General features: G+C 40.4%; 1 protein-coding gene across 1 annotated transcript; it reads right to left on the minus strand.

Moving 5' to 3' along the window:
* Positions 1 to 3,152: 3,152 nt before the first annotated feature.
* Positions 3,153 to 104,311, minus strand: LOC139646544 (collagen type XIX alpha 1 chain). The gene is made up of 49 exons (XM_071522443.1): positions 104,224 to 104,311; positions 102,803 to 102,877; positions 102,620 to 102,719; positions 95,521 to 95,644; positions 95,120 to 95,395; positions 94,300 to 94,380; positions 93,573 to 93,689; positions 84,264 to 84,308; positions 81,851 to 81,895; positions 66,097 to 66,126; positions 65,961 to 65,987; positions 65,370 to 65,423; positions 46,180 to 46,224; positions 44,409 to 44,444; positions 39,926 to 39,988; positions 39,807 to 39,851; positions 38,550 to 38,582; positions 34,494 to 34,532; positions 34,277 to 34,321; positions 33,268 to 33,303; positions 31,734 to 31,787; positions 31,207 to 31,260; positions 30,270 to 30,350; positions 28,501 to 28,542; positions 27,803 to 27,880; positions 27,375 to 27,410; positions 27,128 to 27,181; positions 26,795 to 26,848; positions 26,009 to 26,050; positions 23,556 to 23,660; positions 23,341 to 23,394; positions 22,815 to 22,868; positions 20,946 to 20,999; positions 20,751 to 20,804; positions 19,807 to 19,851; positions 18,723 to 18,773; positions 18,445 to 18,489; positions 17,452 to 17,478; positions 16,223 to 16,276; positions 15,221 to 15,265; positions 14,885 to 14,929; positions 14,725 to 14,787; positions 14,242 to 14,277; positions 12,553 to 12,597; positions 11,856 to 11,999; positions 10,699 to 10,765; positions 10,418 to 10,558; positions 6,780 to 6,857; positions 3,153 to 3,438 (listed from the first exon to the last, which is right to left on the minus strand). Exons 1-49 carry the CDS (start codon positions 104,309 to 104,311, stop codon positions 3,320 to 3,322), a joined length of 3,225 nt encoding a protein of 1,074 aa, XP_071378544.1. The 3' UTR covers positions 3,153 to 3,319.
* Between the last annotated feature and the right edge of the window lie 12,734 nt (positions 104,312 to 117,045).

A 117,045-nucleotide genomic window follows, 5' to 3' on the forward strand; every position in this document is an offset into this window, starting at 1 on the left:
GGTAACCCAAGACTGAGGTAGATATTTAACAAAATAAACACTTTCAAACACACACAAGAGAGTCATAGAAATGCTTTTACACACAAGATTAGCTACAGAGGAATCAGAGAAGTGGAGAAGGAAGAGTTACAGTCAGACACTCTTAATGCCAGAGGGACCATGCTGAGAGGCTGATCCATATTACTCCTCATCACAAGCTTATTTACAAGGAACATTGAGCCCATATTAGATTATGTGCACCAGAAGGATGAACTTGAGTTACTGTAAAATTCAAGAATTAAAGAGGAGGTGAATGCATCTATGGAACTGATGCTTTTTCATGAATTTCCTACTTTTCAAAAGACAGCCTTGGTGTGGAGAAGAATGACTTTTAGTAGTTTGGATTGGTTTTACTTTATTATTTGAAAGATGCCATTTCATTTGCCATTGAAGTGGGATGTGACATCGGCAGCCATTAATGTGTCCTCCCTCATTATCATGCGGTTTAGCTAAATTGAACTCACAAAATGGTCCAGATTGATTTCAATTTATACTAAATTCAATGTACTGAGAGAATTATTCTCATCAGTACAAGAGAGCAAAAACCAGAGTTCAGATCACATTAGTTTGCTGATCCTGTCTCATTTATATTTGGTGGTTGGTGTTATTGTCTGGGAACCCATTAAGCTGAATATGAAAATTAGGGTGATGAAAGGATGGAAGCCAGTGGAAGGAGAATACTTCATGCAGCCTATAACCTAAAGAAAGATTGTATTTCATTCAAGTTACAAGCAATATGCTAAAAAAAAACAACAAAAACATGTCCAGCAGGGGGCTCTTTCAACTCACAAATGAAGTCAGTGGTAGACAGTAGATTTAATGTCCCTCCAAAATTAGACCCACTCAAACTGATAAAATTTAGCAAAGATAAAAACCAAACTGGCATGCTAAGAAAAACAAAATACTTTGAAACTTCAGAGAAAGATGTGAGTTATAATTTACGTATGTGTGTAAGAGAAGTGTGATGGCTTTCAATGATGTGAAACATACAGAAAGAAGAAAAAAATAGTGTGTCAAACAGATCTTAAAGGATGAAAAATAGATAGCTAGATTCTTAACGTCACAAAGTCTCCGATACACCCACATAACTTTTCAAACATTAATCACAGCAGAACAGTTAAAAGTAACGCCATCGCTCTGAAAATTAAAGCCTTTGAGTCGAACTCTCTTAAAACAGTGGAAGTGAAAGCTGCAGGATGGTAGAAGTTAACCATCCAAATCCTTATCAAATATACACTACAGGCCAACTATGTATTTTTGCTATATTACTTTATTGTTTACTGTTATTAGCAAGTGTAGGTTACTTGTTGAAGGAAAGAACTGGCCATTTCCCTAAACTCTCCCAGTCTCCCATTTAAATCCAGACAAAGGTTGAATGCTGGGCCCTATCATCTTTCTGTCTCAAAGTAGTTATGTAAATTTAAATGTGATTGCACCCAGTGTTATACAAATACTCCTCTGGCATCTATTTTCAGATGTGTGTTTCTGGATAAGCTATGGCAAGTTGTCATATGACCTGATTAAAGGCCTGTTATCTAGGAACCTTCTGAAATCTGCAGAGAACTCTAAACTGACTCGAAAATGTGATACAACAAATAAATAATTCAAAATCCAGTCTTAAGACACCCCAAAACACATGTACTGTGTATACTGACACAGTGCTGGTCAATGAGTGAAAAACCTAGCATCAGAGCAGGACGTAGACAAAGACACTGTTAAACAAACAACAAGAAAGTTCAAGTACAATTGCGAGTATAATATTTCACCAAAACAAAAATTCTGAAGTAAAAAGTTGTAGTGTAGTATTCTGATTTCCTTGTGTGGCTGAAAATCAAAAATATACATATAAACCAGAGGAGGAATCATCATACATGACACTATTATGTAAACAATAAATGCTAACACGGCTCCTGAAGAAGAGTTAATGCTACATCATCTCCCAGGCAAAAAAAAAAACATAAATCTTCGACGTTTGCCACGATGTATGACCGATAGCATAAGAGAGAACCTTGATACATCAATACCATGACAACTCGCTTTTGTGATTATATTGTCAGGTCCCATTAAAAGCCCCATGAGACAAGAAAAGAGAAACACGCGATCACTCACTCAGCTTATTTACAGACTAAAAACAACCATAAAGGGATTGCGTGTGAATGTGAGGTCACAATACACTCCTACAACACACACAATGGTATAAAGTACATTCTTTTCATGTGGAACACTTTGCCCTTGATGTGTGGGGTTTTTTTTGCAAGCTGTTTCAAAGTATGGCAACAATTGGAGTAGTAGGCTATCAAACAATATGAGGTGTAGGTTTATGTGTCACTGAAGGTATGGGGTGACCTCACTGATTGATTCAAGGGTGACCGAGCGGTTGTGTACCCACACAGAGCCTGTACAAAATGGTTTTTACCACCAATTCTTTTTAAAACTGATTATCATGCACAATGCAAATGAGCGTCTGACCGACAGTTTCGAAAAACAAAATTCGGAGTAATCCTAAAATCTTTTAATCCAAATTCTATTAATAATATTAGAAGATATTCATGCTACATTTACTACGAGTATTTGAACTACTGTTTTCCCTAATACATTCTAGAAGAAGCCGCTTAAAATAAATAGACATTTTTCCATATCAGACACATCTCCTGCACTTTGGTTTGCATAAGGACTTTCAAAAATCTATTATTTTCTCTCGCCTACACATAAAACAATAAATTTACCCACTCGCTCACCTAATCTCTCCCTCTCTCTCTCTCTCTCACACTCTCACACACACACACACACACACACAAACACACACACACACACACACAAGAGATTTACCTTTCGCCAATACAGTGGCATATCTAAATAACAACAGAAGAGTGCATAGCCATGCCCATTAAGAAGGCAAACAAATAATTAAGATAATTTTTTTTTCATACAGGATTGAACATGAAGAAACAAACTCATTTCATGGTCTTGAAAGACATAATGAGAATCAACATGGAATGCATTAGGTCACAGTAGGGGATGTGAAAACAAGAAATAATTTAAAAGTACAGCATTGCAAAAATTACTTAAAAGATTTCTATTGCATTCAAAACAAACCCATTAGCAATCCCAGAAAAAAAACAAAAAAACAACTGCATCCAAATGTTATTGTAAAGTGAACACAAGCAGCCAGTTGTGAGTCTGTCAGATATGGGCCGTCCTCTCTCGCTCCATGCCATGCCGCTGGCTGTGACTGGCTGTGTGGTTAAGAATGGAGCTGGGTGGCTGTTGTCGAACCGGACTAACCGTTCCTCCGGGATTGTAAGGCTGGAGGAAGACAGTCAGCGGGGTCACACCTCCCAGGGGGCCCGTGTGGCCCCGGAGAGCCAGGAGCGCCCTGAGAACTGATTCCAGGCAGGCCTTAACATAGAATTAGACATTAGTTCTTGTAGTGTGTTTACAGCTTATCATTCTTCAATAGGGCTTTTCAAACATCACTATGAAGAGATATTCAGCATTCTAAAAGTCATCTGACATTGGGATCTCAAGTTACTTAGCAACAGCTAGCAGCAGTGGCGAAGCTATCCACATCCTCCCTTCCCTCTCATACTCATACATTTTCTACTTTGTTCCATACAGTATCTCAACATAAAAGCGAGCCCTCTGTAGCTCCATTTACACCATGTGTGTCACAGTCAGACCAGTCACAGCACAACAAGCGAGCCCTGCCTCCCTGATCTGCCACTGTGTATGGATCACAGGTACTGCAGTCCTGTTTCTTCCCTGTGAAGACCACAACGTTCTTCTCATCAAGACCGGATCCATCTCCTGCTTAGCTGTCCACACACAAGCCATCAATTACTTTGTTGCCAGGCAGAGGACTATGGTTTCTATTGTCAATATCACTGCTAAGTAACTAATTTTCATTAAGTATGTTTTTTTCCAATTAGCTAAATCAGAGTTTTTATGGCAGACTTTAGGTAGTGGTGGTAGTGCTTACACATTAGCTACCCCACACAGCTAATGTGCCAAAGTGAGCATGACTTAGCTAGCATAGGAGCTTACACCTACTTGCTAGAAGATGGTAATGAAAGACTCAAGCCTAACAGGCGGGGGTTCCACTCACGAGGCGAGGGCAGTGAACAGCAAATAGACATCATGCCGCTGTCACACTCGCGTAAATTACCTCAAATTATTGGTTGCTTTTCATTCGCTGAGACATTTGCTGCCCTTTCTCCGGGGTTGTAACGTCCTCATGAGAACACACAATACCACAGTTGAAGTCTGTATCAACTGCTAGGAGGGCACACTCGCTCCCTGCAGTTAAACTGATAATGTGTGAGTTGTGTGCATTTCCTGTAACTGTGTGTGTGACTCATGTCGCAGGCGCCATGAACACGGTGGTGGGCCTTGTGTCCGGGGGGAACCTGCCGTATGTGGATGTGAGGGAGCAATGGCTATGGAAACATCGGCTGGCAGAAATAATGCAGCTCTTGTCCTATGTGCTCTGGCTGCTCCCACTGTGCAGGGACTGTAAACCCAAGAGTACAGGGAAATTTACCACCCTGATCTACAGCAGGTGGCTCTCTGGACTCAAAATGGCTTGTATTTTTTGCAGGACATGCTAGATATGGGTAAATCCTATTCAGTGGCATGCACAGACTCTGAAAGGGGCAGGGGTAAAAATCTCCAAAAGGGCAACTTCTGGACTGTGTGGTGGCTAAGATGCCACCCATGTAAATGCAACGTCTTAGGTTCAAAAATGGCCTTTTCTGTTTCTTTTCACTGTGAGCTGTCTGATAAAGCAGAAATACCATGAAACTAATCTTTAAAGGGCACTTCCCCAGAAATGCTAGGGGTGTCTGGGGGCATGGGTGAAATTTTTGAAAAACTTTAAAAACTGTTTTAAAAATATGGCTATTATTCAGACCAAAAGTAATACACTGTTAATGGTATAAAAAAGCATAGACAAGATAAATAGAGGCCTAGGTCTACAGTTGTGTTTACAGGCGAGTCCTAATAGTTGTTTCTCAATGCAGTTTGGCATCTCAGAATTTTGGCAGAGCTACAGACATTTTTTCTGCACAGATTTTTTTCTGCAAGAGAAGGAGGCAAGTGTCTTTTATAAGATTTTATGGAGAGGATGAAAACATTAATTTGGCCTTAAACGCTCACTGCTGACCAATTGTAAGCTGTTGAAGAGAGGTATAAGGCATGTGCACCAGGGTTGAATAGCCATATAATGGAAATACTGCTGTATAAATGCCCTTCAGACTGGTTATAAGCCCTTTTAGCTTATAGCTGCTCAGGTGGTCTGTGCAGCAATGCTTGCTTAGAAACTGTCTTGGTATTTCAATCTGAAAAGGGCACCTAGGACAAAAGGGCAGGGGCAATTGCCTCCTCTGCTTGCTCCGTGCACGCCTATGATCCTACTGGATAATCAAGGTTTTAACTTGGCAGCTATATCTGCTTGCCATGTGGGCTTTGGAACCAACACAATAGGCCAGTGCGGTCATGGCTGTTCACCCCAGCACCTCTGATTTCTCCTCTCCAGAGAAGTGACAGCTGAGTTGCCTTTGGCCAGTATGTGCATTATGTACATACGTAGGCAGGACGTGGGAGTTTAGGGTCAGTGAGCCATGGGCTGGAACTCAGAGAGGTAAGCCCATTTTTCATCTCTCCGACTAGCTAGAAGAGGCTATGTTTTTGGCTTATCGGAGCAAGGGGCTACGGCCTCCTGTGGGCCTTATAGCTTACTCCACTTGGGACATGCTAACATCTGGGGCCTTGTTCAACAGAGTTTCTGTTCAGGACAACAGCAAGCTGGGCTCCGCCACATGCTTTTGTCAGATTTTACAGAATGGGTGTCACTGCTCCTTCACTGACGCAGACAGTCCTCAGCATCTGTGCTACATGAAGGCATCTATTTTCAACACTGATTGTTGTAGGGCCTCTATTGGGGTCCCTGCCTGCCACAGAAGTGCCTCAGCTTCAGAAAGCACAGCACAATACAGGAGCTGTCTCCATCTCCTACAGGCTGAGATGCCAAATGAAGCTTGAAAGAGAATTTAAGGTGACTTGACATAACCCCAATGCTCTGATAGTGAGGTATTTCATCACACTTTTTTTTCCTTGAATGAGGGAGAAAACACGCTTGAGAATGCTGTACCTGTGATCCATAGAGGCATACTGTATGTAGAGGAGGCAGTGCTCCCATGTCACTGCTGTGACTGGTCTGTTTGTGACAGACGTGGTGTAATTGGAGCATCTGTGGTTGGATTGTTAGAGAGTGCTCTCCTTGGCGGAGATACTGTGACCTTAAGCTTCATTGGGCTATGGTTGGTGCCAAGTTATTGAACACTTGTTAAGTCATGTGAAAACTGGCAGTCATAATATCTTGGGACCATTCAAATTTCCATGTTATTGCTGTAATTCAAATGCTGTCATACTGTCAGTGATTGCTTGTAAATACACATTTTAAGTTAAAAAAGCCTCAAAAGTAAAGCAGAATAAAATGAAATACATTCTCCTGGACCAATCCTTCCTCATGTTCATTGCTGACCATAACAAAATGTTGGAAAATCAATGAGATATTATTCCCACAGAACCACTCCAAGTCTCTTGTCCTTCCCTGAACTTCACTGCCTGAAGAAGTAGGGCTGAGCTTCATTTCACCACATATTTCAACACACATAAGGTACAGTACATTACATAAAGTACCAAAACTATTACAGCCTCTCAGGCCAATGTGCAGGTCTTACCTGGTGGCCCTGTGGGTCCTGGGTCTCCTGGTAACCCCAGACCAAGCTGGCCTCGTTCTCCTTTCTGACCCCTGTAGCCTGAGGACAGACACAACACTCTGATTGGACTGAGTAAAACGCTTCAAAGATGGCAAGACCGGTGTGGTGTCATGTGGCAGGAGTTTGTGATAAGTAGGATTAGTACAAATGCCATATCATGTTATGTTACCATCAAAGGACCTTCAAGAATGAGAATAAACTTTCCAAAGAATACAACCTTTAGATTCGTCCAGGGACTTACGTATATAGATTGTCTTCTTGATGTTATAAACAGCATCAAAATGATTACAATGTCAAGCATCAACTCCATACTTATGTTTAGAGTAGCAGCTTTGGTAGTTGATGTAGAAATAGGCTACTCTGAATTCCCAGTTTCAAACCCAAGCCTTTGAATAATACAAAACCCACTGACATCCTGTCAAAATAGAAATGATCAAACAAGCCATCTGTGCTTTTGTCTTCGAAGTGAGAGGCATCATGGACTTGTATGGCCTTTCTGACAACACCAGGGCCGCAAGCAAATTGCTTTGAAGACTTCCAAACAGAGCAAAGAGGGTTTTTTTCAATCAGAGGTCAGATATGAGGATCACCAAGGACATCCACACGGGAAGAAATATAGGCCTAATCAAAGGGTGATTCCTTCAACAGAAAGGAATAATCATGTCTATTCACGACAAGTAGACTCTGATGCTCAAAAAGTTCAGAAGGGATGTAATTCTGAAGGAAGACGTCATACATCATCGGCAAATGAACTAAAAACTAGTGATTTAACAACAATATGCACACAGCTTATTCTGTTCGGTCACAGAAAGAAAATTAGATTCACTCGTGTTAAAATCATGTTCAGTATTTTCTAAAGATGGTGATTGGCTGCTGCACACTCAAATATATAAAAATAAGTTCTACTGTGAAGAACACAAGCACATGCTTCTCATGTCAAAAAAGAGGGTAATGAGTAGAAAATCAAAGCATTTGCAAGTTTTCAACCCAGTCCAGTAAGTGTGTCGTTCATAGAAATATGCACACAAACACATCCTATTCATAAGGCTTTATCAGAATCACTCCATGCAAACTCATACCAAATAAAGCCGATAAGTCTTTACAGTTCAAAACAGCAGCATACCAAGTCAGAATGTGAGGGGCTGTGAAAATATTTCCCCACGAGGCACTTAAAGTAATGGAGTCTCAGGACCAGTGGTTGCATGGAGTGCATCAGAAACATTGACAGAAGTATCAAGCATTGCACTGCCAGGCCCAAAGGGGAAACGCTTCAGCGCTTACAAGGCAGAGAAAATCTCAGAAAAAAGGCTTATGAATGCTCCCAAACTGGGTCTCAAAGAGAGAGGGGCTATCCACACATTGCCGCAATAATGAGACTTCTTTCAACACTCACGGTGCCTGGGGCATTCATTCAGGGAGGTGACGTTCCATGGAGAAAAGAGCACTGTACCTTAAGCAAAAAAATACTGAATAGTACACAGGGCAGTAAGTTTGGGTGGCACGTTGAATTGGTGCACTCACTGATAAAATGCCTTTGTGTGTCTTTACTTGGTTGAAAATTAACTGTATCAAACATTTCTAGAGGCACTAATGCACAAAATACGATAATGAAAAATAATGTTGCCACAAAGTGGTTTTTCATGCTTGATTGATAGGATTGCAGTCCTGCACCTGTTGCACACCGTTGTAAACATCGATAACAGCAATATCTCTTTATTCATGCTATGTCTAACAAATGAAAAGGCAAACCTTTCTTTGAGCAGCTGCTCCATCAAAGACCAATTACTGTGGGATATTTACCGATATTTACCATTCTGTACAGCACAATGCAGAGCATTTCTGAGATATAGTTTACAGCCCGATATCATGAAGAAAACAGTTTGTTTTGCTCAGTATTACTTAATAAACATACACAGTAACCTTGAATAGAAAACTAAAAAATATTGGTTAAACAAAAAGGTAACACAATGACTTACATCAGTGAGGATTTTCATTACGATCTCAGGAAAAGATGAATAGAATGATAAATGAACAATCAATTACAACAAAAGACGCAGAAAAAAACAGAAAAAAAAAAGAACTCCCTCCCTGCATGTATGCTTCCTTATGGATATTCTCTAACAGCTTGAGACTATAACCCACGTGAAATCAAACCATGAGGAAAAAAAAGACTGTGAATTCAACAGAGGGGTTATTTTTCTCCATAAACTATTCATTTTGGCATATTGGAGAAGAAGTCAAATTGGATATTCCAGAGGAGCACAGTCTCCAGTGGAGGATGACGAGAAATAATGAGGAAATATTACCCCAAACTCTCTCCCCAGCTGAGTGGAGGCACGAGTCAACAAAGAAAAAATTAAAAAGTTGTTGAATTTTTGATTTATCAAGGGAAATAACTTTCCTCTTTATTTTCAATAAATATTTATTGCAAAGCTGCATCAAGAATCACCTATAAAACACTCTTTTGAAGCATACAAAATAAAACAGGCAAAACAAAATCCAAGACATCGTGTGTAATGCAAACGGCATTTACACAGCACAAATATTTATAGTCTAATAGTCGCATTCTTTTACTATATTATTGACGACTGAAAGCAGCATCTTATATTATAGTAGTGAGTTAAATTGTAAATGGTCTTGAATGATGTGAGGTAGATACAAAGCTCAAAGACAGAGGCCAATGCAGTGGTGCTTTGATCTGCACCAGCACACAACACACTGCTGTCTCTTCAAAAGTTAAGACACCGTAGTTCTGCTGCAGGTGTAGGATAATTCTAAGCAAGTCCGAGAAAGGTATAAAGCCTGAGCAGCAAACCATTAGTGATGTACGGGTAGTATGAGCAGTCAGAAAGTTGTACCAGTTTGATAAAGAATGTCCGCCCTCTTTCCTGACTACGCTCCTTTTTGTTTTTCAGAGCTTTCTTTCACGGGGTGAGGTATCAATACTGGGGCTCTTCCCTGTCCACACTGATATTACTTTATCTTATTCTCAGCCAATTCTTCGTTTGTCTTCACATTTCCCAGAGCAGAGAGAGCCGCTGCGCACCACACTCCTGGCCTTTCCTCTGCTTCCCGCCCCTCAGTCTGCATTGATATATGGGTCTAGCAGGAGAGAAATACCCATGAATCCCTACAACAAAGTGTCAGTCTACATTGGTGCCCCCCCGGTCTTCATCACAGGCGATCTCTAGCGCGTCATTTCAACTCTTTACATACAACAAAACATCTTTTACTGAAGTGTGGTCGCTCTCCACAGACTTTAACCTTTCAAACTGCAGCCTTTGTTACACAGTAATGTACTGGAGGCTGCCTCCCTTCAATACAATAGGTTATATGAGTGGTACAGTATGAGGCAGTTGGAGAAACTGTTTGAGGTGCTACAGTAAGTACATTAAAGCACCACTGAGGCGTACACATATATATGGTATGTCTACACACATAAATGTCACTTTGTTCAGTTACAAACAAAGGGTTAATTCTCAGGTTTCACCAATAGTTTAGGGCAATCGAAGGTTAAGAGTGTTATTTCTAGTTCAAATTTTAGCAGTAGTGGAGAGCGTTAACGTCCAGCAGTTCAGCTTCTAGCTTGTGGTTCCTACCTTGAGGACCAGGAGGTCCAGGTTCTCCCGGAGTGCCTGGTAGACCGTCCTTGCCGGGGGGTCCTGGAGGCCCTTGCTGAACTTGCGATGCTAAAATGGCTGCTGGAGTCTTTTGCAGCATGACATACCTGGATAGCTTCTCTACAGGGGGGAAATTAATATTCACGTTTAGAATGTTTAGAGATAACACTGGAGAGAAAAAGATAAAATAGAGCGAGATAATAAAGAGAAAAATGGATACAGAATAATATGGGGAACAGTTTTGGAGGCAACATCTGTACCTTCAAAGACCCTCAATACTTCATTTCGAATAAACGTTTTAATTTCCTCCATGGAGCTGGCATCATTCTGTGTGGTGGGGGGGAGAAGCATACAAACTTCACTAAAACATATTTAACAGATTAAGAGAATGCAATTAAGAGACAGCAGTAATTCATGTTTTATTCACAGAGAAATGACAGCAAAGGAGATAAAGAGATGAAAGTTATCATGGCATAATAATCAACTTGCTGCCTGCCATGTCTCTCAACCCAAAGACTGCTTCTCCAAATTTTGCGTTGAAAACAATGGCAGGGAGTGCAGATTACTGTTCAAAGTCTACTTTATAATTATTGTCTGATCCTATGTTGCATTATAACACAGCATTTTTCTTTGTACCTAGCTGAAAAGAGGCGATTGAAGCAAAATTGATTTTTTGGAAGCACTGTATGAAAAGATTTGTTGCCGTTTCTTTATGTCCATCTTTCAGTAATAAATTATATTAGTCTATATGCTTTGACTGGTGAAAGAATAGATTGCCATGCCAGCTTTCTATGCTTTTAAAGCTAACTGCATACAGTAAAGCCAAGGCAAACATACAACAATAAATGCTCTGCCACTAAAAGGATTTCAACATCCAATATAAGGTTGGTGTGCATCGCCACGGTTCTAACAAGACATGACACTTAATGTCAGTCATGGCACTTTGCAAGGCCCCTACTCCATAAACAGTGGCGTACACTTGCAGCTGGACCTTGAGTCTCAGCATTCAAAAGCATGCCTTTCATCTCTGCCGAGAATGTTATATAACTTATGTAAATGTGTATGTCTAAAATGTCTGTGACACTCGGAGGTGTTTTCAATGCTCTACTCCCACATATTTCTGTCTTTCTTTCTGTCTGTGTCTCTATCTCTCTCTCCCGCTCCTTCCCTCTCTGACCTTCTGTTGCGCTTAGTTGATCAGGAGTGGGAAGCGTTGAGCAGAAAGAGAACAGCAACCTCACTTGCAAAGCCTCATTTGATGTTTCATACAGAAATCTGTGGCTGGCTGCACCATTTTCCATATGGGGGACGAGAAATGTGCTAGTTACACAAGCTTGGGAAGTAGGCTGATGTGTTTTAATCATCTGGGAGGATAGTCTATGTTTACTGAGAGGTATTTGCAAATTTTCCAACTCACCAAGAGGTTTACTGTACCCAAGGGTCCTGGAGGGCCGGTGTCTCCTTTTTGGCCTCGAGGTCCTATTGGTCCGATCAGTCCAGCATCCCCTGCCCGTCCCCTCTCGCCCTGAACACCTCTCTCTCCGGGAATCCCTGGGTCACCCTGCAGTAATGGAGCCCAGACACGTCACAACTGATTTTTTTGATGGATTGATGTAGGCACTGGCCATACCGTTTGCTCCAATTTAGTTCCAGTTGAGCTCTATAAACATTAAAGCTGTAGGACCAGGGAGAAGGTGGCATATGATGCAACACTGACATTTCTCTTTTCAGGCTTGACTCATACCGGTGCTGTATCATTAAACATGCTGTACACAATCACCCATTACTCTTATTGTGTCCACTCACTCACCTCTCCTGAGGGACTGTAGCCAATTGTAAATCTAGGAGCCTCACTTTCTATCCTCTATTACCAGCATTTGCAATAGATTACTGTAGAAGTGTGACAGAGCTCTTTAATTGTGCCTTGCAAATACAATAGGAAACTGCATTGAGCTGTAAATGCCTTTATCTAGTGCTTATGCGCTCGCAGGGATTAGTCACATTTTGTGCAGAAGTGAAGACTTTCATTAGTATTCATCAAAACCTTTTTGTGCATGATATTTTGCCTCATAAAAACAGCTTGCTTTTAGGAAAACAGGAATGAAAGTACTCACACGTTCTCCTTTGGATCCTCTGTCCCCTGCTCTACCTGTGGCTCCCTGAGGAAAAAACAGCAGAAAAAAATACAAATTATACAACTTTCAACTTGAATTTGAACACTTTGTTGTGAAGGCAAAACAGTAACTAAGAAATTATGTTGATCCTGAAGCTAAATTCATCACCCACTTTCTTTCTACTCCCCACAAAGTATTGATATTCAGTTATAAACAGAGACCAACACAATACTCCAACATCTTCCATTATTCAGTCTTCCACATTTGCTGCACAGATCAGTGTAATTTAAATTCACCATATTGGTATATTGGTATATTGTTCAGATTTACATATTTGGCTCCGACATGCAGAAGTTTCTGTTCCTCTGGCTTATAAAACTGTATGCAAGCTCAACTACTATTGCTTGAGTTTGTAAAAATATACACTTATCAAACTATACATTGATTGCTTCTTACAGGGCTTGGGTGTATTGCTTGTATAACGTCTCTATGTATAGTGTTTCACCTTCTGCAATGTCATGGCTCCTCTGCATCACTCCTGTTTCGTCTGAGAACTGCCTGCTTTCCTACCAACTGTCTCTACTGTATAGAGGGGCTGGGAAAGAAAATACCTGTCTCTGGCTTTATGTCACAACATCTTGTGTCTTCCAATCCCTCCCTGTCACTCCTCATTGCTTTCCTTTACTGCGCTCACAGCATTACCTCTGGGAGCATCTTTGTATCAATTTCCTGCAGGATTACAGGAGCCATGCAAAAGACAATCTGGCATGATGTGGTTTTAAAGCGGGCATCTCTTTGTGATGCTGTTCTCTTCTGCCTGCTTTAATCTGCAGCACTCTGTATTCCCCAATGCCTGATGGGAGGCTTAAATCTATCATCTTGCCCACTGAAATGTGCTTCCCTGAGCATTACATTAAACCTCAAAGCAGTGTGCAAGGAATCTAGGCAGAGGAGGAGCAAAGCCACCTGCTAGATGGCACTGTTGCCCCACCAAACAATCACACAGCAAGGCAGAGAGACATGAGGCAACACAGCAAGGGTAAAAATCTAGAATGGCTCTGTGCAATGGTGAGATTTTGATGGAAGAATAATAACTAATAATAAGAAGAAAACAATAAACAGTCAGACCTGTCATTCAGGTATTAGGTGACAAAGTGTCACACATCAGAGAACAGTATTATTCATAGAGTATCCAGTTAGGGCATTAGATTGTATAATGTGTTAGGCATGGCTATGCTTGGCAGATGTGTTTTGCATTCTGTGAACCCATTCTGTATGTACTTGTGTGGTATAGAGTGTACAACAATTTCCATCTCGTCCCCTAAAAAGCAGTCTTTACAGCACTATTTGTTTCAGTTTTTCTCAGGTTCATCTAAACACTTATCAGGCAGGAAAATGCATATTTAATATAAAAGTCTGCTGCCCTCTATTACAAACATTTTATCATTGCCTGAAAGCATTAACTGTATAATTAGGATAAAAAGACTAAAAGTCAACAAAGCCTTAAATCTGCAGGATTCCATTTAGTTCTTATCGTTAAAATGCTCAAATATGCAAATACGTTTAATGCACTCTTAGGATGCTGTAGCTTGGGGGGAGAGATAAAAATCTGCTGTGCCATCTCTCTGTAGCTCGGCTGCTGTGAAGCAAATTCTATAAGGGGATTTGCAACGTGTTCACACAGCTCACCTCGTATCCAGGAATTCCATCTTTTCCAGGTCTCCCCTGCTCAAGGAGCACAACAAAAACAAAGACATTTGTATCAGCTCCCACCTTCGATTGGATCAGCACTGTTGCACTCCTAGTAATCTCCACAGTTAATGAGATATCTCAACCATGGGATAATGATCCTGATTGCTGTGCGAACACTGTTCCATTCTGTGCTTACAGCGAAAATTACAGAAACCATCTCTGATGGTAATTACATACAGTAATGTAATCATCTGCAGGACAAGTGATAGCTAACATGCTTATTTTCTCCATATTGTCCTTGAATCATGTTCTTTTTTCCACACAAGGCTAAAACAACAATGGGTAAAATTGCTGATGCAATAGAGCAGTCTGTTACTCAAAGCCCTGTTTCCATCCTGGACTTCATTGGAGGGTGCTTTGGCAGCCTCTCTAGTAGCGAGTATAAAGGGAAGAGCTAAAGCATTCACGTAGCGTCCTTACAGGAACACCTTGGGGTCCCTCGGGCCCTGGGAATCCTGTCTCTCCGATCGGCCCCCTCTCACCCTGCCAGAGAACAGAAACAGCCCATGTGTCAGTCGGCAGTGACAAAGGAATGACGCGCGGATTGACAGCTGAAAGAGAGTTAGGGGCTGAGGCTCACCGGCTCTCCTGGGATCCCTGGCTCTCCACGAGTGCCGGGCTTCCCCTGTCAATCACGTACATAGGAAGAGAACAGCCCGTGTTAGACAGGTCCTCAATGGTGTCATATCTACTGCACCTCTGCAGCCTCCCATTTATAATGTACCAACCAGCCTACTATAGCTACCCAACAGCGCACACTTTCTTTCCACAAGTTCTTCTTATATCCAGTATAATATTATTATTATGGAATTATTTAGATCGCTGCTATTCTGTGTACTTTATGAACATTGTCAATAGAGATGATTGATCAAGGAGGCGTATAAGTCTGAGTAAATGAATAGAAATCATTACTTACTAAAGGACCTGGTATACCAGGCTGGCCAGGAAAACCAATATCACCCTGAAGGAAAAGTTCCAGCCATGTTAGGTGACACACACATAAAATAAAGCACACATATAAATCACCATGATGTGAAGCAGACACACAGAAACTGATGTCAGAAACTGTCAATATAGGGGCAACATGGGTACTCTTTGGCTCCTCAATCTTTGGACAATCTTTCAGGCAATCTTTCAAAAAAATAAGAACACACGCTGTACTCAGACAAACCTCTAACATGGATTTATGATAAACAGCCTCTTTATGAGCTTAAGTCTTCTCCATTTTTCAACAGGAGACACTTTGCATATGTCACACCTTTTTGACAATATTCCCCTAAAGGATAATTCACTCTGGATGCCATGGAAACAGAAACACTACACCATCCCAACACACCACACACACACACACACACACACACACACACACACACACACACAGTCATAAACTGTCAATCAGTGTCAACTTTGCCATCCAGATTTTGATGTAGGAAGTTGTGAAAAGTTGCATGTAGTGTTAATTTTGTTCCATGGAGGTAAATGCAGTGAGGAGTGATTTCTCTGAGCAGACTTTAATACAAAACAGTACAACTTGTACGATAAAACTCTAAACTGAACTATATGAAGGGTTTGATTCCAAAATGCTATAGCATACTGTATATCCATCTCAGAAAGTTTCTGCAGTCAATATTTCAAAAAGTGCAGGTGATTGAATTCTCCAAAACATAATTACTTTCCATTAGGATGACTCATAACTTTAATAGTAACCCATAATGTATTTCACTTTCACACCAGCAAGCATTTTTTAAGAGTTGGCTTCAGTTTTCTCAAATGCTGGATATCTCATTTTAGAACGAAACTGTTCAAATGTACTGTAATGCGAATGAGGTACAGGAGAAGCACATTCCCTCACTCTGTAATCTGGTTAGGTCATGGCGGATGAGAGAGTCCTCTGGGCCGGTACTGTTATGTAGCTTACCTTGGCACCGGGTAGTCCCTCAAGCCCCGGTAATCCCATGGCCCCTGGTTCCCCCTGCAACACATGACACACCAATTACTATGTCACCAAGAAAAAGTCACCGCTGAGATAAAATAAGTGTTTCTAGTTCCCCCCTCTCCCTTACCAAAAATGATGATGCTATTTTTGTCTCGCGCTCTGTAGGATTACGAGTTTGTTGAAAAGGTATTCAAAGGCAAAGGGTATTATTCTAAGATTGTCAATATATGTTTATCATGTAGATAAAAGCTTCATTATGGCAATTAAATTCATTTCTGTCAGATTTCACACCATTCACATCTCTCCTCTTGATAGCCTTGGTTGGGTATTATAGTAATGCAACTATTTATCAGTTTTAATGCAATCCCAGGAGGACAGTGGTCCACTGTACTACACTATATGTTCTATGACATACACTGTCACAGCTTGTAGGGTATACAAGAGATCGAAAAAGAGCTCCATTTGAAAATTACAATTAGACTGCCTTCTGGAACTAAAAATAGAGACCAATTCCCTGCGCTCGAAAAGTGATGGCCTCTATCTGCCTCATCTTGCTCAAGCTGCCATGGAGAAATGCCATTACACAGTATAGAGGGGCAACGGGCGCTGACATAGACGGATTGTGCAGGTAATTGTCACACATGTAGATTGTCATGAATAAGCGAGTGTGGCTAAGGGGAGAGTGGGCCAGCCAGAGGATCAGCTGTGAGACGGATTGGGGCAATTCCGCCACAGCTCCGGAGCCGCTCACACAATTTATTAAAATGTCAAATTAACATGCTGGTGAAAAATCGCTCTGCAACAAAACAATAAAAAATGCAATTGGCCCCATGAGAATAAAGAATTCAAGTTGATACCAGAAGTGTCGAATTGTTTCCACGTCTGTGTGGATTGTTTCAGGATTCGGAGAGGGGGCAGGGCATTAAAAGGGATGTACAAAGAGTAGAGAGGGTTCATAGGTTTCTGCTGGTAAGACAATATGGCACAGCAATTTCATACTGGCAGCAGATATGATCGGTTTTTTTGTTGGGTGTTGGAGTTCTACTGAGTGTGGCTAAGTGCTCAGACTTGAGGTATTGACTTATGGTGTAGTAAGCCATAGAGACAATGTTAGAAAGCAACTAGCTACTCTGACTTCTCCATTTTGTTGGGCAGTACACAAGAGAAATACTTTATACAAATATATTCCACAATTGAAAGGTTCTACTCACCGCAGTTCCATCATCTCCTTTGGGACCCTTAAAAAAAAGAAAATGACAGATCACTCCAGTGAATATGACAACTGCTAACATAAAAGTCATAAATAAACTTTGAAACATTCAACTGGTATGGTTTGCAGCTATGTTAGTGTCATTACAATTTGTAGTGTTCATAATTGTTTTCTTTTTCTTCCTATTTCTGAATGTAAATCATTACATTGTGTTATATGTAACTTTTCTCAAAGATTAAAAATTAAGTATCAAGCTCATATAATATAATCTGGTTATGACACAGTGCTGATGCTTAACAAACATGTGCCATGCATGTTTCAGGTCTTGGTTTCAACAACCTCCAAAAATAAGGAATTATTGCCAAACGAGGCCCCTGGTCCCTCTTAACACTGATTAAGATGCTCTCTTATTGATTGCTCCAGTGGAGCTGTTTGGCTGTGATGGATGCAGTATGGGGAGAAGCATCCTCAGGATTCAGCTGTGCTCCATGTGCATTGTGCACTGGGGAGATTTGAGTGTCTATTTTTTTTTTCGTCACCACCTGAAGTGTTGGTTGTGGCGGATGGATCCCTGCAGGGCCTGTGAGTGAATGTCTCCCGGGATTGGACAAGATTACCGACTGTCTGATAAGAGGGAGCAGGGGGAGCTGATAAGCAAATCGGGTCACTGCGACTTGGCACTGTGCAGAGCGGCTGAAGTTCTGAGTCCATTCTGCATATCAACGATGTTGTGCTGTCCTGGGGCTGGTCAGAGACACCTGTTTGAGAGTCAGGGGGCCTCTTAGCCTTCGCCAACCAGCGGCTCTCAATGAACATGACTGACTGTGATATAGGGGCCTCAGAAGGCACGATAACACCGCAGGGCCAGTCAGATTGTTTGTTATTCACGTCTCCCAGGCTGTGCAGCTCATACAGTATCAGCGTGCCTGTGTTAGAGTTATTCCATAGTACACTGTAACAGATTTGCTTCAGGCACAACAACGATTATTCTTACCGGAGCACCAGGAGCTCCAGGAGGTCCTAACATTGCTCCGCCACTCTGAAAAGATATTTTTTTGTTATTGTTTCATGACTAAATGTGTTCACAATGTATAGGGAGAGAAATAAAAATTCAGTTTCTAAGCCACATAAGTCAAACACATTTTCCTAAACTGCATGCACAGATTCCTTTCTGCCAATATGATGGAAGGTCTACGTGCGCTAAAACATGCACTCTATTACCCGCGGACATGTGTTACATCGCTGAGATAATGTCATGTGAAAAGTCTTTACCTGGAGCTTGTACAGGCTGCTCATCCCATTGCCCTCCACATAGGGGACACCCTAAAACACAATCATAGCAGTGAACCGGACATCTCTTCTCAGACCTTCCCTCCTGTTCTGCAGGTTTTATGCATCTATAGTCTTGCAGAAAACTATACAGTAGGTCTGGAGCGGTTATACACTGTTAAGCCCTTAAATGCTACATGAGAGAGATCAATAGCTCAACCGCCTGGTGATTACAAAAAGGGGGAGGAAGGGGGGAAGAGAGAGGGAGAACAGAGAAGAACAGAGAAGAACAGAGAGCCGTGCACTTATTTAATCCTCGAGGCGCTGGTAACTCAAAAACTGCACTATCTGAGAAGTACAAAAGAGCACACTGATTAAAAGAGATTGGGCTGTAAGAACTAGATAATCTAGACTTCTTGGACAGTATAAGAGCAGAAAAGAATGTTTTCCCCATGATGGATTGGAGGAGGGCGGCTATTGTAAATGGAGAGAAGGAGTCAAGGTTCTCATTTAGAAGCAAGTGGATGCCTGTGCCCTTTTCAGGCCACTGAGCCATCCCCTGTCCTCCCCGACTGCAGTTTATGAGACCGGGGTGTGGGGGGGCACAGCAGGTTCAAGGGGACGGCTGATGAATTATAGATTTGCCTTTGGAAGTGCTTACTCACTGGCCTTTTAAAGGGAGGGAACATGATTCATTGCCAGCGAGCAGGTCGCCACAATCTCATCATATTTGTACTTGTTCGTCAGTTGTGTTACTCTCGTTACACTAAACACTGTGAGACTGAGCAAAATGAAGTGCGCTGATGGTCGTTTCCGCAGGAAGAAATGCCAACGCAGAGTTGTGGCCCTAACCTTTACTAAATTTGGAGAAAAGAAGATGCTTGTGCAATGTGGATAAAAGCCAGAAGTGATGTTCAAACATTTTCAACATGCAAAGAATGTAGTTAGTCAGGTACTGTAACTAGATAACATGTACATAACGTGTATTGGAGAGTACATGTGAAGGCTCTGGAGAACACATGGCCCTAACAGAGCCACTGTGAGTCATTGTCACCAGCTGCTTCTTGATGAGGGAGGAGGAACTTACCGGAGGCCCTGGAAGCCCTGCTCTGCCTGGGGGGCCTTCATTCCCCTGCCAAACACAAACCATTAAAGACCTTAGAGCAAAGGGATTCTTCATCATGGCTTTGCCTGGAAATATATATCAAGCATAGTTCCATGCTAGCACAATCCAACTATATGGAACCACACTTGCCAACCTTGAGAGTCCAGAAATAGGGAGATTTTCAAAGCCAGAGCAGGGGGGAGGGGGCTGGGTGTCCTCCCCCGGAAAAAATACGATTCAGAAACCTTGTTTGCTGCACTCTGGTGACTTTTTATGTATAAAATAGCATTGGAAATATAGTACAAAAACTGCATCTGCATCTTTTAATTTGAATTAGAGCATGAAGCTCTATACATAAGCATTTGGCTCCCACCACCACTGGACAAATAACCATAGAGACTACATTTTTACATTTTTGGCATAATGTATTTTATTGACCGTTTGGAAACAGCACTGATAATATAGGGCGTAGATTTGTTTGAGTTACTATTTTCAACAAATATGGTAAATTAGCAGATTTTAAAATTTGATCAAAATATAGGAGAAACTCAGGAGAAATGACACCATGGGAGAAAATCAGGAGTCTCCCAGGACAATCGGAAGGGTTGGCAAGTATGGAACCACAATGTGTAAATCTGTATCATATATCATATATGTCATTTTTTCTTTCATTTTACCATTAAAGATTAATGATGGAACTGGAAAATAGTGGAAAATAGTGAATAAAGAAATGTTACTTATGTTGCAAGTGACAGCCATATATTCATCTACCTATCTGAGCAATTACCATGTACATTAGCTAAAATGGCTTTATGAGTAAGGCATATAGTGAGCACATCCATCTACTGTATGCACAGAACCCAGGAAGACATAAGACTTGCTACCTGCACTATGCAGACAAAAGCTTTATCAGTAAAACACCTTACTTTCTCTCCTTTGGCTCCGGTTTGGCCCATTGGACCGGGTCTACCCATAAGCCCCTGCAAACAGAAGAGCATCCAACAGTGAAATCTGGTCTACACCTAAATAGAAAAGCCTTGAACATGTCATGATACAAAGACCTTTAACAATATAGAGGTGCTTTGTGGTGTGTTATTTTGAAATAGAGTGGGGCTGCTTACTGGGGCTCCTGTACGACCCGTTACACCTGGAAGTCCTGGTACCCCAGACGAACCCTGGAAGAGACACAGTGGATTAAGATTTCATTTCATTTCTCAATAACAAAGATAATTCACATTAAATGTTATAGCAACAATGCACCTATGTGGCTCATTCAAAAACATGTGGGCTTTTAAAGAAACATAAAGTGAAAGGGTGTAAAGGGAAAGATGCCCTCATTCCGATGTGCAAATCTTTCACCAAGACCCACATGCGCTTTAGTGCTCCATGCTCCACTCTGCCTTGCACCTATTCTTAGGTAAGATGAGGACTTTGTTTTCTTTGAAAGGTAACAGGTGTAATGAAGACTCCCTGCGGCGAACGCCAAGCCTACTCACAAACTTGTGAACACGCTCTCTTACACGCCAAGTAAAAAATTAATTATGTTCGGTCCATCTGCAATGCTTATCTGTCAAGTTTAATTTCCCTTATAAAAACATATCGCCAGACATCCAGGCTTCCTCCCTTGGTTCAATTTAACAAAGTAATGGGTCACTGCTGTGATTCACAAACCATGGTGCGTGGGGAAGTTTCCACCTAGTGAGAGACTATTGAGTAGTCACACAAAGCCTTTTCAATGTTTTATTACTGAAAATAGAATTAAATAAATAAGTGAAATAATCATGAAAATGTAGAATTTATTGATATGTTCCCAAGGTGTCCCAGCTGAATTAATGGCTGTTTGCGACACAGTAAGAAGACACTTTCACAGCATTCTGTTCACAGCACTGAAGAAAATAACTACCGCAGTTACACAAATCATCTGTTTATGCAATAATTTGGGACAATATGGAGAATTTCAGGTATGATTTTCCTGCGCCTCTATGTGCTGCCAAAGTGTACAAACACTTATACTCTTCATCAGTCTGATGATGGATCTCTGCTCTGTTGTTTGTGTCAATTACAGGCCAACGTCACTTAAGGGGACGGGGGGCAGAGTAAGCCAAAGGAGGAGATGAGTTGTATTTATGTTGTACCGATGTTCCCACAGTAGAAATCTAACAACAGAAAGTACAGCGCCTATAAAAGTAGAGCCAATGAGTTTAATTTTAATTTTTTATTCATGTATTGCCTATAATTCTTATATTCATCTAAATTGTACCTTATTTTATCCTGTGCTATTGTAATATGCTTTGGCAATGGCAACACTCAATATTACTTGATTCCTGCCAATAAAGCTTTTTCTGAAACGGAATCTGAAGTGTTGCAATGTTTAATTTTACTGTGCTACATTTAATGACATTCCTACATGCAGCATCTGTATTCCTTTTCACAGATGAGAAATGTTATTTGTTTTTCATTTGTTTTGGTGTTTGTTGGATTGTGGAGATTGCATTTACATGCAATTATTATTACCATTCATTTTGTTTAGAGGGAAAACAACTTTTAATAGGGCTGAAGAGAATGTTTTTTTTCATTGAGCATATCAAGTCTAATAACAAATGTGCCTGTTAGTGTAATTCTCATTCTCTCTCGCCATTGCAGTTCATTGCTAAAAGATGACCTATGAATTGCTTCTCAGTACTTCTAAAGAGGCTTGTTTTATAATTAGTGCACACAGGCAGCATGGACTACATTCTCTGAGAAACAGCACCTCAGAGAGTGCAAAGGATGGAGCATAGTGCACATGCAGGATCGAGGATAGCTTTTGATAGCTTCTTTTGAAAATAGACAATTAGTGTAGACAGGGTGCAGGTTGAGGCAGGTATTACAATATATTTAGATTCTTTTGAAAATCTACCTCTACATGTTAATATCCTGAGTAACTTCCTGATGGTAACATAAATAATTGATTCATTTGTTTAGTTTACCGCAAACCTTTTTTTCCTCACCTCATCTCCTTTATCTCCTGTAGGGCCTGGGAACCCTCTCTCTCCTTTTACTCCCTGTAGGACGGCAGACCAGTGAGGGAAGGGAAGTTAATGTTTTCCACCATACATGAAAAAACCTAAAATTAAAGGCTGAGGTCTGTAAACTTCATAATGTCTGTTCACCTCTTACAGCATAGGACTTGGAATTGCCTAGCCTATTTCACCGTGGTACAACACTGTATCCATAGCAACAACTTCTGCAGCCAGCACATAAGAGTGTATGGAATAATATGAGCTGTAGAGGAGCTAGCTAGGCTTCCAAGGATAATCCAAAATGTGATTTCTGAAAAGTGTTTGTCAATTTTTACGGGGGATATAAGAGATTAAACAGTAGCTTCACTAAACAATATTATAGAACAAGGCGATCATGTGTGCAGTTACTTTTGGCATGCTGAGAGGTGTGATAATTCATTAATATTCACAAAAATTACACTAACCACAGTAATGTTATATAATGTTGGGTATATGTATGCCTGGTATTGTCTACCTTTGGGCCTTCTTTCCCAGGGTTACCGATAGGGCCTCTCACACCTTGATCCCCCTGTTTAGGACAGAAGCATATGTCCACACACACACACACACACACACACACACAGCATTTGATATGCCACCCCCATTAGCAATGAAAAGTGTCACGGTCAGATAAGCATGTTGGCAATGTCAGTTCCAAATTGGAGTGACATGCTGGTGAGTGAGTCCTACCTTCTCTCCCTCCCTGCCCTCCACTCCGGGCGCTCCGGGGGACCCCTTCTCCCCCTTCTGCCCAGGCAGGCCTGGGACTCTTGTGTGGCATACACTGCAGGCGTTCTGCCAGTGCAGGGAAGGCAGGAAGCAAAAGTGGTGGCACAGATAAGATTTCATCAAGATGAGTTGGTGCACTGCATTTGCGCCCTTTATTATTTCACATCCCCTGGGTGGAGGACAAGACCCCAACTGACACAAAATGTTCTCTAAATGTCTGCAAAGCAGAAATAATGTGGCCCCACCAAGAGTGTCTCTCATCTAGGTGAGCGGTGATCTTTGTCAAACTCATTGACTGTGACATTTAGGTGAGAATCTTAAATATCATTGTCCTCTATCCAGTCTAGATATAGGCACTGCACCTTACAGAAAGAGGTAAGGGCTCTAACTTGGGGAAAAGTATAATGCACAGCATAAAACTAGAGACAGAGTCTGAAATACAAAATGGAAATTTATACAGCCTTGTTATCTACTCATCTGCCAAGATACAAGGAAATAATTTAAATAAAGCAAAATAATGAATGATTGTTAATACTGGGTTTACTAATGGAAAGTAAAAAAGAACAATGCCCGAGTTTAGTCCATTTTTTTGTAGGTTTCATCAAGGTACTGAAAGTATCAATTAGAGTGCCCATTAACTGACTCTGATGAGGGCTGTAAACTACAGCAGAATCTAATGGAACATTTAATGGACAAAAGAAGGGGTGACAGTCGAGGCAGGGGTGACAGAAATTAGCAAAATTATAAGACCACTGGCATCAGTGGCATTTAAACTCTCTATCAACAATTAGTAATGTGAAGGCATTGTATGTATTGTCAGATTTGAAAGTGCACAAAGTCTTCAAACAAAAAGCATCAATTTAGCTAAGTGCTCTCCTGCAGATAACAATATGGTGTAAAATGACACATATGTGCCAAATAACGGGAAACACAACAAATCTCTAATTTTGGAGGGTTGTCATTCACTGTAACATACTGGCTTATGTGAAATTTGCCCATTATGAAAGGCCACAGGGAACAGACACAAAATAGAAACTTTTGCCATTGAACTGTCTTTCATTTGTCTGACGGCATAAAATAAATATACACTGTATAGGTATTTGGTCTTTTCTCTCAGAACTCTGAGAAAAAAGTCAGAATTCTGAGTTTAAAAGTCAGAATTCTGACTTTTTTCTCCATCCATCTATGGAGATTATATTAATCAATTTTTGTAATAGCAGAAGTGAGTGGTTAAATACTCAAAATGCTTTACATGTTCCAAACAACCTTGATGCATACCAGGTTTCATAGTGATTGTTCAAACCCACTTTCAGCTATAAGACAATATGTTACAAGTCACGTTGTCCCACCAGATTTAGAAATATCAAATTCCTCCTATCAGTTCATTTAAACATGCCAACACAAAGCCAACCGGCTTGAATATATTATATATCAAGTTAATGGTAGTTGGGCATGCTATCATGGAGTTATAGTCAGTTTTGTAATGGAGATTAAGCAGGTAACTGACTGGGCTGGTTTATAAAATATTTGTGTATCTCTAAGGTTGTGTAGCATGTTTAATGACTATAGGACAAACAGTATGGGCGACATAGCCAAATTTTCAAAATTTTGCATTTAATTATTGCTGGCCCATTCAGGCCCACTGGTGTCACACTGAATCTGAATGAGGAAAGTCATCCTCAACCATACTGTTATGTCTCTAGCATGCAGCGTCCTACAGTGAAGAGAGAAAAAATAAACTTCCAAATAAAATGATATAGACAAACCAAACTAGGGATGATTTTTGTGTGTTGGCAACAAAACACATGGCAACAACACATGGCAACACATGGCAACAAAGTGAAAATAAATTTGATGAATTCTTTATGACTCCTCACATGGTGGATGCAAAAGTTTCACACAGCAAAAACTAATCTAAAACTAACTAGACCTGTCTGTCCACAGATGATGGTGAGTCTGATGGGGCATCTTCTGATTATCTTTGCATTAAAATGTTTTTGCACTCATATTCACATTACATTGGCGTGATATACCTTTTATCTTCCCATTCCATCAATGCATAAGAAAGCTGCTATGAAGACTTAGAATATTACAAATGTACTATTAAAAAATGTTGTCATATGATATGACAACATGCTATGTGCTGTGTGCACCCCTGACAAACAAGTGATACTGCAACTCTTGTGAAAGATTATTCCAGTCTTTTCTACAGACAGTTCTCCCAATCATCCTGATGGAGGCACTCAAGGGCTTTTACTTTCTCTATACACCAATGGCATCCATTTATATTAGTACTGTATGTCCCTTAGAAATAAACAGACATTGCTCATTGTATTAATAGTAAATCAAGCACATCTTTGCATGTTATTGTTTCTCAAATGCTCACATTGTCATAACTATGAGGGGAAAAGTACCTTGAGCAAAGCACTCATGTCTCCAACAATTGGCAAGGCAGTCTGTCAAAAAGAAAAAAAAATATCCATGAAGCATGGTCACAGACATAATTTCATCTTGAATAAATCTGAAATTTTTCATTAATATGTTGCTTTTGTAACAACTGCATCTTGTAAATTGCACAATATCAGCTTATGACACCATCTCATATGCTTTTAAAGGATAAGTGAAAAGTTTTTAATACATTTTAGTTCAGTAACTCAAATGTCAACCTCCCAGGAGGTGAGAAAAAAATAATTTTGAATAGCAGCCTGAGTATTTTTGAAAATATAAAATGGGATGTAAATGGGTATCATGGGTCCTTGCAGCACATTAAGCACAGCGTAAACATTCAATTCATGTAAACAGGTTAAAAATGCTAAATTTATAAGGCTTTTATGCAACAGCAGCAGCACGGCTATCAGAACTAAATGGTGGCGCTTACACGCACTTTTGAAAGACAAGGTTTTGATGTGTGTGTGTGTGTGTGTGTATGTGAGTATATGTGTGGGCGCACACATGTGTAGTTGACTGTACCAGGATGTCTAACATGTGCTAACAAGAGGGTGCAGCCAATTTGTCACAAACTGAAACACTTTTCCTGAAAGCAGTGTTGGTTAGCGAACAGCAGAACAGTAGGAGTGCCTGATAAATATCCCTAACTCATGTGCTGCAATCTGCACAGTGACTTTGATTTTGAGGTGAACTCAGTAGTTGACAGCACCACTGATGTGCGGTGATGGGGAAGTTCTGAGCTGCTTACTTACTCGTTCACCCGGGGGTCCAGGAGGGCCTGGGGGGCCCGCTCTACCGGGGGAGCCCTTTAATTGAGACAAAATAGGAGTTATCAATACCCCCAGCTACGACATCCAGGAGACATGCAACGCTGCAATTCTTAGCCTCTGCTTTTACACCCATCTCTGTTGGTGGGGATTTGTGTCCAGGAGCTGTGACACATCGTACTTGTTCATGCACAGTGGGTAGCTGACATTCTTTTATGCTGTAGGCCGTCTTTTATCTGCTGATGTGTGTGTGTGTGTGTGTCTCCCACTAAGAGAGAGGGCGTGAGGCGGAGTAGAAGGAAGACTGAGCTCACTCACCTCTCGTCCTGGAGCTCCAGCAGGGCCAGATAAACCCGGGGGTCCGCGAGGGCCCTAAGAAATGCCCAGATACTCTAATGAGTTTGACGATAATATTCAGCACAGCTATCTGTAGATGCTGCCCAGCATTTTGTGTAATGAAAAGTAATTGCACACTAGCCACAACATCAAAGAACTGGAAATCACTTGAAAATGAACTTGAACATTTTGTTTGTGTGTTGTGGATCCAGGGAATTCTTCCACAGACCTCAATTCCTGGCTTTCCTGAAGGTCCCACGGGGCCCTAAGAACACATCACACATCTTGTTAACACCATCTGCCCTCTAGCACCCAGGATCCAATAAAGGAATTGTGTTAGACACCTCTTGCTCTATTGATTCCCTGTTTCCAACAATCCTGTATTTAAAAAAAAAACAAAGCAAACTCACCCACACTTAAATCTGTGAGGTTCAAACTAGCAGCACTGAGCATATATGATGAAGAGCAGAGCATAACAGGGCAGCACTTCACAGCACTGACCTGCTTTTCCCATCTAACAGTATATTTAATGAACTATGATATTGGATCTCTTTTTTTGAGTGCCTGGAGACGAGACTCAGAATTAAAAGATTTGACGGTTCAACCTAAATGATGAATGTGGGAAACACAGAGCGATCGATACAACAGCGCACTCACAGGGGGGCCTATGACACCCTCTCCAGGCTCGCCTTTTTCACCGTGGTCTCCTGGCAGTCCTGGGACTCCTCTCTCACCCTGACAAAAAAAAAGAACACAAAGAAACAGTCAGAGGGGTTCTGATGATACCAGTGAACCCATTGAAGGAGAGCTCATGGAGAGCTACCGCGCTGCATGATCATTAAGTATTTAGACTATGCCGGAACTCATTTTCTCTTTATGTTTCGCCTTAAGTAGCTTCAAGGATAGGAAATACAACTCTATATTCTAGGTCAATGGCACGCACATATTCTTTATATTCTTTATCCATTTCATTTAAACTATTGCATGTCTTGTACTGAGTTACACAGTATATTCAAATCTAAGAGACCATTTTTTTCATGGCAGTGCCATTACAGCAAGAATTGGGATATCTTAAGCACTTCCTTATCCAAACCTGCCACCTAGCATGGCATACTTCATATCATCAGAAAACACTAGAATCTCTACTTTCATTTACAGTTAAGTACCACACAGTAGTACAGCTTGGCTATTCAAATCATATTATAACGCCTATACCTGTACCTGCACAGGTACAGATTTTAAAGAGTTAAAGACGCTAAAGGTGAAGCATAGCCACAGTAAACAGTACTGATCTATCTGGAGAAGCTAAGATAGGATGTTTTGCATTGGTCCTGCTCCACAACAGAGGATCCTACCTTGGGCCCGCGAGCCCCTCTGGTTAGAGGCATCCCATCGCCCTGCAAAGCCACAGGAAAAAGAAGAGGGATTCACAGCCCATTCAGCAACAATTCACTTTGAGAGCCGAGGTGCAGCTCAAAACACTGTTCCACTGCTGGAATTTAAATTGGAATATTGAATCTCTATGAGCTACACCCCACAGTGCAAACAGTCTGAACACTGCGTTGCGTCGCAACTCATGTTCAATACTCTTTACAACATTTTTAATAGTTTCTATGTAGAGAGACAGACTGATAATGCCATACCACAGAGAAAAACCTTGATTGGGACTGAGGCTACTGTAAGCACTATTTACTGTACACTTCAGATGGGACATTGATTTCTGTGGTCAGCATGTATTAGTGTTACAAGTCCTACATTGCACAATGTAAATTAGCTGTTCCAAAGATGGATTTGAACTAACACAGCAGTTCTGAAGTTTTAGTGAGAAATGTACTAATTCCCCTGAACATAAAATAGAGTTTGGGAAACAAAGAAATTTGAGAAAACAAATGATGTGATCCTGTAACTCTTTGTTTATTTCTTTTGAAAAAAAATACTGCAGAGCTAATATGTTCCACTACAAATTATCCATTCGGCTCTCTAATGAAACAAAACCTTCACGCTAGTACTTCAGTGAGGAGACAGATTGCTAATCCTTGCAAATAATACAAGTCAAAGAAAACGAAGAGTAAATTGGTCATTATTCATTTAAAGGTAAAATCAATGAAGTGACATTAGCTACATGAGCAGGCTGACTCATTAAAGCAGCTTGAAGACACTGAGACTGTCTGCATCAGGTTCTCTGTTTATAGCTTTTTTCTTGCTTTGTCTTACATAAGAAAGACTATACAGTGTGTGGGAATCTCTTTTCTATTTAAGGCTTTGATCCATTTTTCCTCAACGCACCCACATGCAGAAGAAGACTCTTAAGTGTGTCACGGATTGCTTGGATCAATGGATGGACTTTCTTTGTCAGCTTTTTGACTACTTATCAACCAGAGTAGCCACTGGGCTGTTGTAAACAGCCGACACACACACACACTGCTCTCCTGTCCCAATCCTGCTCTCATTTTCACAGTGCTGGAGTACATTAAAGAGGTTTAAATACTTCTGCCTGACTGCAATCTTTCCCTTATTACTCTGTGCAACTGAACACATTACTCCGAGCTTGAGGAGTAGGTCTGCTGTCAAGCTTAATGTTTAGTTTAGCGTTTCCGCACACAAACAAACACGATTGTTTAAAGCCATGGAGTACTTGCTGGTGATTGAACAGTGCGAGCGCTGTCAACCAAGACTGCGGCCTTGGCTGCACACGCGCTGCCGTTTGGTGATGCTGTAATGAACACTTCTATATGCAAAGCCATGTCCATAAAAGAGAGTGCCTCAACAGCTATAAGCTCCAAAATGGGAGTGGATAGGTGATTACCCAGGCTGGGGTTATCCAATGGTGGATTACTTAATGGCATTGCATCTCCATAATGTCATGGCAGCTAGGCAGCTGGAGGAGGTGGTCTCTTTAGACTTGTCTGCTGCTGTCCCAGCTGTTTGCAGATGATCTACGCTCTATGAATTTGTATTGGATTTTGTGTGTGTGTATGTATGTGTGTGTTCCTGTCCAATAGTGGTTTTGACTCATGGTCTAATATTTTCTTGAGCACAGCTATCTGTGTATCCTGTGGCTCCAGGGCCAAAGCCAACAAGGTCAGATAAAGATGATTGTCTAAACTCTTAATCTGGTACCCACCATATATCCAGGTGCAGGCTCTCCAGGCTCACCCTTAGGTCCAGGTAATCCCTGGGGCCCTATCACTCCTCCAGAGTCCCCCTACAGACAGACAGACAGACAGACAGACAGTATTCAGGGGTTCCTGCACAGACACAAATGGCAGATTGGCTCTGCTGTCTCAGCAAAGTGAAGGGTGCGCTGGGTGACACACACGGGGCGGGGGGCAGGGAGGAGTCAGGAAGGTACAGCAGGGGCAGATGCCACTTACCCAGAGTTATTTCCCACATCAATAGGTGTAAACATTAAAAATTGTTTATTACACGGGGCAGCTTTTGTGACTACATGGACGCTTACAAATCCATCACCACGTCCCATACCAGGCTGTAGGCTGGGAATCTCTTCCCACTAGGCAGTAGACAAGGCTCAAATATATCACTAAAAATTGCCTCTTGTCATTAATATACTGTAAATCAAATGTTTACGATACTCTATCTCAAGAGGGAAATCTGCTTAGTTTTTATGTAACCCCCCTTAAAAAAACGAAACAAAAAAACCCAGAAGGATTAGAAATGTGGACGGATGTAGGAGGCTGAAGCATGTTTAGGTTTACTGTTGCAGCAGACTGACTCTAGTGGGTGGGGTGCCTTGAGTAAGGCTTCCCTTATTTTGACAAGTGCCAAAACCCCATCAAACAAGCATGTCAGCTGAGCATTTTTCTACTTTCAGCACAGTATTTGGAACAAGTCCTACTGCAACAACAAATTTGTGTACAAATAACAGAGTAGTCAGAGGCATCAAAAGATGAAAACACAACGTTACGTGATTGAAGATGGCATGCGGGGTTAGCAATCTGGAAAAGTGTCTTCACAAGTTGTCTAGCATGTTCAACCTGTGATACAACATCATAGCTGCACATTTTTCTCTGAGGTGAGAACTTGATTTGAAGTTTACCTACCTTTTCTCCTTTCAGGCCATCTCTCCCAGGCACCCCCGGCTCCCCTGACGAGGCCTGTAAATAGTGGTGAAAAGAGACACATCTATCACCGGGCCTTCATCTCCTCACACACATTTATCTCCTCCTCCTCACTGCTTCAGCGGGCTGCCGTGTTCCAACATAATTTCCCTTAGCCAGGATTTATGAAATGCCTCTTTTCCCTCCCTGCTTTTGAATAAAGACAGATGCTCATTACTGAAGCAGGTGTGGAGAACAGATTGGGCCTCTGCCTCCGTTCCTGGCATAAAGCGCTCAGATTTGCCTCTTTCCACTAATTAATTCTTACATTTGATTACTGATCGTCTGTGTAAAAATTCTGGACTTTTCTTCTTACTTCCTCTCTGTCTCTGCCTGTTGCAGTTTATCTACTTATCTCTCTCTTCCCTTCTGGCAGGCTGAATAGCGGAAATGGCAAGGTGACAGATAAGGCAATGAGAGGAGGGGAAGCTTGACATGCAGCTGAAGGCTACAGCAGTGTGTATACTTACTGCCTCGCCTGGGAGTCCTGGGAGTCCGATGGGGCCAGGTGGGCCTTGTTTCCCCTGGAAAAAAGCAAGTGAAAACAGATACTTTTGATTATTTGCTCCCTTTGTTTAGTGATCACAGTGAAAGAGCTTTCAATGTTAAAGCCCAGCCAACTTCACTGGAGGCTGACTTTCCAGAGTGTTTTTAAATAGCAGTCTCGGTTAAGTCCTGCCCCTGCAGCCACGGCCTTTTTAATAAACCATAGTTACTGTCAAGGCAGTTACTGTATGTTGAGGTGACATCATGCATGAGCAGCTGTAGGTCTACATGCACAGTTTATATGCATTCTCTTCTCCCACTCATTATTGTCCTTGCATACATGGATAAACTGAATGTTCCGCACATGACCATGGAAACTGAGCTTATGCTTAGTTAACTAATACTAGCGGAGAAAAGGAGTATATATGCCTCAGTGTCCTGGCTAATATCAGGATATCCAAGTGATCTTATTCGGGTTTCTCATAGGCCATAGGATACGTTATCCACATTATTATGAACGTGGTATGATATTTGCATGAATTTCAAAAGGATACTTCAGTCTTATTATTATCATTCAGTCTCCTGAATGATAATAATTTGCATACAATTCAGTGTGTTTAAATGCATTTGTAATAGATTAGCTATTCATATTCATCATATATTCATATTCATGGAACCAAAACCAGCTGAAGAAGCCAACAGCGAATTTGATAAGATGTTTACATGTCTGAGTATACTGGATATTGGCATATTCCAGCTGTTATATTTGGTTTTTCTAAAAAATGTATCCAAGATATTGTAAATGAGATTGGCACTTAAATGTGTCAACTCTTAATGGAATATATTTAAAAACCAAAATTGATATTAATGTGCAGGTCAACACACTCAATCTTATCCATGGTGAGTCACTGTTGTGGCTCTGACCCTTCTAGGTATTGTCTCACTCCCGTTTTCGTTCAACAGATTTTTAAACTGCTCCTTTTAACCTAAGTGGCACAGCGGACATGAGATGGGTATGAAAGAGCTCACCTCTGGTCCTTGATCTCCCTTTAGGCCTGGCAGCCCCATGCTTCCCTTTAACCCACCCAAAAAGCGGGTGGTAGAGAGAGAGAGAGAGAGAGAGAGAGAGAGAGAGACAACAGACTTTTGACTTGATGTTTTTGTTTTTTGAACAATTACACTAGAGCATGTACTGCTGAGTGGGGCCCTGCAGAAAATACAAGTTTTCTGTCTGAGTTCAAGGGAAATACAGCACAGAAAAGATATCCCCTGCCAAGGCTTCATACAGCTCTTACTGCAGGGTCTTTTTGTCAATAATGTCTTAGCATGAACAAAATGTATACTACCTTATTCTGACAACAGTGACACATACTACATTGCAGCAGGCTACATGCAGTGGTACACAATGGGTATCAGTTATGGACCAAGGAATGTGATTTTGTGAAGAATGGATGCGGATAACAAAGGAATATTATATCTGTGTACATCTTAAGTCTCTTCAGCCATCCAATAAGTTACCTTGAAGCCTTGCTGTCCTTGAGCTCCTTTCCCCCCCTGTACAAGGTAAAGGAGACAGACAACCATCATCCCCCAAGACATACAGTACTGTGCAAAAGTCTTAGGCACATGTAAAAAAAAACATCCGTAAAGTGAAGATGCTTTCAAAAATAATGAAATGAAAAGTTTCTAAATTACTAGAAAGAGCAGTCTACTGACACACTAATGCAGAAAACAAATAAATAAATCGGCAAAATCTAGGGTGCCTAAGACTTTTGCACAGTACTGTATAAAAGGAAAATACTCAGGTAAAGCATTCTACTTGCTGACTCCTATTGAGATTAAATGGGGAAAAAAACATTGTGGTCAAGGATCTTCACAACGTTCTCTTATATTATGTGCAGACTAAGAACAGTAGGGCACTTGAGTATTTCAAGTATTTCATTTTTCATGTTTGCTTCTGTGCTCTGACAATGTGGATCAAATCAAATGAGCAACTTTTTAAAGATGTAACCCTCTGAAATAACACATCATGCCCTGTGCCTTCATACCATGCACACTTACAATGCATGCTGAGTATTGCTTACTTTGGATGCCCGCCATGATTGAATACATCTTTTATTTGCAGATTCATATATTTATACATATAATTTGGTTTTCTTTTTTCATTTTGTCATATTAGAAGACAGTTTCTTGATGTCAATTTGATGGTCAATAGCTGCATCAGTGGCCTTTATAATCTGCCTGCCTCATGTACAGTAGATGCATCTGTTATGTGAGCTTCCAACAAAACTTGTACACCAATTTATTCTGCGCGCCACGTCTGCAGAGCACAGAGACCACATCAAGCTCTATTTGAACAGCAGGTGCCGTTCAATTGTTCTTGCTAAGTCAAATATCAACACTGCATTGGTTGCATTGGCAACATTTTTCATGCTGTGGTGTCAAATTTTGGGCGCAATGTTGTAAATCAGTGCTGAGTGTCTAAACATTGTCTGTAATAAGGAATAATAATGAGGAAGATAGTTACCTGATCTCCCATTTCTCCCTTCTGGCCCTTCTCCTTCATTTCATCCTCATACATGAGAGAAAAAAAGACCACTTTAAAATCTGATTCAGTTGCTGATATGCTTTAACGATTACTTGCATTCCCAAAGATTCTACAGCTGTGCCTTGAGTAAGATTTGAAGTACGACCACAGAAAAGAGAGAAGCATTTCAAGCTTTAAGATATAAACATGTGCTTACAGTTCCAGAGAGCTGTCTTAATCCGTGAGCTGTCATCACCTAGAAGCAATGAAAGAGACACAATGTTCTCCAAACCACCCACCAGTAATCTCACAAATAAAACTCAGCCTTTATGAGCAATTGATTGGTTTTCAAGGCAAAGCAGAACTAACAACTGCTTCTTGCAAACTCAAAAAGACACAAGCCTCACCTGACTTCCCTGTTACCAATCTGAACCTCAATTTGATTGGCAGAGACAAAAATAAATTGCTCTTTGAGATGGGATGTTTTTAGAAAAATAATAATAATCTATTTATATAACACGTTTTGAAAAGTTTAGAAATGGAGTACAAGGTCACTGGACCAGGGCGTTTAGTAACAAAATTGAATAAAATGGAAGGGGAAAGGTTGACAACCAGTTGAGGTAGACTGGTGCTTGGAACTACTGCAACTGAAGAGGAGAAACTTGCTGCCCACTGTAGACAGCATAACCCATATTAAACCAGAAATCATCATCAGAATCCAAAGCGTTCCTACAGAGCAACTTTCCTTCACAACATCCCCCTCAAATCAGAGGTTCCGATGTATTTAGGCCCCATGTATTACAAACTGAGCAAAGCAATCTAGATAGCAAATCTAATTTAATCTGTGTTGATCAGAACTAAATCTAAATTTCCCTAGCCTCCTTAAGTTAATTCTAAACACATGCAATTAAGCCAATGCAGTCTTAAGTGGATGTAGCCTAATGACAAGAGAAGCGAACTTGCAACTGCGGGGTCAAATCCTCATCCCAGCTGGGAAAATCTAGGTGGATGAAGTGAGCGAGAAGCAAGAAACAAGAACCCTCCTTCGTCAACTATGGTCAAAGTAACCTCAAGTAACTTGGCACTGAATCCTCAACTGTCCAAGTGGAGTGTTTAAATAATTAGCCCTCCTCCGACATGCAGCTACTTGTCAAAGCCGTTGCTGTCAACTGCCTAACAATGTCTCAGTGACATTAGTGTCTGTGACCAGATCACAGCTTTTCTCCATGTTCATCTCCTCTCAGCTTGATCCTATTGTGGGAAGAAACCGTTAGGCTCCAGCATTGAGAAAGTGAAATCTATTGTTACAAAGGCAAAATGAAAAAAATTAAACCTGCTGCAAACACACACGCACATGCACACACATGCACTCACACACACACACACACACACACACACACACACACACACACACACAAAACCATTTTTCTCAAGAGTGATGTAACACTGCATACTATAGCCTTTTACCATCAACACAACTTAACAGATTCAGTTTAATAGATTGTAAAATTCTATTCTAAAGCAATACTGTCAGCTATAAAAAAAAAAGGACTGTCTCAGAGCTAAAAAGAATGTTTTGCCACTTTAAGGGCGCTGAGGGAGTTGATGGCCATGCATGCCTATAAGCCCACTGCTCCTCCCCGGCACTAATAAACAGAGGCACAAGAAGGTTTATGAAGGGAGGGTAATGATCTGAACCCTCGCTTCTGCTGTGTAAGGGAAATCAATGCTTAACTGCCAAAATTATCTGCCATGGGAAAGCAGAGAGCACAGACAGCGAGACTGGTACTAAATATTCAAACAGCCTCATTTATCAAATGACTAATGTCGGCCACATTAATATGTGCTATAGCATACCTCTTCCATACCCTGGGTGGTCCACACCTCAGTACACAACAATGAACATAATTGAATATGTCAATTATGATAGAGCCTTCATTTCCCTCCCTCCAAGATCAATTGAAATGCAACGCTTTCAGTGTAATTTGGTGCAATTTCTGGGACCTAAAGAGAAAACTGTTCAAAAATAATTGCAAAGCAAGACTTTGCTGTTTAGAACAGCCATTAAAGTCGCCCACCATGATATCTGCTCTTTAAAGTAAGTGTACCTATTATTGGCTAGATAGAAACCAGTGAAACCAGTGGAGAGAGGGGTATATTTTTTCACCATATAATTAAGTTGCCTAATTTCCATAAGAATTGCCTGCTAACAAGCCACAAGGATGAGAATAAAAATGAGAGACATGAAGCTTTGTATTGAAGTTCAGGTCTGAAGCCTTCAGACACTCAATAGACTGTAGACCAGTAGAATCCCACTAGGACAGTCATCTAAATGAGGCTCTTCAGCCCATGACACATGGGCTCACAACTATGACATGACATGATGCATTTGTTACTTTTCTTTGTTCTTTTTCAGTGTGGGTATTCATGGTTACAGCATGTCATTGGAGTCATCGACGCCCCATTACAGATGTTTAATTAATTATTGTAATGTTTTATTGTCTCTAGACATTAAAATGGCTCAGCAGTGAGATCCAACATCCCAGAACCACCAACTCTACATTACTCTCAACACTGATCAGACCAGACTCAGGGTTTCACTGCTTATACAGTACCTGCTGCTTCACTGACAGCAGGACCTGTGTCTTTCCACACACATTCTGTCTCATTCTCTGATTTGCACCTATGTATGTATAAGTGCAATTTCTTGTTTAAAGATGAAACTTGATGACTTTGGCGACCCCTTGAGTCTCTTAGTGGTAGTGTTTTACGCCAGCGCAAAGAGACTCGCCACTCGTTCCCCCCTCTGCAGACTGCAGAGAGAAGACAAATCTGTATACAGAAGAGGTGATGTGAACTTGTTTCAATATAAACTGAATAATGGAACTGGAACGAATCTGTGTAAGGAGGCGAGTTATTTTTCCCACGGCACGAGACGTGTTCATCAGTCAGCCTCTCACTCTCATCTCTAGGGCTCCCAGCGACAACAAATATTTTTGCTGGTGAATATTTTAGTTACAACTAGACTGAATTAGCAAACCAGTTTTTCCTAGTTTCCGAGTTTAATTTTCTTTATGTTTGGGCAATGCTAACGAAACATTTTTGCAGGCTACTATGATGCTAAAACACAGCTAACTTACTGGAGCCTAGCTGTATAGTAGTGGATCTATTTTTCTTGACAATACATTGGTGAATGATGTGGTTATCCTGATTATTCCGTCTGTAGTAACTTAAACCACAGCAACAGTTGATGCTGCACACCTAGCTAGGTGCTGTGGGACTGGACAGCATCTGGACCAGTCTGTGTTTTTGTTTCCTGACAAACAAGCAGAGCAATTCAAAGTGAGTCCTCTTTCTATTTTAGTTGAGGCTCTATCTTTGTCTTGAAAGTTAGTCCCACAAGGGACAAATAGAATAAACAAATTGAAAGCAACACAGAATTAACCAATTTTCACAGTGATGGTCTCATTTTTCTCAAGTTAATTTGAGAATGATGTATTGAGGTAAAAATTCTACATGTAGGGACATTAATTAAGAGATTATAATAACACCAGTGAGTGCTGCCTAGCGCAACTGTGTTCACTTGATATTAGACACACAGCAAATCACAGTTTACAGCTTTCAGCGCCAATGCAAAGCATTTTATTTTGTATTTTGTCTATTGCTGTGAATTGCTGTATATTGCATATATTTTCTGCTGTGTACATTGTTTCAAAAATTACTTACTGGGAGCTTTCTGCCAATTATCAGTGAGATACTACCTGAAAAAAAAACCAAGGAAGCTCTTCCCTGGAGAATTTCAACACCACCTATCTCCACTGCCTCACAAGGTTGCACATGTTTCCTGCCCCTTATCGACATCGATCCGGTACATGTACAGAAAAACAATCTATCTAAAGATAGAACAAATCTGCAGCGTGTCAAAGAATGTCTGTCAAGTGGTTATGAGGGACGTGCCACCATGGAGGTGGAGGAGTGACAACAAAAGTAAAGACTGTGCTGTGCCCATGCTCTAACCCTCCTTTCACACTATAATTTGAACAGCTTAGTATACGGCTGCACAGAAATTATCATTTTCTTTGGTTTGTCAAGAAGAAAGAGGCGTTAACGTTACAATCTCTCCTTTTGTTGTTAGTCCTCCAACATGGTGGCACGTCCCTCAAAACCACTGGTAACCGCTCTCCATACACTCTCATGACAGCCTTGATGAAAACTCTTTATTTATTGACGCTGAATGACACAATGAGGTCTCTACCCAAAATATTGTACTTACAGGGCCGGGAGGACCTCTAGGGCCAACTTCACCCTAGAAAGAGAATATAAACACATTATTAATCACCACATATGATAGATAGATAGATAGATAGATAGATAGATAGATAGATAGATAGATAGATAGATAGACATTGAAGATACACAAATAAAAAATGAGGAGCAGAAAAATTTACTTCCACAAACAGCTTGAAAAACTTCTTTTGACGGGAGACTTGCCACAGATGACCTCAAACACATCAATAGGTTTTGGAGCAACAATAAAGGAGGCAATAACATGACCAGACTTCAGAGATACTACTGAAGACTGAAGTGATGTGAGGTGAGCCATGAGATAAGTGGGCCAAAAAAACAAACTGCAACTTCAAAAAACATACTGCAAAAGTACACATGAGAAATGAGTTACAGTGCTTGTCGTGTCCCTTTTGTATTACTTTCGCAAAACGACTCAAAAGACTTTTGCCAACAGGGCCAATTGGTCATCCATCAATTTGGTAATTTTGAAGATACGCTTGACTAAATATTTTTTCTTTGTTCCCTCAAATAAGTCAGAGTGATTTTCTGTTTCCGTGAGGAAAAGGTTAGGCTGGGTGACACAGCTGCCACCTTGGTTGGTTAAACAGATAAACTTAGTTAGTGGTTTGGCTTTTATAACACTATCATAGACTCTATGGTAATGTTATACAGTTTTATTACAGCTTTTTGAAGTAGCACAAAACTTACTTCAAAATCCTATCTGTATGCCATAGAGATATGGTTGGGAGGGGGGAGGGGGGGGCAGTTTGCCATGAGAGAGCCGTTTGAAGCTACTAGAAAATTCCACAGCAAATTATTACTCTGACAGTTATATGAAAGCGCACAAACGCAAAAGACACACACAATTAATTCCTTTGGAATAATGTTTCAATCATGCTTAAAAGAGCAAAGGATATCAACAATAAAACCCATGAAATAATCACCTGATGATTTCTTATTTTCTGCTAGATGATTTTAAAGGACCCATGGAGGATAAAGAGACTTGAAGGAGCTAACTAACTCAAAAGGCTTAGCCCCTGAATTCTAGAGCATCATACCAATTATACAGCCGGGCTGAGTGGACATGCTGTACCGAACACCACCACCTCTCCTCCTGCTTCTCTCACCTCTGTCTCTCTTTCTCACACACACACACACACACACACACACACACAGGCAGAGTCTCGGGGAGCACTAACGGAGGGAGTCATCATGTATGACATATGACATTGATGTGACTTACCTTCTGTCCTTTCATCCCGCTGGCCCTCTCGGCACCTGGCTGACCCTGTGGGAGGAGGCCTTGGTTAATGACTTTGTAGCGCGATGGCATTGTAAATGTCACTGCAGGAAAATACGTACAGGGTCTCCTCGCTCTCCTTTCTCCCCCTTCTCTCCCGGGACTCCAAACTCACCCTTCCCTCCCTGTGAACGGAGCAGAGCAGAGCGGAGCGCTGACAATGACTGACAGCACAGACAGGGGAAAAAGACAGAAAGCTCAGAAAGTGAAACTTAGGCAAGGGCAGCTGTTACGAATAAATAAACAGGAAAGCATACTGTGTCGTCGCAGAATCATACTACTTTGTAATTATAATAGAATAAATGCAGCGCTACTCAAGTCTCGGGGCTTTATGAGACTATGGGTATTATGTGAGTGTAGCAAGATAATGAAGGACTTAAGCCCCTGTTGCATTGCAGCACTTTTCCATACTAGGGCGATCAAGTTAAAATCATTCCCCTGTCTGCCAATAGATGGCACTTTATGACTGCAGGTGAGCTGTCCTTACAATATTTTTTAATAAGATTTCCTCCTCTCAGTAGTGTGGAGAATACTCTGAGTCAACATAACTGTAAAATAAATGTACTTGCACTTTGGTTAAGGACACACAGGTATACTGGGTCATATCACATTATAGCAGTGAAGGAGCCATTAGAAACATAGAGATATAACATGTAGGCAGGGGAACCTCTTACGTCCTTGTGGCCTTTGCAGAAGACTCATCACATACAGTCTCCACATTCATTTCAAGTCAACAAGCTGAGTTTTTATGACTGTGGGACTTCACTTGCAGTATAGGCTACCAGACTTTCCTTTTTTGTGCAGTTCCAAAAGCAGAATCGGACCATACAATTCGCTGATGCATTTGGACTGTGAGAAATGTCTTAGCCTGGTTCCAGACTCCTGAATTGCGTCCCACCCACTCTTCACCATGGTCTCGCATTTCCAGACATTTTCAATATAGCCCACCTGTTCCGGTTTTTTTTTTCATTTCTTCTCCAAACAGCAACACGCATAACAGAATCTCAAGACATAGATTGTTCATCAAAGAATATTGCTGTTTTCCATGACATGTGCCAAAACATGGGCAGGGAACGCTTCAGATACTCTGCGCTGAGATATTACGGTGTGTCTGTAGTGCAGTCTGAGAAGACAGGGAGACATCTGAGAAAGGTTGCAGAGTATTTACACACACTCCTTAGTGGCGCCTGGACTGCAACAGACAATAATTGCCATTCAGTTTCAGCTCCTCCCCTGTTCTTTCTACTCTCTAACAACAGCCGCTGTGATACCATTCGTTTAATGAGATATAGTCACTGTTTCCTCGTCCAAATTATGAGCTGTTATTAAGCCAGTAGACTGCTGCCATGTATGAACAGATGGATTGTCCTATTAATATTTTAGGTAGGGAGGAGGGACTGGTAGGAAAATTGACTTTGAGCATTAATCGAATCCTGTAAAGCTTTTTCAACCACAAGGGAACGCACCATTTTACCACCATAATCTCACCACTGAGAAAAATCAACTATATCATTGTTGTGCACTCCATCAATCATAACAGGGCAGAGACGTATTCCATAATGACAAACGAGACAGTTTACAGGACAATATCAGCGTTTTCTTTTTAACATGTGGATCATATGTCATTTCATAACTCTTTGATAGGAGTTAAAACCTCATACCATGTCTGACATGCTTTTCTATTTTTGACAGCCAATTTGCGCTGATTTATCACTGACAGAGGCATCAAGTGTATCAGACAATACATCTAAAAAGACCTTGAAGACGCATGAAAATCACATTTGATGAAAATTCCATACTAGCCCAAGGTGTTTATGAAAAGTTGAGCCATGTACTGGTATAGACTCTAGGAAGAGTGTTTTCTTGGTTGGAATAGAGATTAGCGATGTCCATGGAGTTTCCAGATGTCAAAGGTACATTTTCAGATACATTGAGATCATTCAAAGTCAAGTCATTAGCAGACAGTGGTGTGTAACAAGTTAATAAGTCTTTCAAATGAGATTAACTCAAGCACGGCTAGTATTTACTTAGATTATTGCTGTATTTATACAATGAGAGTGCTCAGCGGTGTGTAGGACAGGGAACTGGTCCACCTGTGGATGTCTGTGGGAGATATGTTGACTTTGAAGCACCTCTAGTCATCAAACTGCAATTAAGCCTGTCTGTGTCCCTCTCCGTCTCTCCATCAATATCTGCGGTGTTCTGTCAGAGCCGTTTGAGACTGTCAGTGGGAGATGCCGTTATGGAGATGTGATTCATGGGTGCACCGCCTTGCCTGCACATCATGCGCCTCGCAAACCATTTTTTACTTTAAAAAATTCACGCTCCGCTGACTGAGTGAGAGGGGGCTCGGCTCGTGCTCACAGATGTTACACAAGCTGCAGTTTAGTCTAACTCACGTCTGTTTTGTCCGAGCTAAAAAATGCACAGGGGGAGCCAGCGAGAGGTGGTGAGAATCCCTCAATTATTACTGCCCATGGAAATTGTTGCTTTCCATTCCTGTCAGAGGTTCGGTGATGTAGCTTCTCGTAGAAGTCACTTATCATGTTGGGTTCTGTAAACTCCTTCAAACGCATCGCTATGCTCATTTCATTATGGCAGTTTAAAATGGGAAGTGATACCCTGGGACATGAGAGAGTGTTCTTGTCATCCACGGTAAGCATGAATTCATAATGATAAAGCTGAGATCTATCCTTAATGTAGTTGCATGACTGATTCATGGCATGGGCAAGCCTGGCATGCACATTTAATGGAACCATTAAAGCAATGAAACAATGTTTCATACCTTAGCACCCCCCATATACTCCCAACGAACAACAGCATCAGTCTTTCAGCAAGTCCACTCTTAAGATGCACTCATAAATATGTGTTCTAGGCAGTTATTTAGCCATTATGGTGTGTGATTTCTCACTTCAAATGGCTTGCTTTGTTCTCCAGCTGCAAAACACTGACTTTACTATTTATGTGTCACCTGCAAGTGTCACTGGTGTCACTACACCAGTCAATTAGAATTTCATTTTCACTCTAAACTCTATTCAGTAAGGCAAGAGTGCAATAGCATGACAGTCAGCCTACAGTTCTGTTTACTTCTTTCACAAATTCTTGAGATAAAACAAAACCAATTGTTACACAATAATTATTGTAATTATTGTTATTGTTCTACAAGTATCTACAACAAGTATGTTCAACTAGTATCTGCTGCATTTAATCGTCCTTTTCCATCTTTGTATCCAAACTCTCCAGTCATTTACTTAACAAGAGGCATATGAAAGTAAGTACAGTGTAGTAGCAATAGGTTAACCACCATACTGGACCCATAATCTCACAGCTATTTTCCTCTCTGCCAGTTAAAGTCTGGAGTTTTATGGTTTCATTTTATGATTTGAGACTGATTCAAGTGAAAGACAATAAAGCTGCAACTCAGTAGCCAATTACAGAAAACTTTTTTCCATGCGTAAGTCAACTCAGGAAAACTTCATCAAGGTAACCTATATTTGTCATTTTATTCTTAAGTTTGACTTACTAGGACATGGCAATACCATGTCATTTTTCATCTAAGCAAAACCACCATCCGCCGTACCTCCACCTATGGTACACCTATTGCCATCCCATTTGTTTTCAGGTATAATCAGCGCGTCCTCACACAGATAACTTTCTTTTTCAAGGTTGGCCAGCCGACACTTCTCCTTCCTCTGGGCAGAGGGAGCAGGAGGAATACTGCGGCCTGAGCCGACACCACCGCAAACGACACACCTATACATCAAATGAACAGCTGCGGTCAAGAGGTTGTCCACTACACAATAGCTTTCACTCTCAGCATGATCACAAGTGGGCCACTGGAGGCTGTGTGCGAAGGTGGGGCGAGGGGTGGGGGTGGGTTTGTGAAGGAAGCAGCTTGCTACAGGGACAGTGGGAGGCCTAGTAGTGGTCCGTGTCTAAGAATTTCTTTACACCACATATCTCATGTGTCTCTGGTGAGCTACAGCACCCCTGGGCTTCATGAAAATGATTGCAGACCTTTTTGCAAAAGCACTGTATGTAATGGCCATCTGTCTGTTTTGAGTCTGAGCACTGAGTCACGCTGAGCCAGGCTGCAGGAGGTGTAGGGGAGATGAGGGCGGGGAAAGCTATTTAACTTGCACAGTAGATAGGCTACAATTGACTGAAAGGTGCCATTCCCAAGGAGGGAGAACTTTTCCTCTCTGCAAATACAAAAATGTCAGTCAAGGGCAGAGCGGGTTGAGGCTGTGGTCATAGACGTGTCTGTCTAGTCTGAGCTGAGTGAGATCCAGCAGTAAATCAGGCTACTTGGGACGAATACTTGCACATGGTGAATCTTTATACAGACAATGTTGTACAGGTGATAGAAATCCTACCCTATTTGGAGGACCACTACAATGAAAACTGTTCAGTCATCTTGACAATTCACCCTTGCTGGAAGTGTAGGTAAGGACCGGTAAATCAAACACTGAGGCAGCTGAGATCTACTTTAAATGCCACATGTCAGCGCTGTGTTTTGTGATGAATAACGTTTTTGCATGATACCTTGCCACTTTCTCCTTCAGAGGTTCCTGGGGGACCCTGCAATTACAGGAAATGAAAGAGAGTCTTTTCACACGGTGAAATGATAAAAGGCTGTTTCACACAAAAATGATGTTTGAAAAACAGCTATATGAACAAACACACGAACAGCAAAGTGCGTCAATGCTACTGTCATCACTCAAAATACTCTCTTTAATCCGATAGGTTTTCTAACCGTTATTTAATCAGGCAAGTTGAACTAGAACACATTTTTATTTACAGCAATGGCCTGTTTCAGTCTGCCAGGGGAGGGAAGGTCTCTCTCACACACACACACACACACACACACACACACACACACACACACACCTGGGAGATGCCTAGAACAACCGCAGCCTTCTACTGTTCTACTACTCTTCTCCAACCTTTAGGCTACTGCTGTCTCTCATAAAGACATTTCTGGCTACCTGCAGTCTATCGATTATCACCGAGTATGTCTTTATTGTGTGCCTTTCACAGACATTCGCGTCCCGGTGCAATGCTAATTTGACCTTGAAAAACAACTGCTACCCCCTCCACTGTAAACGCTGTCCTGCTGCCAATGGAAAAGAGAGAGTGATGCCCCGGTGTGTGTTTTGAATGGGTGATTTTGCCCCTGAGATCTACCTCAGCAAAACAGGTGACTCATAAATGCCAATTCCGGCGGACGGAGGCAAAGCTGGCACATGCTATAGGTATCATCGAGACACTGCCATTTAGAAATGTCACACCTTCTCCATCCCCTCTTTTTTCTCTCCAACGACTTTGTGTCCTACAACTTTATGAGTTATTAAGGATGCAGAGGATGCATTGAGTCATGCGGGAGAGGTTTAACAGTCACTAGCTCAATTATACCAAAGATAATTGAACCTATTGAGCATAACGGCGATAGAAGCAGAACAGGATCTTTGCGGAATTCTGGATGAAATAAAATAAGACAAACCCTATGTCTTGATCAGAAGTTTAATCAGGGCAACAGTGCATGAAAATAATTGGACACCAAAAGCATGCAGCCTTCTGATATAATATTGTTTCATGATGCCAACAAACTCCTGTTTGTCCTGATGTCAGAGCAGCTGAGAGTGTGACAGGCCATCTTCTGTAACGCATGATGGTGTTTGTGCTCTATAGTGTGTGGATCACCACACACACACAAGCAGTCTGTGGGATTGATTTAGACGCCTGGGGAAGAGTCTATATTTCAAGGAGTCAACAGGCCTTATAGCAAGACTTGTCCTACTCATCAATACAAGCATGCTCAGGTGCGATCTTCATACACACCCTGTGGTTTTGCTCTAATAATGTGGCCTGGTTACAGCAGGATGGGAGAAGATTTTTAACAGAATAATACTGCATAAGCATGAAATTAATGGACAAAGTTTGAATAGATGTCCCACAATGAAACATACTGCTAATGCAAGTACTGTCTGAGCGTAGCTTTCATCGTCAGTGGGTCTCATTTTCATTCAACACAGTAACAAATTTGGGTTGCAGACAAAGTTCAAGTGGTAAACTATTGATTATGGTAAGTGCTGAAGGACTGAATGAGATTTGTCTAGTGGCTTGTCTAGTAGCTTTGTGGATCTTTCTGTTGAATGAATGACCTTATTTCTATTACCTTAGAGAAAACAAATAGCGAAGGTGAAAAGTACACATGCAATATTTAATGTTTATTTGTGTGGTGAATGTGTGTGTGTGTGTGTGTACTGTAGGCGTGTGTGTGTGTGTGTGTACTTATGTGTGTTATAGCACTTACAGGTTGGCCTCTGGGTCCAGGCTCCCCAGTCTTTCCTCTCCGTCCCTACGTCAGAGAAAAAAAGATAAAGATGAGTGAGTGAAGAGGGGACAACAGGTGTGGATGGGCATACATGCTGCCAGCGATTAAGGCTAGACAGCAACTCCTGTCGCAGTCTCTAATTTGCTTTTAATTAACAACAAGAAAACAGCTTAATTGCTGCACCCTGTGTGGCCCACTACTCTTTGTTCCCTCCTCCAGTTTATTGCCTCCTACCCAGCTGTGTGAGTCCCTGGCCGCATCAATCAAACCAAGAGCAGATAGAGCAGCAAACAGGCCAAGCCAGTGTATGTGGTCCAGCATGCCAAAATGAGGTCAGAAGGAAGCAACCATTTTGAGCCATTTTGCTCGTTTCAGAGCTGAATTTTTTTGACGTTTAGTGAATTGCAAAAAGCTTTCGTGCTTGAAAATCAGGGAGTTTTGAAAAGCTGACATCTTAATGAGATGTAATGCTATCCGAACCAAACCAAAGTTGGTATAATTTACATCAAGAGGGTTTATGTCCTCATGAGAAAAGAGGATAAAGCTCTGTGGACATCCTATCATATAAACTGGCAGAGCATCACTGTGTCTGTGTTATGAGGAGGGCCTGGAATTAGCTGGCTTTCATACACACAAGACGGATGTAAAATCAACTCAATTAGGAGATGATAATACTCTGGCCAGTGTCAATTCACTGTACAGCAGTGCAATCAATGCTGGAAGTATGAGACAACACACACGTCTATAATACGCCTGAATACAATTACCTCTTTCTATTGTAAGTTTCATCTTCTGACACAACTGCTATATTGAGACGTGCAGTGCTTAATTTGTAAATGATGAGGTCCCGGAACACCAAGTGGTCGGTGTTCCCGCGAGTTGGTCTGGAGGGAAAAGGTTCCGGAACATATCAAGACAACAAGCGCATTGGAGGCACGGTGGTGCTCAGTACAGCCATGTAGCTTACTGTAGACCAACAGCCTAAACATTACTAAATGACTATATGACCTTAGAGCTCCGACTACTGGGGACCTATAACAATATTTGATTATTCCATAGGCTACATAATGCTCATTTTTACAAACCTGCCCTTCAAGTAGTAGACTAAAGACATAACGCCACTGTGCACAACATAAAAATGCCCACATAGGCTACTATGAGACATCCTAATCATACATAAAGGAAATTGCAATGGCTTCAACCATTTACCAGAGAAATTCTGGTTTGAGTAGTTACGCTTCAATATTCAATACAAATACTTTCATAGGATATCGATTTTGAATGTAGGAAACAATATCAGCAAATAATGCAATAAAATGTGTTGTGGTGCAGCTAGAAGTAGACCTAAATGCGACACTCAGCTGGACCCTGCTGGTTTTGAAATGCCCACAGTGATGTGGCTTACAGCCCTTCACGTCAACCAATTCTCATGTTATTACCAAATATTTCTGGACACTCAACATAACATGCGCAATTGCCCGCATATTTAACTAACTGTGGGACTTACAGGTCCGCACTCCGCAATTTCAGTTTTGCAGTCATCTATGCAAATATGAATTTTGATTGTCCCAGCAGAGACCTAATAGATTACAGAATATGCTAACATGTTTACAAAAAAAAAAGCAAATTCAACTTTTAGCCATGACACTGTCTGAAGTTTACCATAACATACTCTGCAGAGCAGCTCACTCATGTGTGAAGTGATTACTATGTGCTTGTTGTTACTTTCTAATAGGGTAATCACCTGTCTTCATATGGAAATGAGACAGTTAGGTTTTTGGAAGGGAGGGGAAAGGAGAGAAGAATCAACTATTGGGAGTATTACATGGCAGACAAAAAAAAACAATGTTTCATGCCACCAGGTGCCGGGTCCACGCAAATAGGTACCGGAATGCAGGTAGTCCAAAACCACGAGGTGCCGGATCCTGTTCCGGCAGGATCCAGCACAAATTAAGCACTGGAGACGTGATCTTCCTCTCCTACGTGTCAGTATGGCTGACACAAAAATGCTTCCTTCCTCCACGGAGTTAGTGGCTGTGAAGAGGATGGGATCACTGGCTGCTGGAAGAAATGCTGAGAATCACAAAGCAACGCCCCCGAATCTTTCCTCTGACACTCCATGTACATTGACTTTGATTAACTGGGTTGAATTCAACATGTACATCTGCCTTCAACAAAGAGGAAGGAAGGAGCTTCACTGAGAGCTATTGCTTTTAATCATCTGTTTGTGTGTGTATGTGTGTGTGTGTGTGCTTGTGTGCTGCGTGTTCCTGTGTTTGTACTTCACAGATTAGCCTACAGGATTATCAAAAGAGGGAAAGCCAAGGTACAGTAAATATTAACCTTAATAATGACACAATGGGGCCTATGTGTGCCTCCTCTCAGCGACTGTGTGTGTTCCCCTGTTCAATCACATGCTGTTTGATGTTCCATACACGGCTTTGGCCAATGTCTTTTGATCATCTGTGTTAATGAAGCTCTGAGGCTCTTTGGCACTCAGTTTGCGCTTCGATGTGAACATGAACGAGTGCTTCATCAAGAAGAGCTGTAAGGAGAAAATGTCAAATTTCATTGACATGTAGGAACAGCACGCTGAAACCATAAAAACCCTCTCACTTCAAATAATTGACATTATATTTCATAGGAATAAACACTTTGAAATGCAGTTGAGGTTGGTTACCTTTTGTGGCGGCAAAAGAGCACTCACTGTGGCAGCAAAACTATTCACTGAGGACTCATGGAATAGTGTGCTACATGCAGACTCAAAACAAATCATTTTTGTGTAAAAGGTCTATTTCTCACAAACAAAGACAGCTTTTCAGCGAGGGGGGGGTGGTGTTATTTTTTTTTCTTTCATTGATAATGAATATGCCAACACTGAATCAGTGCTACGTCTGCAAAAAAGATCAGACTGTTTGTTCTAGCCTTAGCCCCTGCTGTTGCCCTTTCTCCCCTGAACTCCACAACAAAAGCAGATTACACAGATAAGTAATTTAGCTAATGAATATTTCATACGCTATTATTCCAAGCAGGTGATGAATTATGCAGTTTTCTAAATTATTTCTCCACATCTGCCCTTAAAACTCTTTTAACTCTGAACTGCATACTAATTTTACGCCCATGTATTTGCATTTTATCATTAAAATAAATAGTGATACTCTGGATCAAGATGCTGAATGAGAAGTCAGACCATGTGATGATTTGAGGTTAACTCCACAGCATCTAACTTAGGCCTGAAGTATACTAGCACACTAAACCTACAAAATGGTTCTTAATAAGGTGGTATGATTTTGCTGAGAACCTATTTTTGTCTCATCTGCTGTTCATAATAAGAAGCATTAATAAAAGGGAAAAAAATGATAATCATTCAATCTTGGTTTACTGCCTCAATTACTTATACAATAGTCCCACTCTGGAGTTATATAAACTCAGTTATTGGTATAAACATGTCATCAGATGCCTAGAAAATTTAGTTTTTGCATCTTTCAGATCCCATATTCTCCCATGAAGGTTTACTCCAATGAGTTCTGACAATCATTTTCACAACAAAGCAATCTATTAAATGACTACACCAGGTGACCTTGAGGTTAGACAGGCAAATTTCTGTCCAGACGGCCTCTGGTTATACTGCCATCACCGACAAATCTGTTCATAGTGACAAGACAAAAATTGGTCCGGAGGACAGCTGTCATCACTGTTTACACTCAGTTGACTGCCCCCGCTGAAACACCTGCCAGTGACACACCGGGATACTGGAGCAGGATACTGCCTCTGGAGGGAGATACTGCCTCTGGAGGGAGATACTGCCTCTGGAGGGGGATACTGCCTCTGGAGGAGGATACTGCCTCTGGAGGGGGATACTGCCTCTGGAGGAGGATACTGCCTCTGGAGGGAGATACTGCCTCTGGAGGGACATACTGCCTCTGGAGGAGGATACTGCCTCTGGAGGGAGATACTGCCTCTGGAGGGAGATACTGCCTCTGTAGGGAGATACTGCATCTGGAGGAGGATACTGCCTCTGGAGGGAGATACTGCCTCTGGAGGGAGATACTGCCTCTGGAGGAGGATACTGCCTCTGGAGGGAGATACTGCCTCTGGAGGGAGATACTGCATCTGGAGGAGGATACTGCCTCTGGAGAGAGATACTGCCTCTGAAAGAAGATACTGCCTCTGGAGGGAGATACTGCCTCTGTAGGGAGATACTGCCTCTGGAGGGAGATACTGCCTCTGGAGGGAGATACTGCCTCTGGAGTACTGAGATAACTGAGATGGCAACAGCCACCGTAGTGCCCATGAGCACCAAAATGCTCCAGCAACAGATGCTCCGCTGCTGATGCTGTGCCACCTCCAGCCTGCAGTGTGTGTGAAGTGTGTGAAATGTGTGTGAAGTGTATGAGTGTAATAGCTCAGGGTTGAAAGTTGGCTTAAGCTACGAATTCCATGTTAATGCCATTTCAAAGATCTGATCAATTCTAAATGCCACGTTTGGACCTTCTAGCCTTTTATAAGTGTAACTAAAGGGATACTTTGACATTTTGAATGGAAGTTTTATTTTTATTTATTTATTTATTTTTTTTAGGCAGTCATGTCACAGTATTTTTTCTTCAGCAACTCTAAAAACAGTTTGTTGGCGGTCTTCACAGAAAACAATGAGTACAGCACAAACTAACAAACCAGCTTGATGCCAGTAGTTGCGTACCCATTGGTTTACATTGGAGACTGTAAATGTCAAGAACTTAGTATCAGTTTGCTCTAACCACAAAAGGTTTTTTATGGACTAATAATTTCTTGCTGGTGTTACAACAGTAGTGTTACAACAACTGTCCCTAATGAATCTATTAAAGTGGCACCTCTGCACTCACTATTTGAGCACAAAAAATATTTTACATTAATGAACTAATTAAACGGCACATTTTCCCGTAAAAAAAATAAAAACATTTTTCTGATAAGTAGTTAGTCTCTGACACAACACTAATACAAATCAGAATGATTTTTAATAAACCATAATCTCAGATGACAGTCCAAACATTATTAGAGATTTTACGTCAGTGAGCAGAGGGAAGATTTGCACTCAACAGGAATTTTCAGTGTCTGTGTTTGATGTTTGATGCCTGGTTTGTTGACAAATTGCTGTTGTCACAGTCAACATAGGAAGCATGCCAATGAAGAGCATTTTATAGATTTCTATCTTCTGAATACATTGCCAAAACTACTGATTCCCCCCCCCCCAGAAACCTGCTAGTTTATGCAAGGCTTTATTGTAGTTGTGTCCTATTTCTTGACTGTTTTTCTGGTGAAGGCGGACGCAGATGCACAAGAAAGACAAGTGTCAAAGGTGAACTGCAGTCCAAAGCAGTCTCTAGGCAACAAGGATGAACAGAAAACTTAAACTGAAGATTTCAACTTCAGCAACAACCATGTCAAAAAAGAAATACGAGAGGCGTTTATTTTCCTTTTACCCAAGACCAAGAAAGCAGCTCTATTTACCAGTCCAATGGCTAAATGGCTATTATGCTATGCTATATTCAAGCTGCCTTTGAACTCAGCATCAATTTTATATGCCAAAAAGCCATATTAAAAATGTGGCAACATGATGATGGGCATAATATGAAAGCCCCGAGAATGGCAAGCGCACAAGACAAGCCATCAGTGTTTGTGAACCTTTTCTTTCAACTAAGCCAACCTTTACTTTCTCATTTCCTTTTCCGTTTCTCTATCTCTCATTTATCTCTCCTATTCTTTGTCATTTCTTAATTCTATTACTCTCATCTTGCCCCTCTCTCCTCTGTCTCTTTTTTCCCCCGTCATCTCTCCTCCCTTTTCCTGTCTCCTGTCACTCGCCCTGTTTCTCTCTCACCCAACTACCAGCGCCTGTTGGATCACTCTGGCAATCTCTGTTGCTACGCAACGCTCAGTGTCCTATAAATTTGACAACATCCGAGTGCTTGATTATTATTTGAGCGCTGCAGTGTGAAGCCCTCCTTCAGGTCATTGCAGTAGATTAGAGGGTGGTAGAGATAGAGGGAGGCAAGGAAGGAAAAAAGGAAGGATGAGCAAGAGGGAAGGAGGTGGGGAAAGATGAAGGGATAGTGGAAGGAGAGAGAATGGAGAGAGAGTCCGGGTAGGAGGCAGAGTGAAAGATCAACTGGCTCCTTGACTGAATGAAAGATGGGCTGACAAGGCCAAACACATGTTCACATGTTCTATTTGTCTACATAACTTTAAAAACCTGCAACCGCATAACGGAAATGGGAAAGGCACTCTCTGCATTTACAACTGATTCAGTAACGGTGACAATAATACCCCGGCTCTAATGTGAGTCAACAGATCTGGGGTAAGGAAGAGGTCTCAGGAGACTGACAGTGTATTTTGAACTTCTGACTTAATCCACATGGATCCCAGCGTCTTCCGGCTTTAACCCTGGCGAGGGTTGTAAAGAGTAAAAGGAAAGCGCAGACGTGGGGCCGGGCTCGGGCCTGCAACACAAGCCCCACTCTGAGAGCAAAGTCAACAACTACAGTGAAGCACAGCGGAGGCACACGTTTATGATGACTCTGTAATCCTTATCCCAAATGTCAACATGTTCTCTGAGACATTCCATGTCCGACTACCCATACTGGGATCACACTGTGGAGTAAAGTAGCAGAGGCAGAACAGGTTGCATTACTAACAATCAAGCAGATAGACCGTTTCACAAAAACCCCTAATCCACCTGACAAATGCCCCTGTCAAGGGGGTCAGTAGATAAGCTAGAAGAGCCTACTGAAACGAACACTATAGGATCCATCTCATGCCTAACACACATACACTATGACAGGCAATTTTTACCTTCTATAAGCAGTAATAGATGTCAGTGGCTAAATCTATTTTATCTGATTTTAACATTTTGGGATGCCTATGTGCCTCCTATATGCAGTTTTGAGGTTCTTTGAAACATAAATATCTTATCTTTGCTTTGAGATCTTTTGCCTCTCTGCGTAGAAGAGATAAACGCCGCTGGAGCTCTAGGAAGTGACTTTTCCCCGTTACCTATTTACACCTATTCTCTCCCTAAATCATACATTCATTCTGGGTTACAGTGACTTCTAGAATTCAAACTGTGAGATAGTTATAGCAGCCATAATAGGACTGTGCAGTCACATATTGGTGAGGTATCGGCCTTGAAGTTTATGAGGACACTGCTTTTCCCTCTCACCTCTGTCAAGAAGCAACAGTCACCAATTACACACAACACCTGACTCAAACACGCTGAACAAAGGTCTTTTGAATGTCTTATGGATTATTTTACCTGACTAACACATGGATTCACCATAATATGCTTATAATATGTTTATATGATTAACTCTAACTGTCCAAAATTTAACATGTTGTAGAAACAATTCAAAAAATGTGCAAGTTTAGTGTTAATAGTGTTAGTTTAGTGTCAATAACATAACGTGACATGTATCTGGTGTTGTCTATCATGAATGGAAGACTATACTATACTATATAAGATCTAATACTCAGCGTTGGTGTGAGGTATCACAGGTATATATAGAGGTATTTCTTGGCTCATCTTGCGTCTGATGAGGAAGTTGAATGTCTTGAAGGGGAAGCCATCTGACATTACCAGTCCAAGTTGGTTCTGTGACAGCGCTACATAGCTCATGTGAGAGATGACCTTTTCTTGACTGAACCACTCACATGCCACTCCCACTCTTTCTGCCTGAGCTGAGGCTCGTCTCCCTCAGGGGACGCGATCTCAGGCCACCTGAGCCTTTTGTCTCACTGCAGGACTAGATCTAACTGGAACTGACTGTCTGGCTTATGAGCAGCAGCTGGATTTGCTTGGTAAACACATGTGTACAAAACAGTGAAAATGAGAAGCAGCCGCAACATCCTTATTATGTCGATTAACGATTCACCGGACATAGAGTAAGTGGTAGAGAGTTTTCTGATATAATGAATGGCCTGGGATCATTCTCAGTGCATTAAGATTTACTGTAGCAGGATATCGTACAGTAGGACGAAAGGCAGGAAATCACTCATCTCTCATCTGCTTCCACCCCCCTTCTTCCACTGGACACTGACCATGCAAAACACACATGGACACTAATGTGTGTGAACGCATGCATTCATGCACACAAACACACACAGACAAGTACACATACATGTGCACACACACACAACACACACACACACACACAGGCAAGGAAGAGGGAGTTTGCCACAGCACAACCTGTCACAATATTTATTCTCCAGTGGAAGTGCTTGTATGTACCCACTCCTGGCCTTTGAGGGATGAAAAAAAAGAGAGCTGGAGTGAGACATTACAACCAGATGCATTTGATCCTCTCTGCCTTTTGGTCAAACCTGGAGTCAAGAAGCTGACCTTTCCTTTCGGAACACTTATTATATTCAGATATAGACAATTATTCAAACTGCCAGCAAGAGCTAATTTATTCTGTAATTAATTCTGAAATGTCATCATTTCCCCATGCATATGTTTTTTCATTTCTCACTTAAAAATTTGCACCATAAACTACAACTTTCAGAAAGACTACAGAAAAACAGCACAAAGTATATCCTAAGGACCTCTAAAACAGTAAGTGTTGATTCCTGCAGCAAAACCTCCTAAACTTTTAATCGAGTTTGGCCCAATTATGTGTATAGTTATAAAGCACTATGTCGTGAGAGAACATGAACATTAGATATAATCTAGTGTCACCCTTTTCTTAAAAGGGTAAGTATAAGGAGCCACAAAGCACAATAAATCCATACTTGTGTGGTGTGAGAGTCTATTTTATGAGAGAATAAATACCAAATAGGCAGATTCTCAGCTCCACGTACATTAATAATACTTTCCCACACATACATCAGCCTAGCTGTCTCTGCCCATGAGCTACACAATTCAGAAATATTGTGAAAGGGACAAATATTCAATGAATTCACACCAACTATGCAGCCTGAAATGCTGCGGTTGTCAGAATGCTCAACAAAACCTATTTTACGGTGTCAAATCGGCTATCAAATAATGCTCCTGAGGTAAATATCACTTATAAAGCTTTCTTGAGATGTCACAACTCACACTGCAGAGACCACAACCTCACCTGCTTCTGATTAAGGATCCAATTAGAGACAGACAGTGCAAGCTCCCTACTTCTGACAGTCCTAGCTGAATGCCATCTTAGGACACTGCACAAGCACAGAAAATGCCTGGGCACTGGAGCTTGCAGAGATCCCTTGCACTTGGTAAAAGCCTCAATAAAATAGGATTTGTTCCAGTTGTTTACTGAGGGTTAAGAGGAGCGGCCGGGGCAGGAAGAGAACGGCAAAGCCGACAGCTGCCTGGCAGGGGCTCAAATGCAGCTTAGCATTTTTCACCATTCTGACTGGCACACAATGCTCTCTTTAACTCCCAGCCATCTAAATATTCAGGGACGTATAAAGAGATGGCTGACACTGCAGCCGACTTAAGACACAGCTCAGCTGGCCAAGATTGCACCTATAGTCTCTTGGCTGAAGCTTTCCATGAAGGCTTTCCTCACAGAGACTCAATCATGGACCTCGTGTGACTGAATGGAGATTCCTACATCTGCCACTAGATGGCAAACTAGCTTCATCAAAAATCTTGTACATGGCGGGGGACAGAGCCAATGAAGAGACTGTAAGCTCTCTCTCAGAAAGGATGGATGTCCTCAATGCATGAATGTATGATGTGTGTTGGGTAACATCCCTAATTAGGCAGTCTGGCAATTAGGCACTGAATACCGTAAAGGAGATTTTTCTGTAGAGGGCTCACGATGCCGAGAGAAGAAGGAAATAGAAGAGAGCAAGAGACTGTGAGAGAGTGAGGGAGAGAAAAAAAAATTTCCATACCGCATTATACCTCTTTTCAACTGCCACACAATACAAAGGGACACAGGTGGCATTACAAGGTTACGCAGTTATAGAATGCACCATATCATTGAATAAAATAACCATTATGGAGCTATTTCAGCAAACATCCAACTCTTCACTACCACACTGTCTGCAAACACTTGAGCCAAAGAAGGCAAACACAGGAAACACAGACAGTGGAGGTCTATGGAAACTAAGCCGAAGCAGTCCCATGGGAGGCTCAGAACAGCTCTTTACCACAGCCACGGCTCTACCACGTCTTCGGTGATGAGTTTTAAGAGCTCATTGACTTTAACAACTCCTAAGGAGAAGAAATAGGGCTGATGACATTATGTGAATTTGCATTTTTATGTGGTGCAGATAATAAATCTATATTAAACTATGAGCTCAATTCCAACTGATCAGCTGGGTGTCTGTGCAGTGTTTCCGTTTGAGCTGGGTGCCTATTGTGCTGGCTCCTCGCTAAGGCATTGCCTCTAGAATGTTCTCATCTCTTAATGGATGCTGTTATTACTCTTGGCTCTTAGAAATTTCACAGTCTCATCTGGACTTTTGGCCGTATTACTCATTCAATGCAAATTGCTCACATCCTATGTTTACAGATACTGAGTGTTTCATTAATGCATTATCCAACAAGTGAATGGGGGAGGCTGAAAAATCAACTTTGAATAAACCCTGGTTCATTTTACAGACCAAATATTTGAGGTCAGAGAGAATACACTGTGCAAAGATCCGCAGGGCAGTCGCTCTGGGTTGCCCTCGCCGAGTCTCATGCTTCATATCACTCACCACGCATAACAGATTACACTAAGGTCCCACACTACCATCTGTATAATATCAGGCCACTGTCAATGCGCTGCTCTCTGGCATGCCATTAAAGTGGACACAGATGAATGTATCTAAATTGGTTGCGGCCAGGCTGGGAGTGTGGAGAATGAGAATATGGATGGCAGGCTCTAACAGTGTGCAGTAAGTGCTGCAGCCTCCCACTACCACGCCTCTGTCTTCTGCAGTGTTCAGGGCTACGTCTCCTCCCCAACCAGCCTCCTTCCCCCTGCACTCTGAGCTCTCCATGTCGTCCTGCTCCCTCCCCCTGGCTGGGGAAACAGCAGACATAGACGCAGCTCAGTCGGGGCATGCTTCAAGCCAACTATCCTGGCTCCGAAATACCCTTTTACTACAAAGGTATCTGCATTCTCGGTATTGTCTCAGACTCCATCTCCTCCCACTTAAACTACTCCAAAATGCCAGGAATATGTGTTTGGATATTTCGAGACTGTTTGGAGCCAGAGAAATCCCATTCTTCGGATGAATGAAGCCATGGTCTGGCCCATGTTACCTAGAACAGTGGCCCTAAGTCACAGGTCCAGTCACCTCCTCTCAAGTGACATACCTCAATGAGTCTGGCGAATTCAGTTCAGCTGACCTTATCTGACACATGACATTCTATTAGTGTTGCTGTGACCTGGCAGACATCGATACAACGTTTGAAAATGTTGGAGGGGTATTAGACACAGGTCTGGGGATGCCAGGCCCTGATGGATTCTGACACTGGAGCGGCAGGGCCACATATATTGCTTGCAGCGTCCCTGCTGTGTGGCACAGCCCTGTCCCCGGAGTAAGTGGTGAGGTTATGGATGTGTGAATGAGGGCCATGCTCTTGCCAACTATAGCAAGCCTATCTTATGCTCAGAGGATGTGTTGACCTACATTACCCCTTGTTGAACATCACTGAGTGAGTTAAAAAAAGCTTTTCACACCAACATATACACACATAAACTTACACGACCATGAGTATACACACACACACATACACACACACGTAACACACACACACACACACACACACACACATGCACGCGCTCAGTGAGGGTGCAGCCAGTGAACAATGTGCGATCAAAAGCGTGGCCCTCTCAGAGTCTTGACCCCTGTATGCGTCCCTGTAATTAATTGGCCAATTAATGTGTGTTTATTCTGGACACCCATGGATGTAGCCGTACTGGGGCTCCCTGGGAAAGACGGGAGTCAGACAGATAAATCAAAGCTCTGTGCATCTGTCCTCGCATGTGCCAAACACTTCCCCCTGTAACCCTCCTCTTTCCCAACTGGGCCCAAATGTGAGACCTTTCCATAGCCAATCAGGTCAAATCTTTGTTTCATCCTTCCTCCCAATGCACATGACATTGACAAGATTAATTGCTCTGTGCTATGTGCAAACGTGTTACTTCCTGGTGTAATACAGGTGTCAAAAGCACGTCTCTTTGACTTCTTCAAAATGAATTTGGACAGAGATAGGGGATAGAGATAGGAGTAACCTATGCCATTTTGTTTAACAAAGGGTTAACAAATCCTCCCCCTGCTAGTAAAATGGCACAGGGTGTAAATCTTGCCATAAAATCTCAGCTGTGAGCCCTGCTGACCTGTAAATTCTTCTCTTGGTGTTACTCTGCCATTGAGCTTCATCGGGTCAGGCCAAAACTGTAACTACAAATCTGCATCACGCTACTGTATTCAAGCACTGCTTTAAAGACGTAGATCATCCATATGAACACCAACTGTGTCGTACTGGTTGGGCCAGAAATATACCTTTGCGGTTGTTTTATAGGTGCTATTTGTGTGTATGTAGTTTTATAGGTTGTTTAGAGTTACAGAATTTAGAATATAGAGCTATCTATCACTACATTATGCTATACTGTATACTGTTGTTATGTAAATATGCCTATATTTCATTCCATTCTGTAAATAGTTAACATAACATACTGTAAGGTGACTGATGCTACAGATGCTAGATTTCTTTTCAACAATGTAATGCTGTTATATATAATACAATGCTTGTTAAAAATGGGAGCCTCACTTCTGCCTCAATTTTGTGTTTTCACTTGGTCAGAATTTGGAAATTCTCCAGCTTTAATATATGCTGGTAAGTTATACATCAATGTGGAGGCAAAATCCCATTGAAAGCAGCTAACGAGCACTATTGAACGTTGTGCTGATTATTCTTACCTCAACTGATGCTAATTTTAAATATATATCCTGAACAGAAATTAAAAACTTATCCAGGCTTTAACAGGCTTTAAACCAGCTTTAACAACAATCTGGAACTTGCAAGAAAATGCACCTATTGTAGATTTATAGTCATGAATGTTGGATGTCGCTACACTGTATATTGAGGAGGCCAGCCAAAAGCATCACTCCAATCAAATAACTGTTGTAATTCTATACATGCACTGTATCACCCAAATCAGCTGCAGCCTCCCATGGAGAACTTCTGGCAGGAAGGCTGGTATTCTCACTGGGGACTCGTTACTTAATAATCTCGCCCTGCAGGTGCTCTGGTAGAGGTCAACAGTCTGTTACAGTCGCATCGCTGTTCACGTCTGCCTCCACCTATGGAGCACAGAAACCACTGCCAAATGTTCCACTCCCCACAAACCAAGCCATAACTCCTTCCCTGTCACTGTCAGTGCCTGCTTCGGTCTCTCTGCAGACACACTGTCTGATCCAAATGAACCCGAGCCAAGTCCATTAGATATAATATGAATATTATATATACTGTGCTGGCTCGATTATCCCAAAACAACATTTGTTTAGTCCTAGGGAGGAGAAGCATCTAAATTCCAGTAACAGCATGCATTTGGTTTTCAGAGCATGGCAGATTTTTCAAGCCAAATTAGGTTAAATGACAAAAGCTATTAACTGTGCAATAAGAATACATACATTTTGTTTTAAAGTAGATGAATACTATTGTACCTAATATGACACTAATGTTTTGACCTTATTGCACCTGCATAATGCCATCCGTTGGAGGGTATCAGTAGGATATATTGGTGGAAAGGATTCCTCCCTGCATGCTGACACACACACACACACACACACACACACACACACACACATGCACGTGTGCGCGCGTGCCTTGTGCTGAGAGAAAATGACCAACAATTTGGTAGGAAAGGCGGGTATCAGAGGAATGATTACATACTTGTTTCCTGGGCTGGGAAGGAAACATTCGACCAACAGTTTTGGATCCATCAGGCAACCTTTGAGACATTTGTCGGTGGAAGGGTGAAGGAGGAAGATATAGAAAAAATATGGCTGTGTTTTTTGGTTAAGGGCTTATAGACAGCTGTCCCGGTCATTCAGCACAGGCCACGAACAGAAAAATGCAAACACTGCTATCACTTCCCAAAGACAGCAATTACCTCTCTCTTCTTTGGTAATCGGGACCAGTCCATTTGCCAAACACAGGCAAGAGAGATGATCTTCTCTATTGTTTTGACATATTATATCCACGCTGCTGTATGATGGCCAGGCAGCTGCTGTAGACATCAGTCACATTGTTTCAAATTTTTGTACAAGTGAAAAACTGAAAAGTGTGTCTGTTCTTTAGTGAGTGCACTGCAATTACTGAAATGCAGCGCTGCATAATAAGCGGGCATTGATCTGAGACTCTGTGCTATCACATGGCCTGAAGTGCTGATAGCTGATGGACATGATATGACAGCAGTTGAAGTTTCGAGATACAGGCTCACATTCTTTTACAAATAAACATCTCTCTCAAACAGCTGGAAGAAGATTCTCCTTACTGAGAAAATGATTTCCACCCCAACAACCAACAACTGGACATGGTGTTTACACAGAAGTTAGACTCTAATTTCATCCCACTTCCTGCATGAGGATCGCATGTCTAAGCACTCTCATGCGCTCACTGATATCTCCTTGCAGTGAAATAAAAGATACACTAATATGATACTCCATGCTTACTATGTCCAGCGCCAGAGGTCAGATACATATACATTAATGCCACTTCTAAAGGCACATTACGTGAATGGCAGTTATACTGAAATATGTAAAATCCAACTATTAAAAGATCAATGTGTTATAAGTTAAAAAATTTCCAATCATTTATAATAACTATAATAATAAAATGAACAATAGCTGTAGGAACACAGTGAGTTGGGAGCACATAATTAATGTTCTGTTGTACACTTACACTGTAATTAGCCACCATGGTGGGTCTAATGCATAAAGGGCTGGAAAGGGAACAGGTTCAATATAGGATTAATAACTTGTCAGTAATATGTAAGTCCTGTCATAGCCAGAGCTGCACTCTGCAATGTTTTACCAATAGCCAATAGTATGAATTGATTCTTACCAGTACTGATAGGCACATGAGCCTATTTAGTGAGAAAAAGGATTCTTCTCAGGTTAAACGCCACCCTCTCAGTGGCTTACTATTCATGTTGTTGTTGACTGGCCAATGACTAGCAACAGTCTATGGGCCTTCTGACCTTTATTGTAACTTTTGTCCTCTGTTATCTGCTTGACATATAAGGCAGCCATCTTATGTGATGCAGGGTCATCCACCCACATACCCAGCTAGGTATGTGGGTGGATGTGGGTACAAGGACAAATATTTCTATGAGAAACAGGAGCCATTTTAGAGGAGAGAGATACTGGAGGCAATTGGAGGGCAGTCAATCAGAATGTCACCTCTTTCCTCATGATACATCCTTTATGGCGTCAAAGATTATAGAAAACTCTCCAAATCATGTACAATAAATGAGGCATGCATGCACAGCGTTGTGCCGCAACTCAACACATACCAATCCACAATATATGTCAACTGTAGCAACTAGTTCAATCTCGCGACCAAAATAAAAGTAATCAGTAAGAGGGTCTATGCTGCATAATTCATTTGCAGAGAACACATCCGTAGAGCAGTTGCACTGTTGTGCTTCCTCTAGGGCTTGCTGGAGTTTCATCATCTCTCCACTAGCGCAGCTACATCTCATAAGAACAAACACTGTACGGCACATTTGTCAGAGGTATGCATTTTCCAAAGAAGTACAAGAAAAAGAAAGGAATCCTTGCCACAGTAGAAGCCTTCAGCTGATTAAAGTGCATTTCAAATGCTTTGCAGTAAGTAACATTATTTACATCCTGCAAAATGCATCAAAGACAAGGGTGAATTATTTATCAAATCTATGTATAGAGATAATCTATTTATTATGCTAATGTAATGGTCTCAAAACATTTAATTACAACAAATACATGCCCATACTCTGTGAAAATGTCACATAACTTCTATAGCAAACCAAGGGAATCAACATGCTATTTGCCGGTGACTTAAATTTAGCTAAGACTTATTTTTCAATACAGGTACATTTATACAGCTAATAAGGCTTAATGTGGTGTTAGGCATGGATTAAAACTCCAAGACCCACCTTGTAATGGGGGATTTCTTAAGGTGATTATTTATTAATCCACGGCAACCTACTGACTTGCCCAGGGATGAACCCATGTCTGAACTGAACCCACTCAGCACCCTGTGCCAGCTACCAAAGCAGAGTTTGCTGGGAAGACTTGGCACAACATGAATAAGCCAAGCTTGCCGTGGCGTTCCTGTGTATTTTGGCTTTAAGCAAGCAGCATGCATCAACCGAGCGTAGGTTTTCACTCCTATTTTGAGCTTACATAATGACATCAATTGGTACTTTTGCAAGGCTTTCTGTCACCAAACCCCACATCACCTTTGTGTGCATACTAGATTTTAGCATACCTCATATTCGTGGATGGGTGTCAGACAGTCATTTTTCTGTACTGCATGTAGTCTCAGTGCAGACCTAATACTTAGCTTGCAAATGACTCAACACTGAAAACTCTCAAATTCCCAGGCTGTTCCCTTCGATATGCGTGCCTTTCTCCTCCTTGTCTCCTCCTTGTCCCGTGTAGGACAGAGCCAGCCTACAATGACAACATAGAGCTTAACACATCATTACAGGGCCTGATGAATATTTTACCACACCACTGTCAGCAAAGGGGACACATCCTTTTTACTGGTGCTACCCATCTTCTTTTTTGATCTCCTGCAGTGTGCCACTGAGTCCCAACGTCCTACTCCTTGCCTGCCATTCTGTGTCAATGCCATCCATATTGGATAAAAGCAAGCAATTCACATTACTATTAATGGCAACGTGTAATGTGGGGGCCATATCTTCCCATAAGTTCTAGACATGGTTGGACCGGCCTTTACCTCCATCCTTACAAACTGAACCAGTCATCCATCAAGGTAATGAGATAAAATCAAGATTCTGCGACTGTCAGACATGGGGTTACAGAAGGGGTGGGGTGACTGCCCTTGACATCCTCTCTTGCATATGTTGCTTTATGCTTTAGAGAAGAATCAGTGCAAATGGCACCATTTACCATCTACCTCTGCTCTCTTCTCCCCACTGCAACGTCCTCTATATCTCCTTGAAGTAAATCTAAATGGCTTAGACTGGCCGTATTTTCCTCAACAATAAATTGAAGCAGACAGTGTGAGAGATGGTTTGGCTAGAATCTAAGGCCTTGTGAAAGCTTTCCACTCCTGGCTATTCCATGAAGGTTGTGGAGCGGTCTGTCTATGTCAAGATATTCTGCATCATTTGCATGGCAGCTTAGGCTCTTAGTGTAACCAGTAAGTTGTAAGCGTGGACAAGAGTTGCTAATTGGGTGAGAGTCTCTTGCTGTATCAGCTGGCCACTAGCAAGCCCCTGATAACGATACATGTCCACGTTCCTAAAATAGGCTGTGAAACTGCAGAAACACAGGATGGTCAACAACTTCCAGGCCACATGTGACTGCTAGAGCTAAGAATAAGCAGAAACCTTAGCACATTAACAGTCACCAGGAAGTCAGCCAGTCATCAAAGACAGGGTATTAATAGAGCGGGACTGTGTCTTCAGCAACAACAACAAAATGGACAGTTTAACAGTCCATCTGACACCAAATGTGCCCAAATGTGTTTTAATTGCACAATATTTGATTCTGCTCTATGGAACCAGCTAGTGCAAAGAACACTATATAGGAAACCAAGAAATCGCAACAAAAAATGGAAAACACACTGTGACTTTGCATTTCCTCGAAACCAATTATGTTGCTATGATTGAAAGCTTCGTCAAAAAACTGTATTCCTGCAGAGAAGTGCACTCCATAATTGACGCCTTTGACACCGGGTTGTTCGGTTCCTCTCTATTTAAGTCAGGTTAGGTATAATGTAACACCTCGCTAATGAGGAGGAATGACTGTAGAGATGCAACAGCATCAAATAACTATCTGCTGTAGCTTCTGAGCTCACTATTTCTGACCATGAATACTTGCAACGAAAATGTATTCTGTTAGCTCATGCAGTGTGTGAAAAGATCCATTGAGAAATAACACAACCGATGATAGGTTATAAATTGTTAATGCTATTGGAACTAGTTTTGTTTAAATATATTCACACGCAGAAGGGTAGAATGCTTGAGATACTTGTGTCCAGATGTCTAGAGTTTTGTGCATCATCCCAGTTCTTGCTTAATCTGAAAAGAACATTTGCTTGACCTACTTATGGTTGCTCTACAGCTCAACTCGCTATATATTTTATATTTTGCCACAGTGGAGCCAAATTTGTCTTGTAACCATGCTCTGTAAGAAAAACAGGTATATTCATTCGTCTGAAGAGCTTATTCCTTTGACTGCTGTGACAGAGGCATAGGACATGAGCAGCAAGTCTATGAAGACCCACCAGCAAAGGAAAGGACACGTTCTCCACCTGTCCTTGAAGACTACCTTTCAGCTGTGATGTCAAGAAACAACAACATTCTTCCTGCGGGTCATCTCTCAGCCAGTCATTACAAACAGTAAAACACTTTTTTTTCCAAAGTGAATTAAAGGTCCTCATCCTCTTAGCAATAGCCATTAAAATGTAATCCATTAGAATTTCTCATAACCACTCACAACCATTGTGATTTATTGCTCTGTAGCTTTGTAGTGAAGCTGTCCTGAATGTAAAATATCAAATCCACACTTTCAACTGACGCCTGGTGGCAGGAAACCCTGACACTTGAATTCCATCACAGAGTTGTTACAGTCAGAGGTGACAAATCTAAATGTGGTGTAATGTTTCAGTTGATTCAGTCATGGGCATTGTCTTTTGCCCCCAATGTAGTTAGCCTTTTAGGAAACTGAATCCTGTCTACCATAGCCACCCAGTGGGACTCACCATGTGTGCTGCCAGTCATACTGTGTGTGTGTGTGACCCCTTGACCATGGAGCCCATTTATTAATTGTCATACAACCAGCCTCCCTCCCCTTCTCTCTTTCCAAGCCCACAGCGATCCCTTTGCCACAAACCGTCTCCGCTCCCCCACCACCATCGGCCCCTCAGCTGCTGTTTGGCTTCCCCCAGGCCAGGTCCTCTCAGCAGGGACAAGCCTCGCAAGCCCCGGCCAGGCCACACAGCTAGTGGACTGTTTCTGTTTACTCACCCTTTTGCCCTCTTTGCCTGGTTCCCCTGGTTGACCTGGTATCCCAGCCAATCCCTAGGGAAATGGACATGTATCACAGTGAATGAGGCGTTAGATTCATGGGCATTTGGCAATGTAGAAAGAGTTTACAGCTTGCTGCTTGTAAAACTGATGCAGACAGATGTTTGTGCCACATGCTCTCAGCAGACCAGTGGATAACTAGTGGGCTTATTTGCAGATGGGAAACAACACATTTACTCAGTTAAATGTATTTTAATAAAATAAAAAATGATTAAACTGAAAATCACAAGGATTTCTCTACTGTCCTCTTAATAGGCAATTAGCAACTTTAGCTGATCAGAGCTTCATTTCATAATTCTATGCAGTGTCTTGATAATGACCTATTAGTAAGTTGTTAAATCAAGTTGTATGCTGAGTCATGACTTTGGTTTGAGGTTCTCTGTGCAAGAATACATAAATGGAACTTCAGTAATGTCTTGTTCAGCTGATAATAGATGTACTTGAGGACATATTTTTTGCATTTTATCCAACATGAAAAATAGATGATAATGAAATCCTGTAGTTTAATTAAAGTGGTGTTTAATTGGTTACCTTCTCTCCTCTTTCACCAGGGGGACCCTGAGGGTGGCAAATAGAAATGTTCAAAATATTTACATGAATACTTACAAAAGAAAAGCACAAACTCGAATAAGGTGTGATGTTAATTAATTAATTAATTAAAAAGTACCTGATCTCCCTTGAGACATTCTTTCTCAACCTAAGAAACAAAATCCCAAAAAACAATTGTTATCTCAGTCAGTATGAAAACACAAATATAAATTGTCATACAGTATACTAAACCAAATCGGCCAGTTATAAGCAGGCAACACAATTGGCCATGAGGTAATTATCCTTGGCCTGATGACCCTATGAGAAGTTAGGGCACAGTTATTACAACTCCCCAGACACCCTGCTGGCCACTGTCAGGAAAGGGCAGACAGAGTCGTCTATCCGCCGAGTCGTAGAACGGACACAAGGCCACAGACAACATCTCAGCTTTCAGATACAAGCCAAATAATTGGTGTCCCCTTTCAATTGGCATCCAAAAGTCAAACGCTGTTGACTTTTCTTGGAAACAGATGCAGAAATAGACATTCATAACATATGTGCTTAACACGAGTCAGAGGTCTCATGCAAAGTTAAAAAGGAAAAAAAAAAAATCTGATTATTTAACGAGAAGGATGACAGCTTAAGATATTTGCAGCAATGTCTATAAAAAAAGAGTGACAGCTCTGACCTGTGACACCCTAAATAAAACATGCCTCAATCTCCCAGTGGTGTTTTAGCAAATAAATCAATTTTTCATGTACAGTGGTACATCATTTGCTTTGGCTTGTAAGCAGAGAATTTTGACCTTGGGTTACATGCAATACAATCCACACTACTTAAACAATTGCCTTCCCGCATTCTATGCTCACCATCAACGCAATGTTTACTAGCGTGATGTGAGAAAAATTATTTAAAACAAAAATCCTGTTCGCTAGTCAGGGAAAGATGTCTGGTATTTTGCTTGTCCTTATAAATGTAAAATTAGCATGAGTGAATAGCTAATGGTTGGTGGCAGCGTTCCATGGGTACAAGTAAACACTGTGGTGACATAAAAGGGGCAGGCCAGAAGCGGTGGGACACAGTCTTTGTATCACTCCACTGCTGATAAAAACTGGCAGGCTGATCCCCTCATGATGTGTAGATAATTAGCTAACCACCCGCAGTATACTTTTAATCTCCACTACCCATCAACTCCCCTGCTACAATGCGAGCATGTGTATATGCAATTGCGTACACGCGCGCATTCACTATATGTGTTGACGCTTGTGTATGCGAGCGTCTATGTGTGCATGTATCTGTTCGTGTTGGCATATCGACCTTCAGTCTGTGTGTAAGTGTGCATGGGGATGTGTACATTTGCAGGTGGTGCTCTCCCTCCCCGGGATTTGTGTTGACATGACCACAGAGAAGGCAACAAGTACACCCAGCCCAATTATAAGATCGAAATGCATAAACCATGGTGTAGCTCTAAATGCAAAAAGTCTACTGGGAGATCCACCTAGAATTCCTATTTTGACTTTGGGGGTGAGAGAAGGGAGACAGGAGGAGGGGGGAACTGGGAGATGGAAGCTTTTCTGTGTGACCCACCAACTGTGGGTCTCACCCACATAGGATATAGCTGGCTACTACCTGTCAACCTCCACCCCCATCCCGGGACTTGGAGCTCCATTCCTCTCTGCCTGGCTGCTCATCCCCATCCTTTTTGGCCCAAGTGGGGCTGTCCATTGAGCCCTGTCTATCTGCTCCTTGCTCGACCCATTCCCAGGCGATGGTAATGTGACACGAAGACTGCTCACCTGAGTGCCTCACTTTCCATCTGTATGGGCCAGATGTTTTCACACTGTATGTAGCACCTGCACAGCCAAAAGGCTGTGATATTTACAAAGCTCAATCCGACCATTTCAGGTCACACCCACATGAGCATATCTCAGCGTTCCTATTCTTTTTTTATGCACTTTCACATAGAGAAGGTACGTAAGTATAATGTGTTATCAGTGAAATAGCGTGTACTTACAGGCAGGCCTGGGGCGCCAGGCAGACCCACATCGCCCTGTGCAGGAATACGTTATTAATCAGTGAGAACTCCTAAAACTAAACAACCACATGTTAAACATACTGTATGCATTTAGAGATTAGCTGAGGCTAAATCCATACAATATATTTTACACATTTCAACACCTAGCCCAAAGGCCAGCCACAGTGTGTATGATGAAGACTGAAGGTCATGAAAAATGAGATTCACCATGCATTACAATAATATTTCAATATGTGCACTGTGTACTCCCCCAACTCATAAAGCTTAATCATAGTGGACCATTAACTGATATTTATGTCATGAAACGAAGCCCGTCTGATGACTTTCACTCTGTCAGGCAACAGACAGGTGGGCTGGCGCTATTAAATGTGACAGTCCTTAAAATAAACACAGCCGTACAGTATCGTGTAAAAGCTTTGCAGTATTAACAATGGACAGATATGATAACATCGCGTGGTGACTTTGACATGAAACGTCGTATAAGGAAAGAAGCAGATGTCTTTTGACACCAGCATCACTGACTGTAAATAGTGATCTCACATGCGTTTTATTGCCTCACTTGTCTTTTGTCTTTTCTGATAAAACTCATGTAGCACTCTCCAATATTTTTCTCCTGATTTTTCTCCTATTTCAGTGCATTCCCAACAGTGCTTTATAAAGTGCTAAACGAGCTGAGAATCACTGGACTTTACAATTGGCAATACCCTGTTATCTGAAGTAGATGAAAGAAAAGAGAGATGCTTGTAGTTCATATCCATTTTGTTGTCTAAATGAATGTCACAGCTAAAATATGCCTGCTATGGGATATTCAGGGACTCATTACTTTATGCCTCCAAATCCGCCTCCCTCTGTCAGTTTCAATACAAACAAACGTTCTCTCCACCCCCACCCCCACCTCCCATCCGGAAAATAGGATGAAATACCCTGTGATTCTCTTTTGTCTTCACAGAAACACACAGACCTCATTATAACTTCAAGGCTGGCAGACAGTGCATTGCACCTACAATTATGCAGTGAGTTCTACCAAAAGACAACAACAAAAAAAGCCCAATAAGGGAAGAAAAATAAAAGAGAGCAGGAGATATGGCAACTAATTACAGGAAAACATTTCATCTCATACATGGCAAATAATCCCACTGTGGGATAAAAAGAACAGAAAACTTAAAAAAGACCAATATTTCCCGCATTGCAAGAAGAGTTAATCTAATTCATTTCAGTGAACAGACTATAAAAGGCTGCAGATAAGAACAAGGTTTTGCATCAAACTCCTTTGAAGCACTTTCAGCTTTTTCGACTGTCTTAAATCCCAGGCTTATCAAACCAGTCATAGCCTAAAAGACATAGCTACGTAACTTTTGGATTCCGAATTTTAACAAATCTTAATCTCTGGTATACAATGGCAAGTATAACACTCTAAATGAAGAGTCCCTGTCAGCAGTTCCAAAACCAGAATGTGTTCGCATGCAGTCCACATTCTTTCTCTTCACTGTAATCCTATAAAAATTGTTTGGAGAGACCTCAAGCAAGATAAAGGGATTTTGTTGGGTGTGTCCATTACAAATAACAGCCATCTCCATTAATATACAAATAATATGCAAATACTAATACAGACTGTTCTCTCGCCTAGGCTGTAACTATATGTGACAGCACTGTGATCCCCAGTGGACAGTGAATAAGGTCTCGCCGATGGCTTAAAAATTATGATAGCAATAACAGTCTTCTTTAGTTGCCCGTGTTTGGAGTAGCAATCACAGCAGCACTTCAAACAGATGGGCAAACAGGTTATTGAGACTGAGATTACAGCTCATGCAAGTCAAGCAGATTCCCTGAAGTGAAGTATCTATTCTCATAAAAAATTAAAAGTATTATATCGTAATCTTGTGCACCCCAGTATGTTAGGCAGGGTCACTCACTTTGTCTCCTTTGGGGCCAAGTGGACCAATAGGTCCTGGGTCACCTTTCAAACCCTGGGGACAAAAATTATACAACACATCACCTACTGAAATATATTTCGGTAACACTTTATAATAACCATTCTTAATAAAAGGTGAATTAATCATTATTTAACATTAGTTAAGTGTCATTTTATTGTTAACTATCAAGTTATTACAAATTATTCTAAATAAAAAAATGGTGTTTTAACAGTTTACTAAGGATTAGAAAATGCTACAAATAATGTTATTTGAACATTAATAGTTTAGCATTCATATATTGTATCGTAACTGGTAAGAGATGATAACAATGGCTTTCTGATTATGTTAATTGATCATTTATTGACACATTAAGGGGGCGGCATGGTGACTCTGTGGTTATCATTCCAACTGTCTGTGTGGAGTTTGCATGTTCTCGTGGCTGCCTGGGTTTCCTCCAGGTGCTGCAGTTTCCTCCCACAGTCCAAAGACCTGCAAGTCAGGTGAACTGAGACTCTAAATTGCCCATAGGTGTGAATGTGAGCGCAAATGTGTTTGTCTATTGATGTTTTTCAAATAATTTATTTTCCAATTAGGTATAATAAATATCAGTTGCAACATTATAATAGCCACCCAAAAAGGTTTATCAGTGTTTTACAAATAATGTATTAATCACCAACAAATATTTAATGTGACATTGATTTTTTTTACCTGGATAATAACAAACTGTTAATAAATGGTTAATTAAAGCAATCAGAAGACCATTGTTATCATCTCTTACCTGTTATGATACAAATGATAAACTTTTTTTATTACATTAATGATCAAACAACATTATTTATAGCATTTACTAATGCTTAGTAAACTGTTAAAAGACAAAAATAGTTGTTACTTATTTGATAGTTAACAATAAAATAATATGTAACTAATGTTATGTAATCAGAAATTCACCATTTATCAAGGACTGTTATTATAAGTGTTAGTTATATATATTTTCAGTTAGAATAATGGGGAATGTGTAAAGTGTTGAAATAATATAATTTCCCAGCGTCTGTAATGCCAGTATGTTATTTCAGGACAAAGTCCCCAGTCCACTCAGTCACTCAGTAGACCAGTATCTCATGCAGGCGTCAGATTCTCATACCTGTCACTGCCAGTCTATGTGGATAGACAAGATAGTGTCAATTGCCACACACTATAAATCATGTGACAATATTCTATTGGGGCAAGATACACAATCAGCTGATTACACTGTGTCTAGCCCCATGCCCATGCCTCTCTGTTTCCCCTCACCCGCCTTAGTTTCGTCAAGGACTGCCACTGTCATTGCCTTTGAGCCTGAAGCGGAGGACTTGGGGGTGGGATTGAACCGCACAAGCTTGGGGCAAAGTCAAGCCTCTCGGTGGTGAAATGTGAAAGAGGAGGGACAGCTGAGATAAAGACTGGGGATAAATGACTACACCACTGATAGCTGATGAATGAGGCTTGACACATATTGACAGGCTAAATTTGCAGCAAGCCTTGTTGGGAGTGACACATTTGGGCCAGCAGCAACAACTCTTTGAAATAGGTTAGGGGGAAACGGGAAAGATGGGGAGTGTGGACGGTCTGTAAAATGGCTCAGAAACACAATCATTTGTCACGGTTAAATATAGAGTTTAAAAGGCTATTAATAGTGAATTATATCTGCAGAAGATGATTACCTACCCTTATCACATTAAGACTGGCTCCACCAGAGACGTGACTAATTCGTTGCCTATTCTCTGCAAGCCTCCTCTGAAACATTACCATTCAGAAAACACACTGGCCATGACAATACTGCTATAGAGCATGTAAGCATGTCTTTAAGTTGCAGCGCTCTATGTGACTCTATGTGATTTTATCAGATTTTATCCCATTATGTGGACCTTGTCCCCCACACACTGTCAATAATAGGGCTGCTGAATCATAGCTGCACATGAGAGCCCATTTCTTTATTTAAATCGACAGCCTGACTACTTTGCTAGGCAATCTGACTCATGGGCTTTCAAAAGCAAATTTCCTGAATTAATGGCAGAGCAGTGCCAAAAATGAAGGAGCATCAGAAGCATCAGAGGACATGGTTCATCTGATAACAAGGACATAAACAACTCCAGGTTCTGACTATTACGGAAGCGTATTGCATTCATCTTGAAAAAGAAATTTGGCCAGGTTTTCTTGTAATAATGAGATCTTTTCTTGTTATTATCAGAAAAAGTATCTCATTATATCAACATGTTTTCTTGTTATTGCAATCTTTTCCAGTCTTTATCAGATATTTTCATGTTATTTTGACGAAAGCACCACAAGTCTGAAGATGGTTTCTGATTCACGGCGTCTTATTTATGAGTTAGGAGAAAATTTAAGGGGAAACCTAAATTTATTTATTTATTTATTATTTATTTATTTTACACCATACATGTCATTTTCACTTCAGGTATGTAGAATGACCAATTTTAACATCATCCAGTTAAATTATGTTATTGATATATAACATAATTTAACATCATCCAGTTAAATTATGTTATATATCAATAACTATGACATACAGTATGTACTCACCATAATCTTATCTGTGTTTTCAGTCAATAATTCTATTTATTTGGGCCACTGATACAAAAGATTTATAACACAGGACTTCTTTCATATTGGTGGCTAAAAATGATTTAACCCTGGATTTGATGTCACAGATCTGCAATTGCGAGCACAAAAGTATGGCACCATTTTAACAGTGCTGACAGACATTAGTGTTAATGAGTGAATAAGAATCCAGGTTTTCAGCTGTTCAGAACAGCATGAAATCTGCATTGGGTCAGGCCCAAGTCAATTTCCTCAGAGAGTCGATATCCCCTTTGACCCAAAAGTGTTGTTCAGAGCTGTAAGGATTGTAGTTGGCCTGGCCCATGTTGAAAAGCCTCTCTCAATATGCTCACAGCACCGTTTTTGGCCCCTGATTTGAGATAGAAAACCTTACCGGGCCAGGCAGGAACCAATTCTCTCTAGCAGTGCTTGAGTCTCCCTTTATAGGACATCTGTCAAATTGGTGGTCCAAAATGATTTAGCTCTTGATATGATGTCACAAACTTGCAACCAAGGGCACAACAGATTGGTATTATTTCAACATGACACCGTATTGGAAATTTTTCACATATTGGACCACAACTTCCACGTCAGAATCCCTTTGGGCCAAGCCAAAATCAATTTGTTTTTAAAATATATGAGCTGGTAGTTATAAATCAGTTGTTGCATCAACAGCCCAAATAATTTAACCCATTGAATTCTGACCTGAAAACACAAATAAGGTTATGGTGACTACTTTGGTCAGTTATCTAACATCATTTGACTGAATGATGTTAAAATATGTCATTCTACATACTGTAGGTGATGTGAAAAATCTTCTATAATTATGAGAAAAGATCTTGTAATCGTGAGAGAACCTTGTGATTTCTTTTCCCAGATGAAGGCAGTATGCTTCCTTCGACTATTGTGGTGGAATATTTATGATTGATTTCCATTCAACAAGACTCATTTGGTATAATTCAGTGGGTGAAAGCAAGTGCTGTTTGCAATCTGAAGGCTAAATTGGTAACTGCAGTATGTTGCCCCCTGTTGAAACAATCTTGCTCTACTACTGGCTTTGTTTACATAGTGATTTATTAGATTGAGGACATTTTTTTACTCTTAAATTTAAATTTGTCTGAACTTTTAACATTAGACTGACAGTATTGAGAATTAAAGATGGATTTTACATGTATTTTCTGGCTGTAAAATGTTTGTTTATATTTGTTTGTAAACAATAGAGTACACTTTGGAATCATGATGGGAGCAACAAATGTATGTATCCACCCAGTGCCAGAAAATTATGTGCATTCTATGATTTGAAAAATGTTTTCCAATGTCTGTCTTCCAACAGTGCCTAAGAAGTCACTGCACATCATAGACACCAATATAATGTAGCATACTGACTTTGGTATTTCCACAGATGTTTGGGTTTAATTCATTATAGTAAAGTAGCTTGGATGTAGCTGTTACATCTCTCTAACAAGGGGCTCAAGGACATAAACTAAACTGCATTCTGTAAAGTCCAAAACCATTAAAGTGACAATCAAACTTTATAAGGCAACAGGACAGAAATGTGATCTCTTGTTAAGTTTTATATCTTCCTGATCAATTATTTTAAAGTAAAATAAAGTCAAACATCATGGTGTAGGTCATCATGATTATACAACACTTTCCAACATGGTCTTAGTATAAGAAATTTATATCAAATAATAATAGTAATATAAAGAGAACGAAGAGGTTATGACTGAGCCAATTCTAATTTACTTGCAAAAAACAAAGTGAAAAGTTAGCTTTGGTCAAAATGCACAAAAGTCAGGAAATTCCATAAATCACCAATAAACTCAGCTGGTTCTGTATCACATTGTTCCTGAACAATGCTTTAACAAACACTGAAGCTACAGTATGTCTTCTGTAGTTGTCTACGATTACTGCATACTAAAGCTGGTGGTTTGGAAATGTTCCGTTTTTGGTATTCAGCATAGAGGCACCAACTTCTGTTTGTCAAAAGACACTTTTCTTCAGCATGACTGTGCATTTTGTGCAGAAATAATACAAACAGAGGGGCCAAGTAAGAGAGACTACAGATCAGGTCCCCCCCCCCCCCCCCCCACCCAACCTTCTTTTGCTGATTATTTTGAGATATTTTTCTCACAAGGAGAAATGTGCCTGATTTTGTTCCTTCAGTGTAGTGCATTAATTAGCCTGCCATTATTAGGTCTGATCAAGACCTCACATAGGCTAATAGAAACAAAGCTTTTAATTATTTAATGTCTCTCCATTCTCCCAATATCCACTTAGATATTGTATATACTTTATAATATACTATATATAATGTATAATATTGACTTTCCCAATCAGCAAAATGTTTGAGTATAAAAGCAAAACTAAATGTTTACATCAGTTAGTGCAGAACAAATAAAACATGTATTCATTACTATACCATCAAAACAATGATGTAAACCACTTTGGTGTGGCAGAGGCAGAGTGTCACTGTGGTTTACTCAAATAATAGTAAAATGGTTAAACTATCATTTTATCTAGCCAGATAACATTCCTCAAAATATAATGTATAATAATCTGATATATAATGATCATAAGATTATTAGATCACTTTGATATTAGATATTTTGCATCAGCCATTCTGATCACAGTTGTATCCCATGTAAGAGATACCTTGTAAGAAGGAAAATAAAGCAAGTGTCAATCCCTCCCTAGTTATTGCTCATAAAATTGTTCTGGGAAGATGTCAGCATTTTACAACGTTAGCATTACGGTTTCTAAATGTATTTTCAAGGGGCAAAGTCATCTACTTTCTGTAAAATACTGATGTGGTATTCAAAAGCCACAGAAAAAAACACAGAAAACCACAGAAAAAACAAACCCAAAGGTAGCTCAACAAATTGACCAACAAATAGTCTACAGGATAGTGGTCATTTAACAGTCCAAGCAATAGAGTGGAGCTGACTGAATGAAAGTTTAAAACTACAGCAATTGTAGCAATTATAAAGTCAATTGGAACTACATAAGGGGTCCATAAAATCTCAATGGCTGAAGGTAGATGTTCCCAAACTGGGTTTTAGTGAGTTCTGCTTGTAAGTCGATCTGTGAAATGGCCTGAAAATTGCTTTTGAAACAACAGAGATATTGATCTAAACTACACTAATTTCAGTGTTTGCTGCTTTCAACTGACAAACTCTAAAATGATGTATGCTGATGATCTTCAAGAAGGCCCCCCCTCCCTCTCATGTTGGAAGCGTCTAATGACCCCTTTAGGGAGAAAGTGGAAATTTTCTTTTTTACCGTCCTACCTTCCACAGCGTAGCCTAGTTAAGATGCTGCACTTCTGTCTCCTACTAATGGACTCAGCCTCAGCCCATAGGCCCTATCCTGTGCACAGTGACATGGAGGGAGACGCAGACTAGGATATATTGTTAGCTTCTGTTACAAGCTGTGGGCTTTGTTGCGTTTATGGGATGAGATGGGGGATGGAGGGAGAGAGGGAGGGGAGGGAGGGAGGGGTTGGGAATAGGCTGGTGCTAGCTGTGCGGCTGTCGCTCCTGCAGCACGAGGTCAGAACGCTGTGGGGAGCTGTGTACACTCGCCTGCTAATTACACACACCACTGTGTCTCGTCACTCCTATAGCGGTGAGGCCACAAGACAATCTGGCAACTCCCCAGCACAAGACAACTAAAGCAAGCAAATAAACACAGACAGAAAGGCAGGGATGTACAAATGCAGCCTAATTATGTTTACTTATGCCTTGTACTAACCAGAGCAGCTGCTGGTCAGTGCCCTTGTCTGACAAGAGGCAGAATGAATGCAAGGAGGAAGTTTCGGTTTGCAGTACGCTATTTATCACCACAAACTGGGTTTCGCCTATAGGGGAGAGGCTAAATTAAAATGGGAAGTTATAATAAGTATTCGGAAAATTCTGGTGGGAAATTGTTGATATACTGAATGGCAGGTCTTTAAAGCTCCGTGGAACAGGATCTCCAAGTAACATAGATATCTTGAGTGCCGGCCTACAAATGCCAGGGAGGTTACAGCGGGAAATGCCTTTTGTGACTTTCCATTTGCTCAGCGATACCCCACCACATACAACATGGTATAAGACTGACTACATTGGCAGAGTGTTGGAAAATATGTTTTAGAAACATCCGTATCACTCTGCATGAGTAAATATCATTCATAAAGTTTGCCTAAACAGAGAAGCATTGTGGGAGCATATCAGCATAGCTTGTCACAGATCCTCTTGCACAGAAGATATATTCTTTCAGCGCAGCCCGACTCCTCTTTCTATGACACTTAACTCTGCAGCTGAACATCATGTAACCACATATGTAACTTGGATTACCCCTCAAGATAACATGGTGTACACTCCTACTGTCCCGCAGGACTTATATCTGCAAAATGATACCAGCTCACATGCTCATACGTAGAATTCTGTCGTCTCAGGTGTCTACTCGAGCCTTAAATAACGTACTAGCTTTAAAAACGGACTATGAGCTAATAGCAGGAAAGGGAGAGGTCAGGTAAAAAAAAAAAAAGTCTTGCAGTCACATTAAATAGGCCAACCGAAATCAGCATGCAAATATATTTACGCAACATAACAACCTTCACTTTGTTTACAATCAAAGATAGTAACCTACATCTTTTCCTGGTGTTCCATCTTTACCAGGCTCTCCAGTTGCTCCTGTTTCACCCTATGAGGAAATACAAGGAGCATTACAACAAGAATTAAGCTTAAGTTACATCAAAAATATGTGTTTTGATGGACAATTGAAAGAAACAGGGCGATATTTAATTCACTGACTGAGCTCTTTCCCAGAATTGAAACAATTGAATTGAAATGGAACTGAGCCAACTCTGATGTGAACCACTTACTGACAGGCACAATCCTATCTCAGGAGATCATGAAAAAACCCTGGCAAAACAATATCATCACACTCTGGGCATGACAGCATGATACACCTTTATAATATCAAAAAATCATACTCTGTCCTAGAAAAAGGTTCTTACAGTATTCCAGGCCTTATCAAACCCAGAGCCAATAATCTGCCCAACATCTACATTACAGATCTTGAATGACTAGTCTATGTCCTGCAAATTATCTCTTTATGTTTAGTGCTGATTTCATTTTTGTGAACCTTGTGGTGCGAAAAATGTGCTTATAATTATCCTCATAACTCACCAACTAAAATTGTCTTTGGCTGCTGGGACTCCTACAGCTGATTAAGTGATTAATTGGTGAAGAAGGGGCAGCCCTACTGCAGTATTATTATTCAGTCAACGAGGATCAAATTAATTCACTCACCTATTAAGGCACTGGGGATACTGGTCATGACCATCCCACTGTCAACTGATTGGTTTCAACCCAATATCAGTAACCCTGACTGCCTACTGATGAGACATGGGGCTGCGTCTCACACAAACTGTTACTTCATATCTTTTAGTCCAGTGTCCTAAATCTAATATTAATGTGGATCAAATGCAAAGATTAGGTGAAGGAATCCAATAAAACAGAGCAGAGAACAGAGCAGAAAACACTGATTGATGAACATCCCATCATTGTTTGATCTATGCTGTAATTTATAGGCCGGGGGATTGTGTTGGTTCTTAGATTTTCTTGTTTTCATACACTGTTTCCAGAAGGATAGGTCTTTGAACAATTAAATGTATGAACTGGGATCAGTGACTAAGAAGACACAACAGAAGTATTCACAACTGATAAATCACGTTTATTGTCTTTACTGTAACTGAGTAGCTTTTTTGTGTACTCTTGTGTTATTACACTTGTGTGTAATTTTACTTTTACTTGCGTATGTTTTGACTGTAGTATTGTACTTTGCTACATTTTAAACTGCATCCACTGCAGAGTAAAATTGTGTAGGCTCTCCTTAAGCATTGCATCAGAAACTGGCCAATCTTTAATCGTGTCTGCATCAAACCTGTGCAAGCATGTGGAGGTACATTAAATGAATTAATCGTAACGATAAATGCTCAAATCTATCCCTGATGGTAGCTCAGTTAGCATTAGCCAAAAAGCCATCCATCCAACTACAGCATTGTTGATTTGCGTTTGGCTGGTTGCTGTCTAGCTAGTTCGCTAAGCTTGCTAGCTAGTTAGCTAGCTAAGAGCAAAAGAAGCATCAACGTATTAACATTGTTGAATAAAGGGAATGGGCATCTTCAGTATTTATTATCAACGATTGAATACTAACATGAATTTCAGAATCTTAGCTTCCTATACACAGCTTGGCCCCTCCCTCCACTGAGCGGGGCAGCAGGAGGGCCTGTCAGCAGATCCTCGGCTCACTGTTGCCAACTTGGCAACTTTGTGGCTACATTTAGCGACTTTTCAGACCCCCCTGTGTAAAGCGACTAGTGACAAGTCTAGCTATGTGTTTGGACCATGGAAACAATGTTAATATGTTGACTCCGAATACATTTGGCGACAAATTGGTACGGCTGATGCCGATTTGCACTACATGCTTGTCTAATCCACAGAGGTCTGATGATCACAGTGCTTCCCATACACAGTGTAACACCCTCTCCCCCTGGTAAGGGCAGGGGACTGTAGCAAATATATTGATATGCAAACTAGCATATGACATCTGGTGACTTCTAGCTTTGTTTGGAGCAGCCAATAGTTACTTTCCTTGGAAAGGAGCTGGCTCTGCCTCAACCTCTCTATAGCAAACACACAGGCTTCCAGCTTACTGGACAGCCAATACTCAGTTAACTGGTGCCCATGGTGAGCCAATGGGAGAAAAAAGAGGACCCATTGACAAGCTCTCTCCCTCTTTCCTCTTGACCGGTGTAGCACCAGCACTAACAAATGAACCCAAATACAAAGACTGATCCAAGGAAAAATATCTAGAGTCTTCCAATGCAGTTTGAGATAATATGGCCACAAATTTGCCAATCTTTGATGTGGATTTAGTTGGTCTCCAGTTAGTTGGCCCAGTTATATGGACTTCATCTCTTTCAAATTTCTATGTAAATAAACTTGATGATGTCATTCATATGCAAACTAGCACCTGACGTCATCTGGCGACTTCTAGCAACTTTTTGAGGTGCCAGTAACTCCTTTCCTCGGAGGAGAGTTGGCACCACTGGCTGTGGGGGGAGAGATTAATGCCTCAGCAGACTGTGCTCTCCATAGCATAAAGCATAACCTGCCAATTCCGCACCATATTTTCACATGGCTTACCATGGCTTATCTTTGTTTTTCTGTCTTCAACTTGCATTTTACTTGGGGTGCTGCAAACTCGCAATTACCTTTGTTCACAGCAACCTTTTTGGGGGGATTGAGGGAAAATGCTGAGGGGGTTGATGAGATAGGGAAAGTGAATGGGTAAGTAACGCGAACAGATTTTGCACAATCCCACAGCTCATCCGTGGCGATGACATACAGATCTAATTAATTATCAGCTCTCAGGCTCCCTAGTTGATCTGCTGCCTTAATCTCTTCAATGAAGAGTACAATAATGCTAAGCTAATTGGATTGCTAGTTGACATCAGCAACTGAATCCTTGACATAAACATATAAACATAGCTTATAGCATATTACATACATACATAGAAGCACTGTTTATACAATGTACATGCTATTATATAATGCCAGAATATGTGCTGTCTTATGATCATCAACAGATGTAGCAGTAGGCTATTGCAGCAGTCCTTGTAAACTAATAGATGAAGAACCCAGAAGTCAGTTCTCCCATTGTGTGAGGTAATTTAAACTCATTTGCATACCAAAAAGATTATGGGAGTTTAGCAAAAACTTGAAGATAAGATTTATAGTTTAAGTTATCCAACTTCTACTTCCTTTTATCAATTAGACAATGCTCAATAAAGGCCAGACTTCATTTGTGCTAAATGACTTTTTACCGCAACATGATTAACATTCATAGCACAAGTTCATAGATTCTGCTTGGAACTTTCTGTCTTAATCATTTTTTCATTGAAAAACTCATATGTAACTGTCTGTTTTTAAAGTAACTCTGATATTCTTGATATCTCTAATATTTTAGTAGAATTTTTCTGTTTCTGTCCTCACAAAGAAAAATGGGGACGACTGAAACAGCTCTATACCAATTACAGTCCTTAAGAGGACAGACACAATTTCATGATGCATGTCTTCTTGGCGCTATCAATAATTTCATTTACATTTACATTGCAAAGAAATTAGATGTTTTGATGTTTTTGGCTGAAATCCAAAAATGTCAACAAAACAGTGGTTGACTCCCACTCATCTGAAGAGACAATTAGAAAGAGTCTATCTATCTTGCAATGAATATTCTTCCATTCATCCTGTATTTGAGAGGAAGTGTAGAGTTAATGCCTGCAGAAGACGTCTGAGGCAGTGAGCTACAGTTTTAAGCTCTCTAAGATCATTCAGGAGCTATGAGAAGGAAACAGCATTTCAATGTCTTGCTTCCATAATTCTTTCATCTTTCATTTCACTGTGACTTTAAGTAACTCTGCACATGTTTTCTAACAACATGAACAAAGATTAGGTCACAGATACCTGTATGTTTGGCTCAGCATACTCTAATTTACTCCTGGTTTGATTTTCTGCTTTCTGTCCTGAACACTCAGAATTACCATTAGGGCATAGCGCAGGTCCATAACCTCTGCTAGGGAGGCAGCTATTTGTCTATTCAGGGGAAAGGCAGTGATGAAAAGAGGTTCCCTTATTAAGCCACTTTAAACTACTAGATGGTGGCTGGCCATCTGCTCAGCCACCATCTAGTGGAGTCATACCATTAAGAGCAAACAAACGCTTTACAACAAAATACCCTTTGGTTCAACTAATACATTAGATGGATGCGTGCTAGCTTGCTCTTGGTTAGAACAGAGCAAGTAAAATGCTTTGTTCACTTAAACCCTGGCAAGATTCTGTTTAAACTTCTACTATTACATTTAACTGAAAACAAAACCAATTCACCTCTACTACTTCTCAGTGAATAGTAACACCCTGGTTTACAGCATATATACATTAGTTTCATCACTGCATGCAAATTTCAGAACACACAATACTGTTGAATTTGAAATGGCATAGAAGGGGCTTGAGGTTATCAAATGACTGTGGTTCATCAGTATGCCAAGCCTAAGGTACAGTACATTTCAATTAATTTAACTGCAGAAGGAGGTTGCAGGCTAGAACACACTTAGATCCACTTCAGATATGACAGCCACCTGAAAACAGCCACATAGAAAAATCTGCCCCCTTCCTGCCCCCAGGGCATCACACAGATGAAGAGAAAATGAATAGCCTATAAGAATTGATTCCCTGACGAAACCAGATCTGGCTGATGTGCTATGTATGGAATATATGTCTGCGGGAGATAGTAGAACTTACCCTCTCCCCATCGATTCCCTTTTGCCCTTCTGATCCAAGTTCCCCCTGCAATGACAGAATTGGAAGGCAAAGAAAAGACCCTTGAAAACTTCATACTTATATATTTTTTTACTTTTACATAGATCTACCATACTGTATAAAACAATTCAGCACAGCTCTCAGTCCTCCTTCCTCTCAGGCTTCACTATTGCAATGAACCCAGCGGACACTGTCTATATTCCAAAACATCTGTCAGTATCCAACAGGTGCCACTCTGGGGGAGATGAAGAAACACAGTTATCTTAATAAGCAACAATAATGGGATTTTTTCATTAGAGTAATATGTGGCAATGCATTAGGCAGTTACTGATGTAATAATTACTGCTATAACCACCATGATATTAAACATAAGTTATGCTAATGAGATAATTAATTAAGCCAATTAATACATTAATTTGCAAATATTGTCATGTCATATGTCACCATACTTCTCTGTCTTAACATAACACATGGGAGGTGTTAATATGAACTCTGTATCTTAAAGCATTAGGGAGTTATTGTAGTTTCAAGAAAATCAGTTTTTCCTCATTAATATGCAAAGTTATGCAGCAAGGTGCGGCACAATCTAATCAGATCATCTAGTCTATAGTGGGAACCTGTGGTGAGTACAAAGTTTCTATCATGTATTGTTCTTGGGTTATTGTGTTCACAAGAATGCACACACACACACGCACACACACACACAGAAGCCACCATGTACCGTGGTGACTGGACATAAAAAAGGAATCCTTTTTAAATGCATCCATTTGTTGAATTGATACTGTGCTAAATGTGGTGTGAGGAAGACATCCAGGACTGCCTGTGCAGGTCCTGAGGGTTATAGTGAAATGAAGTTCCTTCCTGTAAATCCCAAACTCCACAACTCACTCAGAGCTCCTTTGAATTGAGCTTAGCAAGGAACAATGTGCTTGCACCAGAGTGATACCAATACAAAAACACATTTGGGAACTAGATACCAAAGTCCCAGCTATATTGTTTGCTTTGTGGGGCTCACTCCTTCATTTTAACCTCTGCACAGTTCTATAGCACTCAAAAGATTATATGTAGTCAGGGAATAAGCTCTTAGAGGCTTATTTCCACAAATATCTCATCTTAGGGGCTTATTTCCACAAATATCTTACTGATCACTGATTCCTCACAAGCTACCCACCCCCTACTTTCCACACACTCTGCCAGAAATGTGTGAGATATCTTGGAACTTGTTGGCTCGGTTATTGGAGTGTTGCAGTAGTGTAACCTATACAGTTTCATGACTTCAGCTGGCCAATAAAGCTCAAGCAACCTGCCATATTATAGACTGCAAGGGCAACCATTTCATTAGTCTTATGATATCGACAGCTGCAGGAAAAGGTTGTTCTTTAGTGTATGGCTACCAAAAGAGCCTGAATAATTCATTGAGACAGATTGTGACAAACCACACAACTGTTTTTTCCTCAATATTAGACAGATCAGTGTCTTAGCTTTTGTGCAGGAGCACCATCCAAGCCAGAAATAATTTTTTCCCTCTACAGAAACATAATAGTTTAATCACATTAATGAACACAAATACGCACACGCACACATTATAACACAACACACACATCTTGGTTTGTACAGTAAACAGGAGCCTGGAGACATCTCTAAAACAGCACAATAATTATTGACAAGAGGAATTGAGTATAGGTGTAAAATACTGCAATGGGCAGACATGGCACACTAGCATCAATCTCATTACTAATGCCGTTGCTCTTGATATAGACTTTTCATGCGCAGTGTTGTGTAACGAAACGGCTTTAGCTGCCTCCTGAATCTCATCTCGGAAAGCAAAAGAGGAGAGAGTGGTGCCATTAAGTGTTATTCCACATTCCATGTATCAAGTTTCATGGGCAAATATGTCACTACACAGTGACCTTAACATATTCTACGGATATAGGTCCAGGATTAACCCATCTTCCATATCCAGCAATGCAGTTATTTATTGGTGAAGCATAAATTGCAAACAATCTTGCATTGATCACCTGAGTGGGAATGCAATATCCGGTCCGATTAACCATGTGAACGCTTTTTTTTGTCTTCATCTTAAAGTGTATGGAATGACAGTCCCATTTATTGTGATATATGATACTGATCTCTGACAGGACGTTCTCATTTAAACACAGCAATTTTAGCTGAAATGAAAGAGATGAAAAACTTCTCCTTGCCTAGTGTCAATCAGGGTGTTGAACTCCGTCTGCAGCTTTAAGAGCAAACAGAGTACTCGGCATTTTGATGGTGATGCTTTCAAGTCGTCTGAGTGGCTGACAAGTAGCCTGAGACGTGGCTCGTTGATAGGGCATTTTGTTATTTCCAAAGAGATGCAAGAGCAGAGATATGATTTCAACAGCGACTGGCCTACCTTATGTCCTGGATTTCCTGGAAGCCCGGTTTGCCCTGCGTCTCCCTGTGAAGGAAAAGGCACACAGAACAGTTAGTGAAAGGTCTCTCGTTCACACATTAGTGAACGGCTTTATGAGGGCTTGTCATTTCAGCAGCCATCTTGCTCCTACAGCTGTTCCTGACACAGTGGCCCAGCAGCTGCAGAGCTGGATAATGTTTCCCAACAATTGGAAGGCTACACATCGGAGAAACAAAGAAATCTTGTTGAGCTTGATTGTATTAGGGGTTTGCCTGTAAAGGGCAGGGCAGGACAGGACAGGACAGGACAGGACAGGACAGGACAGGACAGGGCAGGAAGGGACAGGAAGGGAAAGGAAAGGAAAGGAAAGGAAAGGAAAGGAAAGGAAAGGAAAGGAAAGGAAAGGAAAGGAAAGGAAAGGAAAGGAAAATAAAACAAAGCAAAGGAAGGAAAGGAAAGGAAAGGAAAATAAAACAAAGCAAAGCAATGGAAAGGAAAGGAAAGGAAAGGAAAGGAAAGGAAAGGAAAGGAAAGGAAAGGAAAGGAAAGGAAATGGAAGGAAAGGAGAGGAAAGGAAACGAAAATAAAACAAAGCAAAGCAATGGAAAGGAAAGGAAAGGAAAGGAAAGGAAAGGAAAGGAAAGGAAAGGAAAGGAAAAGAAAGGAAAGGAAAGGGAAAGGAAAGAGATTGTCTACAGTGTTGTTGACATGAGAAAGAAGATTATAGTAGATAGCTAAGCCACAAATTAAGCTAATAGAGAACTTGCTGCAAGCTAATAGTCTAATTAAACACGATGCCTATTCACGGTCACATTCATCTTCCTTTCCAGCACAAGCCCTGTTGGTAAGAGCTTAATCTGCTCCTTCCTGTCAGAAGAACAAGAAGATGTGTCCAAACCAAAGAATAGAGAGAGCGTCTCACTATACCATGCAGGGTGAACGCATTATTCAAGACAACATGCCCTGTCTTCTTCTTAGAAATACATTGACATTTGATCTATATAAAACACACATAATTCTTTGAAGCCAGAGTGAATAATTGCTCCCCCAATGACTGGATAATGAGCATGAGATAAGATGTACTACTATCCATTTGCCCTCCAATTACATTGCATCGATCCATTTGTTCAAGACTATAGTGCCATGAATTCACAGCTGCTGATGTCACTCATAAAGAAAAAGATAAACCTCACGGGAAGCACTATAGGTCATATGAGAATGTACAGTATGTTTCATAGCATTTTGAAGCGAGTCAGTCTTCCTCAATTTGAACGTTCTATTCAACCATCTGCACAAAACCCTTTCTGAGAAAAGCTAATCATAATTTACCAGTATTGAATGTAATAGGAACAATGGAAAGTTTTGACAGCTAATCCAAATTCAGTGTCTGTGAGATGATAAACCGTCCTGAATAAAATTCCCGGAATTGTTCATTTTGGAGGTACAATGGGAGCAAATTGAATTAGAGACTAATTGAAAACACAAGCCATAAGGGCAGGAGACAGTTGTAATAGGTGCAAAACAAATTAAGGGTATTGTAGAAGGGAAAGAAGTTTTAATTTCACCATTATGCCTCTGTGTTTTTTCTTTTGCATGTACATGCAGGAGCTGTAAATCTAGTAATACTAGGGTTTATGTGCAAGGCCGTAGAAAATGGATTTCCTTTCAAGTAAGCTGCATTCTTATAACCCACTACTTATCTGTTTAATTTCCTGAGGGACTGTGGATTAATCATAGCAGTTTAATCCCTTTGCAGTGAATTAGAATCCTCCATCCAACTCTCACTGTAATGCAGAATAGTACTTTCTGTTGGAGTAACACAGCCAAAGTAATCCCCACACACTTTCCCAAGAAGCTTTCTGTGTAGGTCATGATGATTGGCCTGCAGTTTTCATTATGGGCATGTTTAAATGCTCTAAATTGCATAGATGCCTTTGATTAATCTCTACAAAGTCAAGCTAAATTGTTAATAATAAGGAAAGTATCTTCCTTCTCTGACTAATTTTTTAATCTTATACCGAATGAGATTCACATGTTAGTAATTGAAAGTCTCATGAGCTTACCTTATTAATAACATTTGCTTTGACTCTGTTGCCCCCATTTAATATAATGTAATGTAAATCTAAAAGAGTGCAGCAGCGTTTGATAGTCACTGGAAGTCCCTTGGGAGTTCAGGGATCTATATGAATTAAATATGCTTTTATAGAAGTGCAGCACTACCATAATTTACCAGACAGATCCATGTGCAACCAGCCAGAGTGAATGAGGAAAAAGGAATTGCTATACATGGCTGTCTTAGAGCATGACATGTGTTTGATATACTGTACAGATGGCTTAAAATCAACTGTTTTTTCTACTGCATTTCTTCTCAGAAGTGCTGGCACATGAACATCTGTAAAATCCCACAAGACATGAAAAACATTTTCACTTAATGGCCATTGTCATTTTATTGTCAAAAAATGTCTTGCAGTACGGGCTGCTCAAACTGGGAGATGTACGCGACGATTCTGCTCCAATTAGTCGTCAAACTTTTCAAAAGTTTCGATATTGTCAAAGAATGGTGCACTGAAATATTGCCCAAATATCTTGTGTGGCTATGGCTATTTTATTATCTTAACAAATATACTGTAGCCTACTATCACGGTTAAACGTGATAAAAATAAGTTTTTTTCCCCCCACATCTATAATGTTAAAATAAAGTGTGTCACCAAAGCTAGTGCACCTCAGACCAAACAGCAACTGTGTGGTTTGGAGTGTGGTCAAATTCAAACCCTAAATCAGGTATATGTGAGTATTTCACAACACTGTGGCCAGTACATGCTAATTGTTGGAGTGGCACTAATGCTGTTGTGCCTGTAAAAAGTATTGATTACCCTACTTAATCAAATGACTTGGGAAATGACTGTGATTTAGTAAATCAGGGAATGCTAATTTCCTTCCATTACTCATGGTACTTAGTGCGTTGAGAAACCATGTCTTCACCTCTCATAATGTGCCAAATTACTGTAGTGTTCTGCACACTCCACAACACTGCACTGTACTATGCATGCAATGTTGTTTTTAGCTGTGGCTAAAGAGAACGGACAGGGGGATTAGAGGGAAGAGGATGAAATGAAGTGGATGATGAGCCTCTCCCGGCCAGAGGAGGGAGGAGTAATTCAGAAATTTGTATCATGACCACTTTGTCTTGACAATAATCTAAAATGAAAGAAAAGAAAAACAAAATCTTTCCTATTCACTTCAACAAAAAACTGAAGCAACACTGACACTGATATTTCAGTAAAGAATGCTGCCTTTCTTTAATTAAAGTAGCACAAGCAAGGAAACTTTCAGTGTTAAGTTAGGAGTCTGCAAATCATTTTGTGAAGCAACTCCAGTACATATTTGTTTTTTGGTGAAGTAGTCATGTTTATACCACTTGAGTCAATGAAACTCTGAACATATTTAATATCTGATTTTTAAATTTTTTTTTTACCAAATATTGTATGAACAGATTAAATCACATCATTCTGCAAAAAAGAGCCAAAAGAGCAACAGAAACACAACATCAACAGACATGAAAAACGAATATTTAAAGTATGTCAGGAAATGTAGAGACAGGAAACTGCTTTTGGTCTAATGTGACACCAGGCATGCTGGTAAACAAGTATATTTATCTGCAAAAATTATTGTCCCAGATGGCATCAGAAGGAAAACTTCCATCTGATGCCATGTTTCAGCAATTTTTTGTCCGTGGTTGTAATTTGCACCCCTCTTAGAAGACCTGGACCTCTATGTTTGTCTTAAAATGCTAAACATGCTCAGTCAACTTAGTGCTCAGTCAAGTGTTGGAGTTCAGCACACTACATTACACTTTTGGAGAAAATTGTTATTTAAAAAATTGCTACGAAGATATCCTGAGGATGGGAATTTGTTTATGTTCTAATTGTCACTTAAAATTCTTTAATGTGTTATTATTGCCTAAACTACAGATGAATACATTTCTTACCTCATAAAACAATTGCAAAAGCTTGTTTCCTTCCTAACTTCCTTCCTTCCTACTTCCAATGAAACGTGTCACACAAACCAAACGGTGTTTTGGCACGGCTGTACATCCACCATACGCAGAAAGCAGAGTTTCAACCCACTTCTTTTTAACAGTGACAGCTTGAGATTTGGTCTTGAATGTGTAGTCCAAGATCATGTTTTTCCCTCAACTTCATTGATTCAATGCTCAAGTCCGTAATAGGATTTGATATGAATTCTGTTGTTCAATAAGTAAACAAATTGTGCCAAGTATTGATTTGTTGAAGACCTGAAATTAGATTTCAGGTGTCAGTCGTAGGAGTCGCTGACTCATAGCACAAGGCATGGCCTGCTGAAATAATAGAATAGAAAAGAAAAAAAAATAATAGACTGGCCTATTTACTCGACAGAGCATGTTCAAATCACTGTCATGTGTTAAGTTGTCAATTATTACATAATAACAGCATAGTCAGTCCTATCAATGCACATTATTTAGATTGATAGGGCAGCACATTGTGAAAATGCTTCTGTTGTGTGCTGGTGATCTTTGCAGATAAAAGATCTCTTTAGGAGCGCTGATGGCTCCTCAGGGGTGCTCTCAGGCTTTAGTTCAACGCTTAGTGGAGGATTATATCACCATTTGCAAAATAATTAAGACACCAAGAGGTTGTCACAGTGCTTGTATTGTACATGACCCCCTTTTGTGAAGTGTAACATTGTCTGATGCATTCTTACCCATTGAGTACAGTCGTATCAATTAGAAGCAAGTAATTAATCACCACCACCACACTCTCTCATCACAATCACACAATCTCTCTCTCACACACACACACACACACACACACACACACACACACACATTACAGCTCGAGAGTTGATCCCTGCTAGGTCAATTAAGAATCATTAGAGGCCAATTATAACACATTTGGCAATCTGATTAATGCAATCCAGCGCTGTACACACAGAGTTTTAAATATTCTATTCTTTATTGCTAGCAATATTTACTTCCCCTTACTGAATGAAACTTCAAACTGCTTTCTCATATGGGACATTGTACAGACATCTATGACCGTTCTAAAGACTAAAGAGTCTGTCACCTTCACATTGCAAATATAACTATAAAGACAGCTACAAAGATAAATATATCAACGTCTAGATCAATCCATTGCTTCATACTGTACACACCTTCAACAATTTAAAGGGTGCTGTTTTGGAAATGTTTCACAATTGTTTATGCAACTTTTCACTGACTGACTATGCACATTCATTATACAAAAAGACAGAATGCTCATTATTCACAATGTTGCCATTCAAGGTGCAACCTGAGTTGCTGTTGCTATCGTTTAGGAATCTTTTGAAGAGGTCCTGAAATGTGTCTATAATACAGGATTGATTCATATCATAGCTAAATTTGTCATGTTCCTAGTTCTAACTTTAAACAGCAACCCTAAAATCCCTAAAAACCACATGGCACATTTAACCTTATCATAAAAAAAACTCAAAGTTTCTGAAGCCAAAATAAATAATGCAGACTTATTAGACTTGCTTTGTGCTGTTTATAGGATTAACGGACAGCTGGGAAGCTAGCTCAGTCTGAATGAATCTAAATTATGGGTTTTATGGCCCTGGTGGAAACAGCATCAAACACAATGCCATTTTACAGTAATATTGTGGGCCAACTCATTATGTGGACAGTTACAGAAATAGCCCAATTCCCAATGCCAGTGCTTGGCCCTGCAGGTACAATGATTGAATGCTCATATACATGAAGCTGTTATGCCTACGAGCATTTCCAGAGTTGTTTTCCAAAAACAAAAGTCCAACAGTAGCCCTGAAACTCTTAATCCCAGGGCCACATCATGGTAATTAGGACATTGACCCCAAAAGCCATCTGGTCTTATCAGGCATACAGTACCACCACCTGTTCATCCCTATGAATTCCATTCATGGCCAAATGCATTCTCCCTTGCCTTTTTTTTTTTTTTTTTTTTTTTACTAGGACAGACTGCTGAAAGGGGGATTCATACCCCAAAACATGTGATTTGTCTGGGGAAAAGGAACACTCACCTTTTCTTTTTGGGCATTTTAATGGTTCTTTTTTGTGTTGTGTCTTCCTCCAACTATCCAACAAACATAACACCCACTGTTTTCAGTGACTGGGCACTTTACCTAGTGTTCACATCTATTTGAGCCTGTCCATTCAGCTGTCATGGACGAACGATCCTTCTATTCTCGAACCACACCTATTTCTCTAGTGATTGAACAAATGTGTTATTTCCCAATTCACACATCTTGCGGGACTTAGCAAATTCACCTTGTGAAGAAAATAGCGTTGTAACGTCTCTGAAGGACCTGTTGCCTCCTCTGCCAAGCGGGATATCCTGTTGGCACAGCGGCAGTGTCCTTGCTTGGGGAACATGAGACTCTGCAGGATGCCACAGTGTGAACAGTTGTCAAAAGAGAGATGTGTTCCTCTTCCTCTGACAAATGACTTAATGGCAAGGTTTGAATTTGTCTTAAGAGTACTCGCTCTTTTTCTTGGCACTTAGACCATGCAATTGCCCAGAGCAACCAGTCTTCTATTGTTGGCCTCAGAGAAACTTTGTTGCAGCAGCTGTGAACTACGTTTCAAACACAGAAGATTGGTAACTTAGAATGGTGGACAGAGGAGACTGCTGCTTACTTCACACATCCAGATTGTGCTTGGTGGCCTAGGGACAATGATAATGACTTGAATGCGACATTGCTCTTTGTACTTAAAATAATTTTTGCATAACTTGTGACTTTTTGGATCCCTTTGAGTATGGCAACCCCTTAACGTGATTTCTGAATTGTTGGATTGAGTGCAGTGAATATTAAAGCCCTATATATTTCCCTCACAGTAAATACTAACACAAAATGCACATACCGGTATCTACAACACATATCTAAATTAAAACTAAATCTTGTCCATACCTTGTCTCCTTTATCTCCCTTTTGTCCTGGCAGTCCACCCAAACCTGGAAGACCAGCATCTCCCTATAAAGAATCAAATAGTACAATTCAAATGGACAGTAAACATTTCTTATGATGAAAAAGAAAATGTAGCTAAATGTTCAATCATGCTTTGTTCTTTGAAAAATGTATCAGAACTCCTCCTCACCATCCATTTGAAATGTCTGCAAATCCTATGTTTACTATTTATTACCAGACTATTTATTATCCAAACAAATCATGCAGAATCCTGCACTGCTTACAATGCCTGCACAACCCTGCGTAATTCACTATGATACTTTTCATCCTCAGTGAATCCCAATGAATATCATTATATCACATATAATGTACAGTATATTTAATATAAATTCCTAATGGTACACAGGATCAATTCACTACTAGTCACTCACACGACTTTACAGTTGTAGCTACACTGTATGCCACATTGCTCAAACACACTAGCTATAAAATATAGAATGTTGAATGGACAGTATATTTGTAGAGAGACAGGAATAGTCAGCAGTCCATTGTGTTTCTTTCATTGTCAATTTGCACTATATGTGAAGCCCTGACACGGATGCTGTGTGTGCTTTTATGTACTGTGAAAATCAGGTCAATACATCTTTGCGCTACTGTCACCAAGATAAAGCCCTGGATATTTATTATACTTGGCAGTTGGATTTTGATTCTGACTCTAGGCTTTCTCTCCCAAGAAAAAAGCACAGCTGTGTGAGCTGTTCTGTTGGTCTGGGTTTGTTTAATTGTGGACTTCAAGAGCCAAAGAAAGATCGGGCCTCTGGAAGTGAGACACCTCACTCCTCTAGACTTGGGGAAAAAACATTTTGTACAAATCAAGTCTGCTCCTTTTTGAGCTGTATCTAACTGAGAAAAGGAAGTAAAAGTTTGAAAATTTAAACTAATCCTAACTAATCCTCTTTGCATGCAAGTGGGTTTAGATGATGTCACACAACAGGGGACAAACTTCTGGGTTCATCACCTATTAGTTTCCATGTACTGCTGCCATACAGTGATATATGGCAACTTATATACTGCTACAGCTTTTGATGATCGTAAGACAACACATATTCTGGCATTTATAATCAAGCACATTGTTATACTGTATAAGCAGTGCTTCTGTGTGTGCATGTAATATGCTATAAGCTATGTGCAAAGGTTTCAGTTGCTAACGTTAATTATAAAGCCAACTAGTCTGACTTTCCGTATTCTCCACAGAAGAGATGAAGACAGCTGAACAACTACGGAGCCAGAGAGTTAACATCACATTCAATAAACTGCTAATTAACTAGGTCTATGTCATTGCTACAAAATCGCCATGGGACTGTACACAAGCTGTACTTGTTCTCTAACCAAAGTGCAATTTGAAATTCTGCATAAAACATCCTTTGCATTTTCAAGCTGAAGACATATATTAAAGAGGTGACAACATACTGTATATTAAAAGCAAATTCTTAGAAAATACCATTTAAAAAAAATATATAATACCCTTAATGTTTTCTGAATGAGAGACATTACATGAGATGTGAGGTGTTTTCACATGAAAAGGATTTTAATATCAGCAAAGCATGGCCAGTAATTATATAAGAGATTCAGAAGACCAGTGAGAATAACAAAGCAATATTGTGGCTATTGCAGAGACAAAATATGACTTGAAAATGAATGAGCTTCATGAACTGTGCCTACTCTAATATTTCAAATTGATTTCCACTGATGGAAAAGTCTTTTTAATGATTGCATAGTGGCAAAAGGTCATTCTAATCTGTAGCCACATTTGTAAGTTTTACCATTCCTATAACCCCCAAGGTTTGAACTACGACCCAAAAAAAAAAAATAGGTTTGACTGTTATAGGCTGTGGGAAGTTTATTTTGTTTATAATATGAAGGCAGAAGAAAAACACAAAAACACATTATGGGCCTGGTGTGGGGGTGGACTTGACCTTGGGGCTGCACCATCTGCTCTCTCCATAAAGGGCTGATCAATGTGCAGACAAGAATCTAAGCTTTCAGGCTACATTTAGCATTTTATTCTAACATTAATATTTGCAGTTGCAAAAATCAAAATTCATTGCAAATTTACAGATTTACCATGCTTAAACATTGTGGGAGACTTATATTCAAGTTTACCCATAGATTACGCCTATACTGTCTTTGGTTGGCTTCCAATGACAGGCATTTTGGCATAAATGTGCTTTAACTGGCTGTTAAGTGCCTGTGCAGGATTAGTTACATCAAAGGTAAATCAGTGCTGGTTCAGTTACAATACACATTACACTTACTCAATAAGGGACCATTACTGGGTGGAACTGATTATACCTTTTCAGCTGAACACTGACATCTGTCAATTGACTGTGAGGCCGGCTGAGACAGCATCCGAGGGAGCTGGGCTGTCACCAGGGGAGGGGGAGTCCCATTAAACTTCTTGGCCTCACACTGGATCAATAAAAAAGATTTCATCATTTAGACACCCTCCTATGTCATGTCTGCTAAATGGAAAAAACAAAACAAAAAAAAACAAAAAAGCAATCCAAACCAGTTATAACGCAACACATACGGCCCAGGGTGCACAAGGTGTTGAGTGGTATACTGAGATTAACAAAAATAAAATGCATACATTGCAGTGCAGCTAGGGAACTGTACTCAGTGGACAAGTCCCACTCAAGGTTATGACGATTCCCTTAAAGTAACCTTACACTGACATGACAGCATGCTTATGGAGACACATAATTCTGAGGGGTCAAAGGTCATCTCTCCATTTGGAATCACTGTAATATTACCTTTCATTGATTAAATGCTGATGGAGGAACCTTGTCTTTACTTAAGTTTGTATCTGGACTGATGTTTTTATGGAAGAGACAAACTCCTCTTATGCTCTCATTTTACATTTGTTTATTATTTGTCTGAATACTGAATTGTCCTAGTGGTACATACGGTATGCATGTTCTGCTCAATTTACCAGTGTCCTTAATCCTTTACCAGTTATCATTTTATTAATGTTAAAGGGTAGTTGTTAATACTGCGGTGAAACATGATGATATCTTACCTTTGGCTCCAGCAACTCACAGCAATTTTCCATCTCAGCCATATAAGGGTCACAGTAGATAAGAATTTGTTGAAGTTCAATCTGTAGAAAAGAACTGTCATTAAAGGAGCATGCCAGCTACTCAATTTCTTCCCTCATCTCACCATGGTCCCTTATTAACTGACATAAAGTTTTACTGTTCAGAGTTCAACTGTCAGTGTTTTAGCATCAGGTTGTGCTTACCTTGCCACTCCTTTAGCCTGAAATGCAGTTCAAAAGCACAACCAAAATCCATCTAAAATATCATCAAACACCTTTAGCTTCTGCATGAATTGTAACTGCTTCAGAGCCGGTTAGGGTTAGGGTTGGTTTAGGGTTGGTTTAAGTTCAGAGTTAGGGGACTTAAACTGTTAAACTTTTGTAATTTGAAGTGGAGTCAAGAGTCAGCTGTTAATGCTACGTGGGATCAACTATCTTCACACGCATTGCTTGCATTGCAAATGGCTTCATATCAACATTTTTGCAGCATTTTTGGACATCTCTGAACATGAGCGGTAACATGAAAAAATACATGAAAAAAACATGTTTTAGAGGCAACATGGAGGCATTGGGATTGATAAGGTAAGTCAATTTCAATTCAAAATGTCTGTCTCTGGAAGATAGAAACTGGAGATGGGCAATAACACTCCTAAAACTAGTACTGGTGCTATCCTTTAAATACTGTATGGATTCAGCTGGAAGCAAAACAAAATGTTGTTAGTCACAGCCAGACTTGAAGTCTACTGCTACATGCTGTGAAGTAAAAAAAAATCTGTTTTGACAAAGTTAGCCTCTGACATACATCTACAGGCCGTCCGTCCTCCACTCGGGTGGTGATGAGCGTGCGTCCACTGGGGTCAACGCTGTCCTTCTCATCAGTCAGCCTCCTTTCTATTAGCTTACAGTCCATGTAAATGGAGACTATGTCGCTCTGTACAGAAATGCCCAGCTTGTGCCACTGGCGATCAAACAGGGCATGTAGGTCACGGCTCTTAAATGTGTAGTGGAGAGTGTTTTTCAGCAGGCCCTGGGAGGAAAACTCCACCACCCTCTTGGCACCATCGACAACAACAGACACCTAAGGGGTGCAGAGGAATTTAATGAAAGGGCATTCATCACCAACATAGATCCATCAAGTCATTTTTAACATGTCTTTACATACTGGAACTGTAATATGAAATTAAAACATACAACGGGGCCCACCTGAGTGCCTCCTGATTGGTCGAATATCTGCCAAAGAAACCAGCGGTCTTTTTTTGTTGTTTTTCTTAGCCGGAAGATGGTAACAAGAGAGTATTCACTTGAAAGCCCATTTGGAAATATGAATCTAGAAAAAAACATCATACCACACTGTCAGAATTTCAATCAACTCAATTATTGACCCCATCATAAATATGACAGTTAATCGTATCAAGTCTGAAAATATGAGTTAACCAAAGTTCCATGAGTATCACTTCTCAACAAATCAATAGAGAATAGAGAGAGACTTTTAAAACTTTCAGTGGCTGAACAATAAACAAGCCAATCAGCTTTACTGAATCAATAAAGTATTTCAATATCCTCCTGCTGCAGAATGATGTTCATATAAATAAACCTGACAAACACAAGTCCATTTAACTTAATTAATTTGACACTGGCTTCCTTGTCATTCAGATAATGAAAATGTATAGAAATTGATAAAAACAAAAGTCAGTGAAGCCAATCTTATACCTCACAGAGACGGCATGTGCTACAGTTATAGTTAGAGTTGTAGATCAGTGGTTCTTAACCTTTTTGGCTTGTGACCCCATAAAACAAAGTGACCCCTCATCACTCTGCATATGCCGAGTGGTGAACAGTTCAACCAAAGAATGATTTTCTCTTTTCTGGTTGTTTCATTTGATTAATTATCAGAGGAGGCCTGGAGGCTAAAATCGATTAAATATTTCACAAGAAAAAAGCAAAAATGAGAGAAAAATCAGAAAAAATAGACATGATAATACATTTGTATAGCAGAAATAGTTTCTTATTCTGTCCCATTAATCATCTCGCGACCACCCTGCTGGGTCCCAACCCGCAGGTTGAGAACCGCTGTTATAGATTCCTAGTGCAGTATACAGCTATAGGTTTATGTGTGTGACCTCAGCTTGTGGAGTTTGTCTGTAAAGTTCATCATATCGCAAATCATACCGACTCTCAAAAGAATTTCAGTTTATTCAGTGACTCACCCCATCCCCTGTCTACTTTTATACCTTGTGGGAAAAAAACAACATTTTACCCTTCAGAATGTTCTAACCCTAACCCTAACGCCAGATGAGATTGCATTAAAGCATTAACAGTCAAAAGTGAAAAGAGCATAAACATAATAAATCATGATCAGCAAAAATAATAATAATGCAATGATAAGGTCATTGAGAAGGCAGAGCACAGCCTGGGGGGAGCGAGAGAGAGAGAGAGAGAGCTCCTTCAGACAGGTTGGAAATTAGTTTTCTCCCCAATAGATCATCTCCTATTCTCTCGGAGCTTGATACCCTCCTCCACTGTGTGCCCCTCCAATTCTTTGAGACCGGTGTAAACGCTACATGACTAAAATGATAAATACAGCAAGTTAAAGCTCCCGAAAAATCAAATGCTTCTGTGAGAGGCCGAGGACTGGGGAGGCTATTTGTTGCCCAAGGGCTAAAGGACTATTTCAGCTGCAATTGAATAGGAGAAGTGGCAAGACTCTTTAGAAAAATGAGGATTTATGAAATAATTTCACCGTATAATATTTCCGTGCTGCCCATGCATATAACTGCTTGTAGGGAATGTATATAACACAAACATTATGATAAGAGCCAGCAAATAATGCAGGAAAACTATAAAAGGGAAATCTCCAAAGGGACGATGCAGTACACTGAAAACTGTGGAACATAATGCATTTGAATGGATATAATAAAATTGAGATGCTTTGCAGAATTCTGTGCATTGCAGTGATCAGTCGGGGCGCTGGAGTTCACACCGTGGTTCACACAGTTCCCAGCTAAGTCTGCTCTTATTTCAAAACACAAACTGTCTACGGTGCGGCACACTTGATCTCCGAGGGCCCAAAGGGTTAAAGTTCTTGACCTTGTGCTGACTGCCATCTGTGGCTCAGCCCCGCTCCTGCCAGGCTGATTTAGCTTTGACCACTGTTTTTCTGACTCTTTTGCCATAGCGAGAGAGAGAGAGAGAGCGAGAGAGAGAGAGAGAGAGAGAGAGAGAGAGAGAGAGAGAGAGAAAACACTCCTCAGCATGCTTTAATAAGTGATAATGAATGAGGGGTTGGGTGGATGACCGGGTCCGGGTTAATTTTCCCTGCTCCCAAGCTACTTCTCTCAGCTTGCCAACAACATATAATTTAGATTAATTGCATTATGATATTTATGATACTATTAATGTTATTTTTAGCCCTGGAAAAGCAGGGTCGGTCAGTTGGTCGGTCGGTCGGTCAGTCACTCTGTTCACCACTTTAAGGGTCACGCGGATGAATGCGCCGCAGGGAGTTAGACTGCAGACTCTCCATCGGGAGACCTGAGTTCGATTCCCAGTAGAGACAAAAATTCAATGGGGCAAGGCTGCTAGACTCTTAGTCTTGTTAGCAAATATGTAACATCAGACTAATTCCTTAAATGTTGGCACTTCCTATGCAATACGTAGCCATGGAGTAGTTTTTTAGGTATCATTTTTTTAGTCCCACAACAAATAGGAGCTAGTAATCTAATGTTATGCTAGCAAGCCTTAGACACTAATTTGGCTTATTTGAGAATATAGTAATAATACACAAAAGGGGATTCTTCACTGTGATTATGGGAGAGGTAGTGTGCCTCATACCAAGCCACATCACTGAAATACCCATAATCGCAGTAAAGAACACCCACTCAAGTAATATGGTTACCAATGCATGTGTAGCCACTGTCTGAAAAGAGTCCATCAAAATAGTGTGCATCCATAAGAATAAAGAACAGGCAAAGCAAGAGAGATCACTGACTAACTCCCTGGCTACCACAAGACTTAAGAACACAATTAATTCAATTTTTCATAAAGCATGACTAACCATGCTTTCTGGGAAGTATCACCGCTGTTGGAACGTGTCTTACGCTTGGCCGAAACTACCCCTTATATAATCCGTGACAACGGTTTGACAGAATGTCACAGCAACACTACCGGTCTGGAAGAGAGTCTCCCGGAAGCAGCTTTAGTCTCCTGCCTTGCAACAAATCCTATCCAGGAGGTTTTTATAAAAAATTAGTCAATGAAATCAGATTGTTGCACAGTAGATCACCGTGAAACAGCTAAAACAATCAAACTTCAAACATTAGCCCACTTAGTATATTTGGCTCACATTCTTATCACTGACACTGCATCCCCCAACAGATCAAAGTAGGCTCATTGACAGAAGCTGTGTCAGTTTATACATTACACGCATCATTCATGCTAGCAAGGACTACAGCTTCCTCTCGGCGCGAGTCCCCTTTCCTGTTTAAAAGTGCAAGTCCTGTGGTTGCCAGCATGATAGATGACTATGCTACTAACCGAGCCAAATCAAACGCATGCCCGTAATTTGGGCGAAGGATACTATTTCTACCAGGGGAGAGTCTTTAGCTGACTTATCCAACGAAGTTACGCTTGTGTGTTGGGATGTGTGAGTAAGACTACTATGTTGTCATGATGCCAGTGTGGATAAATGTAGCTCTGAATCATAGCAACGCTGTTGTGGCATACGCCTTTGCTGCACATATTCCTTATGCAGACACAACACTGTGATAGGTCACCACTAATTACCGCACCACACACATTTTCTAAAATTCAATCGAGTGATCTGCCACTATGACTAAATAAACTTATTTCAGATTCATTTATTATCTCAGACAAGCGTGAAATTGTTTTAATACAATGTGCATGAGCTGTTCACACAACAGTCACAGTCCCGGGACATTTGGATTTGACAGTAAATAAATGGGTAGCACTTTATTTTACAGTATTGTAAACACCTGGTATGTAAAACATAATTATGTGGTAAGAAGAAGAAATTACTGGTAATTATTTTGTCAAGTTCTAAAAAAAATCCCAGGTAATTAATCTGTGTATAATGTGGAAACCTGTACCAGGTAAGCAACAAGTTATAATACCAGGTACTTACTGATAGTAACATTAAAGGTGCAATGCATTAAGTAAGTGTGTAGTACTTCTGTTAATTCAACGTTACCGGGTTAATATGTGTATTATTCATGGGTAATACAGTGGCAAGAGGACTGTAAATAAAGTGATGACATTCCCACAGTAATTTTGCAGTGACTAAATTATATTTTGTGGTATTAATAATCTAAAAGTCAAAAGGCATCACTTATAGTCACTCATATCACTCAAGCAATATCATTTGTTAAGAATTACCATATTAGTGTTACCATATAGTACCATGTAGTTACCATATTAACACTGTGGGAAGAGGATTGTAAAATAACATGATGACACTTTATACTTTTGCAGTAACTGCACAATACTTTGAGGTATCAACAATGGAAATCAACATAGTACATTGCTCATTTTATGATTATCATTGTTATTATTGGCTAACCTGCTGCTAACTTGTCCCATGATCTTTACCCGTTGCCAGGCGGCCAGCTTTCCATGGCTTATGTATGGAATATCTACTAGTATTTTATAAACAATTTGGTAACACTTTAATAAGATCTAAATAATGATTGCTGTATTTTATTTACGTTTACTGGTTATTGCTGCTCTGCATGTCTGCATGTATCATAAGTTGGTTGTGGTCAGTATTGCTTGGCTGTGCGTTGTTGCTTCGTGTTGCTTGCATGACTATATGTGCCGAAATGGTGTTTGTTGTTGCTGTATTGTTGTGCTGATGTTTTGCTGTTTCCTGTTGCTTTGCATGGCTTGTGTTCTGCCTTGAGAGTTCTTGTTTTGTTGCTGTCTCTATGGCGTCTTGTTGTCTTTGTTCTGTAAATGTTTATCATTTTATAGGTTTTAAAACATCTCGCCAAAAGGACTACAGTTGAAAATTAGCCAGCTGGCTAACACTGGCACGTTTACAGAAATGTTGATTAATGTGTGTTGTCCTTATAAATAAATAAACAAACAAACAAACAAGATTGTGACTGAATGTTGACATTACAAGCGTCATTCCCTGGGTGAGAGCTTTTGACTCTGCCATTGTTGGTACCTCAAAGTATTGTGTAGTTACTGCGACACTGTAATGTGTCATCACTCTGTTTTAATGAAAATGATTCTAGCTTGCAGGCAAAGAAGAATACGCTGGGCCCATGTGGCTGCTGGCTAGCTGTCTGAGAATAGCAAGTATGGACAATCAGTTGTTGCTCTCCTCTTGCAAAAGATTTGACAAGTAGCACTGCAAACTCCACAGAGCCTGCAAGATTTGCATGAATTAACAATGGGAGAAAGTTTGACATGGCTAGTGAAGATTTATTTTTCATTTCAGATGTAAATGCAATGCAAATAAATGCTATCTGGATTGAATCTGGATATCAGACCCAAATTAATACAACATGTAAAGAGGCCCAACATAGCTATATTTGTGAGGACTGACAGGAACTGCAACTTTGCACTGTAATAATGGAAGCAAGTTACAATACATATTTCTTCTGGCAATTTGTCATCTCAAACAAATGTTCCATGAGACTGTCCACTCCAATCTGTGCAGCATAATGTGTGTGGTGCCAAGGAGCTGGCAGAACATTAGCCAGATCTAGAGAGGTGAGCATCTATCTCTGCATGTCCTAAGAGTAAAGTGAGAGATGTTTCAGTGGCTGTGCAGGGGCAGAGGGCCCCTCGCTGCCTGCACTTGCCCTCGCTCTCCTCCCCCAACTGACATGCAATATCACCCGTCAAAGTACTCAGATAATTGGATATGAGAGGGATCGCGCTCTCTCCACTGTAATCGCCTAACCGTCAGCAGTGTCATTGAGAACCAACACCTACTTGCACCGTGGGCCAGACTGGGGTAAGGGCTAGCTGGAGCGAAGTAGATGTATTTGGGTCTGGCTGATGGACTGAATAGGGAATTGGATCACAAATCACCTGGCTCAAAGATCCCTCCGCTAACCAGAGTGAGTGGCAGCAACTGTTTACAGCTGCATGTCTTGTAAAAATACTAAAAATATCCTCCCCTCCCCAGAAGAATGACAGAGTGTTCTCTTTCACTTTTATGATCTAACGACACAAAACAATGAACATCTTGATGCTTTTAATCCAAAATATCACTATTAAGCTAAATTTGATATTGGAGGTTTATGTATGCCGCAGGTCATTTTTGATACAACTAATAGGCCCAGAGTTAAAACTTAAATAGGCCTTCATAAAAATGATATCAAATTACATTCTCTACGATATCGTACATCAAGGTGAAGTCATTTAGCAGACCCATCAGTTGACCAGGGAATAAAGGTCTTCAGTAAATGGCACCTTTGTGTGTCATTTATGTAGTAGTTTTAATATTCCTGCCTCATTATACTTGCTCAGGTTTTTTTTTTTTACACCTTTATGTCCCCCCTTTTTACCCTTAGGAGATTTCCAGAATCAATGTAATGTATATTAATTCTGTTCAAATTATTCCCCGTCTAACAGCTCACCTCACAGTTTGCCCTTATTAGCCAAAGCAAATGGAACTATTGCTCTGAGGAGGGTCTATCTGGGTTACCTAGAGTCAACCTATCATAAAACCAAGTTATGGCTTCACTGCTTTTTCCTCAGAATAGCTGATCTGGAGGCAAGCAAATCTAAATCCTGAGAATATCATGGTCTGCAGAACACAAATCTAGTTTTTTTTTTTTTTTTTCCCAATGTCAGATGGCTTCTGTAGGGTTTGATTTTGTGCTAGAGTGCAATGTTTGAATTGCAATTAAGGACTCGACTCTCAGAACAACTCTCGTATACACAGATATGAGGGGGCAAAATAACAGTAGCCTACCTGTTCATCTAAATGAACACTGAGCTTTATGATTGTTCATAGCATTCACCACACATGAGCAACTGTATATGGACCTATATGTGTCTGAAATAAAGTCGAATTGAAAAATTGAATTGTATGTATTGCAGGATGTTTGCATTGTGCTGTAGGGACACAACAGTAGCAATTCTGAAACTGCACACAGAAATTATTTACTGGAACATGTCAGGCATATAGGTCTTCTTTCTGAGAACCAGACCACAACATCTGAACCACGATGAACCAGGAGGTGCCAGTACACAATAACTAGTGGCATACATATACATGCGCACATACACACACACATACACACATACACACATGCGCGCTACTCACTCCGTTGGCTTAATGAGCGGGCTGCTTCCCAAACGAAATGATGGCCTGTCTTCTGTGATTGTTCCCTTTCGGAGAAGAAACTTTTCTGTGAGATCAAATCCTGTGAACAAGATCACAAGGTGTGAGTAGATTTATACAGGTAAGCATTATGATATGTACACTGCAGCTGTGATCATACATTACCTGTGATTTCTAGGGGACGATCTAAACTATCAGAAAAACGACGATCCTCTACTGTCAGTGGGGGACATGAGTTATCTAGAGGAAAGAAATATGATCAAGTAATTCTCATTTTAAGTGGCTGCGTCAAAGTAAAGGTAGAACAGTCACAGCAGGTTCAAGAGGTAAAATATCTCTGTTATAGCAAACTAATACTTTTATTTTTTTTGAATACCTTAAACACCTGAACAACCTTGTTAACCAAATGAGTATCATGAACAAAAAACACAGAGTTCTTGAAATAGATTCTATTTATTGTGCACTCTAATGCAACATCCTTGTTGACGGTCGCAATTAAAAGTATTTCAACTGCAAATGAGATTGTAAAGTGGTTTGTAGAGGGTGCAGCTGTTCATTCAATATTTTTAACAAACTTTGGACTAGTTTTATGGAAATGAAAACACTTTGCTTTAAGTTTACATACATAAGTTATTAGAGGGAAATTCACAATAATACAGAAGTCACATTTTTTTTTCAGCAATCTTAAAGAGTTCAGTTCAGATTTAGAAACATAATCAACAGAGCCAAGACTCTAATCTGTGATGTAATTAAGAGGCAAGCCTGGAGCTGCTCCACCACAGATGAATGGGAGACTGACTTTGTGGATATTGATGGAACCCAGAGTGATTTTTCAGGACTATGGGCATATTTTTGGTTCAAAACGGTTGGCACTAGTATGAAACAGACCTCAGCTGAGTCTATCATCACATATCAAAGTACTGGAACTTGGCATTGGGTAGTTTTCAAAAATATGAAGTGAATTGCCCAAGATAATAGGGACAGCATTATGTAGAGAGAAAAATATCTTGAATATGTTTTGTTTACATGTGTGTTTGTATTGGAATGAAAAAATCTATAGAGTTTTAATGGGATGACAAAATTATGCCTAGCTATTTTACTACAAGCCCTGCACTTGAAGAATATATGCATATTCTCCCACAAAAATTCATGGACTGGGGATTTAATGCAAAGATATTATGTATGACTAGCATAAGCAAGTACAAAAACCTAAAAGACAAAAACACTTGCTAGATCTTTGAAGCACTCATATCTCATCACTGAGTCAAATTGTTTAAGAAATGCAACCACAAAAAGTCACAGGTTCCATAAATGCTTATGAATTTGCAATTAAGCTGGAATCCTTCTGTGACAGGATGATGTATGGCTAGAAGAATAATGCTAAGGAAATGTACATGGCCAAATTATATTTTAGAGATATTCATGACAATATGGATCCATCTGTCTATCTATCTAAAGGAGGAACAAAGCAATTACTTTTATACAAAAAAGGAGTAAACAAATAAATTCCAAATGGCGTTCCAATGTAAAAGCAAATGTGCATCCTTTGAAAGAAAAGTTGATGGCAGCGAACACACTGTACATACCTGTTCTTTCATTCACTGCCATTCCAAAAGTGCAAGGAATGGAATTTACAGTCCAAAGGAAAGCAGTCCATCTCAGCAGGTAACTCATGTCTTTTCTGACACGAGAAAGCAGTCCACTTGAAAACCTGCATGCAAACAGAATATCTTTTTCAGTTATACACAATTGAAACATTTGGTAAAAATCATCATCAAATGAAACACATGCATTGTACCAATCTTAATCAATGATCTTTCTGCATGCATGTCTGTAGGCTACAACTGACCCTTATCAAAGCCAAGTTGCCGTTTTGGAAGAGAGATGAGATAACTAAGCATTATCTGAGACAGGCCTGCAATGCCCATCAAACTACTAAAATGTCCAATCTATAATTTAAGGTAATTGCAATAAACCTTGTGAAACATGCTATCTCATGTTTAACAGGCAAAATGCAGGTAATTAAGATTACTTTAATAAAGGAACAGGCATACTGTCATATTTAATTTACTGTACATACACTAAGAGCTCAAAATTATAAGGAACACTTTCCTATTATTGAGTTTCCCCCTCTCTGTCAACTCTAATCTGACATGACATCAGATTAGCCTTCATTTGTTTAAATGCTCAGTTTTGTAGGTCCCTTGTCAGACAGTTTGAGACAAGCAGAGCCATTGGTTTATATCTAGTTACCACTCTTATTGTGACTTTGTTAAATCCTTGTTGATGCTCAACAATAGACAGACAGCAGCATTTGGCCAGTACCGGTTTTCATTGTTGACTCACTCTTCTGCTGTTGTTACAGCAGTTACCTTAGAGGCCACTAAGTGCATCTGGCTAGCTCGCACTGAAACAACCTGGTGTCTGTGTGATCTGTATGTTAAATAATTTTCTTCAAATCACATCTGTTCTTTGTTGAGCATTAACTGTTTAATAAAATAATGTGGAAATTGTATTACTGTGAAAATTCAATTCTGAGTATAAATCTTCACATCTGAGCTGTGATTTTATACTCATCTCCCTAAAGCCTCTTCTTGTATGCAAATGTGGTTTACATGACACTTCACACAACGGGGAGGACACACTTCCAGGTTGTTCATTGATTAGCCTGGACACTTACCACACAGTGATGTGTGAAGAAAAAGACAGCACATACTATGGCATTTTACAATAAAAAACATTGTTGTATAAGCAATGCTTCTATGTATGTTTGTTATAAGCTATGTATATGTATATGTTTATGTCAATGTTTCAGTTGCTAATATGCCTACTGTATTCTCCATAGATGATATTGAGGCAGCTGATAATTAATTAGATCTACATATCATCGCCACGGATGAGCTGTGGGACTGTACAGAATCTGTTCTTGTTCCTTTCAGAATACTACCTAGAATTGCTGTTTTAAGAGACAGATGAAAAACAATATAATGGAAGGATATTACTATATCTGATGTTGAGCTGAATGAATAATGCAAGTTTCATGTCTGATAAGATATGTTTGACTCAAAGTTTAAACGGTTTTTATCATAGTTTTACTTTTTCTGTTATGTAATGCTAGTAATTGATGACATCCCCCTCATATCTTACTTATTGTCTACTCATCTCCCAAAATGTAGCTCATATTTATTTCCACAATCATTTTTTGGTATTAAAGGAAGATTATGTGAGGAGTTTCATTCCATCAACGACACCTACTCTTACAAAATGATTGCTGGCTGGCACCTTCCCCATATAATCATTTCAGCCCATATCTGCTTATAGCTGTAATGGTAATGCCTTTCTCTTTGTTTTTGTGAGACTCTATTAATACCCTATTGTTTTTTCAACTGTGAGCTACACAGTAGGAATTCAGTGTTGTGCTCAAGACTTCTGGGCAGACATGCAGGGACCGAACCTGGACCCTTCAGTTACAGGTCAGTCTCTCAACCCATTAGACCATGCTGCCAGCCTAATCTTCTGCATCACTATCATGCCATTGGAAGGCAAGGATTTTTAGGGCATAGTCATCCTGGACTTTAAGAGTCAGGAAAGTTGATTTAAAAATGTAACTGATTATTCAGTTTTGATTATCTGCTCCAAAATACAGTCATTAAGGATAAGGCATTAGATATTCAGCTTGAGTGGACTGTTCCCACTCAAACTCAATACTTTCAGTAACTTGGGGACCAAAATCTATACAGAAAATTTGTTGATAACATGATGATTGTGTTTTGAAACACACACAACCACACACACACACACACACACACACAAGGGTGAAGGTAGCACTGTGTGTGACACTGAATTAATTGTGAGTATGTAAAATCCATTTAGTTTAGTGAGTTTTTGCACCTAGAAACAACATTGAAACAGGTTAGGCTTGTTTAGCAATCCTCCAGAAAACAAAAGTCCAAATTCTGAAACTACATCAACTGAGTTTTATTAGAACAATAACTGATATTCTCAAACGGGATACTTTTTTTCAGTAACTGTAACGAGAAAGCTGTAACTTACTTAGAATCCTTTGCTTCCCAGTGGATTGCACCACTGCCACTAGGGAAGAAACGAATAAAGACGGAATTATGCACTGAACTTGACCTCCAAAGACCAGACACAGCGACAACACATTCAGATAATTTATAGGCTGTGTGCAGTCTCACAAAGTGTGACCAACTGGAGCCTCTCTTTCCATGATATACTTTCCTTCCTTTAACACCATCCGCATTAGTTTTGTCCCAGTGATTAATTCCCGTCCCTGCTGCAATGAGTTCTGCTTTCTCCGCTGGATCTTAAAGTTTTCTGTGTAGGCCCATCATGGCGCTACGAGATGAAGTGACCATGCCACTTACAACTGCAGCCATGCATGGGCCTTAGACAAGTGGCACTACAGAGGGATCACATTCCCTGACAGTGTGAAGACGTTATGCTGTTCCCCTCATTTGAACAATATCCTGTGCATGCAATTATGCAACACTACAGCCGAAGCCTGCAGAGAAAGTTAAATTTTTACATGATTGATTTTGCACATCGAGGGTTCTGCAGGATTTAAGTAGCTAGTCCCAGCCCACACGTTGTTTCACCTCATGAAATTAACTCAGTTTGGTATACAGCTACTAATTCCACCGCCGCTGCACCATCTGCTGAGAACACGCAGGGATTTGAATCTTAGTTTGAAACAGAAGTCCAGCAATTTCTATATCATCACACACATCTCTCAATCTGTGGTAGGAGTATGCAATACATTTACAGTGCTCAACCTCCTTTTCTGTCCTGTACGGGCACTGAAGTTAGGCTGTCCCGGGTCTGCCCCATTCATTCAGGCAATTTCGGTCAAAGACAAAAACTTCACTTAACACTGCAATATTCAAAGAAGCCTAAACCCTAGTAGTTTCTTTAAGCGACCGCTGATTGGCTGGATGGGTTTATTTTTTAATAATTATGGGGTGCAGCACTGAATATTATTTCAGGGTCCAGCACATTTCGCAGTCAACTGTTAACAAGTCATGCAATACGGTACATGTTTACTCCAGCGGAGCGTTCACAAATCAGACCAATACAGATATGTGTCCCGTTAAGCAGATAAGTTAGAAAGCTCAGGCTGTGCGCAAAAAAAACAAAAAAAACAACACGTTAGTGCCAAGCGACAAAAGATGCAAAAGATCCCCGTTAAATATTTATTAGGCTAATAGGTTGACATGCAGATATTTACATTTAGCCGATATATTTCATTTGGTTGTTAAATTGATTCGGCTTTGATTACTTACAGTTGCCGAGAAAGTTTCCTCTAGAGCAAAAACAAACAAACAAACAACAACGAAAAAGCATAATCCATATATGATTACGATCAGCCCGATTCCGGATTCCAGGACTTGGAAATAAAAGTCACAGTGGGATCGCTTGCTAGATCGCGGTCCTTATTAGTCGCACTGAGTGGCCCTCCCCCTCTGTCATTATTACTAAAATGCATTGACAGAGACTTTGGCAAACAATAGGAATAGACGCTGAAACCTTTCATAACACGAAAAAAAAAAAAATGCCCAACGGGAATTCAAACAAAACCTCTCATTTGACAGGGCCAGGTGCGCGAATTAAACACCGTTTGATGTATTATCAAAAAATTCTGGATCACAGGCCTAACGCATATGGATTGGCTTGGCTTTATTGGCAGCAGGAGTAGGAATTGCCCAAGTCAAGCTTAAAAATAAATATCAAGATGCAGAATGAATAGTCCTAGGTGTATTCATGTAGGTACAAGTCAGAAAAAAACCCTTACCTGTCTATTGATCAACTTATGCCCAATAGCAAAGCAATTAAAAATGTTTTCTTTAACTAATATCAGTTATCCAACATAATAGACTGACAGCCTTCAGCAGCAGGCAGGCCTAGCTGCTTAGGAGGAAGCTACAGCCCATACTCTATTTTAGTCAGAAGACACAAATGCCATAACGTGTCGCAATACTATGCTGCCGTGCTTTGCGTAAGATTACAACTTTTATATTCACCAGTTATTATTTGAAACATATGTCTTTAAAATGTAGGTTTAGCAGCATTCATTCATTATTCAAAAGCTGCTGTTGAAAATGTACCTACAACGTTTTTTCTTTGCCAAATCCATATAGTTGGAATAAGATTTATTATATATTAAGAGCCACATATGAAGGCTAAGGCACAGGTAGCCACTTTGTTCCCTTCAGTTATTATTGAAACGGCACCAACAGTTCACTGCTCAAGATTCCCCTGCAGTCCCCACAAACAGGTGTTCAGGCTCTAGACACATAACTGTTTGGACAGATGATTTCAATGCCCCCCACCCCTCCACCACCACCACCACCACCACCACACACACACACACACACACACACACACACACACACACACACACACACACACACACACACACAGACGTTTCAGTAGTGTGAAGAAAGACAGACAGAAAGACAGACAGACAGACAGAAAGAAAGAAAGAAAGAAAGAAAGAAAGAAAGGAAGAAAGAAAGAAAGAAAGGAAGAAAGAAAGAAAAATAATATTTGAAAGACTAAAATAAGGTTGATGGCTATTCTTGTTGAACATGAACAGGTGTCAGGTGTTACAAACATGGATTTGATTACTTTTGAGTGTTTGTATTATTGCTAGAAGCTTTTTGGTAATTATTTGCTTTTGTTACAAGCGAGGTTTGATCTGTTATGCATTGGCACTGTTGGCAGTTGATTGTCTATTGCAGCCTCTTTTTTTTTGTCAGTGACAATGTAGTGTAGCTTTAGTGAGGAGAAGGAGTGAAAACATTTATAAAATTGATTTTTTTCTTTTATTTCTTGAATCCCATTGTATTTTGATAGTAAGGTACTTGCAGACCAAAATTCCCCAAATGTATTTTGAACCAATTTTGTAGCAGAACAAAATATGAAAAAAAAGTCAAGAGGGTGAATTTTTATAGCTGTAAGTAGACAGAAGTTTCACATAATGAGATGAGAAAAACATGATGGACTTTTCAATTTTGTGTGGCAATCATGTGGACAACTTGAATGTGAAACATTAAATGTTGTGAACATCCATTATGATAAAATTGATTCTATCTAATTCTGTTTTCCACACGTGGATGTATTTACTTCAACTCAGTTCCATGATTCACATCGCTAGCTTCTCAGCTGGGACTGGGACAGGTTCAAACCTTCAGTATCAGCTCTCTTTTTATAGCTGCTGAGGATTGCCTTTACTATGAAACATAGATTGATAAATTCTACTTTAAGGACAAAACATACTATTTTAAATATTTTTCAATTAAGTCAAGACTGTGGATATCCTGAGTCAAAATTCCAAGTAAGGGATAATACACAACAAGCTCTCTGTTACAGTCACAGAGGCAAAACCATCTATCTTCACACTGGGTGGTCCTTTGCCTCTGCATTGTCCATTAAGATTCTTGTACACCCAGCTGTATTACCTCACTTTTCCATGGTCACTTGCCAAAGATAACACACAAAAAAGTGACAATGCAGTGAGAATGCAGAGTATTATTGGGTTGTTTTTTTTTTAGAATAAAATGTTATTTCAGTTTGTGCACTGCTAACTTTTTGTCAAGATGTCTGTTTTGTAATCAGTGCAGTAAGTTTCTTTCTGCAGTTTGATAACCAGCACCTGTCACCTGTCAACCTGTTGATGAGCTAATGTTTGTTTTCATGTTCATACATCACATAGAACACATGTTTTATTTCTACACAGATTTAGCTACATCACTTTGGATTGAATGAATACATGTTTTGATGCACTTGGAAATGAATAATCGGTGTAGGGCGAACCTGGGGTCATCAGACATTTCAGGTCTTTCAACATGAGACACGTCACCCAGGCACCCACAGGTGATCAAGCTGAAGTTGATCCAGCCTCATCTTTTGTCCTAGCAGCATTGGTCCTCTCCCTTGGATTCCTTCACATGATCCAAAGTCACCTAGAGGCTTTTTCAGCAGTCCTGTGTTGTTCTGAATAGCTCCTCTCCTGCTTTGATGCCCAAAATGCGACAGGCTCTGCAGAGGGATTGTCCTGCAAAGGCTCACCACCTTGTTTGCGGCATTCCCTCACTAGCCCCTTGTATATGGTTTCCTTCTTATCAAATGCCTCTTCCAAGCAGCCTTCCCAAAGGACAAATAGCTCTAGCATAATGATGCGCTGGGTTTATTCTGACACTAACATTTCAAGTCTCAGGTTGGCCATTGCTACACTTGAGCTGTTTTTCCAGGTCTCTAGACAGCTGCCAATGTTGGTGGTAACGAGAAAGCCCAAAAGAAGATTTCGGTGTTGGTCTGAGTTGCTTTTCAGTTCCTATGAAGGTGGTGTTTCTGATATGTGGGTCACATTTCCTTACTTGTATTGATCTCAGTGGAACTGGCATCGGTGATAGTATTCATGACCTGGACCTAGCATCCAAAAAGGGCTTCCTGTTGATAGCTGCAGGGTAAAGCAGAGTTTCAACTCCCTGAGTCCCATGCCTTCTACATAATCTGTCAATGGTTTACTGTTTTCAGATTTTTCACTCAAAACAAAAGTGATGCAAACACTTCACTAAGTCACATCATTGATAACAGTGTTTAGAACTATAAAACTCGCTGCTGTGCAGAAGTTCCATACAAACCATCAAGTCTGATGTGCTCTGAACAAGAAGATCACATGCTCCTGCCAGCACTACATTGTCTTTGATTGATCAACACCTGCAGGGGATTAATGTTTGGTTGTGGATCTAAGAAAAGAGCAGTCAAGTCGTCTGTGACAAACCCAGCATCTGTTGTGATGTTTAACGCTTCAAGGATCTTGATCTGCTGTGCGTGTTGTATAGTGCTTACTTTGGTGTTTCATTTGGTTTTTATTTTGTAGCCACCATTAATTAGGAAGTGAACATTTACACAAAGTGAAACATGAAGTGCGTGAATAGCAGTACTACAGCTCAAATGTGGCACAGGTTCCATGGACTTGGATTTATTAAACTCTGTACAGAAAATGTAAGTAATAACAATATTGAGTAGGGCTGCCCAATGCCTTCTCAAAGACACATTCATGTTAGCACACACACACAAACACACACACACATACACACACACACACACACACACACACACACACACACACACACACAAAGAAAGATAACTTAAATATGTTCTCAAAATTAACATTACAACTCAGAACACTATTTTACTAAATAACAATTCCCCCTTTTTCCTATGTGTGTGTGTGTGTGTGTGTGTGTGTGTGTGTGTGTGTGTGTGTGTGTGTGTGTAGCATTATGTTTCTGCTGGATATATGTATATATCCTAAGCAAACACCATTGTTTTGGGCAAGATGTTGTTTGCCTGCAATGCACACAGACCGTTAAGTGTAGTCTGCATTACTCTTCATTATGCCATTCAAATCACTATTGTTGGAGGGGTTTAGGTGGAAAACACCTGTCCTTTTTACAGGATAATTTATGAAATTGACATACGACAAAGCACTACAGAAAGAAGGCTTACTGTGTGTCACTAATCTGTATGCTGACATTACCATTGATGTGTACCTTTCATGTACACAAAAAGCCATTAAGGAGTCTCATTCATCATTTCTGAGAGCCCACCTGGGCATGAAAGCTACCAATGCATAGACAAAACACAAAAGAATTAAAAAAGATACAATGAAATGCCAGTTTGGCCTACAGCTATACTCAGTTTCTCTGGGGTACAATTGAAATAAAATCATTAAACAAACAAAACACAAACAATATAACTGACCCAACTACTGAAAGTTAATGGAAAACTCATTCAGTGGCAGCCATATTGGGATAGTTGAGTGAAATTGGTTCTTTTTTTACCAAAAGGTAAACAAGAGGTTAAAGTGCAGACTGTAAGCTATTGATTCTGTCTATTTATTTGTTTAAATGTTGAGGGATTTTCGAGAAATTGCAGCTGTTATGGACAGCTACCCCAATTTTCAGCAATGAATTATATTATGTTCTAAGGTTAATATTTGGCCACATACACTTTTTACACAAGTGTTGCAAGTTTAGGACCCACACTGAATCTCCTAATGTCTTCTTTTAGAAGTCAACAAAATCTTTGGAAAGATTTAGAATATAGGATATATTTATCCTACAATACAGTACTTTGGCGAATCAGTTAAGCAGCATACTTTATTGGCTTTTTAATATGATGACTTTCAGGATGTGATTATGATGGCAATGGTGTTGCATTCAAGTGATATGTGCGACTATACACTGTTATCCTCTGTTACCTTTCCATATTGCACCTATTTGTATGTACAATATTCTGCATTGCATGTTGTTGTTTTGTTGCATTGTTGTTGTATTGTATTGTTAAGGATCTACTCTATTCCACTCCTCTTTCATTTCAGTGTGGAATACATGGATGATTGTATGACTCATTACCTAGACTTTGTGGCTGTCCAAAATCCATATCCGTCCCACACTTCTCATTATATAACATCACTTTCCTTCAAACAAGTATTCCCATTGAACTGCTTCAGAATATTATCTAGGAGGAACCCCACTGCTGTAGTGATCTGACATAATTTGAGTTATGGTGGCAGAAAAGACATTGCTTTTTGGACAGCAGCCTGCACTAGCTTAGGTCCTGGGCATTGAGTCAAACAGAGTGATACTGTACCTCTATTTCACACTTTGGGCAGACTCCCTCCCACACCGGAAACAACACCGAGATGTATAATTATGTTTGAAGTTTCATTTTGGATTAGGCAAAGTAAATCAAATGAGGTATCAACAATTTGGAGGTGTTCCCAGGCAATGTGTTCTCACATAACATTTGTATGATATCTTATGAAAAAGTTATGCACCCTTGATTTGTACTACACCTACGCATTTGATTGGTACTATAGGCAAGACCAGCCGCATAACATTCAGGCCTTAACTTCTAAAACAACTCAGATTAAGGTTATGGTTAAGGTTAGGCAACTAAAACAACTAATGGTTAGGTTAGGGTAAGGTTTTGGGCATGGGCTAGGGTTAGGGTTAGGGTTAGGCTAACCCTAGGCTAACCCTTAAATAAGAAAAACTTGAAAATGAAAACTTCACTCACAGCAGCAAATTTCTTTGCATGAGATGGGAATTGCTGGAGTTAAAGGCAAATGAACAAAGAAAGGTGGATGCTGGGCAGCTGGGGTTTTCAACTGGGAAATTCATATCACAGATGTTTGTTGAATTCGGCCCACAGCACCTCCAGACTGTTACACAGTAAATTCTGCTGTCCCAGAACTACCACCCTCTAGACTTAAACCTGGGATAGCTAGCGTGGGTTTTGTGATCTACCAGATCACTACAGCATGCTTTCCCATCAATTGTGGTTTGATTATGAAATAATAAGAAAGAAGAAATAAAAAGATAGATATATTCATCAAGTATAAGTCATCTAATAGCAATCATCCATCATCTTGAAAGACAGAAATCCTGACAATCCCCTGCCTTTTTCTCAGCAGCCCACCCATTTTTCATGGACTTAGCTGCATGGTTTCCATTATGGCACATTAGTTGCATGTATGAAGATGACTGCAATTTTGAAGAGCTGCATGAATTAAGTAGGCCTAACTTCCCTATCCAAGTAAATTACAATTTGTGAACAAATTACATCACTTTCATAAAAAGAAAAATTAAAGTCAGGGGCAAAAATGAAATGAAGATATATGGTTGTTGATTTCGGTGAGTTGAATTTTAAAGTGTCCAAACCAATTGTGACCAATTAATTATCATGTAACAATATGCCTAATCTTCTCTGATCCAACTGGGAACAGACTAATTTTCCCAGGGGTAGAAAAATATTATTTTCACTGTCAGAAAGGTTGGGTCCTCCATTTCACAGTGGACTGTTATAGCCTACCCCCTGGAAAATAATTATTCAAGTAATAATTTAATTACATTTCAATTATGTCAGAGATGGTGAAACACAACTGCACACTCTTGGACTGCTATAATTTAAGAGAAGAGATTCGAGTCAAATAACCAAATTGATCTGTGAGAAGCTGTCACTCTTCTAAAATATTGATTTTTGCAACTGCATATAGCCACCATTTGAAGCACACAGCAAGGGGAGAGGAAATCTTGATTACTTAGCAAAGTTAGTGTTTAGACTACCTAAAGAAGTGAAACACGTCTTGCTTTATCATATAGCCTACCTATACATGTCAAATAGATATATTGCATTGCATATATAAAATGCACAAAACAGACAGACACTAACAGAAGAAAAGTCTGCTCAATATAAATGCTTGGTGACAGAGCACGCTCACAATTGTGGGACAGGGTGGTAGAACGAAAAGACAGCAAATTATTTATATCGACGTACCATGGGGTCTGCATGCAAGATGAATTGCAGAAGAACTGAAGGAAATGGTGAGTGTGTGTGTGGCATATGGGTGTAACCTCCATGCACAAAAAAACCCAAAAAACAAGCTGATTGTTGCACTTCACAGAGGGTCTGAAGAAGTTTATATAATCCCATAGCTGTATAAATTGGTTCCCTTACTGAATGAAGGAGAAGCTCTTACCTCCAAAGAGGTAACTTCTTAGGAACAGAGAAATCTTGACTGATGACTCCACTGATGCCTTTTCGTCTGGATTCATGGACGCTCTGGCCATGGAGCTGAAGCACAGGAAAGAAAAACACCTTAACTGAAATTACAAGTTTGTCAAGTGGCCGCAGAGTTATGTGACAGTCGGGGTTTATAAAGCATAGTCTTAGTACAGATTTCTGGTTTCTATTTATATTGTAAAATGATATCAAACATTATTTAATGTAGGTCAACCTATGGCACATAACTAGAAGCAGAAATGTTGTTAAATGGAAAAAAATAAATCATTACTACATATTCCTGAGGTCACAGTGGAAATCTAAGCAAACATGTCATACATTGTAGAGGAAGCACCTGATTACTAACTACTAAGGTGATCTAATTAGTCCACTCTGCCAACAACGTAAATCACAAGATAGCAAGCATATTGATTATTGTATACAGTGTATTATGGCTAAGCCCCCCAGCGATAAGAAGTCACTAATTTTGAGCCAAATAGTGTAAACCAAAAGAGGGAGACATATTAGAGAGCCAAAACCACAACAGAAAACAGGAAATTTAAGAAACCAAAGTCAAGTAAAATGTAAAAACAAACAAGCAGATTGAAATGTATGGGAAGCACAAGTACTCTCCACAGAAGAGACTCTCCAACTGGGCCACGGGCCAGGCGGCTTGAAGGACAGCACTAATATAATTATTGGATTATATAGTTTTGCATTTGGCTTATTACCAATATGGATTCACACTAGTAGAAATGCACTATCACATACACACTGTAGCACCCTGATACCTCCATATCGTACCACCTTCAGCACCAAGGACAGCGGCTGTTTTTCTGGTGTGGGCCACTGCAGTGGATAATTGATAGCAAGTATTACCCCAATGATCTGCTCTGCACATGGGAACGCAGCTACAGGTGCACTGCACCCTAATTTCTCCTGACCTACTTCTAGCTCTTTTTTAAGGCAGAATGAACCGGAGGAGTTTCAGAACGGATGAGTTACACAGAGTCTCAACAAGCAAGCTTGAGCCCCAGAGTGTGGTGAGCAGCATCATGACGGGCAGTGAGAACATTCTCTGATTGTTGGTTTGGGCAATGCCCCAAAGAACATTGTGACAGTTAATGAATCAAATCAATCCAAAACAAACAAATTATCTATCACATCTAGAAAGCATTAAGTATGTTACTTACCCATGGCTAACCTCAAGACATGATGACTTGTATTTTGAAAATACTACCCACTTCATTTCACTACACTGCACTTCGGTGACACAATGACAGAAATATTGCATAGCCAATGGAAGCTGACATAAGGATTGAATTAGGATTCATGAATGTGCCACGTAGGTGTTATAAAGCTCTTGTTTAGGTGTTATAAACAAAAAGTATAGTAAAATGTTATGAAATAGGGGAAGTTCACATATTGTTTATGCCAACTACTGAGTGTGAGTGATGAGAGTTTGAAAATGCACTGTGCTTAATGGTCTGTCACAAGTTAAGCTCCATTGTAACAGGCATCATAACATCATACAATTTCTCAGCCTTGCTGCTGACTCCACCTGTCTCCCCCTACTTTTCTATTCTTCCAAAGCTACCTACAGTGAGTGCAGTAGAATCACAGTAGAATACGCTTAAATTCCTGGTTCAACAACAGACGCAGCCTAACAAATAGCCTTGTGTCACTAGAATGGTTCTGCATGGGAGAGACGTGCTAGGTAAAGAAATAAGATCAAGAAATTGGGGAGGGAAACATGAGATGAATTTTCACGTTACAAAGATACAGAGTGACTGCTGTCCTGTCTGATGGGA

Source organism: Centroberyx affinis, unplaced genomic scaffold (assembly GCF_046629955.1).
Source record: "Centroberyx affinis isolate AG114_WGS23_722 - 3 ecotype Tasmania unplaced genomic scaffold, CSIRO-AGI_Caff_v1 ptg000987l_1, whole genome shotgun sequence".
Lineage (NCBI taxonomy): Eukaryota > Metazoa > Chordata > Actinopteri > Beryciformes > Berycidae > Centroberyx > Centroberyx affinis.

Bases quoted from the DNA above. Each gene is read 5' to 3' on its own strand.
- LOC139646544 (XM_071522443.1), bottom strand. From the start codon at position 104,311: ATGAGTTACCTGCTGAGATGGACTGCTTTCCTTTGGACTGTAAATTCC. The intron at 65,424-65,960 runs GTAACCAATTAA...CCATTTCCCTAG, and splicing joins CTGGTGAAAGAGGAGAGAAG to GGATTGGCTGGGATACCAGG. The intron at 31,788-33,267 runs GTAACTTATTGG...GCTTTTTTCCAG, and splicing joins AAGGACAGCAAGGCTTCAAG to GGGAAACAAGGCCCACCTGG.